The sequence below is a fragment of the Chionomys nivalis genome, chromosome 4 (genome assembly GCF_950005125.1).
Source record: "Chionomys nivalis chromosome 4, mChiNiv1.1, whole genome shotgun sequence".
Taxonomy (NCBI): Eukaryota; Metazoa; Chordata; class Mammalia; order Rodentia; family Cricetidae; genus Chionomys; species Chionomys nivalis.
The window spans coordinates 61,583,299-61,726,860 of record NC_080089.1 but is presented as its reverse complement, the minus strand read 5'-3'; the positions used below and the strand labels follow the sequence as shown (position 1 = coordinate 61,726,860).

The 143,562-nt window shown below is 50.1% G+C and overlaps 1 protein-coding gene across 2 annotated transcripts; it reads left to right on the top strand.

Moving 5' to 3' along the window:
• Positions 1 to 28,235: 28,235 nt before the first annotated feature.
• On the top strand, positions 28,236 to 136,371 carry Coro2b (coronin 2B). Of its 2 annotated transcripts, none has more exons than XM_057766742.1 (12): positions 28,236 to 28,915; positions 79,105 to 79,305; positions 114,287 to 114,403; positions 125,101 to 125,250; positions 126,234 to 126,398; positions 127,275 to 127,391; positions 128,445 to 128,549; positions 129,460 to 129,556; positions 130,791 to 130,903; positions 131,187 to 131,277; positions 131,472 to 131,611; positions 134,475 to 136,371. In XM_057766742.1, the coding sequence occupies exons 1-12, from the start codon at positions 28,901 to 28,903 to the stop codon at positions 134,604 to 134,606; spliced, it is 1,443 nt and encodes a 480-aa protein (XP_057622725.1). In that variant the 5' UTR covers positions 28,236 to 28,900; the 3' UTR covers positions 134,607 to 136,371. The 2 variants fall into 2 exon arrangements, with proteins under 2 accessions (XP_057622725.1, XP_057622726.1); XM_057766743.1 differs by lacking the exon at positions 28,236 to 28,915 and adding an exon at positions 29,162 to 29,512.
• The last annotated feature ends 7,191 nt before the right edge of the window (positions 136,372 to 143,562 follow it).

The window sequence follows — 143,562 nt, the reverse complement described above, 5'->3', positions numbered from 1 at the left end:
GGGGCCAAAGAGGAAGAAAAGGTTTTTTCAGTGCATTATGGTGTGTGTTGGGGTTGGAGGCATTTGCAGAGTGTGGCCTGCATGTGGAGGTCAGAGGACAATTTAAAGGAGTCAGTTCTTCCTTCCACCATGCGGGTTCTGGGGGCTTAAAGCTGGGTCATCAGGCTTGGCAGCAAGCACTTCCGGCTGATGAGCCACCCCTGCAGCCCCATTACTACTGGGACAGAGTACACAACAAAAGCAACGTCAGGAAGGAAGGGCTTATTTTGGCTCACAGTTCCCAGGAGCACAGTCCATCAAGGCGAGGACAGGATTCAAGGCTGCTGGTCATGTTGCTCCCACACTTGGAAAATAGGATAATGAATGTGGGTGCTTGACTTGCTTTCTCCTCTTCATTCAACTGTGAAATGATACTGCCCACATTTGGGGTGGGTTTCCCTCCTTGATTAGACCCATTTAGATAATACCGCTCACATATGCCCAGAGACTTGTTTCTGTGGCTATTCTAAATGTCATCAAGTTGACGATCAAAATGAACCGTCACAAGCAGGACCTTATTTAGCTCAGGCTGTGTTGAACTCACTCTGTAGGTGTCTGTATTTGCTTTCTATTGCTGTGATAAAACACCATGACCTAAAGCAACCTGGGGAGGAAAGAGTTTGTTTCTCCTTACAACTCTCACTCCACACTCCATCACGGGGGAGGTCTGGGCAGGAAGTGGAGGCAGGAGCTGAAGCCACCGCCTTGAAGGAATGATGTTTACTGGCTTGCTCTCCAAGACTCACTCAGCTTGCTTTCTCATAGAGCCCAGGACCAACTTCCTAGGGGTGGCACTGCACACAGTGTGCTAGATACTCATACATTATTCAGCAAGAAGAAAATGCCCCACAGACATGCCCACCGGCCAACCTGATGGAGTCCATTCCCCACTTGAGGTTCCCTCTTCTCAGATGACCATAGCTTGTGTCAAATCGACAAAAACCTAACCAGCACAGTGGCCAAAAATGACTGTCTTAGTCAGGGTTTCTATTACAACAATAAACCACCGTGAACAAAGCAACCTGGAGAGGAAAGCGTTCAGCTTACTCTTCCACATCACTGTTCATCATCAAAGGAAGTCAGGACAGGAACTGACACAGAGCAGGAGGCAGGAGCTGGAGGCAGGAGCTGATGCAGAGGCCATGGAGGGGTGCTGCTTGCTGGCTTGCTCCTTATGTCTTGCTCAGTCTGTTTTCTTATAGAACCCAGCACCACCAGCTCAGGGATAGATCCACACACAAAGAGCTGGACCCCCTCACGTCAATCACTCATAAAGAAAGTGCCTACAGCCTGATTTTACAAAATCATTTCTTTCTTTTCTTTTCTTTTTTCTTTTTCTTTCTTTCTTTTTTTTCTTCCAAAATAGGGTTTCTCTCTGTAGCCTTGGCTGTCCTGGAACTCACTCTCTAGACCAGACTGGCCTTGAACTCACAGAGATCCTCCTGCCTCTACCTCCTGGGTGCAGGGATTAAAGGCGTGAGCCACCGTCACCTGGCTGGCATTTCTTAATTAAGATTCCCTCCTCTCAGATGGCTTTGGCTTGTGTCAAATTGGCACAAAACTGTCCAGCACAATGACCTTGATTTTCATATTCTCTTGCCTCCACCTTGGAGTGCTGGGATTATGAGTGCGGAGCACCATACCTGGGCTTCATGTATGCCAGGTCAAACATACTATCAACTGTACCAAGCAAACCAATCAGTCAGACACAGATACTAGCACACAGGCATGCACACACACAACTCAGCTTACATACTCTGCTCCTGCTCCCCAAGCAGGAATCTTTTCTGCTAGCTCTAACACCCTCCCAAAGGCTGTGAATATTTTCTTCATTATCTCTGCTCCCTTGTGATCGTCACTGACCACATGTGACTATTGAGTGGTGCTCAGCAAACGAGGCATTAAATAAGATTCTCCTGGGCCAGCTCTCTGCTGGGGAGTCAGAGTCCATGGTAGACAAGTAAACACTGACTGTCAAAGCGATTCAGATACAAACAGTGTCAGGAAGGTCAGTGGAGACAGCCCCAAAAGATCCCAGAAGCCAAAAATCCCCCACGCAGCAGCGCCCAGCCAGCTTCGTCAGGTGCTGTGCACTCCCAACACCGAATCCCACTCATTGGCTCTGTGACCTTGGACAAGGCCTGTCCCCAGCGTGGCCTTCAGCATGTTCACTTGCAAAGATGGATGATGTGAGTGGAAATTTCCCGAACAGTGGTTGGCTGGGCAGTGTCTCTGCATCCTGGACCAGAGCCTGGGGCTGACTCACGGCATCCTTCTCGGACTGCACAGGGTCAGAGCATTGTTTGTCTTAGTGTCTGAGCTCATTCCTGACATTGCAGACACACACTGCCATCGGCCAAGGGCTGGTGCTTCCCCTGCCCTATATTTCCTGTCCTTCCTCCCCTCACCCCAGAGGCTTGTGGGAATGACTTTAAAACACAAGTTGAAGGCCAGTGAGGGCAGTTTCCCAAGGCAGAGTCCAGGGTTCCCATGAAGCCCCTCCTGCTCCCTTCCCAGGGACCATCTCATGTCATGGCTCAAACTAATCACCCCCTTGTGGACCCTGGGAGCTCCATCAGAGGAAGGCAGACATTTCCCACCTGTTCTTCTTGTCCTGGTCTCTCCCCGCACTTCTTACCCATCTGACATCTGGTGTTTCACCCATCCTGTCCCAGCTCACTCTAGCCTATTCTCGCCACAAAATGGAAGTCCCTGAAAGTGTGCTCTCCTGTGCGGATATCCTCTTTTCCTCTTCCTGTCTAAGGGCATCTCAGGCACCACCAGGCCACCTCATGCCTTTCCTCAGGCACTGCAGCCACATGGTCAGAATATGCAGTGGTAAGGATGAGTGCTGATCACCCCTGTGCAATTCTCTCTCTGTCTCTGTCTCTGTCTCTGTCTCTCTCTCTCTCTGCCTGTGTGCATGTAGGAATGTGTGTGTGTGTGTATCTGTGTGAGTATGAGCACATGTACACCATGCATGCATGTGGAGGCCAGCGGATAACCTTGGGTGTCAGTCCTCACTTCTACTTTGCTTGATACAGACAGTCTCGTTCACTGTCAGGTAGGTACATCAGGTAAGCTAGCTGGCCAATGACTTCTTTCTGGGAATTCTCCTGTCTCCACCTCCCATCTTGGAATGCTGGGATCTAATATATATTAGATATATTACCATGCCCGGCTGCATATGGAACCTTGGGGCCTCACACTTCAAGCGACAAGAACTTTCCTCACTGAGCCACCTCCAGAGCCCACACGCGGCTTTAGTCTCGGTGACTTGATTTCCCCATCTGTGGGAGAATGCTGACAATTACTGAGCGGAGTGACTGAGAGATAAGATACAACAATACACAGTGTGTGTGTGTGTGTGTGTGTGTGTGAGAGAGAGAGAGAGAGAGAGAGAGAGAGAGAGAGAGAGAGAGAGAAAGGCAGGGGGGTGGGGTGGGAATATCTCCACTGAATCCTCTATGGACCCTTCCAGCAGGCGTGAATGTACTGAGCCTCCCGGGCTCTGAGCGAACACTGGCACACAGAACCTAGAACTCCATCCGCGCCTCAAGGAGCCCTCTTTCAGTAAAGGAGGGAAAAGGACAAGTCGATGTTTAGACGCTATGGGACGTAAACACACAGAGCTGTGTCTATATAGCATGAAAGAGGGCACCACACAAACCCAATCCTAAACTCGGGAGCATAGGGACCTCCCTGGATACCACCAGCTGAGGACCAATCACTCAAACACTCAAGCTTCAGGGGGATTTTACCTTTAAACCATAACAGTGCCATACCTGGGCCTGCTATGGGATCTTCTCCGTCCTGGGTCTTGCTCCATGCTGTCTTCTCAGCCTCCCAGGGTGTGGGAGGGGCCACAAGTCTGACTGTGAACTATGCTGCCTCCAGAGTACCCAGAGGCCTGCACAGGACACTGTGCCAGGGGCAGCAGCCTGTCTTTTATTTTGGAGGGGATATCTCAGCACACCTCCTCAGTGTCAAACCCTTCAAGCTTCACTGAGTGTCTGGTCCTTGAACTTGGTAGTTCCCAGAATGCACACGACTCACTGAGGCCTCTGGTCCTCCTGCCTCTGACTTCCCCTGCCCAATCAGCCTGGTGCTGCCCATGGACGGGAGCCATATGCAATGGTTGCTGCATGGTCACCTGCAGGCTGCATGATGGTGGCGGAGGAGAGCTCTGCAGTTCTGGGCAGCATCGCGATACATTCTGTCTGGCCACCTCTATATGAGTTATTGGTCCATAACTTCATCTTCTTGTAATTGAGATAGAAAAGAACTCATTCACTAATCAGTGTCTGGTACTTGAACCTGAGTCTTATTAGTCTTCTCTAACAGTGACCCTGAAAGGTTTGTGGGATCAGGGGAGTGATGATTTGAGAATGATAATGAGATAGATTTCTGGGGAGTGGTGAGCTTATTAGAAAAGTTGCTAACACTGTAGACAGACAGACAGTTCAGGCCCCAGTACTAGAGCCAGGCATTGTGATGGGATCTCTGAAGAGATGAATAGGAGCCCCCGTGACAGGATGGGGAAGGTTCCACAGAAATATCCAGACCCTCTGATTCCCAGGCCAGAGGCAGGGAAGCGGGTGGGGAGCAGGATGTGTGGCCAATCTGTTTTTTGATACAAGCTCACTTCCCAGGTGAGGGATCCGGATCCCAGGATGCTGTTAACTGGGCACCGACATGCTCAGTAGGGTGCCTCTGTGTTCTGTGAAAGGGAGGCTACTTTGTGAATTGGGACATTGCTTTCTTACAGATGGCACGCTGGGCCAGTACTTTGGTGGGTTACTACTCTGTCCTTGGAAGTTTGCAAGTCCCGGTCTCCTGCCCCGAGGTAGGAACCAGGGCCCTCAGGCTGACACTCTGCGACTGGAGTTGTTAAAGTCAGAGCCCTGGTGACAATTAAGGCTCAGCCATCCGTCCCCAACAGTCCCATTCAAGAGCTAAGTCATAGAAAAGGGCAGAAAAGGAGATTAATTCCACCTGCCTGTGGTGGCTTGAATAGGTATGGTCCCCACAGACTCATGTGTTTGAGTGCTTGGCCCATAGGGAGTGGCACTATTAGGAGGTGTGGCCTTGTTGGAGTGGGTGTGGCTTTGTTGGAGGAAATATGTCATTGTGGGGGCAGGCTTTGAGGTGATATATGCTCGAGCTATGCCCAGTGGGATGCAGTCTCCTTCTGTTGCCTGCGGATCAAGATATACAACTCTCAGCTCCTGCTCCAGCATCATGCCTACCTGCGTGTGTGCATTTATGCCACCCTGCGTGTGTGCGTGTGTGCCACCCTGCGTGTGTGTGTGTGCCACATTGCATGCGTGTGTGCCACTATGTCCCACCATGAGGATAGTGAACTAAACCTCTGAATCTGTAAGCCAGCACCAATTAAATGTTTTCCTTATTAGAGTTGCTGTGGTTGTTATGATTTATGGCGTGGGTGACTCTGGTAGGACCCGCAGCAGGAGGGAGAGGGACAGATACGCCATGCAGAGAGAGCCTGGATATGGAGAGTTTATTTAGTGGGTACTGAGAGGGTATAAGGGTAAGGTGGTATGGGGGGAGGGAGAAAAAAAGAGAGACAGAGACAGAGGAAGGAGGAAAAAGAGGAGAAAGGGAGGCAGAGGCTGCCTCTTCAGAACAACAGAGAGAGAGAGAGACAGAGAGAGAAAGAGACAGAGAGAGAAGACAGGCTTGCCTGGGTGGGAGGGGGAGAATGGGAGTGGGCAGAGCTTGTCTCTTAAAGGGACAGAGTATCTAGGTGACAGGGCAGGCCATCATAATTATAATTATAACAGTGGTCATGGTGTCTCTTCACAGCAATAGAAAACCCAACTAAGACACTGACTATATTGGGAAAAAGAACACAGAGGCCCAGTGACACTGCCCCATCCCCAGTTCATCTCCAGGGTCCCAGCATCTGGCATAGGTTCAGTTTTAAATAGAAGACAAGAAGTAGGCAATGTTAAGCCATCAGGGTATGATCATACTGCCCGTTACTGTTCGGGTTCCAGTCTCCCCTAGGAGGTGATCTGACAGATGTTCAGAATCTCTTTCCTGGAGACAAGTCCCCCTCAAACTGGCAGCAGGCTTCAGACTTTTCCTTCCCATCATGAAGTTCCCAGGGAAATGCCACTCCCTTGGGAACCATTGTCTCTGCAGCCTGATAAGCAAAAGAGGGCACACGTGGCTCTTCGGAATAGCTTTGCTCCCGTCAGGTAGCATCCCCGCCTGACAGGCCTGGAGACTCTAGCTGGGTTGTGAGCGGGGATGGCTCTGCTCCTCAGGAACGCCTGCCTCTGGGCCTTCTCGCTTCACTCCCTAACTTTCTAGTTGGTGGGGGGGGGGGGGGGCTCACTCACTTATTTTTGGTTTTTGTTTTCACTGACATGGGAAAGCCACAGACGTTGGGCATTAGACATCATTTTCATGAGTACACCGTTTACAGTCTCACTCTGCTTGCCCCCCACTCAGGCAGCTGTGGGTGGTAAATTCAATCATTTATTTGGAATTGTGACTTAGATGGTCTCCCTGGCTGGCTGCAGTCACTCTCCAAAGATAACATTCCCCGAGGAAGGGAACTGGATCCCGTTTGGCCTCTTCCCTCCTCCTCCTCCTCTTTCCTCCCTCCTCCCCCATTTGACATCTCCACCTGATTCCATGCAACTGTCTTACAGGTTACAAGACCCTGAGCTAACAGGGTTGCAGGTAGCATATCCCATATGATGGATACACAGTAATTAAGGGTCTGGATCTTCTTATTTCCCACGCTGTTTGGGAATCGGAGAGCCTGACTCAGGCAGTAACTCTGGTCATTGATTGCACAAAATGGTACCCCCCTCCCCTCTCTGAAACCTATTAGAGGACTGCCCACACTTACCCTCATGGGCCTGGTCTCTCTTCAGAACCTATCATGACTGGCTATGTCATTAAATATCTTATTAAAAGGAGAGCATGCCTCAGTTTCCCCCTCAAATCAGAGACCCTTATACTCTGGAGTTCAGTTCAATAATATATAAAGCAAGGATACCATAATACTTATCTCATATAGCTTTTTTTTTTTCATAAAATGACCCAGGTGCCAAATGAGCATATGTTACATTGTAACAACCATCTTACTCCTAGGCGGTCTGGAGCTTCTCCTTCTCCTAAAGGATAGGTGCCATACCCAGAAAGGCCAGCAGGTGGTGCTGTCTCAGAACAAATCTTTCCACTTGTTTCTCTGCACAGGTTCTCCTAGGGGTGGGTTCCTGGTGGATTTGGGAGGAGGGGAAGCACAGCGGGGCAGGAAGAAGTTCTAGGAAGCATAGTCCCCTCCTTTTTTCAGAGGGGGTCACTGAGATCAAGAAGTGCACACTTCTTTCCACCAGCAGTGACAGAGCCAGGGCTCAAAGCCAGCAAAATGCTCCTTCCAGATGCTGTCCATACCCCTAGCCTTCCTTCAGGCTTCCCAGGTGTGGGAAGATGTGGAATACACGGATGAACAGGGCTGCCCATTGAGGTCGGGATAACCTGCTTCCCAGAGCAACTGACCTGGGTCTGGGTGGAGGATCAATTTTCAGACTCTGGCGTAGAGGGGCTCAGACTGCCTGCCCCTTGGTGACTATTTTAGTCTGGGTTACTATTGCTCTGATGAAACACCATAATCAGAAGCAGTCTGGGAAGGAAAGGATTTATTTTGCTCACTGTTCTATATAATAGTTCATCATCAAAAGCAGTGAGGGCAGGAGCTCAAACAGGGCAGGAACCTGGAGACAGGAGCTGATGCAGAGACCATGGAGGGGAGCTGCTCACTGGCTTGTTCCCCATGGCTTGCTCAGCCTGCTTTCTTATAGACCTCAGGACCACCAGCCCAAGGACGGCACCACTCACAGTGGGCTGAGCCCTCCCGCTTTGACCACTAATTAAGAAAATGCCTTACAGGGGCTGGAGAGATGGTTCAGTGGTTAAGAGCATTGCCTGCTCTTCCAAAGGTCCTGAGTTCAATTCCCGGCAACCACATGGTGGCTCACAACCATCTGTAATGAGGTCTGGTGCCCTCTTCTGGCCTGCAGACATACACACTGACAGAATATTGTATGCATAATAAATAAATAAATAAATGTTTTTTTTTTTTTTAAAAAAAAGAAAATGCCTTACAGGCCTGTAGCCCGGTCTTAGGGAGGTTGGCTAAAGTCTAAAGGGACCTTAGTCATCAGCTTGACCTACCCCTCTTCTCACAGATGGGGTCCTGGGGTCTCAGGGACTTCATTTGATCAACCAGTGCAGAAACCAGAGGCTGCTCCAGCAATAGGCCGAGGCCTTCTGCCTCCTAGATTAATGTCCTCCCAGCTTCTTTTGGTTCAAATGGGAAAGATAAAAGTGCCCAGGAGCCGGGCAGGCAGCACATACCTTTAATCCCAGCATTTGGGAGGCAGAGGCAGGCAGATCTCTATGTTAGAGGCCAGCCTGATCTACATAGTGAGTTTCAGGACAGCCAGGGCTACATAGAGAAACCCTGTCTCAAAAAAAAAAAAAAATTAAAAAGTACTCAGGAAAAATTTGGCCCAGCCCAGATGTCTTCCTGCTCCATTCTCCCCACCTAGGCCACCCTTGCTCTCTTTTGTTCTGATGCTTAACCCATAACCCTGATCGCAACAGTCACAGAAAACAACCTTTTCATCTCCTGCTGTTGGAATTTGGACAGAAGACATCCATTTGCATTAAACATGGACACAATCTAGAAAGGGTACAGGGCTCTCGGGACAGAAATGGCCATAGGAGGGATGGGGGGGCAGGGCACTGTTGCTGGGCAACCAACTTCTTCTGTTGCCTCGGTGACAGCCCCATGCAAAGTGTGCCTATGAGCTCCAGTCTTGGGAGCACCAGCTGGCTGGGTCCCCCTCCCCCATTTCACATGGTCTCTGGCAATGTGGGAAGCCCCCAAGCAAGGCTAAGACACTTTCCCACCTCACCTCCTGCCTTCTGCACCACCCTTCATCACGGAATCGCATGCTTTGGCTGTCCGGGTGCTCAGCTTGCCTTCAGACTCCTGTTCAAGCACTCACTCTCTCAACAAACATGCAGCCTGTGGTGCTTCCACGGTGAGCACTCTGCCAGGCCCCAGGACACAGGGCAAGTAGGGCCACACAGTCCCAAGTAGTGAGGAACAGGGGAGTCAGACATGTAAACGGATCGAAAATACGTCTGATCAATAGTAATGCCAGAGAACCATGGAGGCACAGAAGGGTACCGCCTCCATATCTGAGGGCGGAAAGGGGGAAGGGGTGGGCTGAGTAATGAACTCCCAAGATGCCATGCTCTCCTCTCCAGAACTTGAGCAGTACCCGTGCATGAAAAGGAACAGTACAGCTGTGACTATGCTAGGGACCGTATGACGGGGAGTTACTCAGATCCTCTTGGTGGCCCTGAATGTAACCACGGCTCTTCTAAGAAAGAGAGAGAAGAAAGGGGGGGGGGGAGTGATGGCAGAAACCAGAGGCAGGGGAGCTGCGAGGGCGGGCCACAAAGCGAGGCGTGGGTGCAGAGCCATCCACTCGGTCCCCGCTCCATAGCATTCATTTTGGACTTCTGCCCTCTAGAGCTGTGAAGGAACGCATTGGTCCCATTTTAAATAATCAAATTTGTGGTCATTTGTTAGAGAGGCCACAGGAGCCAAATGGGGGTTGGGAGGTTTCCTGGAGGAGGCGATGTCCAGCAGAACTCTAACGAATTAAGAATGAGTCCCTCAAAGGACAGAGGAACCCACTTGGACAAAGGCCAGGGCGAGAGTGCCCTGGTCCCGTCCCGCTGTGCTTTAGCGAGGTGGTGAGGGAGAGGCAGCGAGGGGAGGGAGAAGCTGATGAGGAGGAGGAAGGAGTCCGAGGCCGCATCACACCAGGTATCCCCCCGGAGTAACAGGGAGCCACTGAAGGTCATAGAGAGAGATGGCTGAGTCACACTGCACTACCTGGGAGGTCACCGGCTTCGGCAGAAGGAAGTGTGGAAGCAGTATAGTCCAGGTGGGAGAGGAGAGCAGCAGTGACAGGATGGAGGGGTGGAGGAGCTCGGGGGTGGACAAGTCTGGGGTGAACTCAGGGCTGGCACCATCCTAACTGTGAGAAACACAAAGAGCAGGAAATTGGTGGGTTGCTCTTACCACTAGATGGCGCCATTGGCCTATATGGGGAGCTGAGGGGGCGGTAGGGCGCCGGAAATCTGAGACAGCTGTAGGAAGGAACCCAGTGTTCTGAGCAAAACCTCCTAGGAGGTGAGAAATAGTTACCGGGAAATAGAGGATGCTCCCCAAGAGAACCTGGGGCTGCCAGGGTCCGGCTTAGTGTCCTCAGGGAGATACCAGCCCAGTTCTCCTCCCCTGCAGTCCCAGCCAGAAGAAGGAAGCAGATACCCACCGAGGCCGCATCTCTGAAGCGTGGGCACTGGGCCGGGTCGCAACAGCTCTGTGTTCTCAATTCCTCAGTTCCATTTAAAAAAAAAAAAAAAAAACATAGGCAGGACCCACTCTGCCCTGGGGGCAAGGAAGCTGTTGTAGATCTGTTGGTCTCTCCCATCTTCCAATTACCCCAGTATCCAAAAGAGTTGGGGGCGACTGTGCGGCCTGGAAACAACCAAACACAGGTGGAGAAAAAAGTCAAAGAAAGAAATGACAATTACCTGCAAGCACCCTCACATCCAACTATGGAGGTACACTTGTGAAATGCTGGGGTGTGGACTAGCAAATGGGAGAGTAACTTAAATATCACCCTAAAAAAATACTCACTCCTCCCCGGTATGGAGGCACACACACCTTTAATCCTAGCAGAGTGGGGGCAGGGGGATTTTGTGAGTTGGAGGCCAGCCAGGTCTTCGAAGTGAATTCTAGGCTATCCAGAGTGTATAGTAAGACCCTGTCCCAAATATATTAAGTGAGTAAATAAATAAAATGTACTCCTTTTACTCGGCCATTTCAGTTTTTGAGACATATCCCAAAGAAATAGCGGAAGTGTGAACTGAGATATCAGCGTGCAGAGATGTGTTTGGTGGCAGTGTTCGTAGTGGCCCAAACGGAAACAACCTATTTAATAACAGGGTGATAGTGAGGGTGATTGCAGCTGCTTAGAGAAAAGACTATCAGGAGCCCCAGAAAGAGATGTTTAGGTGGGCATGGCGGTACCCAGCTGGAATCCCAGCACTTAGGAAGCAGAGGCAGGAGGATCGAGTGTTGAAAGTTATCCTTACCTAACAGGGAATGTGAAAGCAGCCGAGACTATATGTGGCCTTATTTCAACAAATGGGATATATCTGGGGAAAACCCTCATATATACACGAGGATATATTCACAATCTTACATACTTACATCACACAAAATCGTTTGTGAGGTGCAATTCAATCCTGATAAATGTAACAAAAACAAGAGAAACAAATGGGGTGTCCAGATGGTTCCCCAGATAAGTTCACTTCCAGGTAGGCCTGAGGACCTGACTCTGGGTAAGGAGAGCGCCAGCTAAAGCACATTGACCTCTGACTCCAAAATGTGTGATGTGAGCCAGGACCCCAATAAATAAATAATAAAACATTACAAAGAATCTAAAGTCAAGGCGTGAAAGGAAAGCTCAGTTGGCTACCATTTTGGGACTCTGGTGTCCTTGGTGTTGGTTTTTTTGTTCTTGTTCTTGTTGCTGCTTTTGTTCCTTTATAGTTTTCTGAATTTTACCACATTTTCTGCAATAAGCAGGCACTACTTCAACATATGGTAAAAAAAAAAAAAAAATGGTTAACCAAAATATCCATTTTGAAGTCAGACACCGGCCAGTAAAGGCAGCACTAGGGCCTGACGCCAGGCCTAACTCCAAAATGCAGCACCCAGCCTGAGGAAATACCCCCAGTGACAGGACTGGGCTGTCCAGTGGGGACCTCCCAGGCCCACCCTGTTGGTGGACAGAGGACCTGAGCGTGGGCACCATTTTCCACACTGTCCAGTCCAGAGCAGACTCAGCTCTTTCCCTTTTTCTGCGAGGGAGTCTGACCTCTCCACGGGCTTGAAGCCCAAGCTCACCATCTCTGAAGACTGTCCCCAGAGGGTCTCCAGTGACACCGTATTGAGGGCACCAGGGCAGGGAGGTGCAGCTGTGCCAGGGGAGCTCAGGGGCCCTCCTTTGGGGGCTCCAGGCCGTGCCCCTTGGCCAATCACCCTGGGCCATCTGCCTGATTCTCAAGCCTTCGTCCATGTCAGTGACAGAGAGGCCCGTGGCCACCCAGCTCAGTTGTCAGAACACCCTGAAGAACACTGCGGAAGAAAGTTACCCTCAGAACAGACCATCAGCCCCATAAGCGGTACCTGCCACTCAGACACAGGGTAGACTACATCAGGTGACTCTCACACCTGATCGCTTCAGGCCTGCCATCTCCTTCTCTGGACTCCGGGTGAGGGGGAGTGTGATCAAACTTTCTGGCCCACACAGCAGCGATAAGACTGCTGATGGGGGCAGCCTGTCCCTGGACCTCTGGCGCTGAGATGATCCATGAAGGCACGGCCCCTGCTGCCACTTACTTCCTCTCCTCACGTCTTCAGTTTTGCTAGATAAACACCGCCTGAGCACGGGTTTTGTCCAGAGGGTCCCCTTAAGGAAAAAATCTCCCTGCAGCAGATTTGCCCAGGGCAGGAAGAGCCACAGCCTGGTTCCAGAATTAGAAACCAACCCTGAAGGCTTTTGCTTTGAAAGTTCTAGAGATTTCTCGCAGTACCATTAGAGACCCCGGCAGCGTTTGGGTGATTTGGAGCGCATCAGCTTATTCCAAGACCAACCCCTGGCCTACCAAATACCCACATACTCCTGTGGATAAAGACGCAGGGGACAGAGTCTGCAACACCAGCCAGGACGCAATAGAGGAGCTGAAGGGACATAAGAGAAATCCTTGGTCTCGCGCGGTAGGATGCTCCCAAAGTCATTTATGTCTAATTCCTTTCCTCAGTTTCCAATTCCTGCAGTGACCTTTCAGGGTCTCATAAGGAACAGCAATTTGGGGACATCTCCACGCGCGGCACAAGACCTGCGAGTCTGGAGTTGCAATTCCAAGAAGTGGCCACCAGAGGGCGCGCCGACCACATGCTTCTAGATTCGGCGTCATCGGTCCAGCACTAGAACTCACACATGCCCAGGGGACTGTGGACCTCCCATCTGGAAGTGGGGGTATCAACTGAGATGCTGAGTCGGGGTTTGGAATGCAAAGGGCTTATAAATCGGCCCCACTTAGAAAACCGAAGACTCAGCTATCTGTAGACTGCCAGCCTTCCAAACCACCAGGAGACTCCCGAGTCAGGGTGTGGAAAGCACGAGATAGGGGCCCCTGTAGGCCCCTGTACCAACCCCAAGTCCTTTTTAGATGGGAGATAGCAAAGTGTGGAAGAAAAATCCTCTGTAAGGTCATCGTTCTCTCTTGCTGGGCTTATTGTAACCTCTCGGAGGATCAGTTTCAAGACCTGCAGGGCAGGGTGGCCCTGGGAACCCTGTGAGGGATCTCGGGAGCCTCTTAGTAAGAAGATATGGGTGAGTAGATCTTCTGGGTTCCCAGTGTCACCATGGGGTATAACTCCTCACCAGCCCTCAGGAATGGTTCCATGACAGGGCCAGAGAGGAGCATTTACCTCAAGGGAACCCCGAAGTCCTGTGGTTGTTAGTTCCTCTCAGAGCCCTCAGCACAGACCTTCCTCTCAGTGCTAAGTGGGTCTCAGGAAGGGGAACTGGAGGGACCTACTTCAGATCTGAGACAATCCAGGGAGATAAGGTGGGGGTAGGTGGGGCAGAACTTGGAAGTGAAAAGGAGCAGGTGAGAGCCGCGTACGCCACATGCTCGGTCCCCTCTCCCCATTCTTCTCAGGCACCGTGATGCCCATCTGCCGTTCTGGAATACACGGGCAGTGCCTACAGTCTCCCAAGCCCAGATGGTCGCCTCCTGTAGGCATGTGTGAGGGGCCATGTGTCTGAGTGGAGTGTTCTTCTGTGGGTTTGAGGGCATGAGACAGGCCCTAACCACCAGTGCATTGGATGGGCCTGTGTTTGTACCTGGGAATGTCTGTTTAGAAAGATGTGCAGGTGTGAACATATGTGTGTGCACGTGCACATGAATGTGGGTGGCTGGGGAGCTTGTGGTTGTATGTGCCTCACAGGCCTGTGCCTGCTCCTCAACCACAAGGCAGCCCTAACTAGGTGCCCAGGCTCAGGGCCCAGGAGAAAGGCCCAACTGTTTCTCCTGTCTACCCTTTTTCATGTCCCACATCTAATAGGACAATCTGAGAAAAACTGGCAAGTGGATACCCAGGACTATGCGAGGTGGGGGGCTTCAGATGTTGGGCACTAAGTGGATTCTGGAGTGGGGGTGGGGCACGGCACCTAATGGACCCAGGAAGGAAAAGGAGCCCAGCAAGGCTGGGCTGCCCTGTCCCGACCCTTCTGCGGAGTCTGGGGTTCCCAGGGCAAGGATTTGAACCCCTTGAATGAGTTTCTATCCCCTTAAAGAATGCAGTGCCAGCTGGGCGGTGGTGGCGCACGCCTTTAATCCCAGCACTTGGGAGGCAGAGACAGGTGGATCTCAGTGAGTTCAAAAACAGCCTGGTCAACGGAGTTCCAGGACAGCTAAGAGGTCTGCTACACAAAGAAACGCTAGCTGGAAAAACAAAAACAGAACAAAACAAACAACAAACAAACAAACAAAAAGAATGCAGTACCCAGAGAAAGATGGCTCAGACTAAGGACACTCTCCTCTCTTCCTAAGAACCCGAGTTTGGGTCCCAGAACCCATGTCAGGTTGCTCACAACCACATTATCACTAGCGCCAATGGATTCTAGCGCCCTCTTCTGTCCTCTGAGTATACTGCATGTCTATAGTAAAGGCATTCACACACACATATACATAAAAATAAAGACTCTATATTCTCATGGGTATAGGTTCCCAGATAAAAATTTGGATTTCAGATTGTAAAAATTCTAACATAAATGAGCGTCATGTGTTTTACAGAAAGTACTTGCATGAAGCATTTTGTCACTGTTCCTTGAAAGTCAAGTATAACTGAGCAGCCTACATTTTTATTTGCTAAATCTGGCAAGTGTATACTGAAGCCTGCCACAAACACAAATACGATAACATGAAAAGATAAGAAAAATATTACTCAGGCTAGAGAGATGGCTCATTGGTTAAGAGCACTGGCTGCTCTCCCAAGATCCTGAGTTCAATTCCCAGCAACCACATGGTGGCTCACAACCATCTGGATTGAGGTCTGGTGCCCTCTTCTGGCCTGCAGACATACATATGGGCAGAACACTGTACACATAATAAATAAATCTTTAAAAATACATATTCCTCATAAATAACAACCAATATTTTAAAGACATTGAATTAACAATTGTTACAGAGACAAAAAGAGTATTATGTATTGATAAAAAGGTCAATATATCCAGATATAATAACTGTAAATATATAAATGCCTAATAACAGAGCCCCCACATATATAAAGCAAATATTGACAAAACCTAAGGCAATTCCACAATAGTTAGAAATACTGATGTCTCGTCTTCAATTATGCAAAGACTAGCTAAATGGAAGGTCAGAACAGAGGTAGGGGACCTAAACGACACCCACAAAACAAGCAGACTGGCTGTGGTATGGGCATCCAATCCGTGTTCAATGAAACTTAATCTCCATTGTGAGATACCAAGTAAGGGGGGAGGACCCCAATTCCTCTGTGATTTTTGGAGGTGGGACCTGTAGGAGATATAAGGATGATGATGGAGTCCTACAGCAGGAACATCTGTCCAAGGGGAACATGGCCTTATAGAAGAGGACACTCAGCTCCTCTCAGTGGGTGACGTCCCACAGTGCTTTGTGACTGGCAGGGCCCTCACCAGATACCACCGTCCTAAAGCATGAACCAGATAAGCCTCTTTTGTTCATAAACTGCCCAGTTTGTAGTGTTCAGTTACAGCAATGGCAAACAGACTATTACAGACACAGGTAGAAAGCACCACCCAGAACCGGCAGAATCCAGCTTTTCCCCAGTACACATGGGCAGTCTCCAGAGCGTGCCATTCCTTAGACAAGACAAAGCTTGGTACATTTTAAAAACTGAAATCATAGCCGGGTGGTGGTGGTGCACGCCTTTAATCCTAGCACTTGGGAGGCAGAGGCAGGTGAATCTAGGTGAGTTCAAGGCCAACCTGGTCCTCAGAGCGAGTTCCAGGACAGGCTACAAAACTACAGAGAAACTCTGCCTTGAAAACAAAGAAAATTTGAAATCAACCAAAAGCACAGTCTCTCTACAGTGGACTCCAACTAGGAACAACAATAGAAAAAAAACTGGGTAATTCACAAATATGGAAATTTTAAAAATGTATTCCCCAATGTGCTAATGAAAAAAAAATCACCAAAGAAATGGGGTGGGGGATGCTTGGATTTCTAGGATCTGACAGGAACTGTCTCCTTAGATGGGCATTTGTAACGTCCCAAGCCAGCACTGGGTGAGACTCACACCTGTCTCTCCTCTCTAAGGTACTGAAAAGCGAGGCACAGACTGACCTCAGAGCAAGAGGGGCAGGAAGGACACAAATTAGAACAGAGGTGAACAAAACAGACAGAAAAAACCAAGGAGCCCAAAGACTGGTTCTTTGAGAGCCACAGAACTAGCAAACATGTAACGAGATTGACCAAGAATAAGATCTGCGCACAGTGCACGTGCTCTCCCTGAACACAGGCTGAGGGTGCAGCTTGCTCCTGTCTCCGCCTCCAGCGCACTAGAAACATAGGCCATTCAGCCCCCACTCAGCTCTTACACCGGTGCTGGGGAACCCAACTGTGGCCCTCACACGCGTGCTTCACCCCCTGGCCGTATCTTCAGCCCTCTTTCTGAACTCTTACTTTTAATTTTTATAGTTTGTTTTTGGCTTATTTGTTTGTTTGGTTGTTGTTTGGGACAGGGTCTCTTTATTTAGGCCTAGCATCTCTGGAACTTGCTTGACATATAAACCAGGCCATCCTCCACCTCAGAGATCCTCTCACCTCTAGTGTTGGGATTAAAGACGGGCATGCCTCACTGCTGTTTCTGTCAGCCAAGGCCATGAGCCATTGCGTTAGCAGTGTGGGGGACCGGTATCCGTACTCCAGGATCCTTTGTGTGGGCGGGGCTCAACTCAGTATCAGATGGATGCCATCTTCAGACCACTGATTCAGAAAGCAGCTTAGGAGCCCAGAGAAACCCGACCCGGCAGATGCCATGTGTCTATTCTCACTTTCTGGAACCTTCCAGCCATGTTAGCAGCAAATGCTTGGGCTCTGCTGGGACACAGCCTCAGCTGCTGTTCCCAGGTCCTGTCTCCTCTGGGTCCTGCCCCATCCCCCCCTCCCTCCTACCTCCCCTACTCCCCCCTCATCAGCAGGGAGTCAGCTGGAGGGATGAGCGGGAGGAAGCCTCCCTGTGTTAATTGGTGCTAACGAATTCTTTCAGTCCTTTCTACATCTTCCTCGGCGGCTGCGGGAAGCTGCTGACGACAGCGCCAGCTCCTTGGCACTGTGCTCTGCACACTAAAACCAAGCAGTGCTCTTAACCACCTGAGGTGCCCTGCTGGGTGAGAAGAGGAGGGAGATCTAGGATGTGAGTGGGGTTTAAAATACTGTCAGTGCCCCCTGAAGTGCACAAAATGTCTTACTCATGTATCCATCAGTACATGGGAAGTACAATTAAAATGTCTAATGTATGTATTTATGTATCCATATATTTTCATGTGTGTGTGTGTGCATGTGTGTGTGTGTGCATGTGTGTGTGTGTGTGTTAGCCGAAGGCCAAACTCAGTGTCATCCTTCAGACACCAGCCAACTCGGGATTTTTTTGAGATAGGGTCTCTCACTGGTCTCTGTCCCGCCAGAACTGGAATTAGAGGCATGTGCTACTATCTTAATTAGGGTTTCATTGCTGTGAAGAGACACCATGACCATGGCAACTCTTATAAAGGAAACATTTTTAATTGGGGCTAGCTCACAGTTTCAGAGGCTCAGTCCATCATCAGCCTAGCGGGAAACACAGCGGCATGCAGACAGACCCGGTGCTGGAGAAGGAGCTGAGAGTTCTGTGTCTTGATCCACAAGCAGTAGGAGACACTGTGTGCCACAGTGGGCAGCTTGAGCATATGAACCTCAAAGCCTGCCCCCGCAGTGACACACTTCCTCCAACAAGGCCACTCCCTATGGGCCAAGCACTAAAACATCCGAGTCTATGGGGACCATTGCTATTCAAACTGCCACAAATCCCATCCCAGCTTTTTAAAAACTTGGGTTCCGGGCATCTAACGGGCATCTAACGCAGGTCCTCACTTGCACTCACCAAGCAGTTTACTGGCGGCTGTTTCCTTGGTCCTAGAACCCTCCCCTCACATGTGAGACACAGCTACTATATTGTGGACCCTTGCTCTGGACGTTCAGGCACCAGGCTATGGACAGACTTAGACCATGAGATGGATGCTGTCATTATCCACCTTTGAACCCAAGACCTCATGCATTCTAGGCAAGCACCCTGTCACTGGACCAAACCCCCAGTCTTTCTTAGTTGCCACCCAAAATCTCTTCTCTGGGGAGACCCTTTGTTAATTTCAGGCCATTTGAGCCTTCTGGTCACCGAAGGGGAGGGGCCTGCAGGCACCCCAGACTCCAGTTCCCTCTGCAACCTCCACACCCTGTGGTCCCAGATGCTCTTGCAGTGGGACCCTCTCCTCTGAGAGCAGCTATCCCTGCCCCATAGGCCTCCTCTGTGTCAGCTGGGATGGGGCAGGTGCCCTGGGTGGACTTAACATGAGACATGCAGGCAACATCCCAGCACACATAAAATAACAAGAGGAAAGAACAGGAAAAAAGGAAGGTGCCTGAGGTTATCCGGCCTACATACACATGTGAGATCTCTCTCTCTCTCTCTCTCTCTCTCTCTCTCTCTCTCTCTCTCTCCACACACACACACACACACACACACACACACACCCTCGTTGACGTTGTTTTGGTTTTTTGAAACAGGATCTCACTATTTGGCCCAGGTTGATATAGAATTCATCATGTAGGCCAGGTGAGTCTTGAACTTGTGATCTTCAAACCCAAATGCTGGGATTAAAAGTGTGAGCGATCATACCTGGCCCTTGAATTCCAAAAGCCGAGAGAAAAGCTCCTCTACGAGATTAAGATGCTAACTACTGCTAAATCATCTTTACAAAACCCAGAACATCTGGTGACCTTCACTTAGCATTGAAATCCTTGTTCTTTAATCATGAGCATCAACTAACACATTTCTATCACTTGATACATCTGCTGAAACGGAACAGAGGAGCTAGCCCCACCGCTCAAGACTGATTACAATAGTTCAGCCAGAGAGAAAGGGGGGCACATGTTTGGGGCTATGAATTAAATTGGCATGAGATAGATGAACAGGAGCAAAGCTGTATTTAATTATGTTGGTGTGTTGGGGAGTCCCACGGGAGACCCAAAGATGGGTCAGATAATTGTCGCTTACATAGTGTCCTGAAATACAGAATGGAATCGTGGGGACTTGGGGCTTCTGAGAGAGTTAGAGACAAGTCATTGGGAGGGGGTGAGGGTAATGATAGGCTTGTTCCGGATAACATCTCCTAGCTGATAGAGGCTGCTGGGAGCAGCCATCATTCTGATATCATTTACCAACGTGGATGTCAATTTCCCCCACAGAAGTACAGCTTTTCAGCATCCCCGTGCCTTCGGTGCCTCAGAATAGCTGCCTCAAAATACACCAAGGAAGTGTATTTTGAGGCGGCATATTCTGGTCTCCTAAAGTCATATTTTTGGGTAGTATGATGAGTCCCAAAAAGTAAAAGCAGAGGCAAGGAGGATCATCTCGCTTCAGCACAATCAGGTCCCCCGAGTGCAGTGCTGTGAATAACAATGGCATCCTTACCTTCTCTTTGCGGTGGGGATAAGAAATTAATCAGGAAGGGGCATATTGACAATAAAGAACACAGAGAGATGGTTTCTGGATCTGAACAAAAGATGGTTTTTGGACTTGCAAGAATCTGTATTTGAAAAAAAAACTGTGTTATTTACTTACCGTGTGTATGGAGGTGTACACATGCCACGGTACACACCTGGAAGTCAAAGGACTTGTGAGAGCCCATTCTCGCCTGCTGTGTGGGTTCTGGGGATGAAAGACAGATCGCCAGGCTTGGGGCTTCACCTTGAGGAGGTGCCAAGTCTGAGGAGTTCAGGGGTGGGAGAGGGGAGTGCTGCTGGGGTGGGGGGAGGAGATTCCTTCTAATGCGAGCACCCTCCACTGAGACAGGGAGCCAGGTGCAGAGGAGCAGGAGTGAGCAGACCTGGAGTCACTGTTCTAGAAGAGGAGACATCTGCGAAGGGGCTTCCGGCCTATACATTGAACTTGGGGTTCTTCCTCCCCGTCTCTGAGGCCACATTCTTGTTACCAAATACAGGAGGCCTCTCCTATGAGGCAATGTGGGATACTGGCTCTCATATAGAAAGGTGCCTGGAGCTGCCACGGCTGCACACAAAAACCGACAAAGCTCCTGTTCCTCGTCCCTCTCAGCCTCCTGACCCTCACGTTACCTCTGCCCTCCATCATCCTCCTGTGCCTCTCATCTTCAGTACAGGCTATGAAAAGCCTCTGACTCAGGTATTGAAGTTGAGGCTGAAGTTCACCTGTGTGACTCAGGAGGCGGAGATAAAGTGGCTTCTGCGTGCTTCTTCTGACAGGACACCTGACAAAAATGAATAGCTGTTTGCAGCCTGAGGTAGAAAGGCTCTGGAGCCCAGGCCACTCCCCAGGAGGTGGATGCGGGAAGGACCTGGAGCCCAGGCACAGGGAGCCCACGCCACTCCCTCAGGAGTTTCTGATCTGGTGCAGTGGAGAATCTGTCTTTCTAACAAGTTCCAGGGTGGCGCTCATACTCTGAGAATATTCCAGGTGGCGCAAAGTTTTGGTCCCAAAGATGCCACAGGCTAGGAATTTGCTTTTCAACCGAGTTTACATTGGGCTTCACTGGTGCCCTCAGTTGGCGACTGGCAGGGCTGCAGGCTTTTCTCTTCAATGGAGGGACCCACCCTAACGGGAGCCCCCTTCTGATCCCCCTAGGACAGCACTCCTGGAAGAAGGGGATGCTGCAGAGGCGGAAGAGTGGGCAAGATCAAGAGACTAAATAGAGGGGCTGGAGAGATGGCTCAGTGTTTAAGAGCACTGGCTGCTCTTCCAAAGGACTGGGATTCAATTCCCAGTAAGTACCCACATGGTAGCACTGTCTGTAACTCTAGTTCCAGGATCCAGCGCCTTCATACAGACATGTGTGCAGGCAAAACACCAATGCACGTAAAATAAATTAATAAAATGAAAAAAAATTTTTTTAAAAAAAGTAAAATTGAAAAAATAAAGCCAGGCAGTGCAAACACCTTTGATCCCAGCACTTGGGAGGCAGAGACAGAGGCAGGTGGTTCTCCTAGTTCAAGGCCAGCATGGTCTACAGTGTGGGTTCCAGGACAGCCAGGGTTACTTAGAGAAACTCTGTCTCGAAAAAACTAAAAAAGGAAGGAAGGAAGGAAGGAAGGAAGGAAGGAAGGAAGGAAGGAAGGAAGGAAGGAAGGAAGGAAAAGAAAGTAGACAGACTAGACCACCCTGATGCATTCCCTGGGAATGTTTTCTAATGGTCATCCAGGGACATTGCAGACACCAGAATGACTCAGAAAAGCTGTCCTTCTGTAAAAAGAAATCTAGAGACTGGAGGGGGTGTGGATCCGGCGGTGATGTGCTTGCTGAATAAGCCTGAGGACCCGAGTTCCTATCCCGAGCACTTGTGTGAAAAGCTGAATGTAGTACGCCCATCATGTGTGTCCTCCATGGGGACAACCGAGTCGCCATGGCTTTGCTGGCCAGCCAGTCTAGACAAACCCAGGAGCTCTGGGTTGGAGAGACCCTGTCTCAAAATATAACAACACAGATGGCTGTTCCTGCAGGGGTAGAGCTTGCTCCACGGGGGCCACCTCCCTCTGCCACCAGGCCTTTGGGTTCACAGACACCTCGTGTGTGGTAATGATCTGTTGCCGTCTTCTGTTAGTTTTCCGTTCACTTCACAGCCCCTTTGTGGAGCTGGGACAGCTCCCTTCCCCCAGAGGAGTTAAGATGGGTGTGGGCTTCTGATGCCAGCCCGTGGAAGAAACTGAGGCTGGGTGGACTGTGGACGCTCATAGACTTGGGACTGGGGCCCTTAAGTCCTCCCCTTTGCCCTTGGTCCTAGTTCTGTGTCTGCAGGAAGTAGAGCGTGGGGGAAGTAGGGGTCTCAAAAGCAGGATACCTGCTAAGACTGCTTTTCCTAGGCTCCGAGTCTGCTGTTGGTGCCATGGGCCGACGCACGCCCACAGGTGGCCTCAGTGCCTCCATGGTATTCGTGACAGTAGCCGTCTCTTCGGCCCTCACTTCCAGAAGACCTAGCAGGAGCTTCCTGATGCCACACAGTGTACAGCAGCAGTGGGGTGATTCCAGAGCCCCCGGCTTTCTCTCATGGGGTCTAGTCAAGAATCTTTTTACATTTCTTTCTCTGTTTCCCGGTGGGGCATGTGTGTGCTACAGCATACACGGAGAGGTCGGGGGACAGCTTACTGGAGTCGTGTCTCTCCTGTCACGTGGGTTCTGGGGACTGAACTCTGGCCATCACTCTTGGCAGCAGACACCTTTACCTGCTGAGCCATCGCACATCCCCAGCAGCAGGTCTCCAGGACCAATCCTATCACCATTGTCCCATGTGCTGGAGAGGAGCCTGACGTGCAGGAGTCAAACATGTGACTCCCCACACTGTGCGGCTGAGATGTGGGAGAGGAGGCAGAATTTGAACTCACGTCTCTGCAGCCAGGCTTCTAACCGCTGGAATGTATGAATACGGAGCAGGACTTTGGATGCCATTGGCTCTCGGCTGCCCATAGAGTGCTAGGAGGAGCCCTCTGGGGCCAGCCATCTGTTTTCCCATGCTGACCATGTGTGTTTACTATTGGGGCTCCAGGAACAGCTTAGGAGAACAAAGCTCTGGGAGGAACTAGCCTCAGAGGACCCTTAATGACCCTGGTAACCCTGATTCTGTTGCTTCTCCCTCCCCCAACTACCCGGCACCACACACATATGCACATACACACACACACACACACAGAGAGAGAGAGAGAGAGAGAGAGAGAGAGAGAGAGAGAGAGAGAGAGAGAGAGCCAGCCCTGGTCTAAGATGCTGCCCTAAGGACCCAGGACTGCCTGCTCTCAGGGAGCCCAGCACATTCACCCTGCAGGTATAGAGTGGAAGAAAGGTTCCCAGCATCCCTCTCACTAAAGTCAGTACCGTGAGCACCTATATGACAGCAGCCGCAGAGAGAATCTGAGAGGAGTGAGGGAGATGAGGCCCAAGGGGCTAGAGAGATGGCACAGTGGGTAAACACCTGCACTGCTCCTTCAGAGGTCCCAGTTCCATTCCCAACACCCTCACTGGGTGGCTCGCAGTGGCCTGTAGCTTCAACTCCAGGAGGACCTGTTACCTCTGGCCTCTGCAGGCCCCTGCTCCCGTGTGCACACACCTCTGTGCTCCAACCACGTAATTAAAACAAAAAGAACAAAAGATGAGGAACATGGAGACCAACACAGGGTGACAGAGGCCGGTGCAGGGGCAAGAGGAACAAGGTATCAAAAGCTGAGACAGCAGGGCACAGCGCTAGAGATAGCACAGGAAGGAGAGCAAGAGGCAAGGTCCAGGTGGAGAGTGGGGAGCCCATGGCGGCAGGTGAACCCTAGGTGGGATTCTCAGCAGGAAAAGCTCCATGCTGGGAGATTAAAATCGCAGGAAGGGGAGTGTGGCTGAGCTGCAGGGCCGGGCAGAAGCAGTGGAGGGAGAGGCTGCAAGACAAAGAGATGGGGAAGAAAAATGCAGCCCTGAGAATCACAAACAGGAGGCGGGGCAGCAGCTGACAGAGCAGAGCAGCTGCCATGTCCAGGCCTTGCCAGGCAGAAGAGCCAACCCCTGTCGTCCTACCACAGACTCATTCATTCTCACAGGAAGTGAGACACAACACACACACACACATACACACAAGACACACGAGAGAGAGAGAGAGAGAGAGAGAGAGAGAGAGAGAGAGAGAGAGAGAGACACGGAATGAAATCCCGATCAAGCACACAGAGTGGGTTCAAAGTAACATTGAGGCTGGGGATTTGAAACCTCCTTGGATATATCCAGGAGGGCTTCCTGGAGGAGGCAGAGCTGAAGGAAAAGATGAAGAAGTAGGAGCAGCTAGAACTTCAGGCCAGGGAAAGGCAAGACAGCAGACCTCAAGGGACAAGGGGCAGAGGCAAGTCCCATGTCCAGAGGACTCTGTTCAGGTCTCACACTGAGAATGACCGGGAGCCTCTGAAAGGTTTTACAAACAGACCCATGTGTGTGAGCAGAAGTGCAGGAACTTCTAGCTAGAGGACAGATGGTGAGCGCAGGAGGCAGGAAGCCAAGGCCAAGTGAAGCAAAAGAAAATACTGAGCTCGAGGGAAGACAGGAGGAGGAGGGAGGCTGGGCTGCTGCCATGGGGCCAGCAAGACCGGCACATTTGGGAGGCTGTATAGCCAAGGGAGGCTAGAAAGTGGCATGATGGGGGGGGGGGCAGGAGAACTCCTCCCTCTCTCTAGCCTCTTTACTGGGGGGGTCTCTCCCTCTCTATCTCTCTCTGCCCCCCCCACCAGCTCCTTGCTGTAGGACAACTCCTCTCTTTAGTACCTAGAGGGTATCCATTTCTGTGGGTTTTTCCTGAGAAACTGGAGCCTCCTTCAGACCAGGAACAAGCCTCCCTCCCTTTGTTTGGAGGCAGCCAGTACAGGGCTGGGCCAAGGCAAGCGAGTATCTAAGGCCAGAGAATTCTGGGGTCTACAGAATGATGCCTTGCAGTGTGGAGCAGAATCCTGAGTCGGATGGCTACTGAAGCAGGTGCTAAAGATGCCCACTGAAGCCTTCTTGGGTGGCTAGGAGCCACCCAGAACCTCATAGGTGTTTGCGTTGGAAAGAGAAAGGGAAGCAGAGAAGGAGCGGGCAGACACCGGTCATAAAGAGAGAAGTAAACAGGTTCCAATAGAAGTGTGCAGTGTGAATCGGGTGCACCAGGAGATCCGCACAGAGATGCCATCTGAGCTGGGCTTTGGAGGACGAATATATGAGTTTTGTCGGGCTAAAAACAAGGCATGAAGGTGCTGGAGGGCAAGGGAAGAATATGGGAGAGCACTGGGGCATAAACGACTGAGCTGGTGCTGCTGGGAACTCTCTCTACCCTGTGATCTGTGACACACAACCTGGGCTAGCCTGTGCTTGATTTGACATACAGCTGAATGCATGATCCCAGGAGCAGACTGGAGCCACGTGGATACCACATAAGTGGGAACTAGGGACTTCTCCACTTCTGACTGGGACATGCCCCCAAATGGAGGGTCCTGGACTCCCAGCTGGACTCTCAGTACAGGGCTGAGGAAGAGTGTGGCTGAGCACTGGGTCCTCCCTGACTGACAGCAGCCAGGTTACTCCATAGGCACTCTCCTCCGGCAGGATCCAGCAAGTTCCCTTGGAAACACATTTTTACCAACCTCAGGGGCCCTGGATCTCCTCCTCCACTCCTGGGTTCTCCTTCCAGTTGAACCCTGAGTCCATCTGTGTTCTCAAGCTTGGTTCCAAGTGGACCAAACCAAGACAGGCACTGTGACTGGGGGCAGGCCTGGTCGTGCAGGCAGCGTATGGTGAGAATACTCACTCACAGCTCTGGGTCCCTCCTTCAGACTGGTCCTATGCCTGTCGCCAGGGGACTGGACTTCTTGGTGGGGTATTCTGTCTATCCAGACTCCTCCTCTTTCTGAGGAGATGGAACTATGACAGAAGGATTGAGTCAGCAGTGTGTGAGGGTCCAGACTGTCTCCTCTCTGCCTTCAGAGCTTGTCACGTGGGTCCTGGGGATTGCAGATTGATGCTCCTAATTACTTTTGGCTCAAGATGACATTAAGCATTTGTCTTATTCCCAGAGCCCACAACAACAGCAGACAGCGGGGAAGGTGCCAAGAGGCATGCTGGGTAGCTGAGGATGACAATCTGGGATCGGAAGTGAGCCGGTGATGGGTGTTGGTTGCTGGTGTTCTTGGCTTGTCCATCAATGGTTCCTAGTACCTGGAGTACCTGGCAAGGATGAATCCATCTTCCTGCCTTAAGGCTTGCCGACTCAAGACTACCTGTCCCAACATGGAATCGGAATCCTTCTGATAGTGGCCAGCTGGCTGCTGGGAAATGTTTTCATGGGTCTAGTTTACATTACTTCCACTGGTGGAACATTTATTTTGTTCGAATTGTGTGTGTGTGTGTGTGTGTGCGTGTTGCTAGTAATAAAACCTGGAGCCCTAGGTGAGTATTCTGTCGTTGAGATGCACCTTGTCTTTGCGTGTGTATGTATGCATGTGTTCAGGATAGCCCGAAGTCAACACTGGGTGTCTTTCTCACTCATTCTCTGCCTTTATTAGTGTTGGTACTGAGACAGGCTCTCTCACTGAGCCCAGGGCTCATTGGTTAGCTAGACTGGCTGGCCTGCAAGCTCTTGGGTTCCTCTTATTTCCAACTGCCCCACACAGGGGTTACAGGTGTGCATTGCCATTCCCAGCTGGGGATTTGAACTCAGATCCTCATGCTGGCATGGCAAACACTTTACCAACCAAGGCAATCTACCCAGCTCCTCTACAACAACGTCCTTGATTTGTACCTGGTGACATTAAATATCCTGGAGCTTTATGCATACTCATCAAGCATTCTATCATTGAGATTCTCTCTCTCTCTCTCTCTCTCTCTCTCTCGTGTATATGTGTGTGTATGTGTGTGTACATGTTTGTGATGGCCAGAACTCAACATTATGTATCTTTTTGTTGTGTTTATTTGTTTGTTTCTTTTCTTTTCTTTTGTTTTTCCAGACAGTGTTTCTTTGTGTAGCCTTGCCTATCTTGGAACTAGCTCTGTAGACCAGGCTGGCCTCGAACTCACAGAGATATATCTGCCTCTACCTCACAAGTGCTGGGATTAAAGGCATATGCCACCACTGCCCAGTTAATATTTGGGTACCTTTATTTTTGTTATTGTTGAGACAAGGTCTCTATTGTGTGCCCCAGCACATGCAGGAAGAGAAGGTACTGCCACAACACATGGAAGAAACTCAGACCCTCTGAACTAAGTGTATTAGCACACAGATCTATGGTTGGAGCGTCAGGTAAGGGTGACAGAGATGGGATGCAGTAGGACAGGCACAGAGGATGAGGTGGGCATTCCTGGGGCAGGAGTGAGGCAGTAAAGCCTTGAGGTCTCACATGACCACACCTAGGAGTGGTCTGGCCCAGAGCCAATGCCTGAGGCTGGAGGCTGTGTCTACTTTCCCTAGAGACCTAGGAAGTTGCTGCAAGAGCCCTGGAGGCTGGACGGGAGTTCATATCCCTCCCAAGACACATAAGAGGTGTGACGATGGCAACAGCTATGGAGGAACCCTGTCGCTCACAGGCTCAAGTTCTTCTGTCACTGTGTGATCCCGGGAAAGTTATTCCCAAATCTGCTTAGTCTTTAACCAAATGGTTGTATTTAGGGCTGCAAACGAAAAAAAAAAGATAGAATAGAAAAGAAAAGAAAAAGAAAAGCCAACAAAACAAAAAACCCAAAAGCATGTAAATAAAAACAACATCAGATCTATGGCAAAACCCTTCACTGATGTTGGTCACTGTGTAACTACAGTACTGGTCCAGAAGCACAGCTGGGGGCTGGGGCAAGCATCCCACTTCCCTGTTCCTGTACCCCCAGGGCAGGTGGCGGCTCACGTGTGGCCTGAGTCTGGCTGTTCCGGTGCTGAGAAGAAACTCTGGGAGCAGGTGGCACACTTCAGAACCCCGAGAGAAGTGCCCCAAAAACTTGCTTCCTCCTCCCTCTTCTATGGTTGCAGCACCTTCTTATCTGTTTAAACCGGTTCTGCCTAGCTAGCTGCGTGGCCATATTCAGGCAATTGTACTTCAACTTTCTGCAGCGCCTGAAGAGTGCAGGTGACCCGGCCAGGATTCGCGCAGCACAGCGGCACCTGTCGTCTCCCCAAACAGTGCTGTGGACACTTCTGAGGAGGGTCGGCCCTGTCCCTCCTCTAGAGGGCTCCCTGGGTGTCCCTAACTGTAGAACACAGGGTCTGCAAAGGGGGCTTCTAAGAAGCTTGCCACCAAGTGGAGAGCCGCAGGAGAGTCTGGTGGACCAGCCTGGCCCTATGCCCCTATCCAAGTCACTTTCCACTCAGGTCCAGTCTCTTCCTATGTAACGTGGACCACGTTGGCCTTGGGGCGAGCTCATCTCTGAGGCAGCGGGTGGACTTTCGGAACCTCCAGGGGGCGACCCGACCTGGGAAGGCGTCTCGGCCGTGCGCCTCGCCCGTCCAGCGTGTGACTTCACCCAGCGTCCGGAGCCAACGCGGCACAGAGGGCCGGGTTGCCGCCCACGCCCACCCGACTGCAGGTGCCAGGAGTCCGAGGGGGCCGCGCCTGGACGCGCGGTGCTGGGGACCGCCAGGCGTCCGGACTGCACTCCCGCCTCTGCCTCCGCCTTCTCTTTGTAGCGAGTCCCCGGTCGGTCCTCCCCGCCCCCCGCGCGGCCCGCCGCCCGCCTTTCTTCCTGCCTCGCCTTCCTGCGGCGCGGCGGCCTCATCTATTATAGATGCTCGGCCGCGGCTGACATCAGCCAGCGGCCTCCCGAGCGCGCGGTCCCCAGCTCGGCCCAGCCGCCTACCACCGCCCGCGCCCGGCCCCGCCGCCCGCTTTCTGCATGACTGTCACAAAGGTAAGCAGCGCAGATCATCGCCGCGCTGGGTACCCGCGGACGCTGCAGCCCCTGTGGCCCGGTCTGAGGGGCGCAGGAAGGGATCCCGCGCACGCTCTGACTCCCAGGAGTCGCTCAGTCCCCGGGGGGACTGCAGGATGCTGGGAGGGGATGCTCCTTCGCCGATGCCCTGGGCGGTGTGAACCACATCCCTGCGCGCCCAGGGACTGCATTTTTAACCCTTGTGGAAGATGCTGCAGTTTTAACCCCTGGAGAACTGCTTTGGGCTGGCGGGCGCACTGGATGTCTGTCCCTCAGTGTCACGCGTGAGGACTTAGGGCCCACATGCTGATGATGTAGGGATAGGCTGGCCATCCTGGCCAGGCTCGCAAGGGGAGCTGCACCCCACCTGCCCTCATCTGCTGTGTACCCCAGGAGCCCGTGCCCCACTCCAAAGCTACTCCGTGGAGGCGCTGCAAGATCCCTGGGTAGCTGCCAGGGATAGGGAACGTTCTGCTGCATCTGGGCGGGAGGGCAGGAGTGGATCAGGGAAGAGAAGGAAGGCATCCTGGCCTGCCCCACATTGAAGGAAGTTCTGGAGCTCGTCATGGGAAGCAGGTTTGTTAAAGAACTTTGTGGAATGTCTTCCTTGTCATAGGAAGGACAGAGTTAAGAAGAAAGCCGGTTGGGTCAGTGGGATGAGCCCAGAGGCTAAGACAGACTTGACCTCATCTCTACAGAGAGGGTTAGGCCTTCTCTGGGCTTCGGTTTCCTCTTGTGCCACCAGAGAGTGATAAGATGGGCCTTGGTGGTGATGGACAAACTAGTGAAGACAATGAACTGTACTCTTCCCAGGCTCTGTCCCAGTTCAGACCTCACATCCTGGCGGTGGGCTTGCCCTTGGCTTTGGCTGCGCACTTAACCATCCATACACCTCAGGCCATACTCCACTTTTTGTCCAGCTGGAGAGGAGGAAGCCAGGCAAGACCGGGCCGCCTACTGTGGTCAGAGTCAGACGTGGGGTGTCCATTCTAGATCCTTCTAAGAAGCCACATGCCCTAGGGACATGCTCACCCCGGCTTGGACCCTATGTCAGACCTAGTCAACCCCTCAGTGCTGGGACTTGGGAGCATTATGTGAACGTGAGTCTGAGGACTGGGGGTGCCTCTGTCAAGATTCTGTATCAAGTGGTAGGATGCTTGACATTTTAAAATTAATACAATTGCCGTAAGGTCGAGGGCTTGTTATTGAGGTTGTGCATGCCAAAGTGGCAGGCAGGTGGGGGCTGAAGAGTAATACACGGGCCTGGGTGGGGGTATAAGCGCTGGGCTGGTAACTATAGCACCGAGGATTGACTCAGCACCCTCTCCTGTCTATGTACATAGTTCAGATAACTTTACTCCCCGTGTCTAAAACTACTTAACCGAGGAAGAAGCAGAGGCTCAGAGAGGTGAGGTGGCTCACCTAAGGTCACAGGGCAAATATATGGCAGGATTGGGATTTACCCTCAAGTCTGTCTGAGTCCCCAAGTTAGAGAGCTTCCTATTGCTCTGAACTATTGAACCTCCTGGGACTACGAGACTTTCATGGCAGAGGGACACTGTCTGGGTACCTGCACCCTGGGCAGGAATGGAACAGGAAGATAATGTGGGGACCTCTTAGCCCACTGTCAGATCTTGCCTTTAGGTGCACAAGGATTATTTTCTAACACTTGACACCTCTCTGCCCAGCCCCCAGCAAGTCCTTCTGTGTGTCTCTCTTGTCTCCTGCTCAAACCAGTGTGGCTTTGGTTTAAGCCAGATCAGAGGATTAAATAAAATCCCCATTTTAACCCTGTCTTCTCTCTGCTCCAGCCCTGCCCAGCGCAGGGAAGCCTGCTGAACATGGCCCGAGAGTTAGAAGGCATAGCCTCTAGTCCTAGGTTGGCCACTCACTGGCAATATGACCTTGGACCAGTTCTTTCTCTCCTCAGGCCTCTAGCAAGAGCTGGTTCCAGTGAGCCACATCCTCTATGCTGGAAAGGAGCACTTGGGATTCTGTCATCTGGGGGTGGTCCAGTTACTCACAGACTGAAAAGGGGAATCCAGCAGAGAATGTGAGAGACGGGATCACTGTAGGGTGAGAGTGACTAGAGGTGATCCCTAGTTATCCTGATCCAGGTAAAGAGTCACGGTGTCCCTCCATGTCCCTGGCAGAGTCCTCTGGGCTAATGCTTGGTGGAGGTCATAGGTTCTGAGCTCTCAGAAGGACTTGGCAAGTAAAGAGGACAAAAGCAGGCAGTAAGTCGCTAGACTGTCAGTGGCACTTCCTAACTGGAGCTGAGCCTCAGTTTCCCACTTACCACTCTGTCTTTCCGATGTTTCCAAGCCCTTTCCTCGTGGGGAGCCACTGTATCAAAAGCCTGGGGAGCTGTGGAGGGATACCTGCCCTAATTGACACCTGTGCCAATAGTGACACAGCCATGCTGTGACCTTCTAGGCTGGTGGCATGTTAGAAGATCTTTGTTATGATGTTCAGCTCTACTGAGTGTGTTTTAGCAAACTACCCTAATTTCTTTATGGAATGGGAGGGGGGCAAAGAAGAAATGTGGTAGAGGGAAGGACCAGGTGCAGCTTCCCAACCTGTAAACACCTGTCAAGGCCCTACCTCTTGTGCCTCTAAAAAACCAAGCCCCTGGGTGACAGCTCAGAGGCTGTTTCCTGGTGGCAGGAGCTCCAGACCACAATCACGCTCAGGTTTTCGTGCCTGCCCTTCCCAGTGTTTTATCTTGATCCAGTCCTTCACATGTGCTTCACATGTGCTGTGCCGGTATTGCTCGCCTACCTTGCAACATCTGAACTGCTGTAAGATGGAAGATCAGAGCACAGAAAGCAGAATCGTGTGCAAAGTACAAGTTCCTGGGCTGGAAGAAAAGTCTGTGCACTGCACGTAGGCGTCTCACTGATCAGTCCCTCTGGCCTGATCCCTTACCTGGCTTTTGACTGAGATAAGACTGGAGGTGGGTTTGTAGGTCTATGAAGGGTCCCTTCCACCGGCTGGTCTTGTTTATTTTCCTATATGCCATGTGGAGTTAGAGGCTTGTGAGTTTAGTGTTTTGAGGCTCTGAGACTAACTTGGAGATCACAATGTACCCCATGTGGCAGGAACTAGCTGTCCATGAGCAGGACCTAGAGGTGAGCGTGTGAGCAGAGGTGACCCTCTAAGGTATCCACCTCCTATCTGAACGGTGATTCCAGGAAAGGGGGTAGCATTGCCACCACATCCGTGCCTTTCTTTGTGGGCCGGCCTTCTCCCTCCTGCCTTAATCGTAGCCTCAGCCTGTTTACAGGAGCCCCTGGCTGCCACTGAAAGCGAAGGGGCCAAGGATGGCATCGCCCTGCCCGGGAAACAGAGTTTGGCAAACATCAGATGTCTCCTGGACATCTGTGGAATCACCAGAGGAGAGCAAAACGTTGGAGACGTCAAACATCCTACGCTTTCCTTGAAAAATGAGGGGCCCAAGATCCTGGGAGCACAGGCCATGACCTGCTCCGGCCATGGGCAGCCCAGGGCTAGAGGGCTGAAAGCTGGTCTTTCAGATCCTGAATGGCCTCTCTCCTTGTGGAGTTACTATGCAAAGGGGACCGCAGGCAGCCTGAATGGAAGTGTTGAGCTGGATTCTAGTCACCTTCCACAATCAGCATTCCATGTTTGCACTGCTGGGATCTGGATCTCTCTCTGCTGCACCACCTCCTCTTCCTCCAGTGCGTGGGAGTGCATGCACGCATGTGTGCTAAGGTAGTGATGGAGTCTCACTGTCAGGGTGGCCTGGGTCCCAACAGCCCATCCCTACGTCCTCTCTTCTGCCTACTTCTAACTGGGAAGGGGGTGTGAGCTGCAGGTCACAAACCTAGTCCAATGGCCCTGAAGTGCCAGAGAAGTCCCAGATCTCCATCCCACAGGCCCTCCTGTCTTCTCTTGCCTCCTGTCCTGCTTCCAGGTATCCTTTGGTGCAGTAAGGTGTATGGCTCAACCACTTAGCATGCACTCAGCCCTCAGGCTCAGAATACCTGCCCGAACTGACCAGGCCATGGCTAGTTACCAGGGACACAGAAAACACCAGCCACAGCCCCTACCCTCAGAAGAACAGAGTTGGAAGAAGGGATGGAATAGAGTCTCAAGTTAGATCTGGAGCCTGCGTGGGTAGCAGTCAGGAGCAGTCAATCCTGCCTGCATGCTGTAAGCACTCAATAAATGCAGGCTCCTTCCTTCTTCTCTCTCTCCCTCCCTCCCTCCTTCCCCTCTCTGCCTCAGGGTGGTAAAACCCATTCTCTAGAAAAGCTGTTAGATTCTTTGTTCATACTAGGTCCAGAGGCCCTGTGTTCGCAAATGGGAGACTTCACCCCTGGCACCTGTGGTCACTCTTAGAGACGGAGACGTTAGGGAAGGGCTGTGAAGTCAGTGCAGACCTGAGCTTTGCCAGTTAGGAGCATGGCTGCTGGCAGGGCCCCTGGCCTGGCAGCATCAGGACTGGAGTCTCAGGAATGGAGTGAGTTTTTCCACTGCTCTTGGGCAGACACAGCCCCAGTCAGCACCGCTGCAGCCACCTCTGCCAGCAGAGTCTCGGCTCCTGGCACCAGGGCAGCTAGTGACGGATTTGCATCTGCCTGGCCCACAGAGCTTGTTGTGCTGTCCAGAAGATGAGGCAATGGGCAGGCTCCCGTGTGCCCAGCACTGCTCCTTCCCCCTTCTGAGAGTAGCTATACTGACTGCCCTGAGCTTACTAGGTGGCCTCTGGGGACCCAGGCCCCAGCTTCAGAACAGCCTGGAGCCAGGGCAGCTGGGAGCAGCTGGCACAGGGTAGGCAGGCTTTGCCAGGACAGGACAGATGCAAAGCCAGTGGCTGCCACATGAGAAGGAGCTGTTTAGAATGAGCCTCCTTTTGTGGATCTGGAGTGGCACCAGCTGCTCAGGGGCACGAAAGAGTGGGGGAGGGGGAGCTGCCACTAGCCCTTCCCTCTTTCTCTCACCCCTGTAGAGGCCCCTGGAGGGACTTGGTAATCAGTTTCTGGCCTGGTCCTTCGTTCTAATTAATTAAGGAAGCTGTGGGGTTTGCTGGGGACTCAGTTTACAGAGTGTTTGCATGAGCTACGGCCCTGAATCCTTAGGCCTTCTGCACTGGAGAGTCGCCTAGGTTTAAGGATGAGTAAACAGAGCCTTGAGGGGGGAGAGGTCACCACACCCTAGTCGCAGAGCTGATGTGGGTCAGAGGCAGCCGCAAGCCCAGATCTGGCTTGCAAGCTCAGCCTTTCCAGTCTCATCTTGATAGTTACCATCCTTCAACATTAACCATCATCCCGGTGGTACCAGGTGTGTGGCCTGGGCACATGTGAGCGTACAGACCGCGTGGAACTGAGAGATGAGTGTACTGCCTGTTCTAAGGACAGAGGGCATCTTGTCAGCACATGGTTTCTGACTCGAGGCTACTTGGACTCTGCTGCCTGCTGGGTCATAACAGCCACTGTCATCTGCACATTCATCTCCCTTCCCCTGACACTGAGACTGAAGACTTTGGTCCAGGCCTGAGCCCCATCCAGAGGTGGCCTGCCCTTCCAGATGGTTCCTGCTGATGAGGGGTGCCGGTGGCATGGAGAAGAATGCAGGCCCTGAGGTCAGATAGATGGTCTCTCTCCTTTACTTGTTCTGCATTCCTGGGCAAGCTACCTTAGCTCTCGGAAAATGCTTCCCCTCTAGTAGTCGAGACTGGTGACAGGAACGATTATTGTTAACCTGAGGAAGCCTGTCCTTGTGAAGTACTTAGCACACGCCTGGCAGTGAGTGTTGGTATAGCAGGAAGGAAGAAAATTAACTACCATCCCAGAGGCTGTGAAATCAGCAGCTTGGTGGGGGGGGGCGGCTGGAGCAGCCTCCATTCTGCCCTGCTCCCTCTAGGGGGGCTCAGGAAGTGGCATGAGCTGTGTTAAGAATGAAGAGAAGGAGCCGGGCGTTGGTGGCGCATGCCTTTAATCCCAGCACTTGGGAGGCAGAGGCAGACGGATCTCTGTGAGTTCGAGGCCAGTCTGGTCTACAAAGGGAGTTCCAGGACAGGCTCCAAAGCTACAGAGAAACCCTGTCTCGAAAAAACCAAAAAAAAAAAAAAAGAAAAAAGAAAAATAAAGAAAAATAAATGAATGAAGAGAAGGTAGCAGGTGAAACGGGGGTCACCTAGGGGTGGGCGAGAGGCGCAAGGGTCAGGATGGGCAGATGTCTGGATCTGGACTCTAATATCGCTGGTGACTTTCCCCGTGCACCACAGGGAGAAGTGTGGAATACGGGAATCAGATCGTTTCATCTAGGAAGCCGTGCAGCAGCAGGATGCTTTGCTTCTCCCCGCTTTCCAGATGACAAATCCAGCCCTCAAAGTAGTCTGCAGTCAGGCAGAGTAGAGGATGGCCCAGATGTGGGCCTCCTAGCCATGGCTTCCTTCCCTCCCCTGCCCAAGAGTCGACACTGGGAGAGTGGCCCCAGGCTGACCAGGGGATATGGACCATGGCATGGCCAGTCACACTGGCTCTGTCCCTAGAGCCTTCCTGGACTCCAAGGAGGGCAGTGGTCACGCTGGCCCCAGGCTGCAAAGTGAGATCATCTGTTTCCAGATGAACTCTGGAAAAAGGCGAGTTGGCTTTGGCAGAGAATTCCCTGCCTTCCATCTCCAGGGAGCTCAGTCATGACAGTTTGTGTTCGTTCAGCTTTTCTTATTATCCAGAGTGGGCCTTGGACTTTTAAGTGGACCTATAGGGAAATGTCTGCAGGTGTTTGAAGACCGCTGCTCTGCAGCTGAGCATCCCCACAGCTGGAGTATCAAGCAGGTAGGAGCTAGACACAGCACACACACCACAGGCTTAACCGCACTGGGACCTGTGAGGACAAGGGCTCACACCCAGGGGGGCTCTGGTCACACAGAGACAAAGGCAAGAGAAAATTCCCACTCAGGAAGGTTCCGAGAGACCCCAGGTTCAGAGTTAACTCCAGGGAAGCCCACGGTCATAGGATCAAGCTCCCTGAACCTGTGGACCCCAGAGAAACGTTGGAGGGTTAGGAATGGTCCTGTCTGTCCCTTCATGAGTGCTGCTGTGTTAGGAAGCAGCTCTCGGCTTTTCTCTGGGTGTAGATTCCGGTTTTCAAGTGACTCACCACTCAGCACAGTAAGAGAGGTAGCTAACACTCCCAAAGTGCCTAGATATGTCTAGTGTGCGTGTGCGTGTGCGTGTGTGTGTGTGTGTGTGTGTGTGTGTGTGTGTGTGTGAGAGAGAGAGAGAGAGAGAGAGAGAGAGAGAGAGAGAGAGAGAGAGAACATGCACATGGTGTACTGGCCTGGAGCTCACTGATTCGCATGTAGCTGGCCAGCAAGGCCCAGTGACCCTTCCATCTCTGCCTCCCTAGCCGAGGGATTAAATTAAAACAGTGTGCCACCACACTGGGATCCAACCCAAGACTTCATATTTGCAAGGCAAGCATCTTACAGACTGATTTGTCACCCTCGCCCACACTAAAAGTATTTTAAGAGGGGCCAAGGGTATAGCTCACTGATGGAGCACTTGCCCAGCAATGACAAGGCCTGGGTTCCAGTCCTAGCACTGCCTGAAATCAGTTTTCATTCTTAGTTTATTAATCTTTATGGAAACCTTTGAGGTCTGTGCTATTATTAATCTTCTTCCTATAGTTGCAGAAACTGAGACCAGTGAAGAGAGAGAGATAGCTAAGGACACACAGCAAGACCTTGGCTCAGCCCGACTCCAGGGCATTTAGTATCACTACTGTCAGGCAAGGTGGCGCCAAGCCCAGAGCATGGCCAGAGAAGAGAGCATGAGGCAGAAGATCTAGGTCTTGTCTTTGCTTCTGTTCTTTACTGTGAGGTGTTGGGCTAGGTCCTCCATCTCTAAGTGCCCATTCTCTGAGTATCCTCTTTCTGTAACATGTAAGTTACATGCTCTGCAGATGTCATAGGAGATGATCTATCGTGTTGGTTTTTTTTTTGTGCCCCTTCCCCGCATGCCAGTATCTCACAGTCTGCAGAGCTATAGCAGTCTCAGCCACAGCTAACTCTCTGCTCCCCTACTGCAGTCCTGACCAGAACTGATTCATAATCTGTGGGCGGAAAGGAAGCTCTTCCAAACAGTCCCTGTCCCTGCTCCGTGCAGACGAGAAGCTGTTGTTCTTTCTCCCTGTTTGGTCGATTTGTGCCGCTTCAATATGCTTGGGGCATGCAGAATGCCTGTGAGACAACTGTGTTATGAGTCTGTGAAGAGAAGGCTCGGGCGGTGGAGTGTTTGCATAAGCGTGAGGACCTGAGTTGGGATCTGGAAGCTGCTGGGGTTGCCGGGACATGGGAAAGCTACTGGGAAGGAAGGGGACAGGACCTTGCTCCCGAGTCTTCCTCTTGTGTTGCTCTGCTGACCACATGAAAGTCCCCTTTATGGACTCCCCGGTGAAAGTGGGGCTTGTGGAGAAGGGGATTTCTGCAGATCTGAGGACTTTATTGTTGTCTTCCAAAGATCCTGTGTCTTCTTTCCTGTTATAACGGTCTCTGGGAACAAACCCAAGTTATTATGGGTTGAGATTACTTTGGGGCCTGAGCTAGCCCTTTCTTTCAGAATCCTGGAGCACGTGAATTTCTCAGCCCTTGGAGCTCTAAGATGCCTGGAATCCAATATTCCAGCCAGAAGGTAGAGCCCCATACATGGTGTGTGCTGCTAATTTCCCCTTTTCTTTTCTTTCTTTCTTTAATTTTTTAAGACATGATTTCAGGGCTAGCCTCAAACTCACTGCATAGCTAGGGATGACTTTGAACTCTTGACTCTGCCTCTGCCTCTTGACTGTTAGGATTACCAGCATCCACTCCCACACCCATTTTACACAGTGCTAGGAGCTGAAACCAAGTCTTCGTGAGTTCGTGAGTGCCAGGCAAGTACCCTACACACTGGACTACACCCCCAGCAGCATGCTGACTTCTGAGCATTCGCTCTGGCTCCCTGTCTTAACTGTGAGCCTGCTGAGGTCACAGGCTTGTCCCTCTCGGCACCTCTCACAGCATCTACCAAGGGCCATGTGCTTTAGCAAGGGTGTGTGATGTCCCTGGAACAAGACCCGAGCAAACCCAAGCCACTGACCAACTGCTGCTGCCGGGGCTCAGCTCTCATGGCTGGAGACCCAAGGTCTTTAGGAGCCAGAGGGGTACTGAAGGCAGATAGGGATGTTACCCACCCTCACCACCCAGAAGCTTTGCTTGAGGGGGCCTGGGGGAGAATATAGCTCTGTGGGATGAGGGTCCCTGTCCTCCGATTAGTAAGCTTCAGTTAAGCAGGAGTTTCTCAGCTTCTTGTGCTTGCCTGAAGCTAACAGTTCAAGGACTGATGGAGTGTGGAAAGTTCCAGAATCTTGAGACTTAGAGAACTCGTCCTGAATTGGAGGGGGCCCCCTGAGTGGAGAGGCTTGGTTCCCCAGGGGACTAGCCAAGAGAGCTCTGTCGTGAGGCCTGGTTCTGGCGGTGACAGAGCTAGGAGGAGCTCTTCCCTACCAACAGCCTGGAATTATGGAGGCCTGGCAGCTGCCAGCTCTACATGCCAGGCTGTCACTGTGGCCTCTGCTGTCCCCGTTGGAAGCCTCTTCCTGGTGCACTGGGCTCTGGCCAGCTCTCCCTCCTTTTATCATTGAGGCCCTGGGTTGGGAGCCTGGGTTGCTAAGAGCTTTTCTCTGGCCAGCCCCTATCACCAGTTTGAGGAGATTCTCAGCCAAGTTATGGCTGAAACTCTAATTTGAGCAAGAGAAAGAGAAGATGGGGGAGGGGAAGGAATGGGTCCTCGAGAGCAGTGAACAAAGCTACCCCTGTGGGGCCAGGGAGGACAATCTTGCTGGAGTTGCCTGGAACTGGGACTGTGTGGGCCTTGGTTTTCGGTAAAAGAGTGGGAAGAAGTGGTCCCTCAGGCCTGCCCCTCTGCTGTGCACTATGGGGCTACTACCTCATGCACCCCACAACTCTGCGTTGATCCATAGTTTTCAGTTGGGGCAGCTGAGTCTCCAGGAAGGTACATAAAACTGTGAACACCCTGGCTCATGTAGTAGGGACGGGTAGAAGGAAAAACGTTGGGATGCTGGCTGCATAACCTCAGGCATCTACAGAAGCATTAAGGACCACAGCCTGGCTGTGAATGGTAGATAATGGATGGTACCCTGGCCCTTCTTTTCTGGATGTGCTTTCTCCAGCCTCCAGCTTAGACCAACTTTAGAGTGCAGTCCCTTTGGGACTTTTAGTTTTTGTTGTTGATTTAAGACAGGTTTTCATGAAGCCCAAGTTAGCCTTGAATCTACTATACATCCCCAGGATAACCTTGAACTCCTAACCCTCCTGCCTTCACCTCCCCAGCACTGGGATTATAGGTATGCACCACCATGCTGTGCTTTTATTTTGTTGTTGTTGTTGTTTAAATGCATTTCTGGGGATCAAACCCAGAGCCTTGCTCATGCCAGGCAGGCACTCTGTCAACTGAGCTCCATTGCTGGACCCCTTTGGGCCTTTAGATGTTGTAAGTCCCTTGGAAGGTAACCTTTCAACCGCTGTCATTTTCTAGGCCTGGCCTTCAGAACAGGGGCCTGAAGTACTGAAAAGTCAGCAGAGATCCTTGAGGGAAAAGCCAGGTAGGGTGAGCGCCAGTGTCTAGGACTGAGCCAGTTCTGAAGGGAGGGGGAGGGCAGGGGAGGGAACAACACAGCCAGCTTCTCTAGCCAGCTCTGACCTGGTCACCTTCCTACCCCCTGCAAACACGGAGAGGCTTGGGGTCAGTTAGAACACACTTGCAAAGATTTGCAAACTAGGCTGCCCTGGGAATATCTACAGGGTTGAACCATAGCTCTGTGTCTCTGTAGGGAGACCAGGCCATTCAGAAGAATGCATGGCTGCAGGGGTGCTGGGGAAGAGGGTGTCCGGCAGGGTATAGAGAACAGAGATAGGGAGATCTGCTCAGAATTACGGTGCTCTTAGGAGTGGGCTGGAAAGGTGGAACAGTGTCTGGAGGAGGAAGCCTGGCTCTGCCTTCAAGGATGCTCAAGGTGAGGACAGGTGAGGGGCAGAAGACATTCCAGAAGGGAGGTGTGAGCAGCAGTGTGGGAGGGGGACAAACTTAGTTCACTGTGGGTCAGACCAGAGCTGGGAGCTACTGGGTGGGAGGATGAGCCGGGAGGTTGAACCATGGCAGGGAGGCAAGGCGGAGCCAGAGCCATGGGACTCTGAATTCCCAGTCTTACAGAAGTAGACCATGACCCTGGTTGCACTTCTGGAGGGCGTGCCTCTTCCTGTGTTGCCCTGGAGACAGAGAATAAGCAGACACTCCCAGCACCTGCCCCCTTTCCTGAGGATAGCTCTGAGCAGGCCACTCCGTGACACTGTCCTCCATCCTAGACCTTAAGATGGTAGATGCAGAGGAAGCTGGGTAAGGCCCATCTCCTTCCAGGAAGACATAGCCAGAGCCACCATGACAAGGCCGTGTGGGGTCCAGGGGATCCTGCCTAAATCCTGCCCTCACTCCCTGTGTGACCTTGGGCCAATTCCTCCTGCCAAGACTCAGTTTCCTCATCTGTCCCCTGGTGGGTTCAGGAGTGACTTGAACCCTACTGCTGTCCCACTGTGACCCTCGCTTACCCTCCTCTCCTCCCCGAGCTCCCAGACTCTGAAGGCTGCATCTCTTTCTGAACATGTCCTCCAATGCACACACCTCATCCTTCCTCATTCTGGGAGGACCGCAGGAGACTTCAGGCAGAGAGGCAAAGTTCAAGTCCTGTCACCTATTGCCCTGGGCCTGAGAAAAGGTATTCCTCTGTTGAGTCTTATTGAGGCTTATTGCTGCATGGTAGGTACCCTGGTGCCCATGATACACAGGGAGGGCATCTTCCCAGCCAGGGTCTTGCCTGGTTGTGCTCCTCTGACTCCTTCATTCAGCAACGAGGCTCTTCTCTGATGCGATTCTAACTCACTTTCAATGGTACCCAGGAGTATGAGGTCATACACAGAATCTTCTGGATCGATAGTGGTGACATGAATGTACATATGTACAAACATCCACTGCTCCATCACTCCGCACATGTAGGGTTTGTGCACTAGGGCACACTACATACATGTTACATAGAAAATGTGGAAAAGCATAGGCAGAAGAAACCAACCTTCTCTGGGACACTGCTTTGTGTTCCAGAGAACCCAAATCTGGGATCGGGGGAGCAGGTGTGGGGTCTGCACTGGGACCTTAGAAGTGCAGGACCAGCAGTGACTCCTTGTCATCGCTGGCCATGATTTCAGCCCTAGCTGGTGCTCACTTGGCTGGGTCTGACCCCTGCCTCTGGGGCTGCCTTGTGGACCTGCACCCGGACGTTGCTTGATTCTCTGTTGGTTCTCCGGTGACCAGCTCGAAGTTGTTTAGAGTTTTGCCAACTGTTCAGTCGTTGATCCTCCCCATCCCCTGACATCTCAGGGATCTCAGGGAGGTGACCTGCGTGACAGTATGCTTCCTAGAGATCCCTTCCAGGCCTAGCGGTGGCCCTTAGACAGCTGGTGACACAGGAGCTGCAGATGGCTCTCTAGGGACAATGTGATGAAGGAGAATGCCATAGGAGAAGTTCCCGGATGGTGGTGGCCGAGAGCCACAAGGAGAAGGGGAGAGGAACAAGGCACTGCTGGTGATCAAGTAAGGTTTGCTGGAGGTGACAGTGGCACACAGAAAACACACACACACTCACACACACACACACACTCACACACACACACACACACACACACACACACACACTCACACACACACACACACACATTCTTCCAGAAGTCTGTTGGAATGGAAAGGACTGGTTTGAGTGAGGGGGAAGCTATGGAAGAAGAACACTGGCTTCTAGGGAGTGTGGAGCAGACAGCCCTGAGCTTGGGATGCAGGGTGGGGCTGGATGGGAGCACAGGAAATAACCATCTGAAAATCAGAATCACATTGGCAACAGGAGCCTCTGAATATTCCAGATCCCAAAATAATGTGCCCCACAAAACTCAAAAGCTGGGATAAATAAACAAAAGGAGCTGGTGCAGGGCACCCTTGGGGAGTTTGAGCTTCGCATAGTTCTCCTGTGGGTGGTGCCTTTCTGTGGGGGAATCTGGCGTCCCTGCAGGGGTGACTGAAGTGTCCCCAAGAACAACAGACACGGCAGACTCTGTCCTCCTGGCAGGTCGTGGGGAGGGGTGCTTCTGACAGGGATTGAACTCTGGACTCCAGCTCACTGTGGATCACACCCCCACGAGCAGCTTCAGCAGGAAGGGCCCATTTCCTGCCGTCCCCTGTCCCACAGGACCCTGGGGGCTCTGCAGTGCTGGGGGTGGGGAGTCCTGCGTGGGAGAGACACCCTGTTTCTGAGTTAGCCACAGTAGATCAAAAGCAGGTCTGTTTGTTTGTGCTGTCTGAATGTTTACAGGAAGATGAGAAAGTAGCTATGTTTATTGAACATATCCTCCAGGGCAGAAGCCAAGGGAAAGGCGGCTTCCGGTGTCTCGGCAAGCGATGGTATGATTGGTCTGGGTTTTAAGCCAAGCAGAGGCTGAGCTTTTGGAGGAAGGAGTGAGAATTCTGAAGAGTCCAGAGCATCATCTCGTCCTTCCAGGCTCCAGAAAGCCTTTCCTGGTGACTTCAAACAGTAACTGGAATCTTAGCCTGCCTTCAATCTGAACTCTACCTCTATTATGTTGAGTGAACATGGGCAATTTACTTAACCTCTCTGGGCCTTTGTTTCCAATTTTGAAAGGAGGGAGTTACCAATTCAGTTCTATCTGCTCCTTATGAGTGTTTGGAGGGTCAGAAGGATTCTGGTGTGGCCAGGCACACGGAAGATTTATTGCACTGTGCCAAGTACCATTTATGCAAGGTTTAAAGCCAATAAAAGGACTGAAGGAAGTGCAGAGCCCAGGTGAGCCTATAGGGTCAGGGCAGAGGGTGTGCCCCCTTGACACAGGCACTACCCTGCCTCAGCGGCTGGAACAAAGGGCCTCTTCCTTCTTTAGGTAGACTTCCACATCCCTTGTCCCTGAGAATGCTGGCAGGATTTCCTCCCAGGAAGGGGATCTGTGGTCCGGTTTACATCCCCCGGGGAGCTGCGGAAACCAAGAAGTAAGGTAGCAATTCCTCCTGACAGTGGGCTGGGCTAGTCTTCAGAGGGGAAAGCCTGGGGCTCCAGGCCAGGCGGCATGACAGAGTCAACTCGGCTGCCACTCACGAGAGGGGCCCAGAGCTCTCTGTCTGCCCTGGGGTGCTGCATCCTGTGTCTCTGGGACACTCCTGGGCTGAAGCTCAGTCTCATGAGCGGAGCCTGCTACCCCTGCTCCCGGGGTGGGTTGTGTACCCGGTATAGTTCATCACAGCTGCCTTCCTCAGAGCAATCAAGGCTACACACAAACCTGCACCCAGGGAACACCTGCTGTATGCCAGCCTTCGCTCTGCCTCAGAGGGGAAAGGCCCATCCAGCTTTTAAGGAAATGGAACTCTTGTTTGGGAAGTGAGCAGCCAAACAGACACGAGGATATATGTGAGCGAGCACTGAGGGGGAGCCCTGAGGACTGAGGGGACCCGTAGAGGGGACCTGCTCAAGCTCTGGGAGAGGGGAGGCACCGAGGAGCCCTGGTGGCCGGGAAGATGGAAGGTTGGTGGTGGCTGGGTGGGCGGTAGTGGAGGTCCGTCTAGAAAGGGAAACGACGCAATCAAGCTTGGAGCCGGCAGCGTTCCTCACTAAGGGTGTGTTGGACCAGCAAATGTTCTAGAAAATGGGACACGTCTATCTACCCTGTGATCAAAACAGAAAAGGTCCCTGCTCTCAAAAACAGGCTCAGGAGGGTGGGGAGACCGTACTGAGCACAAATAACATCCCATCCATTGGAAGTAAATGACATTAAGAATAAACGTGGCCAGGCAAGGGCCGGAGTGACGGAGCAGCCTTGGTGAGAGTGGAAGAAAGAAAGAGAAGGGTGGAGCATGGGAAATCTGAAGACTCTCTGACTGAGTGGCCAGCTGGAAGGCTGGGAAGGGCCTGCCTGCCTGCCACAGACATAACATGGCCCCTGGGGGTAATACCAGAAGCCTGGGTCAGAAAGGAGGCTGAGGAGGAAGTACTGTCTTCTCTGGTGACTGACTGAGAGCTGTGGGAGGACTGGGGGGGGGGGAGATGAGGCTGGAGCTCACCATGTTTACCCAGCAGTCATGGTGAGCCGTGAGGGTACAGGTCAGGCCACAGCTATGGAAAGAGATGCAATCAGGAGATAACGTGAATGCTGGGGATTAGGTGGGACTAAGAGCACTGCCAGGTGACATCCAGGGTATCTCCAAACATTTGGAATCCTGGCATCACTTGCCCAGACTTGCTGTGGCCCATGGATCCAGTCAGTAGCTTCGCCTGTCACCTCTCCTGTCCTGAGCCTTCTTCAAACTGGGCCATATGTTCCCGCTGGGCCAGCTGTGCTCAAGATGTCCTCAGGGTCGCCTTCCCTTGTCTCCCAGCCTCCGCTCATTAGTATTTTTGGTCAGAAGCAGCTCTCTCTCTTTTTCTTCCCTGTGGGGAATTGGAGCTCTGGTTGGTTCAAATTGAGTACTGCAAAGAGCAATTAAGTCACAAACTTCTCGGTCAAGGAGATGAGACAGGAAGGAAGAGTTTGCTGCTCGCTAGGCCTCTGGGCACAGGCTTTCTGGGCTGGCCTGGTTTGGGGACTCAGGTGGTGGAGATACTGTGAATTTAAATCTGTCAGGAGCGCTGGGAGTGGGGGTGGGTGGGCTGAGAAGCAAGAGGCTTCCCCCATTTTTCACTCTGCCACAGCCTGCGTGGAGCCCTCCACCTGGGTCTCTTAGCACCCTGCCCACAGCCTGTAAACATGACCTATCGTGTGAAGGGGCACACTGAGGCTCAGAGAGGCTAGGTCACATAGCAGACAGAGATGGCTCCACATTCTGTCACGTGTCTTAGGACATTTGCCTTTAGCCAATAACATCTCCAGTTTGCTGCTTCCCTCCCATCTCCGAAGGAAAGAAAAGGAAAAGCCCTCACAAACAAACCATCCTGTTGCCATGGAGCTAAGCGGTGTCACCAGAGTGACTGTGGTAAAGCCTGGCAGAGAGAAGACGGCTCAGGAAAAACTCCAGCTTCTGTCCCCATCCCTGCTCCCCATTCCCAGTCAGCACAGTGTGTCCCATGGCTCAGAGGCAGCTGGCCAGTTTCAGAGCCATTGTGGTAGGCCCCACACCAGGTGCAAGCTGGCCAGGTGGGAGGCGTGAGGGCTGGAAGTCTGCCGGCTTGGCATACCAGCTCACTCCTCTGCACGGTCCAGAGGCTATGCTCTGGAAAGTTCCACCTTCCAGAAGCTAACCGGTTGGTGCCCTGGAGAGGTGGGCACCTGGTAACTCGCACACTTCCTGTTCTGGAGCACCCCCCCGCCACTCCACCCAGTCCTCCCATTTGACAAGAGCTGACATTTCTGCTCTTTCTCCCCTCTATGTGGGCTCATTGTTGGGTGCTCCTGAGGGAACAAACAGGTCTGTGTGGAGATGAGTGACGCTCAAGAGGAGCTTTTGCAGAAGGAATCATGTTCCGAGGAGGGTTTCTGGGACCTGAAGGGAGGATTTCCTTCTAGGGAAGCTGGTGGGGGGACCGAAGTTAGGGTAGCCACGCATGGGTCCACCAGGGAGGGCCTGACTGGATTGGAGGAGCAGGAAGAAGAGCAGGGATGTGCCGCCAGCATCCTTCTTCACAAAACCACGAACCTGGACATTGGATACCTTCCGTCTCTGGCCATGCCACCCCTTAACTTCTGTTCCTGCTGGCCTCGAACTCAGTCCAACCGTCTCTGCTCCCTTTCTACTGGAGATGCCGCCTAATCTCATCTTTTATGACCTGCTCGAAGGAGCCTTCTGCTTGCTTCTTCTCTGGACTCTGGCCTCACGCCACTGCCAGGGTGAGATAGTTGTATTAGAATGTGTCTCACTTTTACTGTCGTAGCGTGAGCTCTGAGGCCTGCAGCAGGGAGTGAGGGATGCACAGGCTGTGCTCGCTCTATGCCCTGCAATGCCCAATTAGAGCAGCGGTTCTCAACCTTCCTGTGCTGCAACCCTTTAAGACAGGCCTCACGCTGTGATGACTCTCAACTTAAGGTTATTTTCATTGCTACTGTTATGAATCGTTATAAAAATATCTACTATACGAGATATCTTATATGCACCTCCTGTGAAAGGGTTGGACAGCTCCCTTAAAGGGGTCACCACCGGTTGAGAACCACTGCTCTAGAGGGTACAGAATACAGCCCCTACCCAGGAAAGGAAGCATCTAGGATAAATAGGGGCCTTATTCTTTACTCTCCTCTTGCCCAGACTGAGGCAGGGTTGCTCTGGAACAATTCTGAGGGAGAAGTGTTCCCCAGAGCAGCTCAGTTCTCTGGTCCTAGAGAGGCAGGCCCTGGTGACCCCATGACAATAGACGCTCTTAGGCTCAGCCCTCCCCTGGGAGACTGCCATATGCCTTCCGGACATCCGGGTCCCATTATGCCACAACTCAAAAATCCATCTTGTCTAATTGTGCTCCAGGCCTGAGTGAATTCAGAGACTATTAGCAAGGCTCTGGGGGGCCCCAGGTCTCCATGACAACAGAGGATGCATCCTAATGAACTAGGTCCTTGGAGACTGGCTGGGGGTTGGGGGTCCCTTGCCTGTGTCTTTGTGTGAACTGCTTTTGCTGTCTCTGCTTCCGAGACAGACCCCCATGAGAAGGAACACAGAGCTGGGGAGAGGACACTGAGACAAACCACGAATGGTCCATGGCGGTATGTCCCTGTACCGCACAGAAGGAAGAATCTTCTAGCTGATCCCATGGCTGCTGCCAAAGATTTCTTCAACCTACAAACAAACAGTTCTTCATCTAAAGTGCAAATGCACATGCATATACAGACATACAACACACACGCACATATGTATGCATGCATACATATACATATTTGCGCACATACGTAATGCACCCCCACACATATACATGTGCATACCCATATGCATACTTGCATGTCCACACATGCATGTGTCCATATGCATGTATACACACACAACACTCCAAACTCTAAGAGCTTAAGTACCACTTTTTCTGCAGCTCCTTTCCTAACATGAGTGTTGTTCCTTGACTCTTGGCTACCTCCGCCAGGTAGCTCCCCTTGGAGGGACTGTCTCTCCTACTTCTAGGATGACCCTTGGCTAACTCATACCCCAGGGCCCTCTTGTAGCCCAGTCCCAGGCCTGCACCTCACAAAGGACACACTATTTCTTTGCCATGGGGTGACAGCTCTCCAGTATGGGTCTTTCTCTCTCCCTGAGGGCTCGTTCAGCTGGTGAACGGGTTTGCAGTGTTCCCCTTCGGAGCCCGGAGTGCGACTGTTGATACGGTTCCTGGGGACTCTACAGACACTGCTGCCTCTCATGGCAGTCATGACGGTCCCCAGAGGAAAAGGGTGACCTAAAATCAGGACCCTGGAGAAGGAGGGGACATTAATGGAGCCCCAATGACCTCCATTTTGCAGGGTTCTCAGGCCCATAGCCCTTGAGCTCCCCAGCCTGGTTGCAGCAGGGTGTATGGGAGGAGGGCGGGAGAGAGAGATGCGGATCCAGCAATTTCTCCACTGCCCCACCCCTCCCTTTCATGGCCCTGCTGATCGCGGATTTTTAGACAGAGAGGGAGAGGAATGAGTAGGGAGGATGCAGGCTGGCTGATTTTTAATTAAAAGGGACTGGACACCTCCCAGCTACCCTTTGGGGCAGTAGCATTCCTGGGGTGTGTGTCACCATCAGGAGGAACAAGGTGGCATGCAGGTGTGGGGGAGACCAGAGGTTTCTGTGCATCTGCACCCCCACCCCCACCACCCTAGGGCTCGAGCACTCCTGAGCATCCACCCTCCACCTGCCCTGAGCCTGCATCATCCCTGGCTGTGTTGAAGGAGATGCTGCTGCCCCGGCCTTAGGGCTGTGGGAAAGTGGGCTGATGTGTGCTGGGGGCTCACAGATCGCCTGTCCCGAACCCCATCCTTCCAGTATCCTATCCCCCCCCCCAACATTGTCTTTTGTAAGTCGCTGGAATGAAAACATAAATGTGGTCAACAAGGTCACAGTCAAGGGCAGTGTGGGAGTGAGGCTGCTGGGATGACCAGGCAACTGCCAGACACCAGACACCGCAATGAGGAATGCTGGGAGGAAGGGGAGGTAGACAGAGCAGGGCAGGGGCAGAAACAGAGAGAAAGTCGGCTCCAGGTAGCGACACTGATGGAAGTCTTTCAAAGATGAGTGACCAGTTGATAGAGGCAGAGGAGACAGCGCCTTGTACATAGGCCCTGGGGAGAGGAGAAGGTTCCGAAGCAAACAGAAAAACTGAGTACAGCCAGCGCCTTGCTGTGTTTTGTCGGGGCTCAGGCCTGGAGGACCCTTATAATCCCATTTGTAGGGACCGTGCACTTGACCCTAGGGACAGGGACTGGGGGACTGCTTAGTGGCCCTATGCACGGAGTCCTGCCAGATTTGGCAGCTGGCTTTTGTTTGTTTTTCTAAGACAGAGTCTCACTAATGTACCACAACTGATCTGAAACTTGCAATCCCCCTGCCTCAGCCTACCAGGTTCTAGAACTACAGGTGTGTGTGTGCCGTGCCTGATTCCAGATTTAGGCTTCAAAAGATCCTCCCTAAACTGTAACTATTTTAATGAAAACACAGAATCAACCTGGCATGGTGCGGCAGGCCTGTAATCCCAGCACTTGGGAGCCTGAGGCAGGAAGGTCTCAAGTTCTAGGCCAGCCTGAACTGTGTAACGTGACTCTGAAAAAAACAAAGCAAACAAAACAAAAAAGCATGTCTGAGCTTTCTTGTCTACTCAGCGCTGTGGGAGGAATGGAGGATATTGTGCTCCTAGACAGTATAGGTGTTCCCAGAGCTAGGATCTGCTCGGCTGGTGGGAGCTCCTTTGACTCTACCTGCTGTGGGGTCATCCCTTCTTTCCTGACTCCCTTGAGATGGGCATGGTAGGTAGAGGGTATGACCAGGCAGGGTAGGGGGCTCTATGAACTGAATGACGTCCATACCATAGGTCCCCTGTGGTAGGACACCTAGAGGCACTGTCTGTCTGTTACCAACTGGCCACATGTCCCAGAAGCATGCCTGTTTCTTAGGCTTTGGGGACCGTCCGTCTGTGCTGAGTGTCACCAACACACACTAAGTGTGTCTCTTCTTGGCACCTGTGTGCTTTTGTCTTCTGGGTGATTTGCACCCTTTGCCTAGAAACAACGGCCCCTTGAATCTACAACTCGGCTCCCACTCGGAGCAAGAAAGTGTCTGAGAGCCGGGCGGTGGTGGTGGGAATTGGGGGAGACAACCCTGAGTGGTCAGGGAGTATCTGGGGTGGGCGGGCTTGGGCGAACACCCTGCAGGGCTGAGAGGGAAGGTGTTCACTAGACAGCTGCTGGCTGACCAAAGGAAAGGATGCAGCCAATGGGTAAAAGGTGAGCATGCGTGAAAGTGGCTTGGAACCGTGATCTAGAGAGAAAGAAAGGCATGTTTGTGGACAGCACTGAGGCGAGGCCCCATGGTAGGACAGCCTTTAAAATAGTAGTGTGGTGTGTGTATCCATGTGTGAATGGGTGTGCGCGGGAGGTGGCACACGCAGGCCAGAGGACGATCTCAGGTCTCGTCCTTGGGGACAGAACCTCCCATTGGCCTGGCGCTCAGGTGAGGCCGACTGTCCAGCAAGCCCCAGCGGTATCTCTGCCTCCCTCCTGCTGGCGTTATAACCTTCTGTCATCATACACAGCATTTTTGTGTGCGTCCTAGAGATTTTTTTTTTTTTTTTTTTTTTGGTTTTTCGAGACAGGGTTTCTCTGTGGTTTTGGAGCCTATCCTGGAACTAGCTCTGTAGACCAGGCTGGTCTCGAACTCACAGAGATCCACCTGCCTCTGCCTCCCAAGTGCTGGGATTAAAGGCGTGCGCCACCACCGCCCGGCCGTCCTAGAGATTTGACTCAGGTTCTTGTGCTGGCAAGGCAGGCACTCTGCAGACTGAGGGATTCTCACAGCCTGTGTCGGTGTGAGGTCACGTGACAGTGCCAGGGCGGGTAGGTTTGTAGGAGACAGAGTTAGGGTACTGTTGACCAAATGGGACAGAATAAGTGAGTCGGTGTGCTCCTGGGCTCAGATATTGAAGCTCTAACCCCCTATGCATTTGGAGATGATGTGTCTGATGAAGTAATGAGGGCTGAATGATGGAGGAGGAGAGGACCTAACCCAAGGGGACTGGTGTCCTCCCACCCGGTACCAATAAGGCCTGCCCCTGGTCACTTCTAAGATCAGATGAGGTTGAGAGCACTCAGGGAGTTAAAGCCTTAGGCAGGACCAGTGTCATAAGTGGGGTGCAGCAGTCACAGAAGAGAGAAAAGGTCACGTGAGGATGTAACAAGAAAGTGGCAGTCTGTAAGCCAGAATGAGAAGCATCACCAGAAACCATCCTTCCTGGGCCTTATTCTTGAACTTCTGGCCTCCAGAATTCTGAGAAAAGACACATCTGTTACTTAAGCCATCAAGCCTATGGTATTCTGTTGCATAGCTTCTGTAGATGGAGATGTGAGGATGCTAACCTGGGGTGGGAGGACAAGGCAGAAAGAATAAGGAAGCAGCAGGTCTGCTGTACCAGAATTCAGGGTAGCTGGTCTTACCCAAGATTCAGAGTGAGAGCCAGGCTGTAGGGTGAGAGGTTCAGGTTCCAATCCTGAGGTTCTGAACAAGCTTTGAACCCCCTGTTTCCATATCAAGAAGTGGGGAGAACATAGGCAGAAGTGTTGTGAGCAGTCAGTGTGTTTTACGTGTGCAAAGCACCTGACACAGAGTGTGTCCGGTGAATGCCCTGCAGTCCTGAGCAGCCCCTTCCCAACCTATGTCTGCTCAAGGCTGTCACTGCAGAGCCCCCAGCATTGCTCAGAATGTCTTGTGATTTCTGTTCATCACTAGCTTCTAAGGTTAGGAAACAGGCCTGGCTCTTCATGGCCTGCCCATCCCCAAACCATCTCTCCATTGTGAATGGACCAAGCTTGTGTCTGAGTGAGTCTGCATCATGCTGGTGAAGGCAAAGATGTCTGCTCAGAAGATATCCCTGCTGGAGTCTTGCCAATCCTCAATGGGATTTCATACTATTAAAGGAAGGAGATGTGGAATCCACGTGGCTAGACTGTGCAGGCCTTCCCAGGGACACTGGCAGGATCAGGTACTCCCTGTGTGTAAGTTGTGATTAAAACCGACCTTCTTACTTCCTGGTAAGTTCAGTCCCAAATTTCAGCGTAGCATTCCAACACCGGAAATCCCCCCCTTCTGAGACTCCAAGGAGAGAAAGGAGGGCCCACAGTGCTTTTGTTCTGTCTGGCTACTGCCGCTCTGACCACCATTCTCTACCACGCATGTATTATCTCGATAGTCAGGAGACTACTAAGCAACTTGAAAGACGTTTCTCAAAAGAGAAAAAAAGTCCGAAGTCCCAGCTGCCCAGTGTCATTCTGGGTCCTGGGGCAACGTGGTCCAAACTGTATAAACCATTATCAAAGACGCACAAACTAAAGAGGTGTCTGCCTTTTGGAGCACAATTTGGCAACATGTATCACAAGCCATAAAAATGTCGACATCCTGTGACCTAGTAATCCCACTTCTGGGAATGTGTCCAAAGGAAGTAATCCAACACAGAGAAAGGCTCTGAGCATCAAGATGCTCAACACAGACCTATTTATACAGCCCCAAAGTGGAAGCCGAAAGGGGCCTGACAGTAGGAGGCTGGCTGAGTGCGTTAAGTTGTATCTGTCCGTGGAACATTCTGCAGCTGTTAAAAATTACAATACCAAGGGCCGAGGAGATGACTTAGCTGGTAAAGTTTATGCCACACAACCACCAAGGCCTGAGTTCTGATCCTCACATCCACCCCCTCCCCAGACACACACACACAAGTCAGACATGATGGTGCTTTGTAGGCAAAGGCCTGGGAAAAAGAAACAGAAGGATCCCTGAGGTTCCTTGGCCAGCCTGGCCTAGTTGGCAAGGTCCATATCAGTGAGAGCCCAATCTCAAAAAAAAAAAAACAAAGTGGACAGTGTCTGAGGAATGGCAGCTCTGGCCTCCACAGACACATGCACACATATATGCACACATGCATGCACACACACATGCATGCGCGCACACACACACACATATACACTGATAACCCTGAAAGGCTGTTATGACAGTGTGGGAAGTGATCATGCTAAGCAGAAGCAATGGTAGGAACCGGTGAGATGGTTCAGGGGGTAAAGGCGCCTGCCACGTGCCTACCTGAATGAGACATCTGTGCCCCATGAAGGTGAAAGGAGAGAACCAACCCTGCTGTCCTCTGATCTCCATATGTGTGCTGTGGTGTGTGTGCCCACACATACGCCATGCATACACACAACCATAAACAATGTTTAAGTCTAAATGTTAAGTGAACACAGTGGGATATGGGGTTTACGTCGGTCAGGAGGACAGCCATGTCTTCAGGAATCACAGGCACACTGAGGCTGAAATGCAGAGGGACAGTGGACTGGATCTAGAGGTGGGCGGAAGGTGACTCCCCATGTCCGGGGGGGGGGGGTGTCTCAGTGACAGGTCAAGTAGATTGAGGGCTCCACAGTTCTGGTTCAGGATGTTAGATCAAAATATCTGAAAGAAGCTGGGAGTGGTAGCACACACCTTTAAATCTAGCACTCGGAAGGCAGACAGGCAAATCTCTGTGGCTTTGAGGTCAGCCTGGTCTAGGTATATATATAGTTTCAGCCCAGCCAAGACTATATAGTAAGACATGTTTTTCCTATATATGTATATACACACACACACCATACACACGGTTCAATGAGAGACTCCAACTCAAAAAAATGAGGCAAGGTGATGATAGAAGATCCCAAGAGTCAACTTCTGGCTTCCACATATGCACACACACACACACACACCACGAATGTGCACACACACAAAAAACATATCCAAAATAGGGGGTGAAAAGGCAGTTAGCAATGGTGTTTAAGGCAGAACCTTTGGGAAGTAGTCAGGATTGGTTGCCTACATTAGAGCAGAGCTCCTGAGGTGCTCTCCAGCACAAAGTCCAGTGTTAGACAAATCCCCCTACCATGGGCTTCCAAACCTCCCTTCTTTATAAAAATACCAACCTGAGGTATTATATCATAGCAATGAAAAACAGATGAATGTACCAGTCCCATGTCTGCTTCCTAGTCCTGAGTAGCTGTTACTTCCGGGTCTCTCTGGTCTCTCAGGGAGTTAACATGTTTTTTCACTTATCAAAATGGTTTGTCACCTTGCTGAATAAAATACTCTGAGGTCCCGCTGAGGAATTTCAGATTCTGTGAGGTGTAGGCTTGGGGGATGGGTCAACACAGCATGGGGGCAACATCAGAGTAGAAAAGGAACAGAGACCCCGCCTGCCCTTAGCCCTAACTTCAGGAGACATTAACTAACAGCCAGTGGTGACAGGTGGCACCTTCCCTTTCACACCACAGAAGCAGCCGAAAAAAGAACCCAAGCGGGAAAGAAAGGAAGCACTTTGGACAATGCTGTGTTTGTCTTCACAAGAGACTGGGAAACGGTCCACATTCTGGACAACTCAGCTGAGCAGGCACTGGGCCCTGCCACTGAGCATTGCTTGTGGGAACAGCTCTCAGCACACATGCATTTATGATAATGGGAAAAAAAGTCAGAGGGTCCTGGATCTGGGGTGGAGCTGGAGAGCCAAGAGCTGTTGGGGTGAAGCGGGGTGTTTGTTAAGAGTGGCATACTCCCAGGTCCCTCTGGGCTGAGCTGTTCCAGCAGTAGGGGCAGTCTAGAAAGTACCCTGGACTGGGCAGGACGGGGCCATCTGGGTTCAAGTCAAGGCCTGCTGAATGCTTTCTCTTCCACCAGTTCTGAATGTGGCCTCAGATCTTCACACCTTCGTTGCATCCTCTATAAATGAAGAGAGTAGGGTTGGATTGTAGACAGATGTTTCTGTCCCCCTGGTCCTGCAGCTGTTCAGTCCCCAAAGAAACACACAGAAGTTTATATTAATTATAAACCATTTGGCCTATTAGCTCAGGCTTATCATTAAAAAGCTCTTGTAACTTTAAATTAAACCATAATTCTTATCTATATTTAGCCATGTGGCTTGGTACCTTTTCTCAGTAAGGCATTCTCATCTTGCTTTCTCTGTATCTGGCTGGTGGCTGACTCTCTGCCTTTCCTCTTCCCAGAATTCTCCTAGTCTGTTTGGCCCACCTATACTTCCTGCCTGGTCAGTTAGTGTTTTATTAAACCAATATGAGTGACAAATCTTTACAATATACAAGAACATTATCCAACAGCATTTCCCATTTATTTTTTATTTTTTTATTTTTTTTATTTTCAAAGCAAGAACTCTGAATCTAATCTCTTTCATTTGGTTTTTTTCCTGACTATTATCAACAACTTGTAACCAACACTCTAAATAAAGACAAACATCCATAATCCACTTTTGGAGACTATGGGTGTAGTTTTTTTTTTAGGCTACTCCCTGCTGATCAGGGCACTGATAATCTTATGGGGACCTAAAGAAAATTTAGGATTATGGTCAAATCCTGACTGGATTATTCTATGAGACTGGATTATCTCAGTCAGCAGTCTTGAGGTTGTTCTGGATGTAGAACCAGCTTTGTTGCTCATTTGTTTCTGTCTGCCTGAATCCCTTACCCTGCTCCAGAATGTCAGGGCCACTCCCAGAGCTGTAGATGGAAGTTTCTATCCTGCCTGATAGTTCAGCAGTTCAGTACCCAAGTAACATACAGAGGCTTATATTAATTATAAATTTTTTGGCCTATTAGCTCAAGTTTATTATTAACTAGCTCTTGCAACTTAAATTAACCTATAATTCTTACCTATGTTTAGCCACGTGGCTTGGCACCTTACTCGGTGCAGCATTCTCATCTTGATTCCTCTGCATCTGGGTGACAGCTGCAGACTGAGCCTTTCCTTTTCCCAAAATTTTCCTAGTCTGGTCGCCCTACCTATACTTCCTGCCTGGCTGCTGGCCAATCAGCATTTTATTGAACCAATACGAGTGCAAAATCTTTACTGGCTAAAAGAGCATTATCTCACAGCACTGGACTGAAGAGAGAAAGCTACAGTCAGGTCCCCCAGAGATTCCTGCAGTTAGGTCGGAGAGAGCAAGAGGTGGAGGCCTTGAGTTGAAGCTGTATGCTTTCTACCTAAGCTGGGACTCTCAAAACCAGGTCATCCACACCCTGCACCCATGCAGTGTCATGAAAATTTGGAGGAGTTAGACACAAGGCTTAGGGCAAAGGCATGATTTGGGATGCTCTAATAGAGACTCAAAGTAACATGACCAAGGCAGAAGTCTGGTTACCTGTCATTCACAATCTAGAAATAAGTGTGCTGGCCATTAGGATGACTCCCCTTTTCTAAGCTGTAGGGGCCCAGGTTCCTTTTCTCTCATTGCTCAGTCATCTAAAATGACTCCCTGGAAACGTCACAGTTTTCTCCATGTGAAGTGAAGATAGCAGAAGCAACTAACTCCCCTTCCTCCCCATATTACCAGGTGCTGCTAGTGGTAATTATCTAATTGACCAGACTTTGTCATGAGACCACATGCTAAATTGCAAAGGTTCTTGGAAAATGTAGTCCTTTTATCCCCAGTTAAAAATTAAAGCTGTAATTAGGTGAGACCAGGACAGATATTGAAGGGAAATGAACCATCTCAGCAAAAAAATAAACAAACAAAAAACCCTGCAAACAACTGTGCTTCTGGGCTTCAAACATCTGTGTGGTGATAGCAGCCGCTTATTAGCATGGCTTACCAAAATGACATGTGTCAGAATAAATCAAACATGAGACCTCCCCCCTCCCATCTTAGACCTCTCAGCTGTCTTTTACAACCTTGAAGGACCAATCTTTCATCCGCTAGCAGATAGCAAGGCTCTTTGTTTATTTATTTGTTTTCCCTTTAGAGGCAGGTTCTCCTGTAACCCAAGGCTAGTCTCTTAACTCTCTAAGTAGCCTAAGATGCCCTTGACCTTCTGATCTTCCTGCCTCCACCTCCTGTGAGTGATTTGATGACAGACACATTCCATCATGCCTGGTTCTGTGGTACTATACCTGGAACCCAGAGCTTTGTACATGCTAGGCAAATGTCCTACAAAATCCCACCGCTAACTTCTTTGACTTCTTCAAGACTGACAACACAATTTCATAGATTTCTGTTTTATTATGCAACTAAAGCTTACTTTCAGACATGCTCCTGACTTCAACAGGGGTTATCAGACCATGCATTTAGAAACCTAGATAAGAAGCTGAGCAGTGGTGGCACGTGCCTTTAATCCCAGCACTCTGGAGGCAGAGGCAGGCGGATCTCTGTGAGTTCGAGGCCAGCCTGGTCTACAACAGTTTGTTCTAGGACAGGATCCAAAGCTACAGGGAAACCCTGTCTCGAAAAACCACAAAAAAAAAAAAAAAAAAGAAAGAAAAAGAAAAAAAGAAAGAAAGAAAAAGAAAAGAAAGAAACCTAGATTAGAATAATCCTAATGGTTATTGGGTCTGAGACCTGACATCTACTAAGATGCCTGCCTCGGTCCTACCCCCCGGCCAGGATCCTGTGTATATGCCTGTGTCTATGGCTATAGCTGCAGAGGGTCTTAAAGTGTCCCCAGAGTCTAATTACCGTTATTCCTGCTTTTCAACCACAGGGTGCTGTGTGTTTAGCTTCAACTTTCTAGATTTGGTTCTGGTAGCTTGTTTAGTTACCCTCCAATGGATGGTCCCTGTTTGAAACCTGCATCATTTCCTTATTAACCTCTGTGTCCTAAATGTGTGGTCTGTAACTGCGTGGATTGGGTTCTCTTGGGTGCTTGTTAAACAAGTGTGGATCTCCAGCTCTCCTCCTGACCTCCAGAGTCACAGACTCTGGCTGGTTGGCCCTGGAGTAAGGGTCTGCTCCTGGGAGAACGCTTGAACTCATCTTTAATGTATTGGCAGAAGGATTCGAAAGCAAGTGCCGAAAGACCCCTCCTGCTACAGCAGCTGAGTGTGCAAAACCCACGCCACCCGTGGAGGGACAGACTGTGTGCAGCTTCATGCTACTTAAATATCTGTCGACAGAAAGCCTGTCATCATGCAAAACTGTGAACAGCTTCTTAAAAATTTTTTGGAAGCATGTAGCGGCTGATTCGTGACATTGTTCTTGTTCTTTGTCCCTGTATGGCTTTCCCCACGCATGTGTGGGCACAGGTAGGGGAGAGGAGCCTGAGGAACCTGTGAGCCAAACAAGATCAGAAACCATGACCTAAGACTGAAAGGAGCATTCCAGAGCCTCATGAGGGTGAGGGAGGGGTTGAGGCAGGGAGAGTGCCTATCACCCCCACAGGCAGTCACAGGGGAGAGCAGCTAAGCCTGGAGGTCAAGGATGAAGATGGAGGGTCACTGGGGAGACTTCAGGACTCTGTAGAGTCCTTGGGAGAAGGGCTGTTTTTTCCATTTCTATCCTGTGCCCTGGGGGAGGGGCCCTTTGTCCAGTCTTCAGCCGTGACTAGAAATCATTGTGTCCTGACTACGCCCCTCACAGCCTCTTAGTGACAGGCCTGTTGTCCAAGATGCGCCCGAGGCTGGTCCAGGCCTGCGCCCATGTATTATGCAGTAATAACTGGAACAAAGCTGCAGTGTGTGGGAGCTGGCTGGGGTGGAGGCGGATTCCCCACGCAGACCTGTTTACCAGGCACTGGGAGGCGAGAGGGGGCATGAGGTACTGAGTGTTAAAAACAGGCTTCTCAGAGGGGGTCCCTGAGAGGAGAGGGGCATGGATGTAGATCTTGCTGGTTGACAGAAGGGTTAGGAGAGAAATTGTCCCTCTGCTTCCTGGAACACCCAGACTTTCTCGGCCATTGACAGGGCCTCTGCGACTGACTCTGACCCCAGCCAGCCAGTCATTCCCTGGGATGCCTACAGTGTGTCCGGAGGGTCTTGGACACTCAAGAGAGATTTGAGGTGATCCCCTGATCAGAGCAAACTTAATCATTCCCCAAGGTCAAAAAACTTCTTGAGTGGATAGTCAGGTCTTGCTTCTCTAAACACCCTAATCCAGAGCCTCGTACGGGGCATCTCCATGGTGATTGTGGAATGCGGAAGAGTTACTGTTCCTCTGCTGTGTGCCCGCAGCTTGGACAAGCAGATGCAATGCACTCTGGGAGTTTACATCCTTCCTGGACCATGACGATTACTGTTGCTGTTGCCGTGCGGTGCTGGGAACTGAACTCGGAGCCTTGTGCATGCTGAGAAAATACTCTGCCACTTGAGCTACTTGTCCAGTTCTTTTTCTGAAATGGGATCATTGTAAGTTGCCCAGGCTGCCCCTGAACTCACAAGATAGCCCACGCTGGACTTGAACTTGCAATCCTCCTCCCTCAGTTGCTTAAGTAGCTGTGATGACAGGTTTATCCTACCATGCCTGTCTCTCCTCAATTTCTTATGTTGTGGTTTTCATTCCCCCAAGTGGTGATATTAGGAAGTAGGGATTTTAGGTGGTGATTTTTACATTACAAGGGCAGAACCTTTCATGAATGGTTGGTTGAGTGCTTGTCTAGCATGCATGAGGTCCTGGGTTCAATACCCAGCACTAAATAAGTAATGTTGGGAGGTACACATATGTAATCCCAGCAGTTAGGAAGTAGAATCAGGAAAATCAGAAGTTCGAGACCACCCTTGACCACATATAGAGTTTAAGGGCAACTGGGGACATATGAGAGTCTCAAATTTTAATCAAATAAAGACTGCCAGGCCTTTACCCCTTCCACCGTGTGAGAACACAACTCTAAGTTTCCATCCTTGTGCCAGAGAGTGGGCCTTCACCAGATAGTGAAACTGTTGGCACCTGGGCCTCAGAGTTCCCATTGTGTATAAGCCATCCAGTCTAGAACAACCAGAATGGGCTGAGCCAAGAGAGACTCTGCAGCCCCACTGCCTGATGCTGACTGCTGATGAGCGATGCCATGATTCTCCAAACAAGGAGAGTGGAGGGAATAGTCATGGGAGAGCCGGCCCTGGGAGATGGGATGCAGGGTGTTTGTGATGGGATGCAGGGTGTTTGTGATGGGATGAAGGGTGTTTGGGATGGGATGAAGGGCAGTTTGGGATGGGATACAGGGCAGTTTGTGATAGGATGTGGGGCAGTTTGGGATGGGATGCAGGACAGTTTGTGATGGGATGCAGGGTGTTTGTGATGGGATGCAGGGTGTTTGTGATGGGATGCAGGGTGTTTGTGATGGAATGAAGGGCAGTTTGTGATGGGATGAAGGGCAGTTTGGGATAGGATGCAGGACAGTTTGGCATGGAATGCAAGGCAGTTTGTCAACACGGCTCCTCCCTCCTCAAGTGGCCCTGTTCACTTGAGGTCTCCTGTCCTTGGAAAAAACCTGCCCTGATAGAGAAATCCTTGCTCAGTTTGGTTAGATGAATTCCCAGGCCTGGTCTACAGCTGTGCTAAGAACAGCATAATGAGAGGCATAAGTAGGTCACAGCTGGGGACCTCTGATCAAACGACCTCAGATTCCTGTGTAAACCAGGGCCTTTGCCCCTTCTCTACCTACAAGTTACCATATTTAATGGGGCAGGGAGAATTAAGCATCTCAGGGGCTGGGTATCACTGTGTAAAGGAGGTACCTTGCACATTGGGGGTCCTGGGTTCAACTGTCAGCACACACACACAAAACCCTCAGGCAGGATGAGCATTGCTTGAAAAAGCTCCTCTTGCCCTAGTTTTCTTTTCAGAGAGAGAGTTAGCTTTTTAAAAGTCATATTTATAGACTTCAGAATTTTACTGTGACTCCCACTGAAGAGAAAGGCCTCACTCAAGGTCATCCAGTCTCTGTCCCTCATTGCCTGGCCTGCCTGCCTTGGTCTTATAACACTCCCTCAATTGTCTAACGGACCCAGATTTAAAAATTCTCCTGGATGCTGTGGGCCATTTTAAGAATCTTCTAGGTAAGGTCCACCGTGTGACAGGCCATGAATGTGCCATGCCAGCTTGTGGAACACAACATGCTCGGCCGATTCTGGACAGAGCCATCCACAGCGCATGTGCATGAAGGCCTGGCTTACTGAGAGCCGGGAGCTGGCTCTTGTGTGTGGAGCACTGTCATTATATGCCGGAGTCAGACAGGTCTGTGGGGAGACAGGCAAGAACTGGGACACTGGGTACAGAACTCACGCAGCCACACGCTTCCAGCTGTGCAGATCTGGGAGCGGATTTGGAGCTGGGGGTTACAAGGAGGATGTGTGGAAGCTATGGCTGAAGAGAGAGCGTGAATGTTCATATGTGTCCATACGCACGTGCCCTCAGTCAACTGGAATCTGAGGTGACAAGGGACTTAGATGGACAAAAAGCTTACTGAAATGAATGTCATCCAACTTACAAAAAATTGGGGGGAGTTTGGACACTGCAGGTGTCTGAGAAGATGTGGACCGAGGGGTTCTATTTTTTATCTGGGAGAAATCGCTGAGGTGGAAGGAAAGGATTTGTGGGAAGGTGGCGGAGCGAAGGAAGGGCACCCATCATGAACACTTCCTAGGTGTTCATCTTGCCTCATTCAATCCTCCCAGTCAAAGGCAAGAAGAGGGGTGTTATAATCTAGCTGCCAAAAGGGCCACCAGAGTCGGAGAGGTTCAAAATGATTGAGGGATTGTTAGGGCACAGATGCAGCCTAGGCCTGCCAGTCTCGCAGTCCTCACCTGCCATTGCATGGCGGCACTGGAGAATTGCAGCTAGGGACCCTGGAACCCAGAGATAGAAGAGCAAGGGATAGGTGTGCTGGCCACTGCCCTCTCCTGCATGTCTGCAAACCCTGGAGCTGGCCACTGCCTCCAGTCTCCTCCTCAGAGGGTCTGACCTGCTTCCAGACAGTCTCTGTTTATGATCTAATGTGTCCCTCGAGAGACATAGATCTACCTCAGCTTACTCAGAAAGTCTGTTCCAGGCCTCAATTCCATGCTGGGCCTCTGCATTCCCACCTAGCAGGTGAAGAGAAATGGGCCAACATGTAAGCACAAGTGTGCGTCAGGAGAACTCGAGAGTGTGTGGGTTCCCTGTCAGCAAGCTCAGTGAGGAGAGCTGCACCAGATGGACACTGGCTCTTCTCCTCACTCTCCCCTCCCCTGTCACTCCCACTCTCTAAGCTCCATGATGAGTCTTAGGCAAGCAGGGACTAAGGTACTTTCTCCTATTCACATCCAGTAGCCTCAATCTCAGGGCTCCGTTGAAGGCTTGCCGTCCCACTATGTTTAGAGGGCCCCTGGGAAGTTATGGCAGAATGCAGGGTTGACCTGTGAGCAGGCACCTGCACTACGCTTATGAGCGTCGTCCTCTGATTTCCAAACTTTCCGGCTCACTTGAAGAAGCCCTAATTGAGCAGCTAATGTGTCAAGATCTGCATGAAACAGTGGCGACAGAGGTGACCCAGGGTAAGTCCTCACCCTCCAGGAGCCCAGGCCGAGTGCTGTGGCATTCAGACTTGTGGAGCTACAAGGCCCAGGAAGAAAATTCATGAACTGGGTGTGGAGGTCAGTTGTTACAGCAATTGCGTAGCGCAGTCTAGGCTGTGGGCTCAATAGTGGCATCACGCAAAAAAGAAGGAAAGAAGGAAGGAAAGCAGAAGGGGTGAAGGGTAAACATACTGTGTGTTATATATACAAAAACTAAATCAAAAGCGGCGTCATGCACACCGTGCACACTATGCTTCTACTCCGCTTCACTAAAGAAGAAGAAAGAAAACCACCCTGGGGTGTCAAGATGGCCCATCAAGTAAAGGTACTGGCCCCTAAACCTGACAGCTTACGTGAGTCCTGGGCACAAATCCAAGAGAACCAATTTTCACAAGTTGTTCTCTTACCTCCATAAGCACACCATGGTAGATGCACAAACACCAGCTCGTGTGTGTGTGTGTGTGTGTGTGTGCGCGCACACACGCGCGTGCACATAAAATAAATAAAATTGTAATTAAAAATTTTTAGATGTGCTTTTTAAAATATTACTGATCAAAAAGCATCTTTCTAATTGGATAAACTCCTAGTAGGAGGCAGGCCTTCAGCCTGAGACACCAGTCAGTATTTCCTGTGTTGGTGGATTGTATTGTATTTAATTCTATGCTGTGGGAAAAGAGAGCAAGGTATGAGTTGTTTTGATTGAGAAATCAGAGGCTATCCCCAGTTCAAGTGGCACTTGAACCTGATCCAGAAGTGTGCTGGGAATTCAGTGGACAGAAAGGGAGGCTGCGGCCAGACGGAAGCTCCCGCAGGAACATAGGCTGCAGGATCAAGGAGGCACCAGCTGCGCCTGACGAGGGCACCAGCTTCTAGTCATTAGACTGAGTGCGCTGCCATCCTGGGCATGGACACGAGGCCTCTTTGCGTCTTTATGAAATGAAATAAGGCTGTGGAGACTCAGAGTGGCTGTGTGTCCTGCCCAGGGGCATGGTAGGAGAGCCGAATTTGGATTCGGGCATTTACTTTGGGCTTAATTCAAAGAAATGCTGGAACACAAGCTGCGATTTTTTTCAGTGTCATTCTGTAGGTAAGAGGAGGACATCTATTTTTTTGAGAAAGAGAAATAACCTGATCAAAAATTTTTTTCAGGAGAATGACAAATGTACAGCAGGAGATGGGCTTTCTTTGGGGGACTCACATATGTATAGGTGATAAAGATCAGGGCAGCTATCATTTTGCTGCCAGGTCAGCAGCCTCAGAGACCGACAACCATCTTCACTTTGCAGTGGTTCTCAACCTTCCTAATGCTGCGACCCTTTAATAATACAGTCCCTCATGTTGTGGTAACCTCCTAACCATAAAATTATTTCATCGCTACTTTATAACTGTAATTCTGCTACAGTTACAAATTGTACTGTAAATATCTGATATACAGGATATCTTATACGTGAACACACAGACACCCCAAAAAAGAAAGGGATCGCAACCTACTGGTTGAGCACTGCTGCTTTAGGGACACCGGTGATGACATTGCTCCACGTCACATGCTGATGAGAATAAAAGGGAAACTATTCATGTTTCCTTTTTTTGCTTTGACTGCTGGGACGCTCGGAACCCCAGTCTATGGTACTGTTTGTTCCAGGGAGCCCTTGAGAGCTGTAGTCCCTCTGTGGACACATTTTGCTTTGGCTTTGTTCTCTAGCCTAATCGTCCTTTAGCCTTCATTTCATCTGCTGTCATGCTGCTGTAAGATGTCATTTTAGTGCAGGGTCTTAAGAGTAGACTTTATCTGAACCTGGCGATGGTGGTGGCGCACACCTTTAATCCCAGCACTCGGGAGGCACAGCAGGTGAATCTCTGTGAGTTCAAGGCCAGCCTGCCTACAGAGCAAGTTCCAGGACAGCCAGGGCTACACAGAGAAATCCTGCCTCAACCTCCCCTACACACAAGAAGAGTAAGCTTTATCTAAACCACGTGGAAGTAACAGGAGCTTGTTTCTTCTCAGGAGAAATTAGGAGGAGGGGCGACTTCTGGGCATCTGTCCAAGCGCCAGGTGATTGACAGATGTGGTTCTTATCTTGAAAGGTCCTCCTCCTTGCTTCTTGAGGAATGACCAGGGATCACCAGCGCCATGAAGATAGATTCAGAGGCCCATGAACGTGCTTTGGTTTAATTGCCATGTATGTATTTAGTCTATATCAGTGATATCAAGTCTAAACTTGCCGAAAGGAGGCTCAGGCAGATGCTTAAGTTTCAGAATGAGACAGTTAAAAGAAAGGTCTAAGAGCTGGGGTGCAGTGTAGGATACTTTCCCAGCACATCCCAGCATTGCAGAAAACAAACAAAAAGCCAAAACAAACATGACTTGGGGGCTGGGACTGTAGCCAGACAGGCACTTACCATGCAAACATGGTTCAAGACCCAGAATCCAAGATGTTGTGGCACGCTCTTATAATCCCAGCGCTGGAGAGGTGGAAACAGGAGGATCCCTGGGACTTGCTGGTCCAGCCAAACAGTGAGCTCCAGGTTCAGTGAGAATAGCAACTGAGGAAGATAGCTGAAAATGACCTCTTGCCTGTGTGCGCCGCGTGCGCACGCGCGCATACACACACACACACACTTGCACACACACACACAGGCTCACAATGTCCAAACAAAATGTTATTTATATGGTTGGTAGAAATGGTGAAGGTTGTCGGGTGGTGGCGGCACAAGCTGAGTGGTTGTGATTCACGCCTTTAATCCCAGTACTCAGGAGGCAGAGGTAGGTGGATCATCTCTGTTAGTTCAATCAAGGCCAGCCTAGACTATACATTGTAACTGGAGGTTTCTTTCCCACCCTCCGGTTCCCGAATAACCACTCTGAGGCCTAATATTAATTACAAGCTGTTTGGCCTATTAGCTCAGGCTTATTATTAACTTGCTCTTACAACTTAAATTAACCCATTTCTATTATTCTATATTTTACCACAAGGCTTGTGGCTTGTTACCTCACTTTTAATTCTCTAGCAGCTGCTATCATTTCCCTCAACTCTACCTTCTTTCTCCCTGTATTCAGTTTGACTTTCCAACCTAGCTATATTCTGCTCTGCCATAGCCCAAAGCAGCTTCTTTATTAACCAATGCTAATAAAACATATCCACAGCATACAGAGGGGTATCCCACATCAACACAGCGAGTTCTAGGACAGCTAGGGCTGTTGCACAGAGAAACTGTGTCTCAAAAAAACAAAAGACAAAACAAAACAAAAAATGATGGTAGTTGATGGTTGTGCCACCCACATAGCGACGTTTGGAAAATTCTACCCCCATTCTACCCCTTGTCAGATGGATGACTAAATTGAGTCCCCAGAGGACATCATGTGTCTGTGAGTCTTGCCAGTTGTTTCAAGCCATGCGGTGAAGAAGGGCTTCCCTCTCCAACTCATTCTACATCCTGAGGATAGGGCTCTCCTGGCTATCTTACTTTTGAATCTTTACACGGGGATGTGGTCCTCTTGGGAGCAAGAATGACACAAGATGAGAGAGAACAAAACCCAAAGCCTGACTGACCTTGGGTGCTCAGGAAATTAATGATGACAATGGTGGCCAATGGGTGGCTGTAGGGGCAATGTGGGGTGTGTGTGGATGTGTACTCAGTGTCATCTGGGGAGGGTATGTGACACAGCATGTATAAAGATGACCTTCACTTGAGTGTGGACTGCTGGGCCAGATGTGCCTGGGAGCTGCCAGTGGCTGGGAGGTAAAGTCAGTTCAGTCTGTCATTCATTCTGAGTCAGAAAGGTTTCATGGTATCCCCCAGTTCAACCAGAACCTGCTGTTGAGTCCCAGCGCTAATACCTTCACCAAGGGGCTCTCTACTTCTGTCTTCTTTTCTTTTTCATGTGTGTATGTGTGTGTGTGTGTGTGTTTTACATCTTCATGTGTGTGTGTATGTTAGTGTGTGTGCTATACATTTTTGTGTATGTATGTGTCATACATCTTGGTGTGTGTGTTAGTGTATGTGTTATAAACCTTCATGTGTGTGTTATACATCTTGGTGTATGTGTGTGTGAGTATTATACATTTTGGTATATGTGTTACATATTTTTAGGTGTGTGTGTTATACATCTTGGTGTCTGTGTACTATATATCTTCATATGTGTGTGTTATACATCTTGTTGCGTGTGTGTTTGTGTTAGTGTGTGTGTGTTATACGTCTTCATGCGGGTGTGTGCATGTGTGTAAAGTTCAGAGGTCAATGTTGGGAATCTTCCTCAGTCACTCTCTACCTATATTTTAAACCAGGGTTTTCTTGCGGAACATGAAGTGCACTGATAAGGCTCGGCTGACTGACCAGTGAGCTCTACACATCCCCCTGTCTCCACACCGCAGCACTGGGATTACAAGCATGCACCACTACCCCCAGATTTTTATGTGGGTGCTGGGAATCCAGTCACTCACTCATGCTTGCATGCCACCCACTTTCCTCATGGAGCCTCTCCCTACCCTACCATTCCTTGAATACCTTCGGTGATGAGGAGCTCACCTCTTCCCAGCTCAGTCCATCCTACCATTGGCCATTGCCGACTCCATTAGAGACTAAAGTAGCTCACCCCGGGAGCTTCAGGAGAGGCACCCCACATCCGTTCACTCATGGGCATGTTGGGAGTGCCTCCATAGGCAAGCTGCCCAAAATCCAGGGTGCTGCAGAGGAAAGAGCAGGCACGAGCTCTATCCTTGAGGAGTTTCAATTATGCTGCATACCTGGTTTTTACATGGGTGTTGGGGGTCTGAACTCAGATATGTACATACAAGTACATTGTCAATGGCACCATCACCATCTCCTCAGCACCACCACTTCAATGTATTAGCTCAGTTTGTACAGTCTTACCGTGTAGCCTAGGCTGACCACACACGCACTATTCTCCTGCCTTAGCTTCCCCAGATCTGGGATTGTAGGAATAGGCACCATGTTCAGTTTTCACTGTCTGTTTTTCAGATGAAGAAGGAGGCTCAGAGTGGTGCCTGCTTGGGGCAGCACTGCAAGGAAGCAGCCCCCATCTCTCACACATCCCTCCCTATACTCAGGACACCTAGACTCGCTAAGGCAGTCAAGCAGAAGCCAAGCCTGCTACCAGCGCAGTTCCTGTGTCCTTTATCACCCTTTCCTCCCCAGCAGAGGTCATGCTGGAATCCTAACAGCAGGCACAAGTGAGAAAACTTGACATGCGTGACCTCCAGTCCACCCCGCCCACAGCTGTGCTCCGTCCACCTCCTTACCCCACCCAACCCATCCCAGGGGAGAGCAGTGGGTGAGGTCAGCCCTCCCACCCACCACGTGAGCCAAGGCCAATCAGGAGGACTGGGAGGCAGCTTGGGCCAGTGATGTGCATTCTTGGGAGAAGCCCAGGGAAGCCTTCTGTTTGTCCAGAAACCCTACTGTAGCTTCATCATGGTGTCCTGGGCCCACCTGGGAATGACAGTGGCGAGAAAGCTGACTGTGGGCTTGGGGGCGGGGCACACTGCATGCTAAATCCCAGGTACCAGAAAGCCCTGTGTATTAGTTAATATTGTCAACTTGACAGGGTCTGGAAACACCCAGGAGACTCATCTCTGGGTACATCTATGAGGGAGTTTCTAGACTGGGTTCACTGAGGTGAGGAGGCCCACTCCAATTGTGTGTGCCACGCTGATGCTGTAGACCTTGGACCAAATGAAAAGGAGAAAGCAAGCTGAACTCCAGCCTGCACCTCTCTCTGCTTCCTGGCAGTGTGAGTTCACCGGCTGCCTCATGTTCCTGCCGCTGTGACTTCCCTGTGAACCTATGCTGGCTGGTTTTGTGTGTCAGCTTGACACAAGCTAGAGGCGTCAGAGAGGAAGGAGCCTCAGGTGAGGCGATGCCCCTGTGAGATCCAGTTGTAAGGCGTTTTCTCAATTAGTGATTGTGGTGGTTCAAGAGAAAACGGCCCCCAAAGGGAGTGACACTATTAGGAAGTGTGGCCTCATTGGAGGAAGTGTGTCACTGTGGAGGCAGGCTTAGAGGTCTTATATATGCTCAAGCTACACCCAGTAAGACAGACCACTTCCTGTTGCCTGTGAGCCAACGCTCAGCTGCTTCTCCAGCTCCATGTCTGCCTGTATGCTGCCATGTCCCAACATGATGATAATGGACTGAACTGTAAGGGAGCCACCCCATTAAATGTTTTCTTTTATGAGTTGCCATGGTCATGGTGTCTCTTCTCAGCAAGAGAAACCCTAACTAAGACAGGTGACCAATGGGGAGGGTTCAGCCCATGGTGGGTGGTGCTATACCTAGGCTGGTGGTCCTGGGCTGTATAAGAAAGCAGGTTGAGTAAGCCCATAAGCAGACCCCTCCATGGCCTCTGCATCAGCTCCCACCTCCAGGTTCCTGCCTGCTTGTGTTCCTTCTTGTGCTGACTTCCTTAAGTGATGAACAGCATGTGGAAGTATAAGCCAAACAAGCCCTTGCCTCCCCACCATGCTTTTTTGGTCATGGTGTTTTGTTGCAGCTATAGAAACCCTAAGACAGAACCCAAATATCCCTCATATGCCTTAAGTTGATTTGTTAGGTATTTTGTCGTAGCAACAAGAAAAGTCAGGATGAGGTGGGAGGTGGGCATGTTTGAACCCCCGCAGTCCCAGGTATTCAACCCAGGGTTTTGCACATGCAAGGTCAGTCCTCTCTCACTGTCCACATGCATAACTCAGGAAGTTTCTTAAAGTCAGCTTTACTGAGATCTAATTTGCATGAAGTTAAAACCACCCAATTTTGGGGTCCCCATCCCCTTGGGATCCCATGCTATGCATGTCACAAAGGCATGAAACTATGAAACCGTCTTTCTTAGGATAAGAAGCATCCCCTATTGAACTATCATTCTTAGGAGAGGTGCCCACCTGTCCTGTGGTCAGCCCTCCTCCTTCCTAGACCTGCCACAGCTCACCTGTGCTATCTTTATATCTGGGCTTCACCAGGATAACCCAGAAATGGAATTGTTCGGCTTGGAGCTCTTGGTTCTGCTCAGCTGGTTTAGCCAAGTTTGGTTGGGACTCGTGCAGGAGCTGGTGGGGATTGGTGACTTGGGCCTTGTATTTCTCAGCCATGTTTCAGCATGAGTAAGCCCCAGATTATCTTTCCAAGGTCAGCTTTCATCCAAACAACACCTTGTAGCCAGAAATATGATTTGTTTGACTCACACATAGGTTCTCTCACATTGGCTTCTTCAAAAGCCAAAAGGCAGGTCTGGGGAGATTGCCCAGTGGTTAAAAGCACTGGCTGCTCTTGCAGAGGACCTGGGTTTAATTCCCAGCAATCACATAGCAGCTCATAACTATTGTAACTTCAGCTCCAGGGACTCTGACACCCTCAAACAGACATACATACAGGCAAAACACCAATGCATATTTGAAAAAAAGAAAGAAGAAAAAAGACAAAAGGCTCAATCTTCAACAATTTAAAAAACAAACAAAAAAATAAAAGCAAGAGCTGGAGAGATGGCCCAGCAGTTAAGAGCACTGACTCCTCTTCCAGAGGTCCTGAGTTCAATTCCCAGCAACCACATGGTGGCTCATAACCATCTATAATGGGATCTGATGCCCTCTTCTGGCCTGCAGGCATGCATGCAGATAGAGCAACTCATACACATAAAATTAATTATTTAAATTAATAAAAAAGCAAAATAATATAAAAAACCCAAACCAGGGATTGCTCTTGGGTTCACAGGCTTGTCAGCAGCACCGTCCCCTACTGAGCCATGTCACCAGCCCCCCATGAAACTTCTGCGGAGGGTGAAGTCCCTCTTAGCAGCACCGATAGCCTATAGGGTCAATGCTAGAGGAAGGAGAGATAGAACCGCAGGCTTCGTTCTCTGTAGGGTGTTCTGGTGTATATGGACGTTTGTAGTAACACACACACACCCAAGGGCCCTCCCTGCAGAGCACCCACCCCACAGTGGAGCAAGTACTTCTATGGCAATAGCTGGCTAGTGGCAGACAGGGGTGTCTCCCAGGCCTGTGTCCCCTGCCACGGGTGGCACTTCTCCACTCTTGGGATCTTTCTGCCATTCCCATCTTGTCTGGAGCTTATTGCTCCCAGGAAAACCCTGTTTCCTGTGGGGTGTGGAGAGAGGACTGCAGAAGAGGGAGGGGGAGGAGCATCATGCTGCACAGGGCACAGAAGAATGGTGAGGATTGGTCAGGGTTAGTAGAGAAGCTCCTGGGTGGGTGATGAGGCCACTGAGAAGATGCCGGGAAGCTCCAGAGTGCGTGCAGGAGCAGGGTAGGGCAGCCCTGAGCTGGTCACAGAGCTCCACGACGGGCACTCTTAATACCTGAGAATGGCACTAAGGTTGGGAAGCTCCTCATTGGTCTGCCCTGTACAACTGTGTGCTCAACCCAGCAGCAAAGCACCTGGAAGGAACTCCAACCCAGACTCCAGACTGTGGGCTGTAAACTGTCACCACCACTGTCACAGGGAGACACACACTTCCTTGTTCCCTGGGAACTGGGGTCCCAGTGTATGCACCCGGTCAGTTCAGATTTTAGCAGCAGAAACCAGTCTGTAGAGTGTCGACAGTGTGGCTCTCAGGTGACCACACCTTGGATTTTAGATTATCAGAGAGAATCACCTGGGGCCAGGACAGGGAGGAGAAGGCATGTGTCTTTTTTGGAGGGGAGTATAGAGTTCATTTAGTTATTGAGTATAGAAAATGGTATAAGAGTAAGGGGTTATGGAGGGGAGGGGAAAAGAGGAGAGAGAGAGAAGGGGGAACAGAGAAAGGAGAGAGAAGAAAGAAGAGGGGAAGGGAAAGAGGAAGAGAGGCAGTAGTTACCTCTTCAGAAGCGGGGTGGGCAGAGATAGAGCGAAGGCATGTGTCTTAACTGCCTTTGCTTTTATCTGGGCTCTCAGTTCCAAAGGGTTAGAATTCATGACCATCATGGGGGGATCATGACAGCAGGCAGGCAGGCATGGCACTGGAGCAGTGCTGAACATTCTCATCTTGATTCACAAGCAGAAGGGAGGGAGAGAGAGAGAGGGAGGGAGGGAGGGAGGGAGGGAGAGAGAGAGAGAGAGAGAGAGAGAGAGAGAGAGAGAGAGAGAGAGAGAGAGAGAGCTGGTGATGGGAATGACATGGGCTTCTGAAATCTCAAAGCTTGTCCCATCCTCCAACACACCTCCTTTAAGAAGGCCACACCTCCTAATCCTTCCCAAACTGTTCCACTGACTGTGGACCAAGCATTCAAATATATCAACCTATGGGGACTGTTCTCATTCAAACCACCACAAAGTATGTAGAATGATCCCTGGGGATTCCTAGTGCTTACAGAAGGGTCAAGGAGCTCAGGATAGGGTCAGGTCAAGAGGGTCTGGAAGAAGCAAACTGAGAATTCTGACCGGATAACCATGACCCCAAGTCACAGAGGAAAGATGTCGGGCATGCTCATAGATGCTGGCACTGTGTCTGGTCTGTGTGTCTAACCTGCAGGTCACAGATCTCATGAAACCCAGAGCAGCCACGAATGCAACCCAATTCAAATCCTAAGCTTGCCTGAAACATCATGAGCTATTTTATGATATTTTTTTCTTTTTGTTAACTTTGTAAATGGCAGTCTCTTCATGGCAGTGACGGAAAGTCAGACAGACCTGGAGGGAAAAGAGGAGAAATCAAAAGGCATGGAGGAGACAGTGCAGAGGCAGCAGCCCCATCAGGGTTAGAGGTGCCCATGGGCAGGCGTGCCTGTCACCAGCTTTGCTCTTGTGTGTCAGCTTTCACTGTGTTCTGTCTTGCCTTTCCTCCTCCAGGCTTCCGTAGTTAGAGAGTGTCAGGAGGATGAAGAAGAGAGGGTAATAGCTTTGCAAGGCTCAGCATGGACACTGTTCCAGGCGGAGGCTCTGTGGGCAAGGAGGAGGAAGGGGAAGGTCATCTATTGTTTTCCCCACCGTCCTGGTTCTGACCCCTATGCTATGTAACGTGCGTGCCAGGCACAGGCTGTTGCATTAGCTCAGAGGTCCTCTTCAGAGGGGTGGGAGGAACGTGGGGAAGCCCTTGGTTTCCTGTGCCCCTAGCAGGGGAAGCACCTGTTGGCTTGGGTGAGGCTTTTTTTTTTTTTTTAATCCTTTTGGTCTGCCTTATCCTTGTGCTTGCTTTCTGGGGTTATGTTTATTACCTCCTGGCCTCAAGATGGCTGCTCCGTCTCCAGACTTTACATTGTCAGATGCAAACAAAGGCAGGAAGCCATGCCTTAGATAATGTGCTGAGAAAACTTTCCTTGTTTGTCTCTTTTCTATTGTTAATTAAAAAATAAGATCTTTCCCATCCCCTCCCCAGCAGATTTCCTCTGTGTGCAAGTGTGTGTGCATGAGTATATGTATATGTGTACATGTGTGTGCAAGTATGTGCAGATGTGTATGCATGTATGTGTGTATGTATGTATGCGCAAGTGTATGTATGCAGGTGAGTGCACGCAGTGCACTCAGATGTTACCCATCAGGAGCTGCCTGCCTTATCATTTAAGACAAGTTCTCTCACTAGAACTTGGGGATCACCAATCAGGCTGGCCTCCAAATCCCATAAATCTGCTTGTCTCCACTCACTAGCACTAGAATTAGAAGCACATACCACCATACCCACAGTTGGGTCATGCTTTTTGTTTGTTTGTTTGTTTGTTTGTTTTTGGTTTTTACAATGGTTCTAGAGGTTGAACATAGAGCCTCATACATGTCCAGCAAGCATTTCCACAGATGAGAACACAATCCCACAAGCAAATGAACAAGTGCAAGGTTTACAGGCGGTGCTGGGGTTTGAACCAGCTTTGTCTGGCTTTAGCATCCCTGTGTACCCTCAATGCTAATAGGTGACAACTGATGGTTTATACAGAAGTTAAGTTCTACCAACCTCAGAACATTGCCAAACCTCATGGCACATACGGAGTGCCAGACAGGTGGCGGTCCAGATGCCCTGCAGGTACTGGGTGGCAAAGCCCCAGTGGGACCAGTTTACAAAGTTCTAACCTTAAGAAGTTCCAACATCCCCGGGAGGGAGAGGTCTCCCAGGAGTTTCCAGGAATGAGCTGCCTCTGCTAGCCTAATGTGGGCAGGCCGCTGGACCGGTTGGGTGTGACCAGGGTTACAGTGGCCATTCCTCAGGACCTCTACAGTCTGCTGGGAACACACTGTGCCCATCTTCAGTTAGGAGTAATGAGAGTAGCTGGCAGCCACTCCTGCCCCTGAGAGCAGGGCCCTCTGCTGCAGAGCCAGCACTTGCTCATAACTTCCCGGTGGTCTTATTGCTCAGCTGAACCTCTGGTGTAACCATGCTGGCCCTGCCCTGGCCTCCGGTGCCTGGGGCCTCTTCTGCATGATTCCAGGGACACCATTCACACTGTCCCTTTAGAAGGTGCAGCCTTCATGCCCCATATGATCCCTCCCAATTCCATTGTGCAGAGATACAGATGAGCTCTGCCTGCAGATGCCCAGGATAAATACGTGTGCCGTAAGTGGAGCCAGCCTGAGTCCACATTGTCATGTGAAGGCTCCGGCTCTTTGGGGTGATTTGAGTTTTGCCTGGAAGCCTGAAAAGGGCAGGGGAATGATGGCACCTGGCTATCCCATCCTTAACATGTCCTGGCAGGTGGCCACTGAAGTAATCATTCAGTCCTATCCTGGGTGTTCTTTGGCAGTTGCAGTTGGCTAACTCCTGTTTCATTTTCCTTCCGATTCTGTTAGCAAGAGTCATTTCTCAACAAACCCTTTGCTGGCCTTGCTGAGCCCTAGTCTCAATGACCATCTATCTTATCCAGGCCCAGGCTGGCTCTTCATGCCTTCTAATGCTAATGATTTGTCCCCTCACATGGCATCTTCCTGGTGGCCTGTGACTCTCAGACCTTCACACCCATCAGAGGTATAGAGCCAGGGGTGCAATGCTAGGCTGTGCCCCGCACCTAGCCATCCTGATTTACCTAAGCCATCTTTTACTCAGTCAGCTGTTCCCAAGTGTTCTCTTTCCTTCCAGATCCCAACCCGGAAGTCCCGAGTCTCCTGTGCCCTCCCACCACCTCCAACCCACACAGCACATTAAGCTGTGAGACAGTGGCCCAGTGTGCCAGCAATCGCACGTGTGCCCAACCTGTATTCCTTCTTACCCATGAGATTGCAGGCATCTAGAGGTGGCTTCACTCCTCTGGGTGTGATCAGGACGCCTCTAGGTTAGGGTGGCTTCCCATGAGGCCAAGCTAGCCAGGCCTTCCTGCACTAAAATCTTGTTGCCTCTGGGCTGTTGCATTGCTGCACACCCCCAGTTGGGGCGTCAGAGCTGGGAGGGCTTGAACATTGCTTCAACAGCCCTGCCCTTCTCAGGGTAAGGGGACACTAGTTCTCAGAAGGCAGTGCTCCTGTTCCATTCTGTTGCATGACCAGCACTGTGACCAGAAGCAGCTTAGAGGAGAGAAGGGTTTCCCTCAGCTACTGGGTTACAGTCCATCGGGAAGGAAGGCAGGCAGGGCAGGAGCCTGAAGCCAGGCCTGCTTGCTATTCCACACGCACACATTACCCCCAACAAAGGAACTTGATTCACACAGAAGTACGGCAGAAGGAGGACACTGCTCTCTGGCCCATTCCACTCTTGCTTAGTTAGCTTTCTTACACGCCCAGGACCTCTCACTCACTCAGGGAACGGTGCAGCCATCAGTGAGAATGTGTGCGGGCCAGAGTTTGCATCCCCGGCACCCATGTAAATACCAGGTGGATGGGGTGGGGGACTCCTGTAATTCTAGACTTGGAAGGCAGAAACAGAGGATCCCCAGAGGAAGCTGGCCAGGGAAGCAAGCCATATTGGTGAACTCTGAGTTTGATTTAGAGATCCTGTCTCATTAAATAAGGTGAAAGAGCCATGAAGGATGATTTTTACCTTGGGCCTCTACAGGTGTACATGCACACACATACACATACACACCATGAAAATGGGAATATAAATATATATTATATATATATGTGATGGGAATATAAATATATATTTATATTATGTGTGTGTGTGTGTGTTAAAGCAAGGTGAATGGCTCCTGAGCAATGATACCAGAGGCTAACACACCCACACATGCACTCACACAAACAAGCAAACATGAAGACACAAAGTCAGTTCCCCTTCATAGTCCCTTCCCCTCTCTCCTCCACCCTCTTCCCTCAGCTGCATCTCCTGCCTCTGCTGCCAGCCCTGGCTCAATGTGCCCTTCAAGGAGAGCTGCCGACTACCCTGCTATTCCCAGAGTAAGTCACTCTCTCCGAGTAGCACTCTGAGCTGAAAGGCTGTGTGGATCACACCATAGTCACCTAGGATGAGGCTGTGCCCCTTGTGAGTTGCGAGAGCAGCGGCTCTTACCCAGGAGTTGTTGGTCAAGGATCATAAAGATGGCCCCCTTCCTTGATAACTCAGAGTCTCCCTGCAAGGCAGTGAGAACCAAGCAGGGAACACCGAGGGTTACCAGAGGGGTGTTCACACAAAGCCCTTTTCTTTTCTCAGCAACATGAAGTTCAATCAGAAAGTTGCTGCTCCAGTTTCAAAGTCTTCAGCTGGGGAGGCCCCTTGAAGGGTTTCTATGGCTCAGGAGGAGATATGACTCACATGAGCATGTGTGCATGCACACACACACACACACACACACACACACACACATATGCCTATGCATGCAGGAACATGCTCTGGGCACGTGGCTTGGCGCCTGCTTCTCTGTGGGCAGGGTGATGCAATGCCTACTTTCCTCCTTGTGATTGACAGTACTAAAGCGTTCTCATTATCTGGAGTGCTGAGGTATGCTTCCTCTCTCCTTTTACAGAGATGTCACAGCTCCCACCAGCAAGCCTCCCCGCCCCCTCTTGGTGGTGATCCAAAGAGGTCTTCTCCTGGGGAGGGGAAGGGACAGCGAAGCCCTGTCGCCAAGTTCCTCAGGGACACCTTATCAGCTCCCCTCCTTTTCTTTCCACTGCCAAGTGACAGGGAGCCAAGCCCTTCATTGTTGGTGCAGCAGCTTGAAGCCCCACTGGCCCTAGGGACCAAAGGATAGACTAGTGTGAGACCATAGGGCCAGAGAGAGATAGCATTGTTCCCTCTGTCCCCTGGGCAGCACAGATGTCCCTCCCCTGGATACACGTATGGCACCTCCATCATTTGGAAGGTTTCCCTGCCTAGGTCTGCATGACCATAACCACATAGCCTTGCTGTGCCCTGGCTCGGAGACTTCCAGAGATTATCACTCTTCAAGAGGAAGGACCTCCTACCCTGGAGGATGTCTAAACAGAGTCCCAAACCATACAAAGAGCAACGACCATATTTTAGATCTGCCTAGCTCAGCTTTGAGCCTCAGCTGTGAACTAGCCTTGTTTATAAAGTGACTCTGTTTGGCCAAACATGGAGAATTCAAGACCAGCCAAAGCCACATAGAGAGGCCATATCAGAAAATGAAGAAATACAACGGTAGAGGCTCGGATTGTAGCTCAGGTGGTAGGTAGAGTGCTTGCCTAGCATGCATGAAAGTCAAGATTTGATCCCCAGCACTGCAGAAACTGGGGGAGGTATCCTACACTTGTAATCCCAGCACTTGGGAGATATAGGCAGGAAGACCAGACATTCAAGGTTATCTTGAGCTACAAATCAAATTGAGGCCAGCCTGGGCTACATGTTCTAGAAAGAGGAGAAAGAGGCAGCATGTCAGCATGCCTATCAAGAGCCAGTCACATAGACTTCTTATCTATCGCTGCACCTGAGAGCTGGGAGCTGGGGCAGTAGAAAGAGGGAAAGGACAGAGAGTGGGGGAGAACGGGGGAGGGGGAGTGAGAGGAAGTGGGGAGGCATCGGTGGAGGTGATGTCAGCTGAGATGATGCCCCTGAGGGCTCCCCTGGAGTAGCTGGGGTAAATTTAGATGTGGGAGACTCCTGAGAGCCTGAGGTGCGCATGCTCTGTGTTGGGCATGAGCTGGGAAGCTCAGCGCTGACTGCCTATGTCCTTGGAGGTGAGGGGCTATTAGCCTCCCTTCTGTAAGAGCAGGTGGAGGGGGCACAGAAATTCAGAGTCTTGTCCAAGTCACACAGCTGGGATGGGACTGGAGCCTAGGTCTGTGTCGCTTCCAGCCTAGGCTTGTGGCCCTTCCCTTGAAGCCGTGGGAGGTCTCACAATGTGGTCCTCACTGGAAATGAGCAGGTCCCAGGACCCAGCCACAGGAGGCACTGGAGATGGAGGTTTTCTGAGTTCTCTCACTTGTACTGGGTTGGGTGCCCTTGAGGATGTGGGAGGGGCTGGGCCTCTATCATCCCAGAGACCTGACAGGGCTTCCTGAGTGTGGAACCCTGCTGGGCAGGCCAGGAGGAACTGCTGGAACTCAGCTCTGATCAGAAGGCCCTGGTCCCTCTTCCTGCTGTCCCCAAGAGAAATCTGGCCCCCCTGGGCTAAGGGCTATATCAGCAGCAAGAAGGGGTCTGAGGTCAGCTATGAGGCTGGCCCTGAGGTTGAACTGTGGCTGGGCAGAAAAAAAAGAGCATGCCCAACCAGAATGGCACTGGAAGAAACTAGAATGGGCAAACACAGCACCTCCCTATGGAACTGTGGAACCTAGAATGTTCTATCTGGCAGGGAGAGCGTGATTTCTGTAATTTCCCACTCAGGTGGCTAAGCAGGTGACAGACCCATAGTGTATTTTTCACACCATGTTTATTTTTTAACTGATCTTTCTTTTCTTTTTTTCTTTTTTTAGCCTCGTTAGCACTCATTCACAAAAGTATCAGTGACATCAAGTCTGGAATATGTGTTATATTTTTTTCTAATGTATATTAAAATAAACATATAACAGTTAAATTTAAAAACTTCATCTCCTAGTCAAGTGTGGTGGAGCATGCCCTTAATCGCAGCACTCGGGAGGCAGAGGCAGGCAGATCTCTGTGAGTTCAAGGACAGCCTGGTCTACAGACTGAGTTCCAGGACAGCGAGAGGTACCCGTTAAGATCCTGTCCAATAAACAACCTTTTGTCTCCTAACTGGGTGTGTTGTAGTGCTTACCTGTAATCCCAACACTCAAGAGGTGGAGGCAGGAGATCAAGAGTTTAAGGTTATCCTAGACTACAGGCTAACCTGGGCTATATGAGACCCTGTTCAAAAAAAAGTATAAAGATTCTTTCTTGACATTTTGGCTAAGATAAAGTGCTGAGTTTGTGAGCCAGCTCTGTGGTCACTACACAGGACCATTGCTGAGTGCCTGCCGTGTGTGCCCTGGCTGGGCTCATGCCTACATTGGTAGGGCTTCCCTGCAAGAGGCACCATCCCATAGATGCCATGGTTCCTCCACTCACCCTCCACATGTATCAACAGTAAAGTCTGCTGACTAATCAGAGGCTAGACCATGGACAGTGGGCAGGATGGGCTGAGGAGAGCCTACTAGAATAAGACTCTCAAGCTTCAGGGAGCTTCTGTGCCATTTAGGGGTGGGCAGGGAAACTGGGTCAGCATACTGAGTGTTGGCCCGACTCATAAAATACTGCACTGGATTGCTAGACCCAGCCTGGGACCTGGGAACCACATCTTTGATGGAGGAAGGTCATTGGTTAAATAATAAAGAAACTGCCTAGGCCCATTTATAGGCCAGCCCTTAGGTGGGTGGAGTAAACAGACAGAATGCTGGGAGAAAAAAGCCGAGTCAGGAGTCGCCATGATTCTCCCACTCCAGACAGACGCAGGTTAAGATCTTTCCTGGTAAGCCAGCTCATGGTGCTACACAGAATATTAGAAATGGGTTAGATCAATATGTAAGAGTTAGCCAGTAAGAGGCTGGAGCTAATGGGCCAAGCAGTGTTTAAAAGAATACAGTTTCCATGTAATTATTTCTGGGCATAAGCTAAGCCATGCGGGCGGCCGGGTGCTGGGGACTCAGCCCTGCCGCTCTTTATTACAACACATCTTCAAGAAACGGCGCAGGAATTCAGAGACCGCCCCCACCTTCAGTGATTCTGATATAGGTGAACTTTGGGTCACACGTTGAGGACTTCACTCCGGACTCAAAAGGCTCAATGCTCAGTGCCTTCCCATATACATACTCAGTCTTGTGGCCTTGTGCCAGTCATTTAACCTCTCTGTGGACGGTAGCAAAGCTGGTGATGATGGTGGTGATGAGGAAATGTAGTGACTTCCTTCCTTGAGCATAAGGTGGCGCCCCCACCCCTGCCACTGGCATTGTCCTCTGTCTTTGTGAACACTCAGTCTACTTAACATCCAGGGCAGAGTGAAATGAGTTTGGGCAGTCAGGACACCATCACGTGTATGTGGCTGGCTCACTGTGTCACATGTCATTGTCACTGGTAGTGAGAGGACCCAGTACTCTTTCCAGAATAGTGTTGGGCACGTGGACAGTAAACAGGAAAGTTGTGAACATCCTCCTGCTGGGCTCTGTGTCAGAGAGACCCTCTCAGCAAGCAGTCAGCACACTGTAGGCCCCATGCTCTTGGCGGCTGCATCTCATCCCCCATGAAAGTGAACCTGAGGGACCATTTGCTCGCTGCATCTCTGACTCTCCAGTGCCCTGCCCAGCTGCTTCATGAATAGTCAACCTAAACTTGCCTCTGTCGGTCCCTTGCAGATGTCCTGGCGACCGCAGTACCGCAGTTCCAAGTTCCGGAACGTGTACGGGAAGGTGGCCAACCGGGAGCACTGCTTTGATGGGATCCCCATCACCAAGAATGTCCACGACAACCACTTCTGCGCAGTCAATGCCCGCTTCCTGGCCATAGTCACCGAGAGTGCAGGAGGTGGCTCCTTTCTTGTCATCCCCCTGGAGCAGGTAGGTGGCCCTGGTTCCCCTGAGACTCTGAAGGAGGGCAGGCCTGGACCTGGGAGTCCTGAGATCTGCATCTAGATGGGCTTGGAGGACTGGAACACTGTCTCTAGGACCAGCCTGATTTCTGCCGTTCAGTCTCAGTGTCTTTTGATATAGATGGGGAGGAAAGTCGAGACATCTATGGGTACTTTGGGATCTGCAAAAAAATACTGTACACTTCGGAACCACCCTCTGCTGGGAGGCTGGCCACCATCTGCTGGGTCCTGATGCCCACTCCCTGCCTGGAGGCTTTCACCATGGGGGCTGCTTACATGACTACAGCAGGTTAAAACCCACAAAGCTTACTGCTGCGATTTTGATGCTGTAGCCATTCAGGCACAGTCCCAGGAGGCCTGTGGGAGGTCACGAGCCCCAGGCAAAGGGCTTGCTGTCAGTTTTACTTGTTTATGCCTGAGCTCCTGTTCCTGGCCTGACTCATCCTGGCTCCAGGAGGAGGTGCTTATAGAAGCAACACTGGTTCGAGAAATGCAGTCGGCTGGTAGGGGGGACAATTTCCAGGCTTTCTTCCCACAGAGGGGGCACAGCTTTGAGGACTGCATAGGACACATCCTCTTTCCCACCATAGGGTCAGCTACAGTGGTCATGAGGACAGCACTAGACCTCAGAAGGGCCTAAGGAGCAATGGTATAGAGGCTGGAGGTGCGGTCTTTCACATCTGCCAGCCAGGAGGCCTTCCTTATGTGTGTCTCTTTTGCTTCCCTGTATTGCTAAAGCAGGGTTGTAACTCCTCTCCCTGCACTGGCCACATGGGCCTCAAGTGGCAACAGACTTGAGTGTTGCCCAGGAACTGCCCCGCAGGGGTGTCTTGGTGACAGTCATTGGTGAGCCACACAGTAGGGATGGGTTGTTGTTTCCTTGGTGCAGTTGGCAGCTTTGCATATGGACCTCTGAAACACAGCTTGCCTTTCTTTCCAAACCAGATGGCCTCAGTTCTCTGCCATGGGAGCTAGCTCAGCTCCGGGCAGCTGTGCAGGCTTTGGGCCCCTGGGATGGGTGGAACAAGCCCACTGATGCGCCACGGCATGTTCTACTTCATGACTTACGGAAGTCGACACTCGGTGCCTTCTTGTACAGCAGAAGTTCTAGATGGAATCAAGATATAAATGTTTAAATGGGGCAGAGGCAAGAAGAAAGCGGAGAGGAAGAGAGAGGGGAGAGAGCCTGGTAGGAGGTACACATCCTTAATCCCAGCTCTTGGGAGGTTGGGGCAGGTACGGGAGTGAGATTTTTATTAAAGGAAGGAAAAAAGGGAGGGAGTGAAAGAGGAGTGCTGGATAGCAGGAAAGAATGGAAGGCATTTTAAAAGGGTTTTATAGTAATTTTAAAATTATATTTATTGGGCTGGAGAGATGACTCAGTGGTTAAGATCATTGACTGCTCTTCCAAAGGTCCTGAGTTCAATTCCCGGCAACCACACGGTGGCTCACAGCCATCTGTAATGAGGTCTGGTGCCCTCTTCTGGCCTGCAGACATACAGACAGAATATTGTATACATAATTAATAAATATTTTTTAAAATTATATTTATTTTGTGTGTGCATGTATGTGTAATATATATGTAAATGTGTGTACTCTATGTGTAGTGTGTGTATGTATGAGTGGTATATATAGGTATATGTGTGAGTGGTGTGTGTATGTGTAACATGTGTGTTGTGTGTGTGGTGCATGTGTATGTGTGTATTGTGATGTGTTAGTTGTGTGTATAGGTGTGTGTGTGGTATGTATGTGTGTGATGTGTGTGGTGTGTGTGTGAGTGTATGTGTGTATGTGTATTTGTGTATTGTATGTATATGGTGTGTGCATGTGTGTGTGGTGTGTGTGTAGTGTTTGGTGTGTGTATGTGGTATATGCATATGTGTGTTGTATATGTGTGTGTAGTGTGCGTAGTGATTGTGTGTGTATGTGTGTATGCATGTGGTCTGTGGTATGTGTATGTGTTGTATGTATGGTGTGTGTATGTGGTGTATATATATGTGTGATGTGTGAGTGGTGTTACGGGTGTGTGTGTGTATGGTGTGTATATGATGTATATGTGATGTATGTGATGTGTGTGTGTAGTGTTTGGCATGTGTATATATGTGGTATATGTGTATTGTGTGGTGTATGTACATGTGTGTATGTATGTGGTATGTGTGTGTGGTGAATATGTATAAGTGTATATGGTATATGTGTATGTATGTGTGAATGGTGTGTATATGTGTGAGTGTATGTGGTCTGTGTATATGCGTGTGGTTTATATGTATGTGTGTGTTGTATATGTGTGATATGTGTGTGTGGTATGTATATAGTGTTCGGTGAATGTGTGTATGTGTGTGGTATGTGTGAATGAGTATGTGGTGTGAATATGTGTATTTGTGGTATGTGAGTAATGTTTGGTTTGTAGTATGTGTAGATATGTGGTGTGTGTATGTAAGTGTGATGTGTGTGTAGTGTGTGTGTGTGATATGTATGCAATGTGCGTGGTATGTGTGTATGTATGTGGTATATGTAGTGTGTTTGTGTATGTAAATGGTATATGTGTATGTGTGTATTTATATGGTATGTATATGCAGTGTGTGTGTGGTGTGTGTAGTATTTGGTGTGTTGTGGTGTGTGTGTAGTGTTTGGTGTATGTGTATGTATGTGGTGTGTATGGTGTATGTGTGTATGTATGTGGTGTATGTACTGTATGAATGTGATGTGTGCACTGTGTGTATGTGGTATATGCAGTATGTATGTATACATGTGTATGTATGTGGTGTGCATGTATATGTGTAATGTGTATTATGGTATGTTTATATGCGTGTATTTGCATGTGTACATATGTGTATGGTGGGGGGTAGGGTATTGCCGTGGTGCATGCGTAGGATCAAAAGACAGCTTTCAGAAGTCAGTCCCTTCCCTCTGCCATTTGGGTCCCAGGAATGGAACTCAGGTTGTCACAGCACCTTTATCCACTGAGCCAGCTCGCTGGCACCAGAACACCATGCTGTGTGGAAAGGCATGATTTGTCAAAGCGTCTCCTCAAACCAACCAGGAAATGATTGATACAATAGAATATATTTGCAAACAACTAAACTCCTGTACCGCAATGAGATGCCTGAACAAAATGAAAAGGAAACCACGTGTTTGAGCAGAACATTTTCGGTACATAAGAAATGAAAGGTGGCCAGGCGATGGTGGCGCACGCCTTTAATCCCAGCACTCGGGAGGCAGAGGCAGGCGGATCTCTGTAAGTTTGAGACCAGCTTGGTCTACAGAGCTAGTTCCAGGACAGGCTCCAAAGCCACAGAGAAACCCTGTCTCAAAAAACCAAAAAAAAAAAAAGAAAAAAAAAAAGAAATGAAAGGTGTGTGCTCTGGAACATAGGGAGTCCAGAAAGCACAGTACAGAGGAAAGTGTACAGAAGACGTGCACAAGCAATTCACAGAGGATACACGTTTAACAGAGAGTGCCCGGGACTGCGGGATGTGGGGAACAGGTGTGAGTGAGGTGGCTGGGAGATGCCTATTCACCTCTGACGACAGCTGCCAGCGCTCCACCTCAGGATGCTGTTTGGGCAAACTGTCTTCAGGTGTATTTAAAATGTTAGCAGTTGGTGTGGTGGAAGAAGCTTATGATCTCAGCACTGAGGAAGCAGAGTTATCCCATGATTGCCTTTGGGTTATGTACCAAGTTCCAGCCAGCCAGGACTATGACAAGACCCTGTCTTAAAAAAAAAAAAAAGAAAAGAAAATATCAGATATGGTGGCACATATCTGGAATCCCAGTACTAGGTGGTAGAGGCAGGAGGATCACATGTCCAAGGCCTACCTGAGCTACACCGGGACCCTGTCTTTAACAGATGCATACACTCAAATGTTTGCAACTTTAAAAAAACATATTTTTTTTTTTTGAAACAGGGTCTCACTACATATAGCTATGGCTGGGCAGGAACATGCTATGGGGACCAGGCTGACCTTGAATTCACATTGATCCGCCTGCCTCTGCCTCCTGAGCACTGGGATTAAAAGTGTGCACCACCGTGCCCAGCCTGTCTGCAGCATTTTTAACCTCCAGTTTATTGTTGTTATTATTTTCATCAATAGAAAAAAAGCTTCTCTGGAAAATTGTGCCTTAGTCACTGTTTTATTGCCGTGAAGAAACACAGGGCAACCCCTATAAAAGAAAGCATAATTGGGGGCTTGCTGATAGTTCCAGAGGCTTAGTCCGTGATCATCATGGCAGGGAGCGTGATTGGCAGGCAGCGTGGTGCTGGAGCAGAGCGGAGAGCTCCGTCCTGATCCACAAGTGAGTGAGAGAACTGGACTTAGTAGGAGCTTCTGAAACCTCAAAAAACACCCCCACTGACAGACACACTTCCTCCAGTCTGGCTACACCTAATCCTTCTAATCCTACCAGAGAGTTCCACCCCAAGATATGAGTTTATGGGGGCCATTCTTATTCCAACGATCACAAATTGCTCGAAAACTTCTAAATTCTGTGCTCTATTTAGAGAAGTAGCCCTCCTGGAAGCAGTGGCACACACGCACACACACATACATACACACACACACACACACACACCCTCTCAACCTCATTTGTTCACATTCCTGAGGCTCCACCATGCAGTGGGTACCCTGATTCACAGGTGTGCTGTAGTAGTGGAAATTTGCCTAAACCCTGCAGGCCCGTCACGGAGGAAGCAGCTGGCACCGCTCCCTTCTCGTGGATTCTGTGGTCAGGCAGACAGGCCCTGTTCCGCAGTCTCCAGGTCATTTTCCACACCTCTGGGTGGTGAAGAATCCTGAAGGGTTTTCGTTTACTCGGGTTACATCCATCATCACTGCGTGTTAATCACAAACATGACGTCATCTTGGACTGGGGACGCAGCTCACATGGTAGGGAGCTTGTCTAGCATGCACGAAGCCTTGGTCTCTTATAGCTCAGGATACCCTCAAACTCACTATATAGCAGGAAATAACCTTGCTCTTCTGATCCTCCTGCCTCCTCCTCCTGAGACCTGGGAGAATTACAAGCCTGAGCCACCATACTTGGTCTACGCAGCACTGGATCTTGAGACCAAGGCTTCGTGAGAAATAGTATTTTCTAGAGCCCCAAAAGTTAATGAGGGTTTAAGGTCAGGTCTGGGTGGTAGAGTGTCCACCTAGCATGGGTGGCTCTTGGTTAGGTTCCCAGCACTGAAAAAAAAATGAATGAGAAAGGGGCTGGAGAGATGGTTCAGCGGTTAAGAGCATTGCCTGCTCTTCCAAAGGTCCTGAGTTCAATTCCCAGCAACCACATGGTGGCTCACAACCATCTGTAATGAGGTCTGGTGCCCTCTTCAGGCATGCACGCAGACAGAATATTGTATACATAATAAATAAATGAATGAATGAATGAATGAATAAATAAATAAATAATAAATAAAATGAATGAGAAAAACAGCACTGTTTTCTACTTTTCAAATTCCCTTTTAATATTCCTCTGGCCTGACGGAGGACAGCTAGGTTTTCGCATCTGCTTCTGTATTCAGCCTGTGGCAGTATGACAAGAGAAGCTGCTTTAAAATCCCATATACAAGTAGAAAAGACAAGGTTTCCTTGAGTAAATTGGGAGCATGGTGACCTTGGGAGAGAGTTGAAGGGGAGGGGAGAGGAAGATAGGGGAGCAGAGAAAAATGTGGAGCTCAATAAAATCAATTTAAAAATTACTAATATCTTCCAAAAATTAAAAATAAAATCCCATATACTCATGAGACTGGACAAGCAGGATGGAATGTGGGTGCTGTGCCCAAAGTGGTTTTGACCCCATGGGTCCCCTGAAAAGGTCTTGTGTTTTACTTAATGTTCTAATTATTTATGGAAGGTGTCTTAGGTAGGGTTTCTATTGCTGTGAAGAGACACCACGACCACAGCAACTCTTATAAAGGAAAACCTTTCATTGGGACTGGCTTACAGTTCAGAGGTTCAGTCTAGTATCGTCATGGTGGGACATGGCAGCATGCAGGCAGCCATGATGCTGGAGAAGGAGCTGAGAGTTCTGTATACTGATCCACAGGCTGCAGAAGGAGACTGCCACATTGAACATGACTCGAGCCTATATGAGACCTCAAAGCCCACTTCCACAATGACACACTTCCTTACACAAGGACACACCCACTCCAACAAGGCCACACCTCCTAATAGTGCCACTCCCTATGGGCCAAGTATTCACACACAGGAGTCTATGGGGGCCATGCCTATTCATGACCGCAAGAGGTGCCAGCAAGTGCCGTGGCATGCATGTGGAGGTCAGAGGACAACCTACCACAGTTGGTTCTCTCCTGACACCATGTGGGCACAGGATCAAACTGGGGATATCAGCTTTGACAGCCAGTGCCCTAACCAGCTAAGACATCTGATTGGTCCCTGGAAAGGTCTTGAAGTGCCCCCCAAAGACCCCAGGTCACATTTTGGAAATCATACATGCAGAAGGACATTAATAAGAGAAAACTATGTGTAATGTGCTGTTTTGAGAGGAAATGCATATTTGATCTCATTTACAACCCTTATGTATCTAGAAAAGCCCAAAGGAACATTAGTCAGTGTTAAAGGTGATTAGTTCTACATTTTAAATTTCTTCTTTCTCCGTGATTTTGTTTTATAATGAGGACTTAAAGCATTCTGTGTAGAAAAAGCATCGTGGGGGGGAGGTGGACAACATGGAGGGCGGAGAATACAAATCAGCTGGGAGAGTGTTTGCTTACAAGAGAGTGTTTGTTTACAAGAGGCCCTGGTCCATCCCCGGGTGTGCAGGTCTCTAATCCTAGCACTTGGGAGATGGAGAAGTTCAAGGTCATCCTTTGCTATGTAGCAGGTTTGAGGCTAACCTGGATTACAGGAGACCTTCACAAAGGACAAAGATAGGCCCTGTCCACAAAATCTGCAGACAGCTGTAATGGCAGTACTGAACTCAATCTTACTTAATACTTTGAGATTCGGGAAGCCACCTCCATCTTCCATGTGGGGAAACTGAGGCTGCAGAGACAGGAGCTAGGCCTGAAGTCAGCTTCCAGGCCAGGGCAGAAGTTGACTAAAGCCAGCTCTCCCAGTTCTGCATCCACACCCAGCCGCGCTGTGATACTGATGTCCAGGTCCTTTTGGCTCTGGATGGGTTTGGAGGAGTGGCCAGTCTTCCTGGGTTCTTGCTCAGCCTCTGCTGTGGTGACCAGCGCCTGATGTTTTCCTAGTTAACATGCAGCTATCAGCTCCCGCCTCTAAGGAGCGGAATGTTAAGTTGCAGATGGGCAAGCAGTCAGCGCCCTGATTGCCTGGCACAGCTGCCGTGGCCTTATGAATATTGCAGAACCTAGGCACTGTGCCCAGAACCTCATTAGCCATCCGGCCACCCAGTGCCCTTCCCCTTTCTTGCTACACTCCCCAGGGCTGAACCAAAACCAGAGAAGACCAGGGCTGGAAGCACAGGTCCTTGCCAAACACTAAGTGGTTCCTAGCCCGGATGTCAAGTGTCTAGCTCCTTCCCAAGGCCAAGAGGGAACTGTGCAGTCGTCACCTGGGAACTTTTTGAGAGTGTAACACCCTGGGAAAATGCAGTTGTTTCCCCATTTTACAGAGAAGGAGACAGAAGCACAAAGGGATCCTCCGTTTCCCCGAGGCTGCAGTACACGAGTAGCACAGCTAGAATCTAAAGCCCCAGCTCTCCCGGATGCACGGCTGGGTACTTCACAGAGGGTCAGAAAGGGACACTTCTGCAGATGCATCTGTTCCCGTGATTGGAATACAGAGCTCACGCTGCCTGACTCTACAGAAGCCACCGATCAGAAACAGGAAGTGACTCTTTAAACTGCGCCGCTGTCTATCCTGAGAGCCAACAGTTGGGGAAGCCAGACAACTCTGGTTCCCAAGTCTCAATACACCTTTCCATGACATCGCCAGTTTATACATTCTATACCAGAACAGAGGCCACTAAGTCGCATTCCTCCTGAGCTGTTCACAATGTGTTCCTTCTCGCAATATGATGTACAGATGTGATTTATAATACAGAATATAAATGTCCCTGTCACTCTTACTCTGGGGAGACTTTACCATGTTCTGGCCAGAGGTGAGGAGACCACCCACCCATCCACCCATCTACCCACCCACCCATCCATCCACCCACCCATCTATCGACACACTCATTCATCCCTCCATCTAAAAGCCACTAACAAATGCTGATGCAGCTCCCACTCTCTTTCAGTCACAGCTTCTGCCCAGGGGATGGTAGCGTAGGATTTTAATCCAGGAGTTAAGGCAGGCAGATCTCTGTGAGTCTGGAGCCAACCTGGTCTACAAAGTGAGCTCCAGACCAGCCAAGTCTACACAGTAAGACCCTGCCAAAAACAAAGAAAAAACTATTTCCCACACCAGGGATGGAAGTAAACAAGACCAAGCCCTTATCCTCATGAGCTCACAGTCTAGTTGGCTGCCTTGGTGGTGAGGGTGTGTCTAGTCTGTACAGTGGCAAGAGACCAGCTCTGGATGGGTTCACACCGGGCACCTGTGGCTGAGCCGAGATTTGTCCTAGAGGCATGGTCCCTCTCTCCCCTTACAGAAGCCTGCTGACCTAGCAGCAGCCTTTACTATGGAGTTCCGTCCAAAAATCACTGAGCCAGGCAGCTTCAAGGCTCATAGCATGCTGGGATGCCCAGCCTAGAGGACTACAGTGAGATCAGCCTTCCTGCTGCTCCACCTTCCCCTGAAATCAGCTCTGAACTCCTTCCCACTTAGACATCTCTCTCCCCGCTCCTCCCCCTTCTCCTAGGGAATTCAGAGAGCTTTTCCAAATCTATTTTTCCCAGCTTTCCTCAGTCATCTTTGTTCTGCAAACCGCCTTCCGCTTGGTGCAATTTGCATCTCAAAGCCTGTGACAGACTGAGTAGTTGACTTTGGGAAAGGGGAGTCTTGTGTGTGGGGGGGCATGTACCAGAAGTCCCAGCTTCATTCCATTTATCTGAGACCTGAGATTGACAGTCTTGCTTTGTGGTTTTTCCTTTTTTGGAAGAATAGATGCTTATTTTTGAAAAAAAAAAAATGGTGAAGAAGATAAGCCCTTGCTCAGAAATGAAAATGTCTCCAATTCATTTTCTTTCAAAATTATGAGATGTGGTACTCTCTGGATTTGGGGGTCTCTAAGCCAGGAATGCAACACAGCTGGTGGATTTTCAGGGGAGTCCGAGAATTCATCTGCAGAGCTGGCCCCTGGTCTAATAGGGGCTTCTGTTTCCCACAAAGCCAGCCAGCATCTAGAAACGATAGCACTGGGTTTCCTGGGCCGTGAACCTGCTGTACCGAATCAGGCTGTGAATAGGTGCTCCCTCTGCCCAGGCCTCAGGTCTGCACCCTTTGTTAGTCTGATCTGCTCCCCACTTTCTGAGGCATTTAGGAATTATAGTCCCAACCTCTAGTTGTACAACCCTAGCCGCTTTACCTCAGTTTCCCTGTGTGTGAAACTCTAACGGTCCTTGTCTCTCAGGGTGTTGTGATGACTGAATCAGGTATTACATAAAATGCCTGACACATAGTCTGCCACACAGCATGCACTCAATGGCCAGGAGCTACAGGGATGTAAAGGGCTCCTGCTGATTGCCCCCCACCTCTCCCCAGCAATGGCCACTAAAGCCTGCAGCCAGCAAAGGGGAGGCCTGTCTTCCTGAGACAGTTCCCTAGGACCCCTGTCTGTGAGCGCTCACCTGTCCAGAGGAGAAGCACACACACACACACACACAAGTCTGAAGGGGAATCGCAGGGAGGGTATATTGTAAGATAAACTCCAGGTGGGTGGGAGAAAAGGGGAGGGGCCAGGGCCCCTCAGAGCCTCGCTGGTGCAGATGGAGACCAACCCTCCCTGAAACTGACCTGAGTTGGAGATTCTGTGTTCTGAGCGGACCTGATGCCACAGAGTCCTCCCTGTGCACCTCAGAGTCTCAATCCTAGGTTGAGACAGATACGAAAGTCAGAGATGGTCATCTGTCTAGGGCCCTCACAGCTGGGAAAAATTCTGACCCCTAAGAGATGGGTTGTGACCAAATGTGCATGGTGTGCTGGGACACCCTCTGGCCCCTTTCCAGGAATGCTGCCCTTGGGCACTTCTCAAGAGATCTTAGAACGAAGGTGTCAGAGATGACAACAGCTTCTTCTACCGGGACAAGGTCAAGAGCCCCAAAGGAGCTGTTGATGAAATTCTGGATGGCAGTGAAATGGGCCATGTGGGGTAGCCCTTCCCAAACCCCTGGGAAAGGGGGACCGAGAACATGCATGCACACACAGCTCCCCTGCACCTGAGCCTCTGCGTTTGTTCCGCCTCCCAGAGAGGAACAAAAGCGACTTAGGATAAGCAAGAGTAGGGAGGGGAGGGAACGAAACATCTTCTCAGGGTCCAGTGGGATCCAGAGGCCTCAGCAAGACACTGTTCCTTCTCTGTCAGTGAACAATGGCTACCTGTGTGCCTCCTCTGAGAACCCCTGGGGCCTGGGCTAGCCCTGGGGCACTTTCCATTTCTGGATGTCCCTCCTTATCCCTGCCCCCATTTCCATCCCAGGGCTTTTAAAGTTATCTTGACTTGTTGGGGAGAAGAATGGGTCACTGCGTCCACAGTCTCAGAATAAATGCTGGCTCTTGCGGCATCAGCTCCCAGAGGGTTCCTGCTTCTTCTCTCCCTCCCCAACCCCCACCCAAGTTGTACTCATCAAAGACCTTGATTTTAGTTGCTAAGCAACCTATGCCTAAATTTCCAAGTAGGTCTTCAGGTGAACACAAGAGGAGGAAGATGGGAGCACGGGGGAGGAGGGTGTGTTTAAAACTGCAATCTATGTGTGGAAACATCAAGGAGCCTGAGAGGGTGAGAGACTTGGTAGAGGTTGCATGTACACACACATGTGTACACCCACACATGTACATGTATGTCAGAGGTTGATATCAGGTATCTTACTCGACTGCTTTCCATCCTTTGTTGTCGTCATCGTTGTTTTTTGAGACAGGATCTCTCATTGAATCTTACGCTGATGCTCAGGTTCAACTGTCTAGGTCACAAGACACAAGGAGTCTGATATTTCTGCCTCTCCAGCCCTGGGATCATAGGATCACACAGCACCACACCTAGTGATCACGTGGGGTCATGTGGGCAATGGGGCTTGAACTCAAGTCCTAATGCTTTATGAACTCGCTCGTGTCTCCTGACCTTTACTAAAAGAGGCACCCAGGTGACATGAGCATTCCAGGGACCTGCCATATGAGGTGCCATCCTCTTCCAGTGGGAATCAGGCATAGACCCTCAGGCGTTCTAAAAGAGTTACAGATCCCTCCATAGAGCAAACTTGATAAGGGCATAAATCACATAAAGAGAAGAAACAGGTTCCATTACAACAGCTGTTACGTGTGTACCAGCCCTGGGAACAGGCAGGGTGCAGCTTTAACTGTACTGCTTCAAACTGGGGGCTGGAGAGATGGCTCAGAAGTTAAGAGCACTCATTACCTGCTCTTCCAGAGATCCTAAGTTCAATTCCCAGCAACCACATGTTGGCTTACAACCATCTATAGTGAGATTTGGTGTCCTCTTCTGGCAAACATGCAGGCAGAACATAATAAATAAATCTTAAAAAAAAAAAAAGGCAAGGGCATAACTTAGTACTAAAGTGTTTGCCTAGTGTTTGTGAGTCCAATCCCTACCTCTGCTAACAAGAGGAAGGAAGGAAGGAAGGAAGGAAGGAAGGAAGGAAGGAAGGAAGGAAGGAAGGAAGGAAGGAAGGAAGGATAGTAGCAGGTAGCATAAACAGTATTTTGAAGCCATAGCAGACTATGACCTGGCTATTTCATGCTGTCTATTAAAGAAAGCATTACTGGATTACTGGGCGTGTCAATCCCATGGGGGCTTGTTCCTTATATTTATAAACAAAAAATTGTGAAATTTAAGGGCCAGGTTTAAGAAAATATAACTTCAGTTTTCCTCAGAAATCTCAAGGGCCTCAGAGGGAGTATGTAGACCCACCTGGGTTAAAGGTCGCCGAAACAGAATCTCAGACAGGACATCACTCAATAACCCAAGGACGAGCAGAACTGCCTAGATGAAGTCTTGTGGAAGGGCAGCATGGCGGGCAAGGGCCCCACACTCTGGCAATGTCCCCAGATCCAGAGCTCGAGTGGCAGTCAGGAAGCTTGCCTCCTCTAGGGCAGCATGGCGGGCAAGGGCCCCACACTCTGGCAATGTCCCCAGATCCAGAGCTCGAGTGGCAGTCAGGAAGCTTGCCTCCTCTGTCAGGTTCTTTGGAGCCTTGGGCAAGTCCTTTGTCCCTTCCGGGCTTCAGGACCCCTCATCTGAAGAGTGAACTGTTGAGTGGCTGTCCTCCAAGGTCTTGCAGTCTCTGACATCTAGGAATCTGCGTTCCTCCTCCTGAGAGAGACAAAGCCCCAGAAGTGTGGGTGTGTGGGCACCCTGGACTGCTGAGTAAGAACAGCTGGGGCCAGGCTGGCTGGTTCCCAATTGTTCATGGGAGTGGAGGAGGGCTGGATAGGGGCCTCTCCAAAGCGACAGCTGGGTGAGTCTGGCTGGGGGCCTGGGCCACGCCTGCCATCTGGGCCTCCTTCCTGCCTTCCCTTAGGGCAGTGGGGGTGTGGACCATGCCAGGGCTAGACTCCAGCCTGGAGAATGGGAGTGCCAGTCTGCTGGCTCCTGCATGTTAGCTCTATCTCCTGCCCTTTCTCATCCAGGTCTCATACAGGGGAGGAAGGGACCCACAGTCCCAGGTCCAGTTAGCCCACTTGGTCAGAGGGCAACTTACAGGAATTGGTTCTCTCCTTCCATGGTGTGGGTACCAGGAACCTAACTCAAGTCTGCAGGCTTGGCGGCAGGCACTTCTTGGCACTTCTTGTACCCACTCTGAATCTTCCCTCTTTGCACTGCCTTCCCCACGAGGATCCACTTTCAGCCTTTCCACCACCCGGATCCCTGTCGGCTCACATACAAGTCCTGGTCTCCAGACACTGATCCTTCATGCAGTTGGAACCCCAAAAGCGAAGCTACTCAAGTCCTCCATGGGGACAACCAGCATGATCAGTGTCTTCCCCAAGATTTACGCACACACACACACACACACACACAAGAGAGAGTCACACACAAGGACACAGACACATGCAGTTTTCTTCTTATAGAAACTCAGCTCAAGTTTTTTCATATATGGGCTGACAAGAAGGCTCGGCAGGTAAAGGGGCTTTTCTCCCAAACCTGACAACTTGAATTCAACCCCTGGAACCCAGATGGTAGAAGGAGAGGAATGTGATTCCTGGAGCTGTCCTCTGCCCTCATACCATGGCATGGATGCCCACACCACTCAAAGAAAACAAATAAATAAGTTGGGGGGGGGGGTAAGTTTTTTTTTAACTTCACGTGCTCAATGTGCATTCTAGTTCATGTTTGGGATTTTGTTCACAGTTGCACACAGCACTCTCTGGTGAAGCAGGTCAACAGCTGCAGCAGAGCCTATCACATGTACGGCTTGTGCTGGGCTTATTAGGATATGCGGCTGCCCGGTGTGAAGGAGCTCTTGCACGTGCATGCCCTCTTTACGCAGACATCTTGTCCTCTCTGCGTCTTGCCTTCTTTCTAGATTGTATACCTTGGACATCACCAAATAGCAATAGCTTCCCCTTTTGTTTCCTCCTGAGTGGGAGACTCCCTTGCCTACATGTATATCATGTGCCAGCCACACTGGCATACTGATGGGTGATTAGACCATTTGCCAGTCTTTGCCGTCATGGCATGGCAGAGAATAATTGTGGGCATGCTCCTTCTGCAGGTATAGAGATGGATGTGGAAACTAGATCTTTTTTCTCATTTTGGATTTACTTATTGCATGTGTGTCTGTGCACCACAGATGTGCCTGGTGCCTGCAGATGTCAAAAGAAGGCTCTGGATACTTTGGGACTTGAGACAGTTGTAAGCTGCCATGTGAGTGCTGGGAATTGAACCCAGGTCCTCTGTAAGAGCAAGGACTTTTAACAGCTGAGACATCTCTCTAGCCTGAGACTGGATCTTTACTGTTGTGTTGATAGTGCCAGGAATATGTCCTTTCTCCCAGGAAGTACACAGAGAGCAATGTATTTCTAATACTGTAGGAAGCAAAGAAAGAAAGATAATATATATATATGTATATATGTGTGTATATATATATATATATTATATATATTGAGGCAGCGTCTCTCTATGTAGCCCTCGCTGTCCTGAAGCAGGTTGGCCCAGAATTCACAGAGACCCACTTCCTCTGCCTCCCAAGTGCTGGGATTAAAGGCATGTGCCACCACTGCCTGGCTCCTTTTATTCTCTTGAGATAGGGTCTCTCAGTAAATCTGGAACTTACATGTGGCCACATCTGGCCTTTTTCATGGATTCTGGGGATTTGAACTTAGGTCCTCATACTCTTAGCCCCATGTAAGTCTTACATATTCCTTGTTCCCTGCATTTGCCATGTTGCTGTCTTTCATTGGTATATCTTCTCACTGATCGTCCTTGAAAGCCATGGGTAGACATACACTAATGTTATGTCAGCAGATTTACCAATTCTTTATAACGATTTTCTGTGGTTTCCTTCAAGTTTTCAAGGGATACAGGCATTTGCAGGTAGGGACAGCTCTGCTTCTTCTCATAACTTTTATTATCTTTTTCTTTTCTAATTGCACTGGCCGGCACCTCCAGCAAAGTCTTGCACTATGGGTGATGACCTGTTCCCAACTTTGATCGCAATACTTTATCTACCCTTTAGGCAGTTTGGGGTGAGAAAAATTGATTTGCATCCCAGTTTGAACATACCTGATAGACCACTGCAATCATCCTGAGTAAAATTACTCAGAAAAGTTAGTAAAGAAAGTACAGTGCTGGGGAGATGGCTCTGTGGGTAAAAGGTTTGGGGTGCAAGCATTGGGACCTGGGTTCAAATCACCAGCACCTGCATAAAAAAGCCAGGTATAGCCATAGTCACCTATAACCCTGGCACTTGCACTTTGAGGGCTAGAGACAGGATTGCTAGGACTTGCTGTCTGCCAACCCAGATCCAGGTTCAGTGGATAAATGGAGAGTGGGAGAGGAGGATACCCAGCATCCTCTTCTGGCCTCCATGTGTGCATCATCACATGCGTGTGCACATATAACACACACACACATCCACTAAATACACTCACATACACACATATGCACACAGTATAAGTAGGTAGATGGATGGATGACTGGATAGACAGGGAAGATGATTGATAGATAGGTATGTAGGTGGAAGGGTAGATGGATAGGTGGATGAATGGATAAAAACACACATGCATTTTAGTCAGGATGTGGGTTTGGTGGTCATGCTGCCAGAAACTACAACATCACTGTAGCTAAATTGATGACTCTCAACCCTTGCTCCCCAGAAGAAGATGATGGGTCTCTGCTGGGGCAAACACTGCCCTTGTTGGGGGAGTCTTGCTTGGCTCCTTGTCCCCAGCATAGCCCATACAAACAGCCCTTTTCTTGGTGTGGGACAATTCTGTATTCTGTCAGTTACATTTTAAATAAATGCTGATTGGCCAGTAGCCAGGCAAGAAGTATAGGCGGGATAACCAGGCAGGAAGTAGAGGCGGGTCAGTGAGAACAGGAGAATTCTGGAAAGGAGGAAGCCCATTCCTCCCTAGTCCTGCCCAGACACCAAAGAGGCAAGATGTGACCTGACCTGCCGAGGAAGGTACTGAGCCATGTGGCTAACATGTACGAGAATAATGGGCTAATGTAAGTTATAGGAGTTGGTGGGAGGCCTGAGCTAATGGGCCAGTCAGTTTATATCTAATGTAGACTTCTGTGTGATTTCTTTGGGACCTAATGACTGTGGGAACCAGGCAGGACAGAAAACCTCAGACAACACTTTCTGGTCCAGGGTCACTCATCATTTTGAAGTCCCCAAGGCTCCCTACTTCTAGACTAAGCCCCTCTTGGCTTCACCTCCTGCCTCTCTTGTCTAGGACTCCAGCCCAGAGAATGAGCTTTCCTGGGCTTCCCCACTTCCATGTCCTCCCCTGCCTTTTCCAGGCCAACTTGTTGTTAGGTATAATCTTAAGAGGAGCCTCTCCGCCAACACAAAATAACTTCAATCAGACCAGATCAGACTAAATCAAAGATGCCCGTGTTTAATAAATGCAGCGCTCCCGGGTGATTGGGAACATGGGGGGGGGGGGGGATGGGGGAGGGGGACAGAGAGGGAGAGACCATGTAAAACCTGCTACCACAAGTTCCTTTTTCCTGCCTGAACCTGAATACCCTAAATAGCCTGTGGGGGTGGTCCTGACCCTCCCTGGGGAGGGAGGGGTTAGCATTTGATGGCATTTCCCAGAGGTGGAGTCTGGACGAAGGCAACTGGGTGGGGGGGCCTTGAAATGGAGCAGTTTGCTCCATTAGCACTCCATTGGTGCCCCAAGGATGACTGTGAGGGGTTGGGGTGACACTTTCAATCATTCATCCCAGACTCCTTGGACATAGAGGGCTGGGGTTTCATTTTCCATCAAACATCCCAGAGTTCTTGAATATAGGGGCATCAGCTCAAGTCTGGCTACTTCCTGCAGGCGTGGGGCAACGAGGGAGAGGGGAGAGCTGGGAGTTGGTGCTCGTGCTCAGAGAGAGGTGTGTCTGGAACAGCATCTGGTTTGCTGTCCTCCTGGAGTCCCCAGGCAGCTGCTCTTTGAGGGAAATGAGAAGGTAGGTGGCTAGGAGAAAAAAATATTGCTATTATTGGTCCTATGAAATGGGGCTAGCCATGGGATGGGACACAATAGCCTATAAAACCAGATTTTAGTTGGCAGGTGTCCTTGATCCAGGAGAGATGGTACCAATGGTGAAGTCCCAGGAGCTGGCGTAGATGTTAGTTTAGCATTGTCTGAAGACCGCTTTGTAAGTTGGTCTTGACCCAGGCAGTAGGAGTAACCTGTAAAATATGCTTGAAACAGACTGGGGTTAAAATAGGCTCTGGAGACTGTTAGTTTTTACCAGATTTTTTGATACAGCAGTAGAACTTTTCCAGGAACATGTGTAGTATCTGTAAGAGAACTGGAACAGATTTATATCTTGGTGTCATAGCAAAAGGCTATTGCTTTTAGGATACACCTGAAACCTAATAATCCTGAACTATGAAGCCTGTTAAAGAGGCACACCTGTCTGTATTTTATCAGGAAACTTCATTAAATGTCATGGATGAAGTTATAAGTTAGCAGTACCTTAAATTATCAGATGCCATTAGACAGATCTGAGAGGGATAAATGAGCAAAAATGAGACAGCTTTTTTGGCTATGCAGGCAATTGTGGGAGGGAGCTTGAATGGAGCGTTCTGCTCCATTGGCCCAGGAACTGGGGTGATGCTTCCAATCATCACAGACTCCTTAGATATAGGGGTGTTAGAGGGCTGGGGTCTCACTTTTGACCAAACCTCCGGGAAAGCCCACCAAACACTAACGCCTTCCCAGAGAGGGCAAGGACCACTCCCACAGGCTGTTTAGGCTCTCTACAGAAAAAGAAACATGTGGTCGCAGGTTTTACATGGTCTCTCCCTCGCCATGCTCCTGACCACCCGGGAGCACTGCGTTTATTAAATATGGGCATCTTTGATTTGGTCTAAACTGGTCTGATTGAAATTATTCGCATAGGTGGAGAGGCTTCTCTTAAGAATTATTTCTAACACTTGCTTCTTCTCATTGTGTCCCCTTCACGTCATGAATGTCGAGCTCCGCCTACCCCCACCCTTGTCCTGCTATGCTCAGTCCCACTGAGCCAAAGGTTCTAATTCTTTGAGGCTGGCACTGCACCAGGCCATCCTTCCTCCCCACTAGCCAGGCTGGGCTGGGATCCCAGGCAGAGTCCTGTGGAAGGAGACCTTTAGTGGCTTAGTGTGCTGAGAACTCCTGGCTGTGGTATAGGTCTGCCTGGCAGCAGGGGGTTAGACTTCAGACCCCAAGTCAGTGAGGAGATCAGCAAGCTTTGGGAGCGGGGTGGAGTTTCCTACAGATCCCACTCTACACACACACACTCCTCATAGACAAATAGCCTCTTTGGGGGTCGGCAGCTTGAAGTCTGGAAGCCAGGTTTGCACTGGGCTTGCCTCCTTGCTCCCTCTCAGCCTCATTGTGCCTCATCTGTGGCATGGGAACATGCACTGGAGACAGTTGGTAAAAGAACACAGGAGCTGGTTTGGGGCTGTGCAGAAAGAAGAAGCTGTCAGAATGGGAGCGAGGGACGACAGAGCAATAAATAGCATGTGTGGCCATAAAGGACATTGGTGGAGGATCTTAGAATGCTGACTCAGCCACTTCCTAGTCCAGTTAGAACCAAAGCCTTAGCTTCCCTTGTATGTGTGTACATGTGTGTATATATACATGTGTGTGCGTGTGTGTGTGCAACTGTGTATATGTCTATGTGTATATGCATGTGTGTCTAAGTATGTGTGTGTGCCACAAATTGACATCTAGTATGTCCCCCTTATTTACTAAATGAATATGGGGCTCCCCTGTTCAGGTAAACTGGCTGGACATTAGGCTCTGGGGATCCACCTGTCTCCACCTCCAAGAGCTAGGACTACAGGTAGGTTCTCCCTGGATTTTTTGTGGGTTCTGGGGGATTGAATTCAGGTCATATTCAATGGATAGCAAGCACATTACTGACTGAGCCCTCTCTTCAATCCCGTCTCTCCTCTCTGTCTGTCTGAGACTGGGTGTCACTGTGTAGCCCTGCCTGACTTTAAGTGTACTGGTTTTCCTGCCTGTGCCTCCGAGTGCCAGGGTAGACATGCACCACCAGGAGTGGCTAGCTTGTCTTCTTATTTACAAACCAGAAGCCACTAAATCCTACCTTGCAGTGCTTTGGGGGAGGACCAGCATGCACCTCTTGAGGATTTTCATGGGCTTGGGGGCTGGTGAAGTCTGGATGACTCTCACCAGATATCCACAGTGACCCTAACAAGGGCTCCTATTTCACAGGTGAGAAAACCCAGACACTGAGACTTGGGCCACTTATCCAAAGTCATCCAGCCAGAAAGTGACAAGGCCAGAATAGAACGGGAAACGTGAGCCAGCTAGCATACATAGTACCTGGCACTCAGTGTGCTCCCATCTGAGAGGCGGCCTGGGCCATCTGCCACTCCCAGTGTCCATCTGCAGACACAGGTCTGGCGGTGGGGAGAGGCCAGGGAACTCCAAAAGACCAGAGAACCTTCTGGATCTTGGCAAGCCAGTCAAGAGATAAACAAGGAAGAAAACATACGCTATGACTGTTTCCAATCATTATGAGATGGTAGAAACGGGGGAGGGGGGAAGGGGAGGGGCTAGGAGGCGAGTGGATCAGGGAGGCCTCCAGATACTTGTGGTGCAAAGGTGCCGGGCATGCAGCAGCATGAGCAAGAGTGTCTTAGGAAGAGAGACAAGAACCGAGGCGGGAACTGAGAAAGTGCCATAGAATTGGAGCCCCAAGGGTGAGCATGTGCAGTGCTTGGGGCAGGCAGCGGTTAGAGCTGCTAAGGTTTTCTTTTAGGAGCTATGAGAAGTCACTGGAGGGTTTCAAGTTCAAGTCGGTTTTTTTTATTTGAGCTAAACAGTTAAAGCCATGTGATAAATAATACATCTCTCGGGTCTTGAGGTGGGTCTGCCTGTTCCTTCGTGGACCCTCAGCTGAGGTGAAAGTAGTCCATGCCTTTTGTCTCGCAGGTCTTACCTGTAGAGTGGGTCTCATATAGTCCAGCCTGGCCTTGAACTCCTATACAGCCAGAGATGACCTTAAACATCGAATCCTCTTGCCTCACCTTCCTAGAGCTGGGATTATAAACGTGTATCACCACACCCAGGGCTTCATGAGTGCAAAAGAGCTATGTCACACCTCAGTGTGACGGAGGCCTCTTTGCTTCCCTGAAAACGGTCAAGTTCCTTATGGGAACCTCATGCACCCACTCTGGCCCAGGCAGGTTCAGAAATATGTAGGAGGTGGATCTATTGAAGAGGGGAGACACAGGGGTATCCCCTCTGAGAAAAGGCAGTACTTTGCATAAATACATGCTGGGCCACCAGCCACCAACAAGGTGACTCCATCTTTGTGACTGACCTGACCCTGGCCCTAGTTTCTTGAAGAGCGGCGTGCGAGGCTGCCTCTGGGTTAGCTGTGATGTGTGTCTCTGAACTTGAAGAAGAAACCCGAGTTTGCTGGAGAGAGCATTCTTAGGGCAGGTTTGGGCTCATTGGAGAAATCCCTGACAGTTTCCAGGTAATAAAGACTTTGTTTAGAGTCACCAAGATAGTTCAGCAGGTAAAGGCTGCCTCCCTGCCACCAAGCCTGACAAGCCTGAGTTTGATTCTTGGAACTCACAAAGTAGAAGGAAAGACCCCACTCTGAAAAATTGTCTTTCGAGCCTCTGTCTTGGAAAAGGTGCGCGGCCGCCTAGAGCCGTGCAGCTGTCGCCCTCTGCTGGTGAAGTTGCAATAGTACAACATCCTTGTTAGAACTGTGCTCCTCCCGGTAAGAAGCCCTATGTGTCACTTGTAGTGGGTGAATAACACCAGTATTGCCTCTAGGTGTTGAATATGTGCCTCTGTTGATCAGGGGACTACCTCGTCCCTCCTGTGGCCAGCTGCTGCAGGCTATCAGTCCTGCTAGTACCCACCTGGGGAGTAATAGCAGCATGTAGAAGGCAGAGACAGGAGAATCTCATGTTCAAGACCAGCCTGGGAGAGAGGGACTGAGGAGTTAGCTCAGGAGATGAATTGCTTGCTGTATAACTACAAGGATCCGAGTTTGGTCCACAGCATTCATGTAAAACTAGAGGTGACAGTGTATCTGTAATCCCAGTGCCCCTACAGCAGGCGGGAGAATCCCTAGACTGGTGGGTGAGCCTGGACACCTGCAGGTGGGCGAGACTGAATTTCACACTGAAGAACAAGAAGGGGCTGGAAAGATGCCTCAGTGGGAAAGATGGACAGTTAGCCCAATGGTTAAGAGCACTACTTGCTGCTTCTGAGAAGGACCCGATTTTGGTTCCTGACACCCAGGTCGGGCAAATCACAACCACTCTTATCTCCAACTCCTGGGCATCTGACACCCTCTTCTGGCCTCTTCTTGACAAACAAGAGCACTGGGTATTGTGGCATGCACTCTTAAAGCAAGCATGTCTGCGTGAGTTCCAGGCCAGCCCTGGTTATGTAGCATCGTGGTTTGAATAAGATGACCCAAAAAAGTCTTGAACATTTAAATCATTTGGTCTCCAGTTGGTGGTTGTTTCTGGAGGATTGGGAGATGCGGCTTTGCTAGAGCAAGGATGTCACTGAGGGCAGGCTTGAGGTTTTAAAGGACTCTTGGCCTTTGCCCTTCCGTGTTCATTCTCTCTGAACCCTGCTTTCAGAAGACAGGGGCTCTCTCAACTCTTCCAGCCATCAGACTTGGCTCCACCCCCACGGATTCTAATTCTGAAGCTATAAGCCCAATTAAATGCTTTCTTTTTTAAGTTGCCTTGGTCATGGTGCTTCATCACAGCAATAGAAGCGAACCTCATGTACATACACAGTAAGACTTTGTCTCAAGAAACAACAAACAAACCAATAAAAAAGATCCCCCGCACCTCACCCCCACCCTTCCCACCCCGGTCCCAAATAACAAGGAAGGTGAAGACCTCTGACCTCTACACGTGCACTCTGGCACGTAGACGCTGTCACTCAAGATGGCTCCTCCCATTGTGCCGCCTTAGCAACCACTAAGTGTGGAGCAGCAAGGCAGAGCACTAAAGAATGCGCTAAAAGAAACGAATCTGCTCTCAGCCGACCGGAGTCCCTTTTACAAAGCAGCGGGGTTAGGAACAGAGGCGATCTCGCCCCTCCCATTTATTCTAGCCTGCCCCGGGGGTGGAGTGCCGTGACTCTCAGCTCTCTGAGCCGTGCTGTAATTGGGAAATAGAGCAGAAGGTTCTGTAGAGAAGGCAGCCATCCTGGCGGAATGCTGCTAATCCAGCAGGTCCTGGGGAATTTGTAGCCCTCCCTCTGCGGTGTGCTCCGAAGGCCCCTTCTAGTTACTCCTCCTAGATTGTCAGCCAATCTTAGACCTTTGTGACTTGAACAAACCTGTGCCCCCTCCCCCTTCCTTGGGAAGGCCACCAGATCTTCTTCACTTCCTCAAGCTCCTCCCCGAAAGCACTGGGTATCCTGAGATCAGAAAGGACTGGGGACTAAGAGGAAGTGAAGTCATGGGTTCTAGTTTTAGCTCCATCATTTACTTACAGGGTGGCCTTGAGCAGGTCCCCTCACCCTTTGGAGTCTCAGGTCTCCTATCCCTAAAGTTAGGGAGATGACTCCTCCCCCAAGGGTGTGAGATTCAGTAAGACGTGTTTACACAAACTTGTTTGTAAACCTTAAATGCAAGATGGCTAGTGTACTAATACAGAATTCTAGCCCCCAAACATCTTGACTTTGAATTCTGCCTCTCTCCTGTCACCTTGGACCAGTCACATAAAGCAGATAAGAGGCTAGAGAAACAGCTTGGCACTTCACAGTGCGGAGCTGCTGCAGGGGATGGAGTTTACTTTCCAGCACCCACAGCAGGTGACTCCCGATGGCCTGTGACTCCAGCTCCAGGGAATCTGATGTCCTCTTCTGGCCTCTGTGGGCACCTGCACTAATGACACTGATCTCTCTCTCTCTCTCTCTCTCTCTCTCTCTCTCTCTCTCTCTCTCTCTCTCTCTCTCACACACACACACACACACACACACACACACATGGAAATAAAATAAAGTTAAATAAATAACATAGGGATAGTAACAGATTAAGGCTCAGAGTCCTAACACATATCAGATGCTCTGGGAATACCGACTGGTATGCCTTATCCCGGAAGAGAGAACTTCCTCCAGTGTGCGCCCTGCTGTGTACAAGGCTCCATGGGAAGTGCTGGGGACCCTACAGTGACTAAAATAGGGTGGAGGGAAGGAAGGAAGGAAGGAAGGAAGGAAGGAAGGAAGGAAGGAAGGAAAAGAGAAGAAAATTTCTGGGGCCTACATTTGAATGAATTGCGGGGGGGGGGACATATAATAAAGTAAGGCTCTCACAGAGCCCAAGAGAAGAGAAATAAGGCAAGGAGGAAAATAATTAGGGACAAGCACAAGGGTGTGGGAGGGGTTAAAACTTTGAATAGGATGGAGGGAACCTGATTGGCTCCATTTAAATTAAATATTCATCCTGATCCAGTCAGCGGTGTGTATGGGTGAGAGTAGGAGACAAGAGATCAAGAAATATGATTGGCTCAGCTTTAATTAGAGGCTCACTCTGGTCCAATTTGTTTGGTGCGTACGTGTGTGAGCATGCCGAGGGTCGTTCAGACTTACAGGCTGAGCACAGCTGCTAGTCTCAGCATCTAGCATGGGGAGCAAAGCTAGAGCTGAAGCAGTGCTCCCCCTTCCACCCCCTCCCTCCTCCTCCTCTGCTCCCTTTCCACCTTCACCTGCAGTCCCCAGGACACAGACTAAAGGCAGTTCCGAGGTAGGAGGGTAAGGGCTAGCTCCAGTAGCTGGGATAGCCATTATCCAGGAGACCTGCAGTGCAGCCGCCTCCAGTCTGCCTACTTCTAGCTGACTCCGCTGTTACTGGCTATACTCCACCCATCAGAGACAGGGCTGGAATCTATCACCCCAGTGCCTGCGGCTGGCTCTGAGTAGGTCAATACATAGGAACCCTGGAGATGGGTTTTAATTGCTCCTGCCCTGAGACCCACAGTCAGTAAGCATGGAGGTGGCCCAGAATGCTTTATATATCTGTATCGGCAGGACTGTGACTTGGCAGGCCTTCTGTCTGTCATCACATCCTCTCTTCCTGGACTGGTATTGCATATCTTACCTTCCTTGCCTTTTCTGAAGTCACAGCTCCCCTCACTCCCAGGAGTCCTTCAAGGTGCCCTGAACCCTGTGAGCCTGAACAGAGATCATAGCTGAGAATGACAACCTCAGAAGTCACCCAGCACCCAGCCTTTCTTCAGACAGTGCAGAAGCCAGATTCCAGAGCTCCAGGGATTTGCCTGGAGAGCAAAAGCTTGTTTGGGAGATAGAGACATAGCTCAGCTGATAGAAAAACCGCTTTGCAAGCACAAAGCCCTGGGATCAATGCCCAGCACCACATAATCACTGGGTGTGGTGGTGCACACCTGTATAGAACCCCCAAGGTGGCCACCGGCGCTTGGGGCTGGAGTTAACGCGGCTGAAGAATGAAAGTATCCCCTAAATCAGGAAGTGGGGGATTCCTGACTCGCCATGTGTCATAAAGGTGGCCATGTAGTCCACAGATGTTGCTGGGTACAGTACATGGGGAAAGTCATAGTTACAGAAGGACCCACATAGGGTCCGTGCAGACTAGTTTAGAAGCCGGTGGGAGTACGGAAGAGGGTGTGTGAGAGCTTGCTGCCAAGTCTGAAGACCTGAGTTCGAGCCCTGGAACAAACTTGATGGAAGGAAAAAAACCGACTCCTGAAAGTCGTCTTTTGATGTCTGCATGTGCACCTATCTATGCTCACTACATAAAATATTCATATATGTATATATTATATGCCTATAAATAAAACATTTATATGCATGCACACACATATGTCAACTAAAGTTCTCTTGAGAATGGGGTGGCCCAGGAAGGAAGGAAGGAAGGAAGGAAGGAAGGAAGGAAGGAAGGAAGGAAGGAAAGGTTGAAGTTCAGCCTTGGTGGGGATTAACTCAACAAGGCTCTGGGGAGGAATAGGCCTCTGTGGGACTTAGTGATGGCTCAGAAGCTAACGGCCATTAGAGCTCTCTGGACCCCATGTTGCCAGGCTAACTGAAACTCCATCTCATGCACCCACTTAGGTCTCCTGCCCATGACTCTTTGAATATTAGGTTTGGACAGGACTCCATGAATGACTAGGAATGCCTGCCAGGGAGGCAGGAGGACCTGGGTGGCAGTTTCACCCAGTCCAACTGCCCTTTCTTTAAACTTTCACTTTTCACTCCGAGACCAAAAAGGCAAAAATTCAAGCAGTGATAACAGCCATGGAGCCACAGGGGTGAGATGAAGGGTCCTTGTCACCTGCTGCTGTTGTCCAAACTGTGACCGTGGCTTGGTAATGCCCCTGAGTGTCAAGGGGGCTACCCAACAACTACACTAGAAGAGCCGATGGGTGTGACGGGAAGGGCTTCCGGCCACCAATGCCTCTTCTCTGCTTTTCCTGTTCTGATGAGCTGTGGAAGAAGAGATCTCTAGACAGGCAATGACACAGGCCTGGTAGGCTCTCTAAGATGTGCTCTGAGATACCTCTGTACCATGGATACCAGACCTCACCTAAGACTGATCTAGGGTGTGGCCCTCTGGTTCTCCTGTCTGGGGCCATCTGTGCGGCATCTCTGTCTAGGCCTCTCCCCCGGGAAGGCTTCCTCTGGAGCAGGCATGGTGTCCAGGCAAAAGCCAGGGTGACTAAGGCCTGTGCCTCTTTTCGAGTTTCTATTGGTGTGATAGAAACACCATGACCAAGAGCAGCTTGGAAAGGAAAGGATTATTTCATCTTACAACCCTCAGGTCAGGTCACTGAGGGAAGGCAGGGTAGGAACTGAAGCAGAGGCCTTGGAGGAATGCTGCTTATTGGCCTGCTTCCCCTAGCTTACTCAGCCTGCATTCTTATTCATCCAGAACCACCTGCTCAATAGTGGCATCACCCGCCGTTCTGGGCCCTCCCAGATCGATCACTAATTAAGAAAACTCCCCATAGGCCAGTCTGGAGAAGGCATTTTCTCAGTTGAGGGTCCCTCTTCCCAGATGACAGTTTGTTCACGGCAAGAATCAAGAAGTCGCTGAGCTCACACCACGGTGGTCTGGGCCCTGTCTCCAGCTTCCATGGGTATCCTTCTCTGTCTCTTGCCTAAACCAGAAAGTACCTTTCTCCTCACTGCAGCTCAAGCAATACAAAGGCTTCGTTCGCCACACCAGGCCTGCGAGCTTCCAGATGTTTGCAGCTACTTCTTAAATATTTCCAATAGCTACAGTGCTCTGTGTTCCACAGTCCACTCCATGGTAGAGACTTGTTGCTGGGGTTAGAATGTTGGCATCTTGCCTTCCTCCCCTGGCTTCCCACTCCTACCACACAAAAGGCATTGAATGCCGGAAGAGTATGGTTTCATCAGCTCAGGGCACGAGGCTCTTCATAGACAGCTTATTCCCCTGGGAGCAAGTCCCAGGCAGGGTCTGGTAACAGTGCGGCCCGCTCTGTGGTGTTGTATAACCTTGAATAAGGTGCTTTGTTGGCTCTGAGCCTCTGGTTTCTCTCATCTGTTAACTGAGAGGTGTGCCCACATGCCTCAGCTGCCCACGTATCCTGCTGGAGAACCAGACCCTTCCTGGAGATTAGCTCAGCTCCGCCAGGTGTATAGAGGGGCCTCCAGGTAGGCTGGCTGTTGCAGACCTTAGCTGCCTGACCTACTCCTGGAGAAGAACATCCTGGAAATGGCTAGCTGAAGGGATGGGGAGGGAACCTCAACGGCACAGGATGTGAAGGTGTTGATGTCAGGCAAGGTCTGCTCATGCGGTTAATGTCCCCTGCCCTTCCTTAGATCCCTGGGCTCTCCAAGAACACTGGTAACATGGAATGCTTCTGGGCCCTCCAAGCATTCCTCCTGCTTAGGATGACCTGTGGCACCCACTGCTTGTAAAGCCCAGACTGCTTCGCACGGCCCAAGACCCTCAGCTGTCTGAGCCAGGCTTTCCTCTCTGCTCTGGTCTTTCTCAGTATTTTCAGCTCTTCAAAGCAGATCCAGACATCTGCAGGTATGGGGAGCCTCCTGCAGCTTAGGTATCCCCCTGCCTCCCTCTTTAGATCTCGCTGTCCTCAGTCTCTCTGCTCCCCGCCCTCCACACAAACCCTTCTCTCAGCAACACAGTCCCCTGTAGCACACTCTGGCTCTTTGCCTTCCTCACCTGAGAGGCAGAGAACAGCCAGGGGAAGGGACTCAGACCCCCTGCCAGGTTGTCCCCAAAAGCATGCTTTCCTCTTCTCCATAGGTCCGCCAGGCTCGGCGGTAAGGGAGTTCCTATGTCTTTGGGTTTAGCACAGGGTTCATGAAAACGGCCGGTAACCAGCACACAGCGAAGACAAGCACGGGCTCTGAGACTTGCAGAGGCATGAATTCCCAGCCCTGAGAGCCAGCCTCCCCCACACACATACACACGCACACACACACACACACACACACACAGTTACTCAGCACCTTCCAGTCTCGGGGACCCGTGTGTCCACTCTGAGGACTAAGAGCAGTCACTCCCCAGAACCAAGGACAGAGAGGTCCCCAGTTCGTCTCCTCTCTGGAGTCAGGAGAAGAGGAGAGGATATGTCCTTGGGAGCTAATGCTGGGCCAATTGGGGAGGGCCTGTAACGGGCTGCTTGGATGAAGGATCCAGTGTGAGGGAACATGGCGTGCCCTCCCACTCCACAGTGCTGCTTACTGCCTTCAACCTGTACAAACTCGTCCCCGCTCTGTCACTGTCGGGTGGGCTAGGGACGAGTGTCCTCGTCTCACGGATCACCTTGTCTTGGTGAAATTCATAAAGATGAGGTGTGTAGAGGATGTAGGAACCCAAATTGGGGCAAAGACGCCAAAGAGCGCAGGGCCTAAGGCACAGGGCACCTGATCTTTCCTGCAGGCTTTAGGGAAATGGATGGAGGCCCCTGGGTGATAACAGCCTCATTAATACTAGCCTCCCTCCAGAGGAGAAGGAAGAATACCAACAGTCCATCCAAGGCCTTGGGAAAAGCAGTGCCTACAGACGTCACTCAAAATGAACCTTAGGACTCACAGGGGACAGTCCTTCCTTTTGTGGCCCATCACCAACATGGGTTTGGTCTGTCCATGTGTGGTATTGAATTTCAGGTATGCTGATGTTCCATTATGCTTTCGGGTTGCTTGCTACCACCTCCTACCTCATTCCCCACCTCCTCCTCCCCCATGGAGAAGGCTGCCTGCAGCATTGGCCCTGTCTATCTGTAGGAAAGCCTCAGATGCATTCCTGTGTGAGGAATCTGGGCTCCCAAGAGAACACAGGGCATCACAGTAGTGGTTTCCAAACATGGCCACCATGGAAATAACAGAAATCTTTGAAAAGACACACCGAAGTCCAGCCTCCCTCTTAGACATAGGGATAGCACATGCTAAGTTCTGGAGCTGGGATATGAGGATTTTGGAAACTTCCAGGTGATTTTAAAGTGCAGAAAGGGTTCAGAAGCACAAGGTGGGGGGCACAAGGTGAGAAGGGAGAAGGATGGAAGTTCTACTGACGTTTGTCTATTTGGTACCTTTCGCTGATGCCGCTCCTCCAGCCACAGCAGCAGAGGTGCCTAAGAGCCAAAGCCAGGTGCAAGCTGCGCCCCTGCCTCCCATCTGCCTCCCCTGGGCCACGGCTTCCTAGAGTTCAGTTCTCATCCATAGAACAGGCTGTGGGGCTGGTGAGATGGCTCAGCTGTTAAAAGCAATCACCTGCTGTGCAGGCCTGAGGACCTTGATCTGAGTTCAATCCCCGGGGTCCACAGAACAGTGGAAGGAGAGAATTGGTTCCAGAGATGTCCTCTGACCACCACACATTCACGTTATATACTACTACTACTACTAATAACAATAATAATAATAATAGTGATGATGATGATTAAACTGGGGTCTGGCGAAATGGTTCAGCAGGTAACAGCACTACAACCAAGCCTAATGACCTAAGTTCCATCTCCAGGCCCCACATGGTAGAAAGAGACAACTGATTTCTCCCACAAGTTGACCTGTGACCTCTACATGTGAGCCATGAGATATAAGTAGCCCCCACACACAAGAAAGCAAGCAAGCAAGCATCTGATTCGCTGGAGCCAGAGCTACAGGTTGTTGTGAGCTGCCATGTGGGTGCTGGAAACCAAACAAGGGTCCTCTGGAAGAGCCTCTGAGCTACCTTTCAGCCCTAGCTGTTTATTTTTTAATACAATATCCATGGAGCTAGGGATGTGCTTTAGCTTGCTTGGCATACACCAGGTTCTGGATTCAATCCCTGACAGCACATAAAAAAAATGTTTTAAATTTGAAAAGAAAAGTCTATCTTTATCATTTAAATTTAAATGTTAAATATTAGAGTCAAGGGTATACCTCATCTCAACAAGATAGCACTTGCCTGGCATGTTCATATCTTTCACCAAAATGAAAAACAATAATTTTACTTTGAAGATTTTAATTTTAAGGTAGGAGCTATAAAAATGGCTCAGTGGCTAAAAGAGATTACTTCTCTTCCCAAGGATCCACCCAGTTCGGCTCCCAGAGCCCAGCTAGGTGGCTCACAATCTATTACTTCTGCTCCAGAGGATCCAAGACCCTCTTCTGGCCTTGGCAAGTGAGCACACACATGTGGCAGACACACAGACAGCCAGAGGCACATAAATAAAAGTAATTGTTTTGTTTTTCAAGACAGGGTTTCTCTGTGTGTCCTTGGCTGTCCTGGAACTCGATCTGTAGACCAAGCTGGCCTTGAACTCACAGAGATCTGCCTACCTCTGTCTCCCAAGTGCTGGGATTAAAGGCATGTACTGCCACCACCAGGCTTAAAAATAAATCTTTTTAAAGAGTTTTAAAATTAAGTGTTTGTTATTGTCTTATTTGGGGTTATTATTGCTGTTGTGAAGCACCATGACCAAAACCAACTTGGGGAGAAAAGCGTTTATTTCGCTCACAGTCCCATATAACAGTCCATCATCAAAAGCAGTGAGGGCAGGAACTCAAGCAGGGCAGGAACCTGGAGGCAGGAGCTGATGCATGCAGAAGCCACAGAGGGGCACTGCCTAATGGCTTGCTTCCTATGGCTTACTAGGCCTGTTTCCTTGTAGAACCACCAGACTGGGGTAGCACCACCAGCATCAGTCGCTAATTAAGAAAGTGCCCTACAGGCTTGCCTACAGCCCCATCTTATGGAGGCATTTCTCATTTGAAGCTCCCTCCTCTCAGATGACGACTCTGGCCTGTATCAAGTTGGGGGAAAAAAAAAAAACCCACCTAGCCAGCACAATTATAAAAGAATCAGAAGTCATTACTAATATTCAACTAGTTAGGAATACTCACAATGAATGTATGTTTTCTTACAGATTGTGTGGTTTCTAGTAATGATGATCATTTCGTGTATAGAACACAATTCTAATTTACTGAATATTAGATCTTTAGCTATTTGTGTTGATAAGCGTTTCTCAGATACGGTGCTGTTAAACTGACATGCTTCGACTCCTCTCTGCGGGGCTTCTGCAGGGGAGAACTAGCTCAGCCAGGATGTATGGGTGTGCTCCCCTGGAGTAAGTTCTCAATGTGGACCTGTTACCCAAAGGCCACAAAGCCTGGTAAAAGTGCGACAGAGAGTTTGGGACACTGTGGTTCAGTGTTATCCTACAAACACAAAGCCCCTGTCTCCAGCCCTAGTACTACAGAAATTGGGCGTAGTGGCTCGTGCCTGGAGCCCCAGAACTCAGGATTTGGAGGTAGGAAGATAAGTTCAGGGTTGGCTACAAAATCAGTTAGAGGCTGACCTTGTAGGTTGCATGAGATGCGGTCTGGAAAATAAAATATAGAACCAGTGAGATGGTTGGGTCAGTGGGAAGAGGCACTTGCCACCAGGCCTGGGGTCCTCAGTTTGATCCAGGACCCATGTAATGGAAGGAGAGAACTGGCTGTCAAACGCTTTCCCATGGCCTCCACATGGACATCACAACGTGCTTACTCTTGTACATGTACATGTGTGCATATGTGTGCCCTTCCTCACACACTAAATAAATAAATAAACAAAGTGCTTTTAAAATTTAACAAAATAAAAGTATTGGAATGATATTGCCCATGGGTCTCCGGAAAAGCCACTGCCCAATATTGACAGGTAGAATGGATTCCCATGTCTCTTAATCCTCATCTATATTCCTTCCTTCCCATGATCCCCTCCCATCCATCCTACGCTAAGTCCCTGCCTGACTCTGTGGAAGTTAAAGCCCTCAGAGGCTCAGGGACCAGATGGCATCTTACACTCCTACCCCCAAGGAGCCTGCCTACCATAGGAACAGCACTGACCTTCTATCAAGGCTGTCCAACCTTTTGACACTACAATATAACATTGTATCTACAAATACGTTGGGACCCATTCATAGCTCTTCTGGGATACAGGCAGCCCACCGGCCACAGCAAATACAAGCCAGCAAGTAATTCCGATGTGTCACACTGGAAGGCCCTGAGCACACTCTGAAGGAATCCAAACTTGTTTTCTCAGTTGTAAAATCGAACTGCCATGAGGTTTGAATCTGATCGTATTTGGTATGATATATTAATAACAGCAGTCTGTGTTAGAGTCAGCAGCAATATTGGTGGGAAGCCTGTATTAAGTATGAGAAGGCGGCACTGGACAGCAGCTAGGCGCTGCTTTGAAGACTGACAGGTGAGAGGGCACTCTGTTCACAGACCCTACAGAGACTGGGCTAGTCACTCTCTTCTTTGAGTGTGTGTGTATGTGTGTCTATGTGTCTCTGTGTGGTATGTGTGTCTGTGTGTCTGTCTGTCTGTGAGTCTGTGTGTGCATGTGTCTGTGTGTGTGTCTTTGTGTGTATGTGTCTGCGTGGTGTGTGTATATGTCTATGTCTGTGTTTATGTGTATGTGTTAGTGTGGTGTGCGTGTCTGTGTGCGTACGTGTGTGTTGTGTGTCTGTGTTGTGTGTGTGTGGTGTGTGTGTATAGGTCAGAGGTCAGTATTAAATGGCTTCCTAAGTCCTTCTTCACCTTGAGTTTTTGAGAGGAGATCCCTCACTGAACCTGGAACTTGCCAATTCAGGAGGACTATCTGTCCAGCAAACCCCAGTGATCTGCCTGTCTCTGTACCCCAAGTTTATAGATGAGTGCCACTGTAGCTGACTTTTACCCGGTACTACAAAGCCAGGCTCAGGTCCTCAGGTCTGCAAGCACTGTACCAGCTAAGCTATCTCTCTAGCCCCAGATTTGATTATACTAATATATATTAATAGTATCTCTCCACACTAGTGTCAGAGTGAGTGTTAGTGGGGGCTGGCATTAAGTATTGGAAGCCGGGATCAGATAGCAGCTTGCAGCTGGGCTTGGAGACAGACAGATGAGGGTCTACTTTATTCACAGCCCCTGAGGGGAATGGATTAGCTACTTTATTTATTTGTTTGTGTATTCATTTATTTATTTATGAGGCAGTCTATCTAGCCCAGTCTAGCCTTAAATTCAGATCCTCCTGTCACTGATATACATAGTATCATATATATGTATATGTATATAGATGTGTATCTATATGTATATGTATGTAATTTTGGAATGTCTGGCAAGGCATTTGACTTGTTATTTCATCTTTATGTCAATGTAGCAACCGTGCAGAAGTCTTAGTAGGAGGAGGAGCGTTGTGTTGTGTCAGTGTCTGTCATCTTGCCAGAGCCTACGGCTAAGTTTCTAGAAATTTTTTTAAAGCCGATTGTTAAGTATGGCCTTTATTAAAAATTAAATTACATTAACTTACAATTAAGTAAATTATAATAAAAGCTGAAGCACAGAGTATTAAAAATTCATCACATCTTAACTGTTTCACTCTGTTCACGAGGCTTTTTGCGTCTATTACATCTGCCCAAACAGTCTTTGGGACTGAGGATGTGGTTCAGTTGGTAGGGCGTTTGCCTAGTCCTGGCACAAAGCCCCAGGTTCTTGTTCTGTCTTCAGCACGGCAGAAATCCGCAAGTGGTGGTGCACACCTGCAGCTGGAAGCACAAGGAACAGAAGTCCAATGTTAGCCATGGGTATCGAGTTCAAAACCAGCCTGGGTTGTAAGACAAACAAGTCTTAAAAAACAGAAAAATGTCTCAGGTAAAGGTGCTTGCACACAGCACAAGTTTAGTCCCAGGATTCATGTAAAGGTAAAAATCCACAGAGCTGTCCTCTGACCTCCACACGCCTTCTGGGGTGCACACCCAAACACACACACACACACACACACATTTTAAAAATAAGCGAAGTCATTCCATTCCTAGAGCACGGCTCCCGTCTGTCTCTTCTCGCAGGGTCCGGGAACATGGCAGACCTGCCTCTCCATTGCCAGCGCATCCCCATGGGCTCCTAGATCAGTGATCCTGATGGCCAGCTATTGACTGACTGCCGGCCCCTGGTGCCTCTCAGAGTGGCCTGGACTGGGCTGGGTGCCAGCAGCTTGCTGCAGACAGCTTTGCTCAGCAGACACTCAAATGCAGCTGTGAGATGAGACGAAGGCGCAGGCGCGGCTGTGGGAGAGAGTGGGGCGCTAGCAAGACTGGCTGCCATACTGAGGGGCACTGGGAGGGGGCACTGGCTAAGAGCGACAGGGTTCAAAGGGCGTGCCCCGAGGAATCATACTGTTTGGAAATCCCAGCCTCAGTTTCAGCTGCTTGATCTGGGGGCCTTCATTAGCCTTCTGGGCCTTCATTTCTTCACCTCTAATTCGCAGGTTTGCTGCTAGAGTTAAAGACAACGCCTTAGTAGACCCTGGAGTCACAGAGGGCTCAGCCTCCGCTTAAGTCTTGTCACAAAAAAATATAGTCTAGGGCTGCGGGTGTGGATTGGTTGGTAGAGCGTTTGCCTGAATCGCATAAAGCACTGGGGTCCCAACCCCACCTAACAAGCCGGATATGGTGGTGCATGCTTGTAATCCCAGCCCTTGAAAGGCTGTTAGAAGGAGAGCCAGGAATTCTGGCCAGCCTGGACTACAGACTGAGTTCTGTCAAGTTAAGAGCGAGAACTTACCTCAATAAAACAAGAAATGTCGTTGGAGGGATGGCTCAGTGGTTAAGAGCACTGGCTCTTCCAAAGGACTCGGGTTTGACTCCCAGAACCTATATGGCGGTTCATAGCTGTCTCTAAACCTAGATATGGGGGATCTGGTGCACTCTTCTGGCCTCAGAGGGTTCACATGTGGTACACAGACATCCATGTAAAACAAAGGATGACATTAATGGGGCTACTGAGATGGCTCAGTTAGGTGAAAAGTGTTCCCTGTGCGAGCATAGGAATCTGAGTTTAATCCCCAGGACCCACATCAAAGATGGGGGCCCAATAGCACATGCTTACAACCCTAGTGATTGGGGGAAATGATATCACAGGATCCCTGGCGCTGACTGGCCGGCCAGTCTAGTTCATTTGTGAGCTCCATGTCACAGTGAGAGACCCTGTCTCTAAAAATCAGGTGGATGGCTTCTGTGGAACCCCAGAGGTTGGTCTCTGACCTCCAGCCTACACACACACACGCACACACACACACATGCACGCAATACATACTCTGAAAAAATAGCATAATTCTCACAAGAGAGTATCCCCAAGATGTCCCCCAGACACCCAAGATTCTAAGGAAAGAAACACTGCAAATGGCAGGGTTCAGGTTGACTTCCTGGGGGCTGTAGCTGGCCTTGAAGTACCCCCCACACTGCAGTGAAGGGGCTGGGTGGAGTTTATATGAGGGTTTAAGGAATTTGGGCTCAGGAATGGAGGAGGCAGGGTTTCTTACCTTCCTATTTTGGGAAATAGCCTTGTCACCTTTATCAGAGCCTAGGAATGTTCAAGGCCCTGGCTGTGGCTCTAGCCTGCTGCGAGAAACCAGCAGCTGGCTGGGTCACAGGGGTCAAACCAGCCTATGACTTTCCATCAGGACACCGAGAGCAAAGGGGCTGAGGAGCCCTCTCCAGTGAAGGAACTCACCCCAGTAAGGGAACCCACCTCAGTAAGGGGGCCACCCCAGTAAGGGAATCCACCCCAGCAGGGGAACACACCCCAGTAAGGGGCCCACCCCAGCAAGGAGTCCACCCCAGAGCCCTGGCAAAGATCTTTCCTTTCTGAGTCACTTTGAATAGGGGCACAAAACTGATGCTTTTTTTTCTCTCTCCCTTGCAGACAGGCAGAATCGAGCCAAACTACCCCAAGGTGTGTGGGCATCAAGGCAATGTGCTGGACATTAAATGGAACCCCTTCATTGACAACATCATCGCCTCCTGCTCCGAGGACACTTCGGTGAGCTGAGCAATGGACGGTCCCCAGGAATGACCTTAAGCCCACACCTCCCTGCTCCCCCCCCCCCATACATAACCCTCTTTCTCCTCTCAGCCCTGTCCCTCCTTCAGCCAGTCCCAGGATAGGGAGGACAGGGGTCAGGGAGGGCCGAGGGAGAGGGTCTTTGCTTCAGCGGCTGACTGCATGTGGAAGTTGCTGCTTCGTAGGTGAGAATTAGAACCCAAAAATGAGGTGCGATTCAGCCTCTCCCTGTGCTCTATGATGCAGGGCAGGAGGGAGAGGGAAGTGCAGAGGAGAAGGGAGGGGTGAGGCAAAGGGAAGAGGGCTCCTGAGCTTTGCAGGCTCACGAGGTAAATGTCCCACAGTTTGTCCTCTGGAGCTGGGGCTTCAAGGACAGTGCTGGCAAGGATCGTCCTGAGGGCGTAGAATTCCAGCTTTCTACAACCTACGCCTTGTAGGTTGAGCAGAGGAGGCAGGATGGGTGGAGACAGGATAGGTGGAGAGAGGAGGAGAGGGATGGGTGGAGAGCAGGCAGCCACAGCGATGGGAGGGAAGAGGAGGAGCTGGACACACTGCTGCAGGTGCTCAAGTGCTTGTTTCGCAAGCATGAGTTCGGTCCCCAGAGATGGAGATGGGAAGGGGGCTGAGAAATCCAGGGACGTTGGCATCAACACAGCTTTGTACCCTCTCCGTCTCAGGTGTGGGCTGTCTCAGAGGGGCAGTGGAACAGCAAAGGATTCAAAGTGTTAGCCAAGCTGGTACAGGGGTCCCTTTGTTCCCAAGTGAAGGTGACTGACTCTACTTTTCAGCCAGGCCGCTGGGGCTACCTAGTGTGCACTGGCATAGTCTGAGGACAGGTCATGGGTCCAGGGTACTGAAACTGGAAACAGCTTCAGAGCTGTGTCCCTGTCTTCCCAGGCTGGACCGTGAACTCCAGAGGGAAGAGAATATGACCTATTTGGCTCTGCATCCCTGGCATCTAACACAGGACCTCATATCTAAAGAAAAAATACCTGCCGTGGATTGAATGAACAGTTAAATGCACCAATGGAAGAACTTGTACATAGATGTATGCATGGATGGATGTGCATAGGATACACACATGGATGGATGGTTGGAAGTCTGGGTGCATGGACTGGCAGAGATGGTAGAATGGATGGGTATATGGTTGGAGGATAGATAGATAGATAGATAGATAGATAGATAGATAGATAGATGATAGATAGATAGATAGATAGATAGATAGATGCTGCTAGCTCAGCCTTCTCTTCCATCCACTACAGCTTCTTCCTGAATGCAGCCAATGCATAAGACATCCACGATGTGTGGCCAGATCAGCTCAGGGCTCATCCCTGAGCTGGGGACCAAACAGTTGGTACCACCACTGATTGACAAACTGGGCCTGATGGGCTCCTGAGGTTCAAAGAGAACTCAACAGCAGAATCTGGTGGCCTTGGGAGGAGACCTCAGGGCCACTGCTTAGCAGGGTGCCTAAGGGCATATGGCTACACCTCTCTGGGCCCTGGTTCGCTCATGTCAGAGGCAATAATCACAGTACTCTTGTCAGCATCGGTGAAGGGATGTGAGGAAACCCATGACTAGTCCTGTGCCCGGCACCTCACAGACGCCTACCGTCTCAGTCCTGCTCTGCAAACAGCCCCAGCAAGGAGGCAGGGCCCACCAGCTAGATAGAAAGACACAGCACAGATGAGTCGGAGCTACTCTGGAGTCACACAAATTGTGAGCACAAAGAAGAGAGAGGGACTCATGATGACCCAGATACAGAAAGAGAGGACTTGGGAGGGCTGGACCTGGAAGACTCAGGATTTGTTTGTTAGGGCGAGAGTATGGGCCACCCATCCACAAGAGGCCAATTCAACAAAGTAATAGTGAAACACAGAGAATTGAGATTTATTTGGTGAATTATTTATTCAGTAGGCACTCCTGGGGGGGTACGGTCTTGCCAGTCACTGACCCATCAGTCTCTTCAAGATGGCCAACAAGCTTTCCAAACTGTATGAAATCCCTTTCCTTGTGATAAGCTTTGCCTCTGGCTGGTAGCAGGATTCAGTCTTTTGTCTTTCTCAGCATGAGATTCCTGTGGGAATTCCAATTTATTGGGGGGGGGCATTGTCTCAACAACCTAATAAGAAAGAGGAGGGTACAAGTTTCTTTTGGGTATCTTCATTCCTGCCAGTATGATTACACTTTGACCTGAAGAGAAAGGGTTAAAGTGGCCCCAGGAAGAGCCCTGTCCCAGGACAAAGCCTGGAGGAAGAGCATTTATGTTTAAGAAAAGGGGAGTCCTCTGGCATGGCTGGAACTGTGAGTGATGTCACTAGGGGAGTGAGCAGGAGAGAAGGCTGCAAAGTGGGGATTAGGATAGACAAGGCATGAAGGCAGGGTGAGAAGCCGAAACACCTGAGCTTCCCAAGCCATCCTCCGAGCATCATCTGGGATCCACGGGTGGGGGGAGGAACCTGAAGGGGCCACAGCCATGTTTTTGGAGGACATGAGACTCCAGCCATCTGAATGGAGGTTGCACACAGCATGGATGAGCAGGGAGAAGGGACAGGCAGGCAGACAGACAGACAGACAGACACACACACACACACACATACACACATACACTGGGGGGGGGGAGCCCTAAGGTAGAAGGAGGGGAGGGAAAAGGCAAGCTAAGCACTGCAGAGAATGGGAAGATCCCCCTGCGCCCTCACACACACCCTGGGCTGCTGATCTAGACAGGTGATTAAGGCTGACATCAGGGAGGAGCTAAGCTTTTGGCATCCGCCAGGCCAGCTGCTCCAGAAGCCCTACCCACACCTGTCCAGTGCTTAGGACCTTAGCCTTCGAGCCACGGACCCTAGGGTGAAGCTCACCTGCTCCTGGAGAACTGAACCCTGAAACCAAGGCTACATGGGGAGTCTGAGCTCGAGCAGCTCCCCAGACTCCTGCCCTGCTACCTCGCCAAGGCTCTGTTTCCACAGGAGAGGAAATTGAGCTCAGAACCATGCCAGGCTGACAGTCTGGAGCCATGGCACACGCCATCTTTTTTTTATTATTATTATTAATTTATTTATTTAATTATTAAAGATTTCTGCCTCTTCCCCGCCACCACCTCCCATTCCCTCCCCCTCCCCCAATCAAGTCTTCCTCCCTCCTCAGCCCAAAGAGCAAGCAGGTTTCTCTGCCCTGTGGGAGGTCCAAGGACCACCCACCTCCATCCAGGTCTATTAAGGTGAGCATCCAAACTACCTGGGCTCCCACAAAGCCATTACGTGCAATAGGATCAAAACCCAGTGCCATTGTTCTTCAGTTCTCAGTAGCACACGCCATCTTTATGTCCTCTCTCTGTGGCCTGTGCTGGGCGTTGAACACTCATGTGAGAAAATCCTCTCCCCCTGGGCTTGAAACCAGAAATTGAGGAGTCTCTGACAAGCCTTCCTGCTCTCAGATCTCCTGGGCTTCCTCTGACAACCCATTCCAGCCTGATGATGGGCATCTTACTGTGCATCATACCGCAGAGGTGGGTCTGGAGGACCACAGGTATGCCAGGCACAGTAGCCCCTAGCAGGACTGGGAGCACCATCCTGAAGGACCCCAGAAAGAAGCCTTTGCTGCAGTCTGGCTGGCCCTTTTCCCTGGAAGTATGCGCCCAGCCCTCACTGAGCCCATTGTTCTCTGGTCCCAAAACATTCAGAGGATGCTGAAGGGAGACAGCAGCTCCTCCCCATCCCTTGCCCCAGGGACATCTTCAGCACAGACAAGATTGCTGTGTCCCTGGGGATCAATTCCCCTCCTCCAAGGCTTGAGAGTCTTTTGTAGTCTATCCGCCTCCATCCCTGCAGGATTCAGAGAGCCTGCCCAAGCTTCTTCCCCAGAGGCCTCATCCTGGGGGAGGGAAGGGACCATAACTCTGCCTGGCATCTGGCAGAGAATCCAGGTTTTTTTTTTTTTTCACCAGCCTGCTGGGTGATGTCACCTATTGTTGAAGGGCTGTGCTTTTTATAGCTTCTGCTGCAGCTAGGGAGGGCAGCTGGCTGGCAGGCAGGGAAGAGCAGCTTTCTTTCTAAGGCTCAAGCTCCCAGACCTTCACAGGGTAGCCCCCTACTCAGAGGGAGATAGTAGAGTATGAGAGAGAGAGAGAGAGAGAGAGAGAGAGAGAGAGAGAGAGAGAGAGAGAGAGAGAGATTGTGTTCAAGGAGTGGGGAGAAGATTGCCAAGGGAAAAGAGGGACAGTGAGCGAGGTCCCTCTTGCTGGTGGGCCAAGCTCAGCATCTTTTCTTTTACCTTCTATTCAAGCTCCTCCATTGCATCTGCTGTCTACAACCCAAAGCTAATGCCCTATCTGAGGGGCTCAGTGGTAGAGCACTTGCCTAGCAGACTCAAGGCCCTGCATTCAATTCCCTGCATACAAGGGAGGGAGGAAGGAAGGAAAATATATTCTGGGTGCCCATTCTGTGCCAGGCAACGATCCCACTCCTGGGGAGGCAGGGAGAGTGGCCTGCACAATGGAGCTGGCTGTAAGTGGGTGGTCTCCGTACCCCTAAAAAAGGAGAGTACATAGTGACAATGCAGCTGACATGCCCACAGGAACTTGCTGTGGCCTGGTGGCTCTGTAACCGCCATAATGCCACAGGACAGTGTGTGTTGATGCTGATGTCGACAGACTTGCTGTTCTGCCTTTCCTGTGAAAAAGAGCAAGTACAAAATCCAGCATGGTCTTTAAACCCAACACTTGGGAGGCAGAGGCAGGCAGATCTCTATGAGTTTGAGGCCAGCCTGGTCTACAGAGTAAGTCTCAGGATAGCCACAACTGTTACACAGAGAAATTCTGTCTCAAAAAACAAGTAGATGGATGGATGGATGGATGGATGGATGGATGGATGGATGGATGGACAGATGGACAGACAGACAGATAGATGAGGGTAACCAGAAGATGTGTCATTGGGCAGTAACCCTAACTGTGCAAGTATGAGGACCTGAGTGCCAGTCCTTAGGGTTCACTAAAAACCGCACACACACATGTACACAGACACACACGAAACAAAATCAACTTTAAAAATAAAAACACAGCACATAATGCCATCAGCCCGTGACACTTGGCAGTGATAGTAGACCACTTTGTTCCTGGTTTGTGTGCTTGTGCATAATTTTAGTTGTTATTTGAGAGTGTACCCCTACTTTTAAAAATCAAAGTTAACTGTGGAGCAGCCTCAGGCAGGCCTTCAGGAGAGAGGCGCTATTGTTATAGGAGGCCATGGCTGCATGTGTTTACTTTTCTCAAGACCTAGGCACTGCAGGGACAAAAGATGCAGAGGCCAAAGACAGAGGTATCGATAATCCTGACCCTGTAAGCATAGGCTGGTGTGGGTATTGTGCCTTAGAGTTCAAGGTCATCCCCAGGTACCTGGTGAGTTCAAGGGAAGCCTGGGCCATATGAGACCCTGTCTCAAAACACCGATTCAAAATGAGAGAAAAAGGGAGAGAGAGAGGGAGAGAGAGAGAGAGAGAGAGAAAGAGAGAGAGAGAGAGAAGAAGAAGAAGAAGAAGAAGAAGGAGGAGGAGGAGGAGGAAGAAGAAGAAGAAGGAGAAGGAGAAGGAGAAGGAGAAGGAGAAGGAGAAGGAGAAGGAGAAGGAGAAGCAGCAGCACTGGAGAGATGGCCCAGTGACTAAGAGTGCTGTTGCTCTTCCACCCTGCACCCTTGTCAGGTGGCTCACAATTGCCTGTAATTCCAGTTCCAGGGATCCAACACTCTCTTCTGCCTCTACATGCATCTGTATACACAGACACATACGTACAGATATATATATAAATATAATCGTGCATACATATACATATATATAATGTAATTATTTTAAAAGATAAAAAGGAGGGCTGGAGAGATGACTCAGCATTTAAGAGCACTGACTGTTCTTCCAAAGGTCCTGAGTTCAATTCCTAGCAACCACATGGTGGCTCACAACCATCCTTAATGAGATCTGATATCCTCTTCTGACCTGTAGGCATATATACAGACAGAACATTGTATACATAATTAATATATAAATAAAGCTTTAAAGAGAAAAGAAAAAAAGAAAAAAGTGACATCTAAAGTTTGATCTATAGAGAAGTTGTCTATAGGGGACTGGAGAGATGACTCAGGGGTTAGGAGCACTGGCTGTTCTTCCAGAGGTCCCAGGTTCAACTCTCAGTACCTACATAGCAGCTCACACCTGTCTGTAACTCCAGTTCCAGGGAGTCTACACCCTCACACAGACATCTATGCAAGCAAACACACCAATGCACATAAAATAAAAATAAATCATAAAATAGTTATCTATGATTTTTAATTTTAAATAAGCATTACTTAAGTATGCATTATAAACCCATGGTCATTGGCTTGGTTAGGGTTTTTCTTGCTGTAATAAAACACCGTTACCGAAAAAAATTGGGGGAGGAAAGGATTTATTTCTATTACACTCCCACATCACAGTCCATCGTCCACGGCAGTCAGGACAGGAACTCAGGGCAGGAACCTGGAGGCAGGGACTGACTCAGATGCTGTGGAGAAGTGCTGCTGTTCTCCAAGGCTTGCTCAGCCTGCCTTCTTATAGCACCCAAGACCACCAGCCCAGAGGAGGTACCCACAGCGGGCCCTCTCACATCAAACATCAATCAGGAAAATGCACCATGGGCCGATCAGACGGAGGTGTTTTCTCGGCAGCAGTGCCCTCTTCCAGAATGAGCCTAGCTTGTGTCAAGTCGACATAAAATTAGCCAGTAGTCATCTTCCTGAGGGAGGGGTACATATTCAGTTTTCTTTAGTTTTCGTGGCCATTGTGTGGATGAGAAACGTAGATGAGAAGCAGGTAGAGCTACCCTTTAGCTGGGAAAAGGTGTTCAGAAGATCTAAGAAACCTGGCCACAGACACCGTGGCTGAGGTCAGAGCCTGAATTTGCGGGGAGCTTGTGCGAGCTCCTGGCCCAGCTTTGTTAGCTAGCTGCCCCGTCCATCCATGCACTTGTTTTGAGGCTTTCTCTACTGTCCGTAGTGCACCATCTTGCACTCACTTGTCTGCGCATGTCTGTGCTCCTGGAAGCCACCCCTCTACACCTTAGCTAACAGATTAAATGTGACTGAGTGTGACTAGATTCTGGCTCTGGACTGGAAGGGGACTGTCGGGCACAGCTGGCTTGCTGGAGAAGCACTCTCCACACTTCTCTCCACCCCTTCCTTCCCCAAATCCTGTTTGGCAGATTCTTGTTTCCTGTTTTATTGAAGTAAGCTCTCAGCACACCCTCTCAGCAGAACCACAGTGTTCCTCCTGTGTCCCAGATACACTTTGTTTCCAGCAAATTCCATGCATTCTAAGGGACTAGAGTTCCCTTCTGGGTGTTTTAAGCCCACTGTGTCCAGCAGCTCTTCTTCAGCTTTTCAAAGTATCTGGTGCCAACTTTTTGCTGTGGCTCAAGCTGAGTGGTTCCTTCCCCCAGGCATTCACTCAGCGGTGTCAGAGAAGTCTGGGAGATCAACTAACTCAACGTAATGTGTAGAGGTGTGTGCACGGCTTCCCAGGTCTGTCTCCCCATAGGTGAGAAAGCTGGGCTCACGGAGAGAATCGCCAGGTATCAAATAAAATTTGACACCTCTCATTGGGGTATTGATTCTCCCTGGTCCCCCAAACCCTGCTTGGGATCCTACATTTAACAATCACTGGCATCCACCTGTAGCGCTCTCTCTCTCTCTCTCTCTCTCTCTCTCTCTCTCTCTCTCTCTCTCTCGCTTAAATCCTTCCCAGGAGCTGGATCTGGGGTCCCACCTCCCTTACATTCCCTGGGCACAGCCCAGCTGCCACGCTAACAGTCAGCTCACATGACTCTGAACCCACAAGACCCTGCAAGGCACCTGACTCTCTTTATTTTCTAGACTAAGAGTCAGAACCTCTGAGGGGTTAATGGCTCATCCAGTGTCACACAGCCAGTGAGCGGGATTGGACCCTAGCTAGAGGCCATGGGTCAACTTTCAGCCTCAATACACATGAACATACACAAAAGAACATGTATATACATATGAATTCACATTACACACACAAACACATATAAATGTATATGATATAGATGCTGATACATGTACGTGTATATATGGTATGTCTGTGTGTACAAAAACACTACCTGAAGTCACATGAAAAAAAATAAGTTGATGAATATGTAGTATGAATATAGTATGACTAACAGTAGCCTTTGGGGACTAAAGAAGAAAGTGTCTGTGTTTGTGTGTGTGTGTGTGTATTACACATGTCTTCCAAGCTTAGTCTTCTCAACTTCAGAGTCTCCTTCTTGTAATACATTTTGGGGAGCAAAAGAATGTGTGCCTTCCTGGTCATCCCCCTGATTCCACTGTCCCCATTATTTCTAAACTAGTCCATATTCCAAAGTCTTTACACAGGCATGTCAGAAGACAGTCGGTCATGATGCCAAGTTCCTCTTCAGTCACTCCTGCACACTGGCAGGTGGTGGTGGGCACTGGGCTTTACGAAGAACCACCAAGGGGTGCCCATGGGGAACCTTGTTCTCAGAACTGAGGACGGTGGCCTCAAGTCCTCCCTGGGAAAGCTTGATTTCTTACCAACTTGATAGATGAGTTATAGGTACTTTAAGGGGAGGGCCTTGTTTCCACAGTCTGAAGGAGCTCAGGAAACTTGACAAAGGAGTTCCCGTCAAGAGCCTCAATTCCAGCATTGCTCCTGGGACTGGGGTCTGCCTGTGGTTCCCTTTAAGATGCTTTCTGTGATGGTCTAGGCTCTGGGGTTATAATAAGTGGTTGACATGACATATTGACATTGCATTGTTCCACTAATGTTAGTCACTGTGTTCTGTCTAGGAGATGTCACAGAGAATATCTGCATGCCTTCCTAGGTCTATTAGTTACTTTTCTGTCGCTCTGAGAAAGCACCACAACCAAGACAACTTAGAGAAGAGTTTATTTGGGCTTAGGAGTCCAGAGGACCCAGAGTCCATCATAGTGAGGAGGCATAGTGGTGGCAGCAGGAAGCTGAGGGCTCATGTCCTTTACCACAAGCATGAAGCAGAGAGTCAACTGAAAGAAGAGTCTTTAGACACTAAAAACCCTCCTCTAATAACATACGTCACGTCCCCCAACAAGGCCACACCTCCTAAACTTCCCCCAATGGCATCACCGCTGGAGATGGAGTGTTCACGGAGCTTATGGGGGACATTCTCAATCAAACCAACTCACTAGATCACAGAGTATCACAAGGGACTGGAGGAATGACTCAATGGTTAATTAAGTGTGCCTACTTCTCTTTCAGAGGATCCAAGTTTGGTTCCTAGTACCCATATCAGGTGCTGCAAGTTCAGCTCCAGGTGATCCAACGCCCTCTTTTGGCCTGCTTGAGCACTGCAGTCAAGTGCATGTACTTACGCTGACACAGATATACATGCACAGACACACATTCACAGACACAGGGAAAGAGAGGAAAGACAGACAGGTAGACAATTTAAAATGAATATTTTTAAAATAAAATATTTATCCTCATCCTGGGTTGCCTTGTCCAGCCTTAATACATGGGGAGGTGCTTAGTCTTACTGCAACTTAATATGCCATGTTTTGTTGATACTCGTGGGAGACGTGCCCTTTCCTAAACAGAAATGGAGGAGGAGTAGATTGGGGATGGGAACAGAGGATGGTGTGGGGAAGGGACCGGGAGGAGAGAAGGAAGGGGAAACTGCAGCTGGGATATAAAAATAATAGCAAAAATTGAGAAGCATGCTTTTACGGAGCCACCGAAGTCCACTGGAGTGAGTATCAGCAACCAAGGTCTGTCTGCGGCTCAGTGCCCCTCTCTGGAACTGTGTGTGCCCTTCTCTGTAGCTCTCCACCTGGACCAGTCTTGACCCATCCTTCTCTCCACAAACCAACCTTTTCAGCTTCTTCGCATCCACAAGACACAAACAGCAGCTCCATCATTCAGGCTCAGGCCCCACCTCTAGACTGATACTCTGCCCTTGAGTCCATTGTCTCCTAGCACAGACCAGAGCCTCCCTCTGCCCAGATGTTCATCCAGGGTCAGGGACAGAGTAGGGGACACACAGAGATGCTGGGGCATAAGAAGGAGAGGCAGATTTTCTTAGGAGGTTGCTGGGGTGGGGAGGAACAAAGGCAGATTTTTAACTTGGTATTTGCTGAAAAGCTGCTGTGACAGTCTGAGCTTGGCAGGAGGAGAACAGCATGCTGTCTGGGACTGGAGATGTGGCTCAGTTGCTAGAGTATTTGTCTGGCATACATGAAACCCTGAGTTCAATCCCCAGCAGCCCATAAAATAGATGTGGTAAAAGTAGGCTTGGTAGCATGTTCCTGGTTCCTGTCATCTCAGGACTCTGGAGGTAGTAGCAGGATCAGAAGTTTCAGGTCATTTTGAGCTACATAGTGAGACCAGCCTGAGTTACATTAGATCCAAAAAAAAAAAAAAAAAAAAGTGAAGACAAGGTTTATTGTCTGAGAACACCTGAGGTCAAAGATGAGGTCAACTAGGGATGCTCTTTGCTGCCTCTAGTACTATGGCCTCCCTCAAGGTCTCTGTCTACTGCTCTAAGCCAGCAGGTACTTCCCCCAGCACCACCTAGGAACAGGGTCCTCTGTGGCACTCCCTGCCCCTGCTCATTCAACCAATGCCCAGACTCTCTTCTGCAGGTGCGAATCTGGGAGATCCCTGAGGGCGGGCTGAAGCGGAACATGACTGAGGCGCTCTTGGAGCTCCATGGACACAGCCGGCGTGTGGGGCTGGTTGAGTGGCACCCCACGACCAACAACATTCTCTTCAGCGCTGGCTATGACTACAAGGTGTGGGGCCCGGGTGTGGGGCAGCCCTGCTAGAGCTGGGTGGGGGGAGGGGCAGGGAGAATGGATCATAGCCTAAGCTTGTTGACTGGCATGGTCCATTTGCTCAGTCATTCATTCATTCGCTCGTTCACTCTGCGTGAGACTGAGCATCTCCTGTGCACACTTTTTTTCCCTGGGGAACCTGGGGCCTTAAGGCATCTTTCCTATCTTCTCTGGAGTTTTGTGAACTAGAAGAGAATGCCCATATCCTTTACCTGGTAACTTCCTAACCAAGAGGTGGCCACACATCCTGGTAGGAAAAGTAAGCAACACAAGCTGCAGGGGTACAGGGGAAGTTGCAGCCCCAAACCCTATCATGCCCGCCATCTGGGTCCAGTCCTGGGATGTCTCTCTTTGTTTCTTGAAGGAACCAAGTCAAGACTGGTACCAGGACCTGTTGGGGAAGCTCAGTGGATATATGTTGGTTACTTTTCTGTCTGTTGTGAACAAATTCCCAACAAGAAACAATTTCAGGAAGGCATTGTTTTGGCTCACAGTTGGAGAGTATATTCTTCCATGATGCAGGAGCATGAGGTAGCTGGTCACACAGCATCTGTGGTCAGGAAGCAGAGAGGAATGCTCATGCTTGGCGGGCTTTCTTTTTATTCAACTGCAGCCCACGGAGCAGTACTGTCCACATACTGTCCACATGAGGTAGATCTTCCCACCTCAGCTAACCCAGTCCAAAAACTACCTCACAGATATGCACAGAGCATTATCTTCTAGACAATCTTCAGATCCTGTCAGGGTGATGATCATAAACATTGGAGTGTAGTTGAGATGCATCTGCCTCTCTATACAGAACCCTTGACAGTGTGCCTGTATCCCACCATAGCCCAGGCCTGTGCGGGCAGCTCCTGCCAGGTCTGTTGGTGTGGATGGAGGACAGGCACCCAGGGCTACGGCAGCTGCTAACTTTACCTCCTGCGTGTCTGCCTTCACAGGTCCTCATCTGGAACCTGGACATAGGCGAGCCAGTGAAAATGATTGACTGCCACACAGACGTGATCCTCTGCATGTCCTTCAACACAGATGGCAGCCTGCTCACCACAACGTGCAAGGACAAGAAGCTTCGTGTGATTGAACCCCGCTCTGGCCGCGTGCTGCAGGTGGAGCATTTTGTTGACGGGAAGGAGGTGTTAAGAGGCTGTAGAGGAGAAGGGGATTGTGCCGGGGCCCAGTGTGCGCTCCTCTCCCACACCTGCTGCTCAGCCTGTTGTTGTCTTAGGGCCATTCTCAGCCTGTAGGAATGCTGACTTGTTCTGGGCAGGAAGGAACCAGAGGACTAGAAGACTCTTTCCTGTCATAGTGACATCTCCTCTAAATGGGGTTCTTCAGCCTCCTGCAGTAAGCCTTCAGTCCCAGAGTCCCAGAGGTTAACCAAGTTCCATCACGGGTAAAGAGGGAAGGGACTTTGAATTCACCACCCAGCCACCTGCACAGGATGATCCTGGGGCAAATGACACACAACTCCAGCTCCACAGATGGCTCCACACGGGGAGCCTGGTGGTGAGGTTAGTCCCCAAGTGTCAGACTAAGAGGTCTGAGTGCTATTTGGGAATTACCAAGGATGGTTTCTTGAATTCTTACCACATGGCAACCATACAGCTCTGGAGGATGGAAAATATGGATGGACAGGACAGGGGACGGGGAGTGCTTGGTTGAGAAGAAGCGGTTGATAGGTTTGTGCCTACCATGCACAAAGCCTTGGCTCTGATCCCAGCACTGTCTGAAACTGTATGTGTGGTCCATGCCTGGGATCCCAGCACTTGAAGACAGAGGCAGGAAGATAGGGAATGATTCTTTCCAGGAAATGTGTGGATTAAAAAGTTAACCTAGCCTTCCCTATTTCTGCTGCTCTGGGTAAGGCAGGGCTCTTGCTTCCTGATTCCAGGGGGCTCTTGGGGGAACTATCATTCCTTTCAACTCTGTACAGAACCACGTGTTGAGGGTCCTGGCTCACCTATAGTCTCTGTCCCCACCAGGAGGCAAACTGCAAAAACCACAGAGTGAATCGGGTAGTGTTCCTGGGCAACATGAAGCGGCTCCTCACGACAGGGGTCTCCAGGTGGAACACAAGACAGATCGCCCTCTGGGACCAGGTCAGCCACAGGGATGCCAACAGGAGGGCAAGGAGAGGCAGGCAGCCTAGATCTGAGCTTCTGGGACCTCTGATTTCCAGATGGGGCAAGAGCAGAGTGAGGTCTGTGGTCTGGGTGCCTGGGGCCTCCATGCAGGTGGAGGAAAAACACACTAGAAAAGAAAAGGGCTGGAATGAGGCGTGTGTGGAGGAGGGACCAAGAAGCGGTGCTTCCAAAGGTCTTAACATTGGCCCATCCTGTGCGGAGAGTGGCCAGGACAGGGCTGCCTCAGGTGGAGTTTAGATGGTACCCACAAACCCACCTGGACATGGGCGTACATATGGGGCCCCCAGGGTCCCCAAGCCACTGAGTCGTTTTTACAAATCAAACAGGAGCTTGGCTTGGCTGCACTGCCCCAGCTCCATGCCCATTGGCATGTATCTGTGCCACCCTCCAGCAGGCCTGGCTGTAGGGTAGTAGCCACCCTTCTGCAGTCTTCTTCCCTGTTCTCTCGCCCACCTCCCCTCCCCCCACCAGAGCGGTATAATGGGCCAGCGACCAGGCCTGGAGGTCAGCAGTGATGACCGAAGTGAATGCCAACCCCCTGTGTGACTTGAAGACAAGCCCATTTTCTGTTCTCAGCTAACACAGAAAGCCTTTCCTCAGGTCCATCCGGTTTCATGCTGGCTGTGTTCTGAGGAGAGCCGCCCATGGCTCAGACAGGTAGAAGCGAGAGTGGGCTAGAAGGCCATGCAGTGAGAAGCAGGAATGGCCATCTGGGTTTGAGTTAAAGGAGGCACTTCCTGGGAAAGCCAGGTCCCTGCTGGCACAGCCTCTGATGGTATCACCAGCAAGGATCAGACAGAGACCTCAGGAGAGGGATCTGGGACCGGAAAGGCTTCCAGACCATGCCCAGCCCACCTGCGAGATGCTTGCAGCCTTTTCTTCCAACCCATGTCAGCCCAGCGTCCTGGGGAGTCTTCAGAAAAGGGGCTGTGACTCTGGTGGCTGTGCTGGGAGGTGGGAGGGGCGTGCTCTCCTAAATGCAGACTGACCCACACCCCATCCCTGCAGGAGGATCTGTCCATGCCAATGATTGAGGAAGAGATTGATGGACTCTCGGGCCTCCTGTTCCCATTCTATGATGCGGACACCCACATGCTCTACCTGGCTGGAAAGGTAGTGGGGTGAGGGAGGAAGGCTAATTAGTGGGAGACTCCAGTCCCTGTTAGATCTCCACTCTTGCCTTCCCCATAAGAAAACCAACCTAATCTTTGTGGCTACCCACGAGAGCCAAGCCCCTGGCTGTCTCCACTTCCAGCTGCACCCCTCTTGTTCAGCTTCAGTCACTGAGAACTCCTTACAGGACAACCTGGGGCGGAGGAATAAAGATCTAACTCTGATGTGTAGACAGTGACCAATGGCAGAAGAGGAAACACCCGTCAAGAGATCTTTGAATATGGACACTTCAAAAAGGCTCTGCATACATGATAAAAACCAAGTACACCACATACATCACACCACACACCACACTGCACAGACAGTGTACATACCACATACATTCCATACAGACTGACTGCACTATACATACATACCACAATATATGCTACACAGCACGTCACACAGACTATACATACATACATACATACATGTCAGACTATACATACATACCACAATGCACACAAACTACACACCACACCATACATATACACATACCATACCCTATATATACTTGGTGTATCACACACATGCCACATCACGCCATATACATCACAGCATATACACACACACTGTACAAACATACCACGCTGCACACAGCTTACACACAAACACACTGCACACATATCATCCAGATCTCACACACCATACAGACACACACTGTGAGCGCACATATGTGATACACACATACCACCTGTACACCATCCCATCTCCACCCCTGCCTCCAGTAGAGCTACCAAGGTCTAAACTACAGGTCTCCTTGGTCTCCTGGCCACTTCTGAGGCCCAAGAGCAGCTCTCTTCTATGGACCCCTGGGGCTGGGTTTGCTGGACCCTGCCCTCCATCCTCACTGCCTTTCTGCTACCCTCAGGGGGATGGCAACATCCGGTACTATGAGATCAGCACGGAGAAGCCCTACCTGAGCTACCTCATGGAGTTCCGCTCCCCAGCCCCACAGAAAGGCTTAGGTAAGGATCCCGAGATCCCTAGGATCTCAGCATTCTGCGGATGAGATAACGTTGGCATGTGCCTCACTCCCCTTGACACAGTAGTCAGATTCCAAAGCCACACTCAATGGGCAGGAGGGAATGGGACCCACAGGTGCTATTTCAGCCAGCAGCTATCCCTAGAACCAGGCCCATCGCTCATGGCACTACTTGGCCATCTCTGTCCAGCAGCAGCTTGCAGGGCATGGCCGCTGTGTCTTCTTCCCCAGCTCTCTATAGACAGAGAGACTCACTCCAGAGTGGGTCTTACATGGTTCAAGGTTGATTAGTGGCTCTGAAGCCAGGACTCCAGCCCCAAGCTATGGCCCTGGTCTGGCCCAGCAGAGCAGACAAAAGTTCCACCATTATCCTAAGATTCCAGCTCTCAAAGAGGGAAACGGAAGATTGTGAGTTCAAGGTCAGATCGGGGGCTGTGAAGTGAGACCCTGTTGCAGTGAAGAAAAAGAGAGGAGGAGAGCTAGGTGGAAGGGAGGGCATTCTAGAATTCTGTTTGGAAGAGCAGCCTCCATTCCAGTGGGAAACACCAAGAGCCCTAACTCACATTCACGTTACGAGAGAGACACAGGTACCTGCCTGCACTTGGCATGCTGCCAGGCAGGTGTCTTTGTGCTTCCTTTTCCAGTGACCTCACCATACGGGGCCATTTCTGCCCAAACAACAAAAAGTTCAGAGTCAGCGATTCCCCTGAGGATTTCTGTATGGAAAAAGACAGAGTCCCATTTCCAACTCAGTTTATGGAACCGCAGGCTGAGCTCTTAGTACCCTGCCTCCTCTACTAGGGGCATCACGGCTAGTGAAACACAGACAAGACACACACGTACTGTTGGTTCTAGAAGATAAACAACGGATGTCCTCTCTTGGGCTGTATTGAAGCCTCTGAATGAGTGGGGGATGGGCTTTGCCCTCCATTTTCTTCTCTACAGACTGAGACGCAGAGCTTAGGGAAGGACAGTTCATCCCAGAAGGTGCTGGGCCCTGCAGCCTTGCTATAACTTTACATGTTGCATTTGAGGCCAGCCTGAAATACGTGGCCTTGCCTTTGCCCTCCCCCCTCAAGGAAGTGGCCATCTAGAGTCAGAGACTGACTCAAGACATCATGGTCACCCTCAGTCCTCTGGATGGATTTTGCCCCCAAATAAGAACATTAGGCAGTGAGTGGGGACAGAGAGATTCCCCATAAAGCCTCTCTTCGTAGGTGTCATGCCCAAGCATGGGTTGGATGTGTCTGCCTGTGAAGTGTTCCGCTTCTACAAGCTGGTGACACTCAAGGGCCTGATTGAACCTATCTCCATGATTGTGCCCCGGAGGGTGAGTGGGGCTGGGCTGCAAAGGGCCCCCGTGCTGAATCCTACAAACCAGAAGCCAAGAAAGAGCCAGATAAAAGGTGTCATGGACTAGAATATTCAGGCTCCACCTGGGGCAGAGGGTGGAGAACACTCTTGGGTGTGGGATGGTTGATTTGCATGAAAGGGGACAGTTCTAGAAGGGGGGCATGGGGAGGGCAATGACAATGCAGGAATGTGCCTGGCTGGATGGCCAAGGCTGGCTCAGCAGTCCCCAGAGATCCTTCTCTTCTCCCTCCTTCATGTAGTCAGATTCCTACCAAGAAGACATTTATCCCATGACACCAGGCACGGAGCCGGCTCTAACCCCAGATGAATGGCTGGGAGGCATCAACCGAGGTACCTCAGCAGGCAGGCGCCACAGAAGGGCCCAAGAGGCTACAGGCTCTGCCTGTCCCTAGTTCACCCTGCTTCCTCTGCATGATCCCCTGTCCAGATGTCGCTTCCTTCCCACACAGCCAGCTCCGTGCAATGAGACCCCCTCACTCTACGGCACTCCCTGTTAGTTGACACTGACTCCTTTGCCTTTCTAGATCCTGTGCTGATGTCTTTGAAGGAAGGCTATAAGAAGTCTTCAAAAGTGGTGTTTAAAGCCCCCATCCGAGAAAAGAAGACCGTTGTCGTGAACGGCATAGATCTGTTAGAAAATGTCCCACCCAGGACAGAGAATGAGGTAAGGTGCAGGGTCTCTCCCATGGCTCGGGAAGAGCCAGACCTTTATGGAGCTACTATGAGCTTCAGGCTTAGAGGCCAGCTCTATTCTGGGACATTTTTCTTTCAGTGACAAATTCTGGAAGTCGCATGTGGTTGGCTTCCTTTGCCTCTGACCTCAGTGACTAGAGGCTGGGAAGTCAGAAAGATCTGTCCCCTCCAACCTCAGATTCACTGACACAGGGGTTGAGCATCTCCTCATGAATCCACCACAGAGCCTTACTGTCAGGTGTTGCCACGGGGATTATAAATTACCAACGAACAGAGCTCATCATCAGAGCCCACTAGCCTTTTTGTTTTATGGTTTGTCACATTTCCTGCCTCAGTGGAAGAGGCTGAATGTCTTTGAAAGGCATTTTGTACTGCCTAGAAGGGGTGCAAGCCCATTCTGGGAGAGCCAGAGCAGAGCCATTCTTGACCATGCCCTCTGAAGTTATCTCCATTCAGTTTGTACGGCCAGGCCCACATGCCAACACAGCTCAGCTCAGCTCAGCTGGCGGCTACAGATTGCCTACTCTGTGCCAGGCCCTTGGCCTGCTGCAACTGGAAGAGTGATTAGCTGAATGAGCCCATCTGTGTGTGAATACTGGCTCTGCCATTTCCTGGCTGGGACAGAGTGAGTTTCCTGACTTTTCCAACTGTTGTGACATTTAAGAGACAGGGCATGAATACCCAATAGTCTTTGCAGCTCATGCTAAGTGCTCAAAGAGGCCAGCTGTGCTAGGTCTGTATTTCTGTGTGATAAATTCCCCCCAGAGAATATTAACTTCACCCCATGTGTTAGCTACTTGTCTCATTGTTGTGACCAAAATACCTGAAGGAGCCAGCAGAGAGGGTTTATTTGGGCTTACAGTTCGAGGGGATACAGTCCATTATGGTAGGGAAATCATGGCAGCATTAGTAGGAGACATCTGGTCACATCACCTCCACAGTCAGGAAGCAGAGAGTAAACAGGAAGTTCAGCAGTTATAAAACCTCTACTGTCACCCTAGTGACCTACTTCATCTGGGGAGACATTGCCTGCTAAAGGCTCCACAACTTCCCCGAATAGTACCACCCATTGGAAACCAAGTATGAAACACATGAGCCTCTGGGGTGCATTCCACACTCACTTAAAGCACAACACCTCACAAAGGTTTGTCAGCTCATGGAGTCTATGGGTGCCTGTGGTTCAAGTCTCTCATGAAGCTGCGGCTATGTCAGCTAGGACTGGATAACATCCCAGGCCCTAGATAAGGAAGGACCTGCTTGGATACTCACTCACATGACTGCTGTCACACTGAGGGCCTCAGTCCTCACTGGCCATGCCATATGGATTTCACGTGCTAGCTTTAACCTTGGCAGCCAGCTTCCAATTGAGCAAGAGAGGAGCCCAAGATGGAGCCAAAATAGTTCTGTAATCTAATCTGGAGAAGACACATCATTGTTCCTGTCATACCCAGTTAGCAAACACAAGCTCTTAGGTCCAGTTCAATCTCAAAGGGGGAAGAATAACACAGTGCCATCTTAGACTAGGCTGCTGGCCCACAAATGTAGGCTCTTGCCATCATTAATAAAGATCAGACTGCATTCGACCTCAGGAAGCGCCTTAAAAGAGAATTTCACAGGCAACTTGATCACTGACATGAAATGTGTGTATGTGGGCTGGGGATGTGGCTCAGTGGGTAAAATCCTTGTCTAGCATGCTCAAGGACCTGGGTTCAATACCCAGTACCATATAAACTGGGCATGGTGATAGACACCTGTAAGCCCAGCCCTTTGAGATAGATAGATAGCCTGAGCTAGAGACCTGGGAGAAGGAAGGGGAAGGAAGAGAAAGAAATGTGGGGTTATGTAGATGTAGAATATTTCTAGAATGGATGAAATCTTGTGATAAACAGGATTCTTTTCAAAATAGCCAGGAGGAGGGCAGCACAGGGCAGTGGTGGAAGAATCGGAGTAGGGGTGACTGCAGGCACTATGGAGTTTCTGGTACTGTTTCCTAGTTTTGTTTATATTTAATATTCAGTCTTTTACACATTTTTAAAGTACTCTGCCTTTTGAACGTAGAAATGTGGGTTGTTGAGATAGCCCAGGTGAGAAATAGCGAGGGTTGGAACTCTGTCTCAGGCCTGAGGGTGGAGAGGAAGGGCTGGAGGGGATTAAGTGGAGTGATATCCAGCTATAGAGATGTCCATCTGGATGGACCTGAGGATGGGAACATTCACAAGTTCTCTGTCTTGAAGAACAAAACAAACAAAAAAGTCATTAGGAGCTGGGCAGGGTGGTATATACCTCTCTCTGTACCCCAGCACTCATTCTCGGGAGACAGAAGCAGAAGCAGATGACATTCAAGCCATCCTCTACCTTGTAGCAAGTTCCGATGTAGCCAACTTGAACTACAAGAAAGAAGAAAACGAAGGCGAGAAGAGAGAGAGGGAAAAGAGAGAAGAAAGAAAAGAAGTAGAGGCAGGAGAATCAGGGGTTCAAAGCCAGCCTCAGTTATATGACAGAGTGGGCTACACATGAAATCCTATCTCAAACAAAGGCTGTAGGTTCAGACCTAAGAAGGGGAAAGCTTGGGATGCTAGGAACTGGCCTCTCTCGGGCAGATCTGTTTGGCCAGCAGGCTTTCTATTCTCTCCTCAAGGGTAGCTAGGAGTCCTGGAGGAGGTGAGCCTGGAGAATAATGGCAGGGAGCACTGGATTGGCTGTCCCAGGGTGGCAGGAGGCATGGGGAAGGTGAAGAGGCAGGGCATGCCTGGGTGGGGTGGGATGTCTGAGAGCCCTGGTCCTCCAGAGTCCTCCTCACCAGCTTTCTACCTGCACCTCTTGCTGCACCCCAGCTCCTCAGGATGTTCTTCAGGCAGCAGGATGAGATCCGGAGGCTGAAGGAGGAGCTGACACAGAAGGACATACGGCTCCGTCAGCTCCAGCTGGAACTGAAAAACCTGCGCAACAACCCCAAGAACTGTTAGCCCCTCTGCGGGCTGTTTTCCAAGCCAATCTCTCCGTTGTTTCTACTGGTCCCTAAACTGCCCCTTATCTATGGAGCCCAGAGACAGGGCCCGAACTGGAGCTGGGGACCAGCCGGTAGACCCCATCTACCACCTCAAGAACTGGAAGCTGACCTTTGACCTCCTGACTTCATGCTAATACCAGTCCCCCTGCCTCTCCTGGAGAGCCCACCCCTGACTGGCAGCCCCTTTCCCTGCAACCCCATGAGCCAGGCTTCCCCTTGGCTCCCTGCAGGATGCCCTCCAAGGGATGGAGAGAGCAGGATTACAACCTGATTTAGAACTTGAATCTGTCCCCTGCATAGGGGCTCCCAGGACCTGTCTACACAGGGATTAGTTGCTCCCGGTCCCAGCGTCACTGCTGAAGCACAGTGAGGTCTGGGTTAAAGGTGGAGTGCTCTGCCCGCCTCCTGCCTCATTCTGCTCCCAGCTGCCCTGCAAGCCCAGTTCATCTCACCCAGTGGCGAGCACCTGGTAGCCTGCCCTTTTTTCTGAACTCTCCCCAACCCGCTTGTCTTCAGGGAATGAAGAGGACACTCTCCAAGGCCATAATGACCCCTTGCCTTCCCCCGTGGTTCTCTTCAAAGCTCTTACACCCCTTTTCCATTGACTTTGTGATCCAGGCAGGGTAGGGATTCGTGTCCTCATTTGTCAAATGACAGAACTGAGGGTTGCAATCAGGTTTCAACTTATGAAATCATCCAAAGGGGCAGCCCCAGACAAAGTATCCTTGGCATCCAGACCCCCTGGCCAGGGCCTTTCCCAATGTATTAAGATGCCAATCCCTTTGTGGACTTTCCCAGAATGAGGCCTGGAAGCCACTTCTATCTACTGTCTGCCCAACACCAGTAGTGCCAACATGCCATACTGCCCGGTTGAGGCCCCTTACACTCAGTGACCCTGGGTTCTCCTGACCTGTACTCTTTGCCCTCACCCCCCCTCCAGGGGGCTCCATCTGAGATGAGGCCTCTTCCTGGAAGCTGAGGCTGAGAAGGGCAGAGCTTGGCCCTAGGGCAGGCAGAGCAAGGGTCTGGTAGCTTCCAGGGATGCTCTGCCTGTGTCTCCTGCTGCCTTCCCCTTCCCACTTTCAGCCTTACACACGCAGGATGACCACAGCCACTCCATCCATCCGCACAGCACTTTGAAGTCTCCCAGATTTTTGACACATAGATCTCACACATAGCATATGCCCTACTTTACAGTGACGGAAATAGGGACGTGGCCCTCGGGTGCACAGCTCTGAGATGCTACATCTCCTTTGGTCTGCTACAGACTTGCTTTACTCCCTCTTCCCGTTCTCTGCCTACCACACGGAACTCAAAAGCACTATGGCAGTCACCACCATCTGGGCAGAGGAGATGTGGGTATCTCTGTCGTTGCCTGGGATCTGCTACACACAGGACACTCCTTGCCTGCCCTTCCTGTGGCCACCCTGCAAAACTTCCCAACCACAGAGACCCTGCTGGGGAGCTGGGAAATGAGATTCCCCAGTCTTGGGGCCTCTCCTCTTCAACCAATGATGTTTCCCGCTCCCAGCCTGCTGAAGTAGCTTCTCGTCCCGCACTACCACAGCTAGACTTCCCGCTCTCATCACCTCCTCCACACTTCTGGAACTTTCTTTCTTTCCATCGACCGTTGTGGTCTTCTGTGATTATTTATGCTGCCTCCCAAGGATAGAATTGAAATAAAATGTTTTCACTTATTAAGCTAAGGCATGGCCATGTCATTTAGCCCCAGGGAGACCCTACTTTGGTCACCACATTGTCACACTCACCGCTCCTTCGTCTTTCTGAAATGACAGCTACCTGTACAGCTCTCCACCACATCTGTACAGCTCTCCACCACATCTGTACAGCTCTCCACCACATCTGTACAGCTCTCCACCATATCTGTACAGCTCTCCACCACATCTGTACAGTTCTCCACCACATCTGTACAGCTCTCCACCACATCTGTACAGCTCTCCCGCCACATCTGTACAGCTCTCCACCACATCTGTACAGCTCTCCACCACATCTGTACAGCTCTCCCACCACATCTGTACAGTTCTCCACCACATCTGTACAGCTCTCCACCACATCTGTACAGCTCTCCTGCCACATCTGTACGGCTCTCCCACCACGTTCTATACAACTATTCCACCACATTCTGTTCATTTGTCACTTTTGTTATCGTGGGGCCTGCCCTATACACTGTATGAGTGCTGGCCAGTGTCCCTGACCTAACACATTAGATGTCATAGCAATCTCACCTAGTACCTCTGTGGATATCAGAATCACCCCAATTCAAAACTACTGTTCTGGGGTTGGTGAGATGGCTCAACAGGAAAAGGGGCTTGCCACCAAACCTGACAACCTGAGCTGTAGGAGGAGAGAACTGACTCTAATTGTCCTCTGACCACCACACATTTGACACAGCACTCTTGTGCACTTGCACACACACACACACACACACACACACACACAAATATTACAATTTTTAATGAACTACTTCCCACAGTTACTCAAAAAGTATTTTCTATATAGGGGCTCATACCTATGATTCTACAACTCAGAGGCTGGATTATCAAGAGTTCCAGTCAAAACTGAAACATACAGCAAGACCCTATCTGAGAAGAGGTCTGCTCTAGGGAGTAGTTCAGTTGGTAGGGTGTTTACCTAAAATACACGAAGCCCTGGATGTGGTCATACTACATAAACTGGGAACCGTAGCACATATGTATAATCCTAGCCCCTGGGAGGTGGAGGAAGATCAGAGGTTCAAAAGTAACCTTGGCTACAAAGGGAATTCAAGGCCAGTCTGGGCTATATAAGACCATGTCTGTTCAGCTTCAAATCCTTTGTTGGGGGCTGGGGAAACTAGTGTCTCACATTGGAATGACACTTCACAGCACAAGATACTGGTCCATGTGTTTGACTCTAGGTTCTCTTACTGTGCTGGTGAAACAGTGATGTGCCCAAGGTCACTGAGCCAGTGTTGTAGGAATGCCAAAAGGTGGGGATTTTCTGGATCTACAGACAGGAGCTGAGTGGAGTCTGCTCTAGGAGGATGCTGGGGTCCATAATGAGATCAGAGATGGTGGACATAAGTACTCCCTCACCAAACCTGTCTCTCTGAGATGAGGGGTGTCAGTTTGCCAAGGGGATGCCACAGGTAACTCAGTGAGCCAGAGGAACTAGCACAAGCTTAAGTAGAGAGTATCGGAGGAGTGTAGGGGAACTGTGCACAGGACACTGAGCAGATGAGGGTTTAGTTCTCATTCTGGCCCCATTGTGGAAAATCCTGCACACCACTTTTCCGCACTGGGCCGTATTTTCCCTATCGGTACAATAAGGAGTGGGAGCAATTCCCAGGGTCACTTCCTGATGGAACACCTGAGGTTTCCATGATGCCAGCTGCTAAGAAGATGGACAAATTCCCAAGACCACCCATTGCCTGGCACAAGTGATACAAACAAGTTCGCCAGGGAAAGGGGAAGCAGTAGGGGCTTCTGGAAGGGCCAAAGGCGACATTGCCAAACATGAGTTTGAGCAAAGATACTCCTGGAGTTTCTGCTTCTAGATCAATTCTCCAAGCCTAGATTTTAAGGAACCCTGAGTCCATTCAGAGTATGGGCCACATAATCTCCTTCTCATTAGATGTCAGGGGAGGAAGACAGAGCTGTCACCCGGCTGAGACTACCCTGCCTGGGCCCAGGGGAGCAGGTAAGTGAGTGAACAGGATGATCTGTTTGCTTCTCCGGCCCACCCATTCTGAGCACAGCAGAGCAACTCTTTAATCATTGCTTGTAATGGCAAACTAGCTAAGGTCAGTATCACTGTGCCTCCTCCACCTCAGCGGCCCATTTTTGTTGTATAATTAGCTTCCCATTGGTTCCCATGTGTCCTTAAATTCTTTATATCCTGTGCTGGGGCTGTAGCTCAGTGGAGTACTTTCTTAGAATGCCGAAAACCCTGAGCTTGGTCCCCATCACTGCATAAATCAGGCACGATAGCATATCCCTGTAATCTCATCACTTGGGAGGTAGAGGCATGAGCTCCAAAAGTTTGAAAACATTTTTTACTATATAGTGAGTTTGAGGCCAGCCTGAGTTACATGAGACCTTGTCTTTTAAAAAAATGTCTTGAGATTTCAGTCCGGTGCTCCAATGTGGGTCTCTGTCTCTGTCTCCTTTCATCACCTGATGAAGGTTAATATTCAAGAGGATGCTTATATGTTTTTCTTTGGGTTCACCTTCTTATTTAGCTTCTCTAGGATCACGAATTATAGGCTCAATGTCCTTTATTTATGGCTAGAAACCAAATATGAGTGAGTACATCCCATGTTCCTCTTTTTGGGTCTGGCTTACCTCACTCAGGATAGTGTTTTCTATTTCCATCCATTTGTATGCAAAATTCAAGAAGTCATTGTTTTTTACTGCTGAGTAGTACTCTAATATGTATATATTCCATACTTTCTTTATCCATTCTTCCATTGAAGGGCATCTAGGTTGTTTCCAGGTTCTGGTTATTACAAACAATGCTGCTATGAACATAGTTGAGCATATACTTTTGTTGTATGATAGGGCATCTCTTGGGTATATTCCCAAGAGGAGCAGAAGGAGAGAGAGCACGAACAAGAAACTCAGGACCACGAGGGGTGCACCCACACAGAGACAATGGGGATGTTCTATCGGGAACTCACCAAGGACAGGTGGCCTGGGTCTGAAAAAGCATGGGATAAAACCGGACTTGCTGAACATAGCGGACAATGAGGACTACTGAGAACTCAAGAACAATGGCAATGGATTTTTGATCCCACTGCACATACTGGCTTTGTGGGAGCCTAGGCAGTTTGGATGCTTACCTTACTAGACCGGGATGGAGGTGGATGGTCCTTGGACTTCCCACAGGACAGGGAACCCTGATTGCTCTTTGGGCTGACGAGGGAGGGAGATTTGATCAGGGGAGGGGGAGGGAAATGGGAGGCGGTGGTGGGGAAGAGGCAGAAATCTTTAAGAAAGAAAGAAAGAAGAAAGAAAGAAAAATAAAAAAAAAATAAAAATATGTCTTCTGTCATGGTGTCTTCTACACCTAGTCTGTTTTGCTGGTATCTCTGCCAATGATGACTCAACCCATCACACAGCTTTAATTACTTAAAGATGGAGAGGAGAGGGTCCCTTCACGGCTCTTTGCACCCTCTCCACTGACATGCTTCCCACCAGATGCTGCTCCTGTTTTTTCCCCAGGTAAGGATGCATTGGACTAAATTCCAGGTCCTTCTCTTTTTTGACTAGGACTTTTATGTCTCTACAGGCAAGGTACCTCTCTTAGACATGACTAGAACTCCTGTCCTTCCCTGAAACATGACTGGATTTCCAACTCGGTTTAGCACACACCGACGGAGCTGGATAACTGAGTACTGGGCACTGAGCCTCGGGGACGCCAGTCATATCTATCTATGGCATCTAACCACCAACAGGACACAGAGCCCTGGACATGGAGGAGTTTCCCTCTGGGATGGGTTCAAGATGGGGTGGTCCTCAGTCTGGGGAGGTGGCTGGCTCCTACGCTGTCTTCCAGCCAGTCTCCTGAGAACTCAAGATGGGTTCAGGCATTTTTAGCCTCCTAGCACTGGGCAGCCATCCAAGACTGTCAGAGGACCCGTGCAGAACCCGACTGCTTCTTCACTGTGGGAAATGATTTCATACTGAAAACAATCCCCAGCCCTGCCCTGCCTTCCAGCTTGGAAGAACTAAGATGCCATAGCAGGGGCTGCACGTAGCAATGGCAGACACTTAACCTTGGCCACAGGAAGAATTACTAGATGCCCTGGAGCCTGTGGACCTGTGGTGAAGAGAGAGGAAGGAAGACACACACACACACACACACACACACACACACACACACACACACGGGGGTGGGGGGGCGGTGGCTGGAATCCAGGCTCCTGCTGGGATTCCAATTCTGAGGAATGTTTTCTATTTTGAAATAACCTGAAGTTTGCTATTTCAATTCAGTAACAAGGACGGTGTTAGCTTTATTCTAACCCCTTCCCTGACACCTGAGTCCCTAGGAGGTCACTGTTCCATCCCTTAACGTTAGCCATTGACTTTCCAGAGCACTGCACCCCCCACCACACACACACACACACACACACACACACACACACAAACACCCTGCCACACCACACACTCTGGTGTGAACAGGTTAAACGATGGGGCCTAAATGGGGAAGAAAAGGGGACTGAGAACTGAGGGTACAGAGCTTAAGTTTCAAGGTCATAGTGCTCACCTAGCAAGAGTCAAGGACCAGGAAGAATTTGTTAGAAACTTGAATGAACCTAGATAGCAGGTGGCAGATTACAGCTTTTCTGTGAGTCAGTTCTGAACTGGGTGCCTTCTGCCATCTCTCCCATCTCACTTCCGAATGAATGACTCAAGCATAGACCACCCGTTCTCCCGGCGAAGCAGGCATTCAGATCTGAACTAACCACGCGTGAGCGAGGGAGGCTTTCTAGGGATCCACGGGCTCCTAAACCCAGGAAGACGGCGTAAAGAGAGCGGCCAGAGGAGGGCGCTCGCCTCCTCCTTCCGCAGATTCCGCTGTCACAGCGGACTGGGCGCCTACTTTTCTGGGAGCTGGTTGGAGGCTGGGGCTGTCTTCCCCGTCCCAGCCTGGGTTTGACCTGCTCGGTGACCTTGAGCAAGGTTCCACAGGGACAATAACTGGGAGGGGCCCTTTCTGCCCTGAGACTCCGCTGTTTTACGAGAGGTTTAGGGCAGAACGGGGAAAATAGAAGGGGAGGGCTGAAAGGAGCTGGTGGGAGGGGACAGGGGTCCAGGGCAGACCCTGGCAGCCGGGGGTCACCACCCAGCCCATTCCTGGGGCTCGCCAGTTCCAACGTACGCAATCTCCAGGAAGCTGCTGGTGAAAGAAACAGAAGCTGTCCTCCCCAGTTCCTGCCTTCCGCCCTGGAAAACAAAAAACAAAACAAAACAAAACAAAAAAATGTCCGGGACCAGATATCTGGCTGCACCACTCTCGGGTGAGAAACGAAGGAAGGGATGGGAGTTAAATGATACTAGTCGACCAGAGGGGATTAAAGGGCATCAGTGAAGCAGCGGCGCAGCGACATCAGTCCAGCTTGGGGGGCGGGGGGGAGCTAGTGGCCTGGATAAGGGTGAAAGCTATGGCATTGACCTTGATTGAGGGAGACAGAGGGCACAGGGACACATTAGGAGAATGCTTGGGAGTGGAACTAGAGATGAAATGAGATGACCTCTACTATGAAAGGGGACACAGCATGGAGCTTAGCAAATGTCCCTAGCGATACACAAAGGAGAAGGAGAGAGTCTTAGAAAATATGCAGACTGCTTCTCTCTGCTTTTTAGATCAGATGTAAAATATTTGCCAAGTATTTTTTTTCTTGAGAGACGGGGGCGGGGTCTTGGAGGTCAAAGTGCCCTTGAACTCAAAAGGTAGCTGAAGATGACTTAGATGACTTCGAACTCCTGGTCCCTTGACTTCCACCTTCCTAGTGCTGAGATCATCGGCTTGAGTAACCACACCCGACCTATGGGGTTGGAGAGCTGCCCCAGGGCTTCTTGTATTCCAGACAAACACCCTACCAACCAAGCTACACTCTAACCCTGATGGCAACTTTTATCACTGAAAGAACGGGGTTACCCTCTGGGACTTCCTAGCAATAAGATTAGAAAGTTCCCTCACACCTCATGGGTCTCCTTCCCTAACATCATCTCCCATTGTCTTCTTATGATGCCTGAAATTCACATTTCCCCACAAATCATTTGCAAAAATAGTAAGTTCCCATTTTTTGTGCCCTCTGGATTTTGGATAATTCTCATTAAAAATAATTTATTTAGTCAGATGCTTCCTTCTCAAATGTCCCTCTGCACCCTAAACTCTCCTGGATGCTGAAACTAAGGAATTAGGAAGACTCCATTGTTGGTCTCAGAGAGAGTGCACTGAAGTGCGTAATTCAGACAGAGATGCAGTCTGGCATATAACTTAAGCGCATATGCAGAACATGTGTGCAAGGAAGGACTAAGATAGCAGGGGATATCTCAACACGAGGGTGAACAGATTGAGCCCAGGAGACTGAAGAGATGGTTCAGAGGCAAATGCTCTTGGGAAGGATTCCAGTTCTCTTCTAGCATCCCTGTCCCCTGGCTCACAACTGGCTGTAACTCCAGCACCAAGGAATCTAATGCTCTTTTCTGGCCTCAGAGGACATATGCGCGCGCGCGCACACACACACACACACACACACACACACGTTTTTTAAACAAAAATCTACATTTTTCTACAGCTCACAATCGTTTTCCAGAGGAGGTGGGTTTTGATTGGTTTTGCTGTTATTTAAGACAGAGTCCCATGTAGTTTGACCTTGAATTTGCAGTATAGCCTGGGCTCCTCTTGATCCTCCTACCACCACCTGCCAGGCCTAACTCTCAGTCCTTGGATTTTTGAGACAAGATCTTACTAAGTAGCCCAGGCTGGTTCCAAACTCATGGTCCTCCATCCTTAGCCTCCTTTGTCAGACCCCAAGTGTTGGGTTCACAGGTATGTGCCACCACACCTGGGGTTACCTGAATTGTTTTTAGTGAGTGTTTGCCTGGATGCATGGCTATGCACCACAAGCCTACAGTGCCCAAGGAGGCCAGAAGATAGTGTCAGACCCTCTGGAACTGGGGTTACAGATAATTGTGAGCCACCAAGTGTCATGTGGGAGTCCCCTCTGTGTGCTGTCATTACCATTAATGAATAAAGAAACTTTCAGTGGCCTGTTGATAGGGCAGAACTTAGGTAGGTGTGTGGGGGGGACTGGACTGAATGCTGGGAGGAAGAGGGGCAGAGTCAGAGAGATGCCATGGATCCGCCGGAGACAGACACTGGGCATTTTACCTGGTAAGCTA

Excerpts from the sequence above, each read along its gene's own strand:
- Coro2b (XM_057766742.1), top strand. Across the intron at positions 114,404-125,100 it reads CCTGCTCCGAGGACACTTCG|GTGCGAATCTGGGAGATCCC; the intron begins GTGAGCTGAGCA and ends TCTCTTCTGCAG. Across the intron at positions 127,392-128,444 it reads AGATCGCCCTCTGGGACCAG|GAGGATCTGTCCATGCCAAT; the intron begins GTCAGCCACAGG and ends CCATCCCTGCAG.